The sequence below is a fragment of the Uloborus diversus genome, chromosome 5, assembly GCF_026930045.1.
Source record: "Uloborus diversus isolate 005 chromosome 5, Udiv.v.3.1, whole genome shotgun sequence".
Taxonomy (NCBI): Eukaryota; Metazoa; Arthropoda; class Arachnida; order Araneae; family Uloboridae; genus Uloborus; species Uloborus diversus.
The window spans coordinates 118,376,421-118,482,345 of record NC_072735.1 but is presented as its reverse complement, the minus strand read 5'-3'; the positions used below and the strand labels follow the sequence as shown (position 1 = coordinate 118,482,345).

The following is a 105,925-nucleotide window of genomic DNA, read 5'->3' as shown; positions in this document are numbered from 1 at the left end:
AATGACGTGAAACGGATAAGCTTTACTTTCAAATTCTACAACTAACTATCTATTTCAACATTAAGTCATTAGCAGTATTGTTTTTTTCAGTTAAATATTTCTCATTTATCAATCATAAAGACAAAAAAAAAACAATGATAATGTAGTTTTAAATGTTATAACTTACAGAAATAGCTACAACAATTGGAGATACACTATATGACCAAAAGTATTGGGACACTTTCAAAAATTCACATTTTTAGATTTCTCGAGAAATAAAAGACCAATTTCTCTGTAATTTTTTTCACATAAAAATCACGTGTACTCTCCAGCCACCATTTTCCAACAAAAATTAAGTCTACTATTCATTTAGGGGATGAACAACGAATTGAGGAAACAAAAAAAGGTTTTTGATCATTTTTCATTGTAAATAGCTGGGAATAAGCTATAAATTTCAGAAATAAATTAAAAACTCATCTAGAATTTATTTTTATATTTTCGTGAAAGTATCTTTCATACCCATGGAGACATAAGCATTTCTTTCAAAAACACATTTTTTTTTAAGGTTTTCTGCTCATACCACGCATAGTTTTCCATCAAACTTTACTAAACTTTCAGCATATTTGACAGCATATTAGAGAAGCATAATAATAAAATTTGAAGTTAAAATATTGAAAATGTAATGAAATATGAACGTTTAAAGCAAGTAATTTTTCACTGCGCATGCGCGAAGGATAGCAATTTTTAACCTTCATAGTCGGAAGCGCAGATATAACTTACATCTCAAAAAACAAATTCCATCTTGATATCTTTAAAATCTAAAAAGTTATCAGCGAGCTAATGAGCCGAATTTAATAATTCTTGGCTAGACGACGAATGGTAAGGAGTCGTTCGCAAACTGGCCACGCTTTCCAGCTATCGTTGCAGAGTGATTTATAAGAACGGATTATTTACGAACGATCCCTCACGATTCGTCGTCTAGCCAAGAATTATTAAAATTCGGCTCATTAGATCGCTGATAAGTTTTTAGATTTTAAAGATATCAAGTTGGATTTTTTTAATCGCACATCGTCTGCGATATGGCTTGTCTAGCACTATATTAATATACAAATGCAGTTATCAATCATTCATAAGTTACTCCTTAAACAATAATATCCCACACTAATAACTAAGCAACCAACTTGGCGAAGCCTAAAGATGGCAACGCCACGTGCAGCGTGGAGCTCCTTGACCGACTGTATCGAAGGTTGAAGCAGCAATACAAGGGATGCTGGGTATAATGAACTGTGCACATGCGCAACTATCAACGAAGGTCCACCTGTTCAATAGGGAAGTTTTCGATTTTTCAATTTTATTTTTATATGATAGAGTAACATGTATGAACATCATAGGTGAAAAAAATTTTGCGATACGATAAGTAGTTTTTTTTTTTTTAAATTAATTTTTAAAGTTCAAGCGCTTGTAACGTCAAATGGCATAGGAAGTGACGTCATGCCCTCTTCCGATAGGGGAGAAGCCGAAGGTCACGCATTCGACTTCGAAGACGAAACGTAAAAGGCTTATCTCCTCGCATTTAACTCCTTGCGTTTCTGGAACATTAAACCCCTCATCCTCTCGGAAATATTCGAATATCATCATTGTTGTTACATGAGGAAGATTATTTAGATTGTGCTTTAACGAATCCGGTCTCCATAGTGTGTTCAAAAGGATTATTGAATTTCTAAAAAATAAAAATATCAGCGCGCTCAAAATGTTCCTAGCGAAAACAAGGGATCTTCGGCGGAAGGCTGCCCATTCGCGCCCTGTGACGTAGGCTCGTGACGTTTCAGAAGCGCGCACTTTTGCGCGTGGATTTTTAAAAATTCATTAAAAATCAACCACGGTGTTTTAAAAAATTCGGCGATGTTGAATTTTTTAGTTTTGAGGGTCAATTAACAATATCCAATAGCCAAAATATGAAACATATAATAGGTTGCAACTTCCCTATTGTGTACTAATTACCTTGACGGCGACCGCATGAAATCTATACCATCCTGACGCGCGTCAACATGTATGCAATGCTGATATTGTAAGGTAATATCAATATTGGTATTTTAAGATTATTGCAATGTTGCTTTTTAATCTTTACGCAACTTTTATGCAGTATGAAACACGTCAATATTGACGCCGTCAGTATAATATGAGACAGAGAGAAGCAAAGGGATGTAAGCGGCAAAATTAAAAATTTGGAGATAACCAGTCACATGGTAGGTGAACCTCCCCTCTGTCTTGGGGCAAGAGATGGCACTAGTAGCCCTGGCAATTGTTGCTATACAGCATGATTTAGAAAAAGATTTCAGTGAAAGCCTACCTAAGATGTTATCTTTAAACGCGTTTTACTCAAAACTTGAAAATGTCCACTTTCATCCCTTTACTTCTCACTGCCTCATATCAAGATCTGTCAAGGTTGATGCAAGAAATTTTGCTATGTTATCTTCACCGTATTGGCCGTATGTGGACACCTTTCGACAACATGCCTAGCCGTTTCGACTGGCTCGTCTAGGCACTGTAAAATGGCTTGATAACGCTGGGCATTGATGAAGGTTCCCCGTTTCAGTAACTTGATATGCAGTGGGTCCTTATAGTCAAAAAAGGCATGTTTCATAGTGGACGATAACTTGTGTGACCACCTTCTTTTCTGCGTTAAACCACACTGTCACTGTGCAACATGAAACGTTGCGCATGCGTCAGTCTCTCTACCAATAGATGGTGTCTCCATACATGCAGTAATGTAGCATTGTCTAACGTCTAATGTGAAGTTAGACGCACTGACCTGATTTCATTTGAATGAACCTTATATCTTCCTAACAATCAAGGGTGGACTTAGCGTCTGGTTTTGAAGGGATTGAAATTGTAACATGAGCACAGAGAGTCTGGGGCTCTCACCCGATTAATATTTGAAATTGATATTCTCAGAATGACATTTTAGACTTTTTTGGTTGGGTTAGGAGGAGAGGCATGATCCCACCTTAAGATCCGCTCTTGCCTTACATTTTTCTTTTTACTTAATAATAAAGCTGAAAGTCTGTGTCTCTGGATGTCTGGATGTCTGTTACGCGCACAGCGCCTAGACCGTTCGATCGATTTTCATGAAATTCGACACAGAATTAGATCATAGCATAGGGGGGAGCACCTCGAAACGATTTTTTCGAAAATTTGATTTTGTTCTTTTTCTATTCCAATTTTAAGAACATTTTACAGAGCAAATTATCAAACCGTATACGAATAAATTACCAAATTATCATAACGTGGAACACGTAACATGGTGCGACGTGCGAGCAAATGAATATAGCAAATTGCCGAGAAATTCATCATCCATTATTTGCAAATATGCAGGCGAATCAAATAACCTTTTAATTTTCTACCGTGCGGGCACCGCTAGTTCTAAATAAAAAGCATAAAAAAATTGCAATAATATCCAACTAATTTCACAATATATATTTTCAATTTTTGAAGCTCAGATTTGTATCCCCATCAACAATGGTATCGAATGACAACTGCGCAAACGAAAACTCTATTATCAGATACTCTGATCGAGCGCGGAAGAGAAACGATAATAATATAATGAATTTTATCAAACTGCGGCCAGCCTGTCGTGATAATTTAGCTGTCTTTCGGCGCCAAATTCTTTAAAGAAGACCTACCACCAAGGTCGCGCAAAAACTTTAGAATCGGAGTCTTTTAACTTGTCAGATGAAAGCAGCGGGTTGTTTATTTTGTGCCTGTCTTATCTTCCTGGTAAGTTATTTCCTTGAATATTATTAGAATAAATAAAATAGTTTAGTTTCCGTTTGAATGTTATTGATGAGCAATGCACAATATTGTATATAATGCAATTCCGGGGTAACAGAGGTACAAATTGTTGCACAAAGCACCCTGCAAATCCTCCAATTATGTATCATTCTACGGTAACAGACGTATCAATTGTTCCAAAAACAACCGGAAAATACTCCAATTATGTATAATTCCACGTAACAGATAATCAATTGTTGCACAAAACACCCTGCAAATGCTCCAATTATATATAATTCTACAGTAACAAACGGATCAGTTGTTGCAAAAACACCTTGCAAATACTCCAATTACGTATAATCCCGCGGTAACAGACACATCAATTGTTGCACTAGACACCCTGCAAATGCGTATAATTCCACGGTAACAAACGTATCAATATTGTTGCACAAAACACCCTGCAAATACACTCCAATTATGTTACATTCTTGTTTCATTGCTTGAACCATATGAATAACATGGACTCTACTTCTATGTAATGCAATTAAATTTTTAAGATTTCCATAAATAATTTTTTTCTTCAAAAAGGAACGAATAATCAAAAAATTAAAATTGTTTCTGAAAATATTCAAAATTTAATTCTTAAACAACCGAAAACAGTAGTCTCTAACCTTATTGTAATAAAGGGCAAAATTTTTATTGCGGAAGAACGGTTTACAGGCCGCAAGAATCAAATTCATTTAGTTTGAAAATTAGAAGGAAAATCGATATTCAACGCACAGAGAAATTGAAGTAGCAAAGCATGATTAAAGAATACTGAAGCTTGTTAGAAAACACAAAACTGAACTAAATTTATCTAATGGTTTTTTTTTTTTTTTTTTTTTTTTTTTTTTTTTAGTTTAATGAGAAATCGGGCTTTATGTCCCTTTTGCTAACCTGTCAGGATTAACTTTTTTGTGTAATGAAGCAATTCAAAGAGAATTCTCATGATGAGTGTTAGGAGCAAGATTCCTCAGACTTGATTTCGCATTCTTCAATTTGGGGAATAGCTCCTCACCGATGTAAGTGCTGCCAGAAAAGGATGTTGTGAACAGAGTATCTTTTCTCACATGCAGCAATGAATAAAAATTCAATAATCCAAAGTTTACAGGAGGAAGTTTTCAAATTCCTCCTGTAAATCACTTTTACACTGAAATGCAAAATGTTCCATTCAATGCATTAGTGGTTATCGAGCTGCCAGCAAATATGTAAAGAGTATTGAATCCAACATGGACGGATGCGAGGGAGGGGCGATGTGAACGATCGCCCCTCTCTTGAGGGGCTCTACAGACAATTTTTCGACATTAAAGTTCTAAAAGTATTTTTTAGTCCATCTGTAAAAAATTTAAGGGGTTTCTTCCGGAAAACTTTTGGAATATTTCAAACTTGATGTTTTAGAAACGCGATTTTAAACCATCTTTGGTAACGTTAAAAGAAGGAATGAGATCAAGCTTTTTTTCCTCTGCTAATTTTTCAAAACTGCAGTTCTAAAAACACAATTTTAAACGATATTAGATTATGTTAGGGGAGAGGGTTCTGGGACTTTAATTTTTCCAAAATTGAAGTTCTAAAAACGTAATTTCGCCCCTCCCTTGAAGGATTCCTGGATTCGTCCTTGGAATGCAAATAGTTAGGTGGGCCATTGAAATCTACGCCGCAGGGCAAAAGCCGCCCTCGGGCCCGCTTGTTGAATTTCAATGACCGAGAAGTAGCCTCTATGTTCTTCATAAAACTCATGAGATGAAGCAAGAATCCAACATGTTTGAACTCTTTGTAGGACATTGTGTGCCACAGTTGATGCGTCTGTCTCAATGGAATTGCCCATACGTTTCAGATGCTCAATAAAAATTTTCGTCAGAATTGTAAACAATTAAAGACCTCGATGCAAGAAGAAGAGAGCTCCACGGTTAAAAACTTTCAGGAATCACAAAACTATTTTAAAAACTCATTGTTAAATATTTTTTCTTAACATTTTAATGCTTGTTTAAATTTGGCACTATAAAATCAATTTCAATGACATTTTCATAAAATATTATGTTACATTGGGCAGTTAATTCTCATGTATTCAAGCTGTCTCACTCTTGGTCCAAATGCATATACTACTCCAAATGGATTTTGGACTTTGAATAATTATTCAAATATTTTTTTTTCCTAATAAGAAAACGATAGGAGTCTTGTGATAAGAAACATTCAAGTTTTGAAATAACACATTGATTTATTGAAGAGGGAGTGAAGAATTTCTTACGGGAAACAAAGACCCCAAGTCAAGTGATAGATTTTAAAGCAAAGCATTGGAAGAAATCAGGTATCTTTCGCTTGTTTCACGCAAAACGTATCAACCATTCGTCTTTGTTGAGTCACGTGACTTGGAGTCGTAGCCTCAGCTTTTGATAACCCAATGATTGGACTGGCTCCCTTCATTTATATTCCTGGTCTAAGGTTGTTACTCTTTCCTTTTAACAACTTGAGAAATATTGGTTGGAGATGGCTTGTGCGTGTATAGAACGCGAGATAGTCTTTATGTTTTCTTCATATAGTTTAGACCTACCAGTAATTGAGCACTTCTTTCGTTTTTAAGTAAGCTATGTTAATTACAATTCAGATTGATATGGTTTACAAGAATTAAATCAGAAACATACTGATGAAAAGAAAATCCTTCTGCATCATTTGGAACATTCAAACTGTCTCGATGTATCTCATAATGATCAATTAATAACAGTATGAAGTGATAACGTTTCCGGGCTTATTAACCGTGGTCAAAAAGAAGAAGAAAATCCAAACGTTTCTGGAACCGTCATACACCAGTAGGGTTGCCAGACGTCCGGGTTTGACCGGGACGGTCCCGGTTTTCAGACAAAAACCCGGTTTACTTCGCGTCCCGGAAAAAGATAAATTTGATTACAAATGACCAAAAAGGTCAGAAAGTAATTAACTGTGAAGGATTATTTAGGATAATTACTTATCAGTTGTAAAAACTGACTTGAAAAATTAGTACCAAATTAGCTTGCGAGGATTAATACCAAAAAAAAAAAAAAGACTCCAAAAAGTCCTATAAAATGAAAGGTATGTATAAATATTGTTCAATTTTTTATTCTTTATTTAAAATGTTTTTTCAACTATAATAAATTGTAAATATTTACATCTAAGAAGTGAAATTTTCGAATTTTATCTGCTTACGTCATATTTTATTACCTTTGTTTTAGGTTCATAATTAGTAACCATTTATTCATATCATTTTAGAAAAAACTGCAATATAAAACACTCCAAAAATGAGCCAGGGGTGTGTACTCCTTTTAATACTAGCGACTCTGGGGGGGGAGGGGCGCTCTTGTGTCCCGGTTAAACATTTCAGAAATCTGGCAAGTCTATACACCAGTAGTTTGGGAACGCCATCCAAAAGGAACCGGCACCCACCAGCGGTTTACTTAAATACCAAAGCGACTGGAGCAGCCCATCAGTCACATCGAACCCTTCCACTGATGATGTCAGCCACAGAGCTTGACGAAAAGTTTGGCTTTTTTTTTTCCTTTAGACCACGGCCAATAAGCCCGGAAACGTAATCTCTTCATATTGACGCCGGCCGTAAAAACCTTAAGCAGTTCTTAATTAATAACAGATTTTTAAAAGAGAGTTATGTATATCACTTTTATTCAGGTGGTCAATAAATACTTTCTCCAAATTTCCATAATTAAATAATTCAAGTTAATAGTATTCGCATAAGACAAAAGTAAATGAAAAAAATATGCATTGAGTAAAGTGGATTTGTTCGGCACAAAGTATACAAGTAGAAAGATGTTGCACAATTTAAAAAGAATTTCTTGAACATGTGTTCTTATACCCATTTAATAATAGAAATAATGAAATATCAGACTCGTAAGCAATGCCTATACATTTGATAAATTGTAGACAGAATTTTATCTTGAAATATAATGCAATGACAAATAAACTCACGATGAATTTCAAATGTAAAAAGAAAATGTGTTTTCAATATGCGAAATTAAAATCTAATCACAATCGTTATCGTTGTGTATCATTTGAAAAGAATCTGTTTTATGAATGATAGCGAGCGATTACGATCTATTTAATGTTCGGAAGTGCTTATCTTTGTTTTGACTAGCTGGAAATGGTTATAAATCATTTAGTATTTATTCTCTTTACAAAGTTAGAATTAAAAACAATAGCATTTCAGAGAAACAAGTTATAAGTATATTGTAAGAAGGTTTTACACAAGTGACAAGTAAAATCGCCGGTTTAGAGGACAAACTCAATAAGCGCCTTTTAAGTCTATTTTGAGGCATTAGCACACTTGGTTACTAAAGCTGGGATGATCAATCCAAAATTACAATAATGCAGGCTTAAAACAAAACTTAAACATAAAAAATATATATATTACAACAAAAAATTTCCCAGAGTTTTCTTTCTTTTTTTTTTAAATAACTATTTTTTATATTTTTTCACCCATCCAGAAATTAAACCAAGTGCACTTAAAAAGGTTTTCCTCTAAACCGACGAAATAAACATCTATGGCAATTACAACACAAATTGCTGCTTCAATGAAACTTCTTGAGTCCCAAAACTTTTAGTTTTTTCCGCATTGAAAAGTAGTTTCATAGAATCTAATAGTTGTGCGTCTATGTATTGTTTCTTCCTTATCCGAACAAAAGTGTACCTTTTCTTCCTAATTGTAAATTATTTTTTTAAAAAAATGTTTAACCTTTTTAGTTATTTATTAGTCGCCTTCTGCAGTTAGATGGTTTAGCATTTTGTGCTACCCACTTTTTATACCATTCGCCGTTTTACACGAAGACTACCGCCTTAGGTGGCTGCTTAAATAAAGTTGGCGCCGATATATAAAAAATTATTTCAATCATTACTTATGTTTCTCTGTACTATCTGCTCATTTACATCTTATCCATCTGTGCATCGATTTTTTTCTTCCTATATATCTCTATATTTATTAATCCATATCTTCTATTAATTTCAAGAAACATTTTCTATATCTGCCCATCTACGCATCTCTATAAGAGTGAAAATCTTAATCTAATCCTGTTTCAACATTATTGCACCGCTAGATACACAGCACGATGTCATCCCTGTTTCACCGACACAAATCCCACCCCCCCCCCCCCCGGTTTTTCAGTTTCAATCATACCTTTTAATACAGTAAAGGGGGGAAGAAATTTGAAATGTCGGCGATACTAGGGATAAATCCACAGTACAACTTACAGCAATGTATATTTATTTCAAACTTGAACTGAATTCTTGATAAAAAAATTCTTTACTACAGACTTTTAACAATTAGAAGGAAGTTAAAATAAGGTTTGATATCTACAATAATACAGGGTTAGCATAAAAGAATATCCTGGTTTTAAAAAATTATTTTTCATAAACTATTGCACTTAGCACTATAAATGTACATAAAAATAAATATAAACTGTGAAAGTTTTTTTTTTTTTTTTTTTTCACTTACAAATGTTCGATGTGTGCGCCTTTCCTAACGCAACACACATCTATAACATACATTTTGGAGTGTTTCATTGTCAATTTTTCGTAATGTTACAAATATGGGATCTTTCAGTTCTTGCAATGTTGTAGGCAATGGTGGTGTATAAACACTATCTTCGACTAAACTTCATTAAAAACACTCACGTGGGGTTGGATTTGGGGATCTGGCTGGCCAATGCATAAAGGGTCACACCCCTGCACTGTCAATCCAGCTTTGTGGAACGTCAGTGGCTCAGCGAAGTGGGGGGGGGGGCTAAAAACACCCCCAGAGGTCTTCGTTTGAACATTGTTGCCATTCCTGATACAGTAGTTATTGCACGTGTAAGGACTGTTGTGACTAAAAAACTCCTTCCAGAAGGAATTTTCGGCTGCGCTAGTGCGAAACGTGCACGTTTAAACTGGTACAATTTATCTTTATTTTTATGTATCATTTAAAGTGGTAAATAATAGTTTATGAAATATAAACTTTTAAAACCCGGATATTCCTGTATAATAACGCAGCAATTAGTTCATTCTGTATTGGATAAAAAACGCGAAAAGCACGTAAAACATCAAAATATTGTTCGCTTTATTGAATTTTCGGGAAAACGGTGGAGGGATAACTAAAATTTCTGGGGAATGGAGAATTTTGAATATGCCGAATGAGATCCCAATTTTACCGAATGATAAAATTCGAGTATGCACACATATGCACATATAACATCTACTGCGAAGGAAAATTGAGCATCATTAAAAACAATTTAAAAATAGAAAAAAGGAATATTAAAGTAACAATATTGTCTCCTAATTTGTCGAATCAATTAGCCAAATTTTCCCCCAAAATATTTTTGAGAGGTCACAGTGACCTTGAGTGACTTCCCATCGGCCCGACGCTGTGTGTGTGGGGCGGGGGGGTGCAATTTCTTAAGTTCGCCAGGGGCACCAGACCCCGTAGTATGCTACTGTTAACTACCTTCATTAATGTAATAGGAAAATAAATGGGGTATTTTTATTCACCCCCTAGTCTCAGCCGTAAAAGGAACAAGATTTTCTTCATTATCCTTTCAAGGGCGCGACATTAATTTCTTAGATATCTATTGAAAAAACCCTATAGGTAGGATTATTTGATCATATAGACAGATTTTTCAAAAAAAAAATCAGGATTTGTTTTTCCGCAGAGGGAGGTGCGTCTATTCGTTCAACTCCCCCCCTCCCCCTCCCCTCCTCAGGGCAGAAAAAAACGTGTTTATGCATGTAAAAATGAACTTGAATCTTTTAGAATAATATGATTGAGTACATCAGATAAAATGAAGAAAAATGGTTCACGCTTTCAGGGCTAGCTAAAAATTTTAAAATTTGAAATAAAAATTCTATTTTAGAGTCCAACAAGAAATTGAGACTGATGATTTGAACAAGAAATTGCGCCAACGGAAAAATTTTTTTTTGTTGTTCTGCAATTTAATGTTCAAGGACTCAAGCGATTTTGATTCAAAAAATTTGGAAAAAAAAGAGAAAACAATTTATAAATTGGTGGCAACACAGCGCAATACCGCCCCTGAGCGTGTCAACAAACAGTCATGATGTCAAATTTTTCATACCCACCTACTCTGGAGACACAGCACAAAATTTTTTGTCTGAATTCTTCCAACTGGAAAATAAATTGAAACATTGAAATTGTTTCCCTGTACCACAACTGACACTACTTTAGTTTTTGATGATTGCTTCAGGTATTTTGGTGAAAGTTTAAAACTAAAGTGATTTATTAATGTTCCTCTTGTAAAAAAAAATACTGAAGCTTGTGTAATATTATAACTTTCAGAGATACGGAGTAATCAGCTACACAGCATAAAAATTCGAAACGTGAACAAAACGAACGTATAAAAATGACTGGAAAAATAATGCTTCAAAACCTGGCGGCAATCCTTGGGGAACTTTCATTAGTTCAATTGCGAAAAAACTCTTATTTTTTAGATTTTTTTTTTTCGGTTTTTATTTATTTATTTTTTATTTTTGTCAGGTGTTGTTACACACCGTGAGGAGTAAGACCTGTTTCCGAGAAGATGAATGTCGAGAAGACGAGTGCTGCATGACAAAAAGTTTGATGATCGGGGGCTGCAGGGAAAAAATATCTCAAGGTGCGTACAAAAAAAAAAGGATTTTTTATCTTTTGAACACGAAACTTAGAAGCATTTCTATATCGAAAGTACAGGTGTTTGGTCATAACAGACTAAATTTGGGTATAAACTGTCCATATTAGATTTGTAAAAACCAAAGGTTAGGGGAAGGATTCCTCCTCAAAACCGGCCCCGCCTTGTCTCTGGGAGATTTTTTTTTTTTTTTTTTTTTTGATGCCATTTTCTGTTTCAGATGTTAGCGCCACCTACGTACCTCTAGTTCACATCAGGAGAAAAAAAAGTATTAAGATAATGATTAAAATAATTAAAAAAAGAAGAATTGTACATAAATCTAAAATAGCTTTTTTTATTTTTTTTAAGAAATTTTCATAGTGCAAGACTGAATGAACAAACTGTGTTTTACATGAAATACAAAGCCAGCTCAGTCAATTCCAGCCGAGGACTGCAGTTTCGTGCTTATTAGCATTCATCAGCTAGGCATAGGAGTGACTAAGCTGGAGGTGGAAAACCTCTTAAGGAATCCAAGAGTGTCAAACAAACTGGTAGCAAATACAAAAATGTATTTCCGCCTTAGCCCTGGCTATAGGGCAGTGACTCACTGAATAAACTGTGTTTTGTCTTCCATACAATACAAATGTCAACTGCTGTCTATTCCTGGCCCCCAACTGAGATTTTCGACAACTTCATATCAAACGAATGATAGAGAAGTCCATTGCGTCGTCGATAAATTTTGAAACCCGACTCCTAAGAGAAAACTCTTCTGGTAGATATGTTCCCTCCTAATCCTCTCCGATCAAATAGTTGAGAAAGAAATTACTTCAATGTTAAACTTTATTTTCTTACATGAAAATTCATGGGAAAGCTAGATAAGCGAAAGCAAATGAACAAATAAGTAACCAGAGAAAGAAAAACCTGTAGCACATACATGCACGCAAACATGATTAATCACACCGCTGATTGAAGAAAGTATCTTTTGGAAGTCTTCCTATGTTTTTTCTTTTTATTGATACTTTATTAATTTATGTTTTAAAAAGAAAATTCTGGCACCAAACTATATTGATTTTGGTGCTGTCTAAGATTTATTATTTGTAGCTAATACCGAAAATAGCGGTCTTTTCCTAAGGAAAAATACCGGTTTTGCAAAATTGCAAAACATTACGAAATACCAGTATACACAGTGTCGTAATCACTTATTGGACTCTAAAAACGATCGGCAAATAGCAAATTCAAGTCCTATGAAAAAGTAAATATTCCAACTAGTATACAAACCCAATTGTTAAAACAAAAAATTAATTCGCATTAGATTGAACGTTACTTACGTTGAAAATATGACGAAAAAATCTTCAAGGTTCCAGTCTAATACCCAGTGTTTGCTCAGTCGTTTATATCCTTTGCCTTTCGAGTTACCCTCGCTTAACTTCCAAGTTCAAAATTTGATGAAACAAAAATTGTACTTGTATTCAAACGCTGATTGAGTAATCAAACTCTTGAATCGCTCTGACGTCACGCGCAAGAAATAAATAGTTCTTTAACTGTGAAATGAAAAACAGTGTTCTAAAGGAAAAAAATTGTAAAAATATAATTATTAAATAAAAACAAAAAACCCGACTGCGTAAAAACCAAAAAAAACTAAAAAGAAAAAAATATAAGCCCAGTAGTTATTAAGTACTACTGAATAACTACGCCATTGAAATAGTTTTATAATTAATGCACACATAAGACACATCAAATACAAATAATACAAATGTGACAACCAGCAACAGGCTTTTGGGTCCAGCTAAGCTGGTCCTAGTCAATTTATTAATCCCCAAAGGAGGTCAATGGCCCTCTTAAAGCTATCCACCCCCTTGCTCATTACCACCTCTTCCGGTAAGCTGTTGAAAGTGCCCACAACCCTACTAGAGTTGTAGTTTTTCCTTATTTCCAGGTCAGCCTGAGATTTGAACAACTTAAAACAATGACCCGTCGTCCTGCTTTCGGTGCAAAAATTTAATCCATTAACATCATTCATCTTGATAAATTTAAACAACTGAATCATGTCCCCTCTGATCCTCTTTTGCTCCAGGCTATACATATTAAGTCTATTAAGTCTGGTATCATAAATCTAAATCTGAACGTTATATAATTCAAAAGCAGAAAAGAAGGATCAACAGTCGGGGGATCATTCCTTTTTGACCAGTCAAGGAATCCCGTAAAACGTGAATGGGCCACGACTGCTGAGCCTTCTATTCTGCTTTTGAATTTATGATTTGTCGTATGTGTGTATCGATTATAAAACTATTTCAATATCGTAGTTATTCAGTAGTACTTAATAACATTCGAAACTACTGGGCTTAATATTTTTTTTTCTTATTAGTTTTTTTTTTTTTTTTTTTCGTTTTTAAGCAGTTGGGTTTTTTGTTTTTATTTAATAATTATTTTTTATTTTACACTTTTTAGTTAATTTTCATTGACTTAGTTATTATGTTTATAAAACGGTAAATTTCGTAATCTTGTCATTTTATTGAGAGAGTTTATATCGTGAGGATTATTAAGTAACTTGCGGTGGTCAAAACTACTGATTATTATTCCCTCTAGGGGCTCTGACTCGACTTAAAGCTACATATGCTTGATCTTTTGAAAAAACGCGCGAATTTAAGTCAACCACAGTTGTTATAAACAGCCTCGGAAACGACGTTAGTCTAATTTTTCTCGCAAAACTTACAAAGCATGTCAAGAAAATACACGTCGCGAAACTCAGTTCTCTGAATCCTGACAAAAACAAATGCAACATGTTGAAGAGGGAAAATCGAATTAGTAGTCTTAGTAAACAAAAAATTCAGGCAGTGGAAACGTTACCTGCATTTGTCGCACGCTGTGTCGCACTCAGGAAGCGTGCGACACGATCCAGAAATGACAATATGGCGACTGGTTGTTGATGTGGTGAATTTTGATTACTTTCATGTGTTTAGTGACACTCCCAAGGTTAAGACAAATTGATTGGCGTGAGAATTATCAAAATTGGCCAAGGCGTTTAGCTTCTATAACGCCGCATAGGAACAAATATACATACATAGACTCATAAACACATTACCCTTCCATTGCGTCGCGCACGCGCAGTCTGGTAAAAATACCCAATAATTATGAATGTAACTTTGCGTGACAAGTTCCTGATTAGTTGCATGGCAGAAATAATGTTTTCCTTTTCTAAAACTGTGCGTCGATGCCTAAAACTGGACACCATTGCATTGCATACTTTTCTTCAAAACTACTTGGAAAAAATTATCAGGTACTGGTTTTTACTTCTAAGAACATAATTTTTAGCAGTGTAGGGAAGAGTGTCTGGAGAAGATATTAATTCCGAAAATGCGCCTTCACTCAAAAAAGTTTGGGAACCTCTGGTCGTAAAGAATCGTAACCCGGCGTGACGTCATTTTTACATTAAAGCTGGAAAAATCTATCCTCCATTTTCAATATCTAAACACGCGAGACTTACGTGATGGCTTTATGTTGATGGGGTCCTTTATTCCACATAATATTTGTATTGCCCAGTGACAGTTTGAAGATGATGCTCAGTAACATCCATTCTGAAATCAGTCCATTAAAAATGCACTTTGAAAAATATAAATCCGTTACGCCCTGTAGGAAATTTAGCTCAATTGACGAACTATCGACGTGAAAGAAATGTAGTTCTTAGTTCGTTTATTTGAAAACAAGCATACCAAATTTAGGTACAAAACGAATTAATCTTCTCTTTTTTTATCAGCCTAACCTTCTCTTGACCAGCAAGCATAAAAGAGGAAAATAAACAAACAATTGAATAAAAAAAATTAAAAAATCAACACCTATCAAACGTAAACATTACCAGCTATTAAGGCTGGGCAATATACCGATATACCGTCATATATCGATAGATATCTACTACCGCGATAAGGATATTTAGATTTCTATCCGTCCGATATATCGTTTGAAAAGAAAATAGGGGCCTTAATTACGGAGAAATTAAAATACTGACTTAAAAATACATAATCTTTCATAGCTCTGTGTGATGGGTTGAGTGTTTGAAATTTCAAGATATTTTCTGCATATTGTTCAAGTTATTTAATTTTTAATTATAGTAAAAGGGAAAAATTCACAAGGCCGCCAAAAGTAAATGTGGGCCCCTTTGTTAGTTTGGTCTCCGGATCCTCTCCCCTTATAAAGGTTTCAAAACTTATACTACTACTATTCAGAGCGGGATCCTTCCAAGGACCCCCGCTCTCTTTCTGGCAAAGCTGACATGGCCTCTAGTAGGCGCATAAAAGCGAACGTTTATTAGTTAAGAAAGCATCCTAATGCAACAATAAAAAATTAACGAATTGAGGTATCAACACGATTCATAGTTCAAATAAAACATAAAAAATTGATATTGCGCTGAATAAAATGTTTAAGAAAAACAGTGAACAGAATATTTTTGTTTAAAAAAAAATGAAAACGAAAAAATTTTAATTAGAATACTAATGTCGCATATTTATCTCACTAGAGGGAGCGCAACTCATCTTTTTCAGTTCTGAACGAAACTTTAATTCCGAAATTAAGAGGAAACATGTTAACGCCCTTCATAACACACGGCACCATTGAAACGATCTGACGAAATCTCGCTCGCTAGCAACTCCGAATAGAACGAAACTGAAACTTCCTAATTTCGCCAGACAAGCGGCACATATGAGTTGACGGAACTTCTGGGATGCATGCACGAAAATAGGGTTTTTATGTAAGTTCTACGCATTAACGGATTTGACGACATAATTATTATAGCAAAGCGAATTCGAGCATACTTACGGTTTTAAGTTACTTCGGTAGCTCATTGCAGCTCTTTTGTTTGGTATTTTTTGACTTCAGTTTAAGAGTCGCCATCAAATACCGGAATTGAAAAAGTGAAGAAATTTTCGTATTCGTTTTTTCGGTTAAATTGCTTGTGAAATAATGACATTGATGAGATAATTGGTTTACTAATAATATGGATTTTGGATTGGATCTGCTGATGAAAAATTAATTGTATTTTTAAAATCAATATTAAACGTGTGTGTATGTATCGTTAAAAACAATAGTTTCAAACGTATTATATATTTTAATTAACCAAATAACGATTTTATTAATGCAAATTCAGTTTACGTCAGATTTTTGCCAAATATGGCAGAGAGGTCCTTTGATGCTCAAGAATTCCCACTGGTCAGTTTTCGTTCGCAATCGGAACCCCCCCCCCCCCTTCCACCGGGGGTTTCCTTTTACAAATTCAGTTTTCGTCGGATCTTTGCCAAATTTGGCACAGCGGTTCTTTGATGCTTAGGAATATTCATAGGGAGTTTTTCGCCTACCTATGAGGGAGGGGCACAGAGGTTCTTTGATGGTCAGGAGTTGTCATAAAGGTTTTCGCCTACTTATAAGGAAAGGGGCGGGGAGGGTGCGAATACACCCCATGAGGGGTTTTCCTTATGCAAATCCAGTTTTCGTCGGATTTTTTTACAAACATGGCGCAGCGGTTCTTTGATGCTCAGGAATTCACATAAGTTTTTTTTTTTTTTTTCATCAGAATGGGGTGTATGGGGACCACCTTCGAGGGGTTCGCCAGAAAATCCGGAATGATTATGAAAAAATCCAGTGATGTCTAAATTTAAATTTTGAGTCATAAAATTGTGCTTTCTACACATTGACGGGAAATGTTTGTGCTATTTTTTTCCCTTCTTTTTTAAACCTGGTTGTTAAACATGTGTCACTAGACGAAACTTTTATTTTCGAGGTAGACCGTGCAACGTCGGGTAATGCAGATAGTGACATATAAATTAAAGATATATTTCATAGTTCTGTGTGCTTAATGGGTGTATGGTGTGATAGTTTCCAAAATTTATAGCTGCATTCTTTAAAGATTTGTTATTAGTATTTTACTTAATGTTACTCAACTAAGAAGTAAAAAGTCTTAAAGCAAAAGCTATTAAATGACTAAAAATAAACTATTTAAGACGTCAATACGAAATATAGTTCAAAGTAGAGGTGCGACATCGATGGCAAAACATCGATGAAAGAAATTAAAGCATCAATGGTATTGATACATCGACCAAAAAAACATCGATGTGTTCAAATATCGATGTTGTGAAACATCAATCTTTTTATCAATATACAACATACATTTTTGAATATACTACACTACAGACTTACATATGTGATAATATCTAACAAATTTTTCTTAGTGGATCATTGAAATCTTTTAGCATTGCGTCAATTCGTTAAATTATTGCTATTATGACAGAAATGTCTAATTAAAGACAATAGTAAATTATATATATTTATATATTTGTTATTTTAAGCAACACAAAAGAGTACGTACCCGACGAATATATTGAAAATACTGAACCTCAAATCATGAATACAATTTAATAGGAATAATTTCGCAACATCGTGGTACTAGAACAGGACGAAAAATAATAAGACATGCAACGATTAATACAAACTTGCTATAGTAATAAGGAAATATTTTCAAACTAAATGAAACTAAAAGTAAATACATTTAAATTATTGAGACTGCTCAAATTGAAAGATGTAAACAAAATATTGAATTAAATATTTAAAACATTTAGCACTTTTGTCATGCTTTGAGCTATATCATTTGCACGCCCTCCTTCCCCTCCCCCTTCCAGGAAAATTTTGAATTAGAGAAATAACTGTATTTATTATACTTGAAAATGTTTCTTGCTGTTTTTCAATATAATATATTCTAAACTATAACTTTTGCACCCCCCCCCAAGAATATATCGATATATCGAAAATATCGATATTTGCAGAGAGATATATCGCGGTATTAAAATTCTGATATCGCCCACTCCTACCAACTATACATATGATTAAAAATAACAGAAGTCTATTCATAAAAAATTAATCTCTTTCATAGCATTTTTGAGATTAAATAAATTTCATTAACTTTTCAATAATCTCAGTTTTTATACATGCCCTGCGAAGAGTTTCGGGATTTTTGATGTTTTGAACAAAGTCAGCATACCTTAAAAAATCGTCATTGTTTGCCATATTTGAACATAATTATTTGTAATTGGAAACTAAACTGCATTTTTTTTCTCTTTTTTAGGACATCCTTGCATACCAAATACTGGAAAATCACATCTGGGAGATATGTATTTGATGTCATGTCCATGCATTGAGGGATACGAGTGTATACCTGAAAAAGTTATCGAAAATGATGTGGACATGGTAATTGCATCTAAATATTATCTAAACATAATAGTTTGACAAAGTAATAGAAATGGATCAGCAGTGAAAATTTTGTACAAAATTAAGTATCCTTTAAATTATTGAGTAATAATAAGGCAGCGAAGACAGCTTTTTTAACATCATTTTTCGAAAAGTTAAACATTCAAAAAGTAAAATAAGAGTCAAAAAAAAAAAAAAATCAAAAGAAAAGAAAAGAAAGAAAGAAAGAAAAACTTACTGAAAAGTAAAATTTTTCGTTCAGTCTGCTGTTCATTTGACATGGTAAAATGTGAACTAGCAAAACTCAAGAACTACCCGGCCGATTTCGCTGAAATTTTCAGTTTGTTTCTTTTAGCACCGGAAAGGTTTGCAGACCAGTTCGAAAGAAAGTTCGAAAAAAATAGTTTTTTCCTTTTAATTAAAATTTAGGCCTAATTTTCGCGTAAATTCCCGAATATGGGGTAAAACATTACTTGCACATATTAGTGTTATGCATCGTCGGAAAGAGCAGATTTTTCTGCGTTCTATACAATTTGTTCCAATTCTCTTACGATGGGAGTTATACGCGTTTTGAACTCGATTTCAGTGACTGCTTTCTTCATAAAAACTATAAATAAAAAGTGAACAAATTCCTCACTGTTTTCTCTTTGACAACATTGGAAAGAATTGAATTCTTTGCTGGAAGTCTAGAATTGTTAAAAATCAGCAACTGAAACCGATTGCGATGATGATAGAACTCATGCGTTTTCAAATTTCGATGTAGTTTTTAACAAATACAGTTTTATTAATGTTTTCCTCTCTTACTATTTTATATCACTGAACTTTTTTGTTTCTAATTCTGTTTTTTTTTTCTTTAGTCTGTTGAATACTATAATTCAACGTGCCAAAAATCTGACACAGCAGAAAGTTTAAATGTCAAATTGCTTCAACTACAGAATAGAGTTCCAAAATTTTTGAGGAGAATTCAGGAAACTGTATAAAAAATTTTAAGCTATATGTTGCATTGTTCTACTCGTATGTCATTTTATGAATTGTACATATACCATTTTAAGCTAGTTTTTTACTTTTAAGAAATAAAACAAAATCTTTAAATTGTTTGAAACCTTTACTGTCTGAACTTTCAGTACTTTCATCCTCTTTCATGGGTAAAAAACCATGATTTCGTACAAGGGCGTATCCAGCTCAATATGAAAGGGGGAGGCAGGCTCATCATTTGTGCAAGTAGGGGATCTGTCAATTGCCGCCCCCTCACCCCCCACTCCCGCAACATTTCGGAAAAAATGTTCTTTTGTGTTTGTGTATATATTTTTATTGTTTTCCCTATAAAACGCCTCGAGAATGCATCCTCTGTCCCCGCACTTCATGCAAAATTCTAAAATGATGAGCCTGGGGGAGGTACTTTTCTAAATTAAAACTTAAGGGAGTCGTGTATTCCTTTAAAAAAAAGAAAAAAAAAAAAACACTTTTTTTGAGGTGTTTGGGAAAAAGAAGATTGTTTTTTGTTCTGTATTTCCTTCCGTTACCTTCATAGCGGTATTAACCCAAAGAAACACCATTAACTTGCCTTTTTCAATGAGCTCCCAAAGAAGATACACTGGTGTGCAAAAATTAAGGACGAAGTCGAAAAATTAGCATATCAGCTGAACGAAGAGGCAGAGTGGACAGAAAGACCAATCAGGAGATTAAGTAAGGTGATGTACGGTAGCACATGCGCAGATATGCAGGCAGACGTAATGGGGGAGTGTCTGAGTAGTATAAAGCACGTTGTCGGTGTAAGATCAGTATTTCTGGCAAAGAGATTGCACGCCGTATAGCAGTTAAAATCATACCGAGTTGCTGCCTCAGCGAGAAATGGAGAATAATCAATCTGTTAGACGACATCTGGATGCTTTTACCCGAAGTCGAATCATTGGGAAGTTAGAGGAAGGCCGCAGTGTGACAAGTGTGGCTGCAGGGTTCGGAATTGCTCACAGCATCGTTTCACGACTTTGGAGACAATTTCAAACTGCAGGAACAGCTATCCGGGGGTTCAGTAGTGGTCGTCCACGAGGAACCACACCCGCAGATGACCGGTATATTGTCTTACAGGCCAGAAGAAACAGGCGGCAGACAGCGGGAGAAATCGCTAGACACACGACACAGGCGACTGGACGGACGACCAATATCGCGTTTTACCGTAGCCAGAAGACTGCACGGTGGTGGTCTGTTTGCACGACGGTCTATACGGTGTGTACCTCTAACGCTTGCCCATCGGAGAAGGCGTTCTCTGTGGTTCCGGGAACACCGGCATTGGAGAGACAATGAATGGGGACGAGTACTCTTTACAGATGTGAGCAGATTCCGTCTGAGTAGCGATTCTCATCGCATACTCATCTGGAGAGAGCGGGGAAGCCGCAATCATCCCTCGAACATCATTGAAAGGGACAGGTATGGAGGTCGCGGTGTTCTCGTTTGGGGAGCATCATGCTTGGTAGTCGTACAGACCTTCACATCTTCGACGCAGGTTCAGTCTAACGTTTTAGAGGCGCTATGGGTCCGCAGTTCCTTCTCATGGACGACAATGCACCATGTCATCGCACAGTAGCTGCCGAACAGCTCTTAGAGAGTGAGGATATTGAACGTATGGATTGGCCGGCACGATCTCCGGATCTCAATCCCATCGAGTATGTATGGGATTTTCTAGGCAGACGCTTGGCAGTTCGTACCTTACCACCAGTAACGATTCGGGAGCTTCGATTGGCGCTGCAATGCCTCAACAACTCATTGACACCCTCATTCTCAGCATGGGCAGACGCTGTGAAACCTGCCTAGCAGTCGGGGGAGATCATATCCCCTACTAAAGACCGGATGTTTCTTGCTGGACACCCATCACAGGGATGTTTCGGCCTTCAGTCGCATTGCGCTCCATGCTACTTTTTCAAAAAAGCTTCTTTTTATCCCTCTGATTTCTCTTTTAGTAAGTGTTGCTTACATTACACATGTCCTTACGTATTGGGGATCTTACGGTATTAAATGTGTTGATTTGGAAAGCTTTTGTACAAAGTTATATTGAAAAAACCGTCTCATCCTTAATTTTTGCACACCAGCGTATATACACTTTCAAAATCAGTAACAAGTCAGCGGCGTAGCGTAGGTTTCTGCCGCCCGGGGCAGGCACCAAATTTGCCACCCCTCTTACATTGTCTTGCTATATGCCCTCCCCCCCTCACACACACACACAACAAATAAACGACGTGCTTAATATTTCACTGAAAGCAAACAAGATTTTATTATCTGAAACATGTTTTACATTTTAATATAATCTTACTTCAACAGAAAATACTGCTGATCGAAAAAGTCTAATAAATATTTTTCAAAAATTATTGCATTATGAGATATAATATTTTCCCTAGATTAAAACATATAAAACATGTTCTAAAATCTAAAATTGTGTATACTGGTAGTATTTCTTAAACCTTCTATTGAGAAGAAGAAAAAAAAATATGATCATAAATTAATTACCTGATCGATACATTTTTTTTTTAATACTTGAAAATATTTTTTCTTCTTAACCTAAAATTTTAACTTTCTACTTTTTATCAACGGAAATTCTTTAACAACACTATCAGTATCGATTGTATCAGTCGTTTCTGTAAAATGTTGTATAAAATGTCGTTTTTTAAAACGTTCCCCTGAATCCAAATATGCAGGCCCGATCTGCGTACCCGCAGACCCCACAGTTTGGGGGGGGGCACGGCCTTTAGGGGCCCGACAGCCCATTAAACGGAAAAAAAAAACTAGCACTAAGACTTATGATGTTGCAAATATATACTGCTGGCTTATGAGGAGAGGACCTGCAGACTTAGTTGCAAGGGGACCAAAATTTATAGATCCGGACCTGCAAATATGACAGCTGTTTTCCCCTATTACCCACCCCGTTTTGGAGTTCTGGAGACGAACCTCCTCCCCCTCCCATTTTTTTCTGAGCCAATATTTTTATTTGGAGTGGGAGGGAGCATTATATTTACCGTTAACATTCTTCTGCGGGACTAGAGAAAAGAAAAGTTTAAAAAGATAAGCTTTTGTAGCAAGGAGAGACGCTCTCAGGGTGGTACTCCATCCTAAAATATTTAAAAAATCATTAAAACGAACTGTTCTTTTCTCTTTTTTCCCACAGTTTGTTTTCGATTGTACTTTTTGATTTACAATCATTTACTTTTCGATGTAAAATTCAAGTATCAGCTTCACTTCTATGAGCCCCATGTCCGAAAAAAAGTTCAGGTTAAAGAAAAAAAAAATAATACTAAACATAAATATAAATAAATAAATAACTAAAATGAAACAAATATAAATTTTAAAAAGCACCGTATGTTGCATATAAGTCGCATCACAGATCTTCAGTCACAAACCTTCCCGGATTATGTATATTTATTGAAGTTACGATCACACTGAAGATTACGAATGAAATTAAGTATGCCTATAATTTAGCATTAATATCTTCTTTACATAAATAAAACACAAAATCCAAATGTATATGTACGGGGTAGATTCTGAAACTACCGGACCGATTTCGTTAAATTTTTCAGTTTATCTAGGTTTAGAGCTGGGAAGGTTTATCGACATTTTCGAAAAAATTTCGATCAATAGTTCTTTTTTTATTCGAAATTTACGTTTTGGAGCCAAAAATGGATCTTTCTACCAGGGCCGGACTAGATCCCCTAAAAGAGCGCCAACCTTGACTCTCAAAGGGAGAAAAAAAAAAAAAGACAGAAAGGCGCACAAGTTCAAAGGGCCAAATAAAAATTTAAAAAAGTCGCACAGGTTTGCGAAAGCAAAAAGAAACAAGCGCACAGGTTCAAAGACACAAAAGAAATAAAATGAAAACAAAAAAAAAGGTTCCGGGGGGGGGGGGGGAATGAAGGCGCTCAGGGTTGAGAGTACAAAAAAAAAAAGATAAATAAATAAATAAAAAATTGAGGACGCATAGGTTTGAGAATGCAAAAAAAAAAAAAAAAGATTAAAAAAACTAAAGGCGCACATGTTCAAGGACGCAAAAAAAGAGAGAAGGCGCTCAGGTTTGAGAGAGCGAAAAAAAGAAAGAAAAAAACCGAAGGCGTACAGGTTTGAGGGCCCAGAAAGAACACAGAATAGAAGATCAACAGTAGGGGCCCATTCAAATTTTACGGGGTTCCTTGATTGGTCAAAAAGGAATGGGCCCCCCCCTACTGTTTTCTTCTATTAGACTTTTGAATTTATGATTTGTCTTATGTATGTAGTTATTTAGTAGTACTTAATGACATTCTAAATTACTGGGCTTATATTTTTAACTTTTTAGTCTTTTTGGTTTTTACACAATCGGGTTTTTTGTTTTCATTTAATAATTATTTTTTGTTTTACACTATTTAGTTAATTTTCATTGACTTAAATATTATGATTATAAGATGGTAAATTTCGCAATCTTTTCATTTCATTGAGAGAATTTATATCGTGAGAATTATTAAGTAACTTTCGGTGGTCTGAACTACTGATTATTAGTCCCTCTAGGGATCTAACTCGGCTTAAAGCTACATATGCTTGAACTTAAGCAAAAATGCGCTTACTTAAGTCAACCACAGCTATATAAACAGCCTGTATAACTCATGTTGACGGTATCTCGGAAACATCGCCAATCAAATCTTTCTCGCAAATCAGCCCATCAAGAAAGTAGACGCCGGGAAACTCAGTCCCTTGAACCACGGCAAAAACAAATGCAACATGTTAGAGATGAAAATCAAATTAGTACACTTAGTGAAATTTTTGGGAGGAGGAATCCTCAATTTGCGGAATGGAACTTCAAATTATGCAGAAAGATAAAATACATCTATGCACACATAGCACATAGGTACATTTAATTAAAAGGGACATTTGAGCATTTAATAATTGGAATATGAAATATGTCTCTCCAAATTTACCCATTGTCAGACAAAATTGGCCAAATAAAGATATTTTTGGGAGGCTATAGTCACCTCTCATCGTGGTGCCTCTGACGACACAGGATATTGTATACAGCAGGGGTTCTCAAGCTTTTTCTACTCGCGGCACCATTTGGAGAATCGGAATTTTCTCACGGCACCCTAGTCTGTCTGTATTACATTAGGTACGTGCGCCAAATAAGACCACCCCAAGGTTTATAACCTAATATTTCGTTCATTTGTAATTAAATTGGTTCCAGCTTTTGCTTAAAGTATCAGTTGCCTCATGAAAAATGAGAAAAATAAATAAAATCAAGTGAAAATTAAAGTTTCAGTTGTGTTTTTCAACAGTTTAACAAAGAGGCTTTGGCCTTATTACAAAAATGGATCCCTAAGAAAGAACTACTTCGTGCAGACTTGAAAAGACAAAAAACGCCAAGAAGTACAATATCGCAAGATCAATCGTCACATTAAGGGCAACTAATAATTCGTTATTTGCTGCGTTTTTTTCCCCCCTCAGTTTTGGCCACTCCTGTGCACATGTGCAGCACATTATCATATTCTCCACCCGATACTCCGGTATGATATTGTGTACTTCGGTATGACTGAAGTGAAGTAAATAATGCTCTTATTGTGCTATAATCTTCTTTTTCAAGTTATCAAATCACACGAAAAATTAACGGTACCAAACGACACTATTTTCTTCGTGAAAAACATAACTCAGGCTTCAAGAACAATAAAGAACATTCTTTACACTAGTAAACTAAAGTGAGTCATGTAGAAACAAAACTTATCACAAAATAAGGTCAGGTAGTTTTGACGTTAATCTTCTGTAATTGCATTTTATACACTTTTGTTTTGGTAATAAAAACTCCTTTTTGATAACGCTTTATCAGCAGTTAAGCTTCTGACGACGATGAAGTCACGATCTAGTGAACTTTTGTTATGTTGCGTCAAAAAATTAGCGGATGGAATCATTTGGCACATAAAACTTGCATATTTACACATATTAAATGCCATGATTGCTTCGCGGCACCCCTCGTTTCCTTCTACGGCATCCAGTTTGAGAACGGTCTAGGAAGATTAAGCGCCGCAGATTAGGCACCGGGAACATTAGGCACCGGGAACTTTGGGCGCAGGGCCGATCCTAGGGTGTCGGCCGCCCGTGTGCAAAGACCTAATGTGCCGCCCCTCAAGAGCAATTCGCATATTTTGACTAATCTTTAACGTCTATATAAATCTTTCTTTAAATTTCTATGCCAAGTTCGAATTTAAAAAAGGGGGGGGGGACAGAAGAATGATCTTATAAAAAGGAAGAAATTTTTATAGTAAGAAACTCCTTAGGTACAATTTATATCTTTGAAGAAAGTAATAGATACCACAATTTACTAGTCGTAAAAACGCATTTTATAGTAAGATAAATAAATACCTTTGTGCTGTTGTAAAGAAACGAAAAGTAACAACGTATAAAAAGCACAAATTTGGCAGATTACCATCTGCGAATTTGTGCTTTTTATACGTTGTTACTTTTCGCATTTTATAGTCTTTCTTCGGTGACATCAGAAAAGGGACGGAGGAAGGGGGAAGCGTGGGGGGAGGTGTCAGGGGTTCAGGGGAGGAGGATTGCTCCAAGAAAATTATCGAAATCGGCGTATGAAAAATATTTTTAGTTAATCTTTAGTTGTGTTTGGTTGCAAGGACAAAAGAGTCAAGTATATTCAAGGTGCGTGGAGAAATTTTCGAAATTGACGTCAAATATAGCAATTTTAGGAACTTTTTCGAGACTTTAGGTGAAAGTAATGTTGCAGTTCTTTCCTAAAATTCTTTCAAAATTGAAATCAATTTGAAACTATTTTTTTAAGACCGTAGCTTAGGAAGGATCGGCGTTCTTCCCAAAAAATCTCCGCAACTGAAATTTTAAACCCGCAATTTTGGGTTACCTTTGTTGACGTTGCAAGAGGGAGGGAGATTCAATCGTCTTCCATCGAAGATTCCGAAATATAAGTTTAAAACGCAAATTTATGCCGTCTTTGATGACGGTACGGGATCTGGCGGCTATCCTCCGGTAATTTCTCGGCACTATTTTTTCAAAAACCCGTTTTTGGCTAGAGTTGAAAACAATAGGGGAAACGTAAAAATATTCCGAATCAAAATATTTTTCGAAACTGAAATCCATTATAGTCTATTTTTGGGAAGAAAGGATTTTGGAGCTCTTAAGCGGATATTTCTAAAATCGCAATTTTATATTATCTTTGGTGACGTTAACAAAATTGGGAAGCTTCTACGGATCTTTCGGATGCTTTTCAACATTAATATCTGAAAAATATAACTATAGACTTTTGTCCACCTCACCTCGACGATTAATAGATATGCCCTAGCGCCGTAAAAAGTTACATAAGCCTGGCAGTTCTCCTCCGGAATTCTTTAGAAATATAAGTCCCAAAATCGTATTTTAAGCATTGTTTGATAACGATGGGACTAAGAGCGGGCGGGGGTTCAGTGTGCCCTCACGAACTGCGTTTTTGAAACTGAAGTCAATTTCAGGCTAGTTTTGGCAGGAAGCTGTGGCTCCACGAAACCGTCTAAAAATGAAATTTTCTGGTATAATGATTGCGTTAGAGAAAAGGGGGATCCGGGGTCTTTCCCCAAAAGTTCTTGAAACTGATTTTGAAAAACGCAATTTTAGTTTGTTTTTCAATACGTTAAGTGAGAGGGGGTGGAATTAGGGGCTTCTCTAAAGACGCTAAATGAGACTGTCTTTTGTAGTAATGTCCGTGAATGGATTTCGGGGTCCTCCACTACAAAGATTTCGAAAAATGCCAAAGCAATTTTATATGACGTTTGATGGTAGGAAGGGCTGTCGTCTGGAAACACGTTTTGGATTTTGGAGCCAATCTTTTTAGGCTACATTTGATTAAGTTATTGTGGAAGAGGTGAATCAGAGACTTAATTGGGTCCTTAAGATCGATGGTTCAACCAGCGAAGTTTTCCGAAAGTAAAGTCCTAGAAACGCAATTTCAAGCCTTCTTTAGTTTCGTCAAGGAGGTCATGGCATCCTTTTGGATCTTCGTTTTGGAGCTACATTTAAATTTGCTTCCCGGGGCAAGGGTCCTGTCCTTCTACCTGATCTGAAACCGGGAAGTTTATTCAAGATTTTAATCAGAAAAACTGTCGTAAAGGGGGAAAAGTACAACTTTTAGTTCGTCATTCATATATGTTACTCAAGGGAGTCGCAATTTTCCACTTTCTCTCCACGCATCCACGATTGTTAAACAGAGTTTATTACATAGTTTGTTGTTTGAAAGGCTTTTGCGAGAGTATCTAATCAGTATAGCTTTTTTTTAAATAAATAAAATATGTCTTCATTGTTTAGGTCTATAAAAGCTTGGGGGGGGGGGGTAAACATTAGTGGCCGCCCTCGGTGCTCCTTTTAGACGCCACCATTTCATGCTTCAGAAGGGGGCCTTTCCCATCCCCTGTATCCATGCCTGATTACCGGTTCTGTCACAAACTTTGCAACCAAACGAAGCATGTGTGTTAAGAGTAGATATTAATGGACAATGAACTAACACAATGTTCCCTAACATTCTATTTTTCTTAAACTATGCTATGCTGTCGGGAAATCGGCATATATTTTGACAATTGAACATTTAAAAATCAGCATATTTATTCTACTTATTATAAGTTATCTTGTGAGAATATCTTGAGGAATTTTGCTTGATTATAAGAACTATATGATGCGGCCTGCGGCCGCCCCTTGCTTTGGCCGCCCTTGTGCGGCGCACACTCTGCACACCTGCTAGGATCGGCCCTGTTTGGGCGTCGAGCATTTCGGGCGCTGAGAACTTTGGGAGCCTGAAACTTTGGGCGCCGAGCACTTTGGGCGCCTGGTACTTTGAGTGCCAAGCACTTCGGGCGCCAAGAACATTGGGCGCCGAGCACATTGTGCCCAATGTTCCCAGCAGCGAATTTTGAAAGCTCAATTACATTGCATTGGTGAAATTCGAAAGCTGCTAAAATGGTTTGCGCGAATTTCGCTGTGCTGCTCTTTGCGGAACACAATGCTGCTTATGCTCCGCGCAAGCGCCGCTGCTAAAGCGAGATTGTTCCAAAACGAAGTTCACTATTTTAGTCGATTGTCATAAAGTTCTGTACTTTTTAATCTCTCAACGACATATTCTTGATCTAATTAAACAGTTATTTGAATACAAGATCAATCAAACTTTTAAATGTTGCAAGCCGTGGACGGATATTCGCTAATTAAATTTTGTAATTAGACTTATAAATTTGGTTTACAAATGCTCAGTGTGCAGTCGTGAAAGCTTGGCTTCATCTTCATACGTTATAGCTTTCATATTTTAACTCGTATTATATTTAGCAGGGCCGCTGTTTGGGAGGGGATACCGGATCTTATAGTCCCGGGGTTCGAAGCTTCGGGGGGGGGGGGCGTACGGTCATAAAACTGTTTCTCCAATATTAATGTTAATAATTTCATCGAAAAAAATAAGCTATTTCAGGAGAGATTTATTGAGTTTCTGAATTTCTCAGAAAAAAATGGGATTTGCTTAAGAACTTGCCTTTAAACTCCATTAGATTAGAAGATTGCAGATGACAAGTGTTCGATAATGGGTCGAACATGAAGGGCGCTCTGAAAGAAGTTAAAAGCCGAATTTTGAACGAAAACCCACTTGCTCTGGGTTCATTCATTAAATTTAATTGTACTAAATGCTGCAAAGACGTGTCCTCAAAAAAAAGGAATTATTTGGTTCAGTTCAAGCATTATTTTTTCTCCTTGCAGCCAGTCCTTCGAGATGGTCCATTCTTTTAGAAGAGATGCCAAGTTCTCTCACATTTCGTTGCACCGTCCAGGAGTATAGAAAGCACTCGATCATTTGTGTGAAGAACTTGCCCAAAGTTCCCGGCGTCCAAAATGCTCGGCGCCCAATGTTCTCGACGTCCAATTTTCCCATTTCGGTTTGCGGTTCCCTGGTATACAGGTTACGTTCGATGTGCGACCAGTAGCTCATCGGTTGAAGTAATGACGTCACCTCTAATGTTTTAGCATTAGCTGACGTCACTGGCTGTCACGTGATCAAACAACCGGTCGCTACCGGTTGAACCAGCTGTCGAGTAATCTTTAGAAGAGGAGACGCCTAAGATCAATATCTTTCACCTGTTACGCATCGCGCAAACTCTTCTAATATAATGTAGCATAAGTAATGTTACGTAGATAAAAAAATTTAAAAAAAAAGAAAACAAGGGGAAAATTATCAAGTTTTCCTTTATCAATCTTTATCTTTAACCACAATTGAATGTGATATGAGAATTAAATTGATGTTTATTTAATATTTCCTGAATAATGTTTACGTTTAGAGCCATCCTTACTAAAAGTTTTATGCCAGCATTTTCTGCTAAAATGTCTACTAATAGACTCTCTGGTAAAGTTGCTGTAGTTACAGCGTCTACTGAAGGTATTGGTTATTCCATTGCTAAACGATTAGCCGCTGATGGAGCATCCGTTGTAATAAGTAGTAGGAAAAAGGAAAACGTTGAGAAGGCAGTTTCCTCGATAAAATTAGTTAGTGATAAAGTAGCTGGTGTACCTTGTCATGTCGGAAAATCAGAAGACAGGAAACATCTGTTGGATTTTGCTGTTAAAAAATTTGGCGGGATTGACATACTAATTAGCAATGCAGCTGTGAATCCAGTTATGTGTCAAGTACTTGATACACCAGAAGAAGCGTGGGATAAAATTTTTGATACAAATGTTAAAGCAGCATTTTTATTAACTCAGGCTTGTGTGCCTTTGATGGAACAAAGAGGAGGTGGAAGCATTGTCTATGTAGCTTCCATTGCTGCTTATAAGCCAATGGAAGTTATTGGTGCCTATTCTGTGAGCAAAACAACTTTGCTAGGCTTGACAAAGGCTGTTGCAAATCAATGTGTGTCTCAAAATATCAGAGTTAATTGTATTTGCCCAGGTATAATTGAGACAAAGTTTAGCGAAGGGTTAACGTCAAACGCCTCATCCAGAGAGCTTCTGAACTTATACATTCCTATGAAAAGAGTTGGGAAACCAGATGAATGTGCTGGAATAATCTCATTTTTATGTTCAGAGGATGCATCTTACATTACAGGAGAAAGTATTGCTGTTGCTGGAGGATATTTTTCACGATTGTAAATTATATTTTAAATTCTTCTCTTAAGACATCTCATCTGAATGTGTATGTAAAGAAGATACAATTATAATTGAAGTTATGATGAATTAAACATAATTGAAATATATATTTTTATAAAATACAAACATTACTGGTGGTTGATTTTTTTAGTACTAATTTTGTTTTATGAAATTTGAATGTTAGCTTGTTTAGATTTTTTATGCATATGAAATAAATACTAATCTCTTGACATAAAATCTTCAGAACTTATTCTATAAATTGTCGTTAATTTTGTTTATCTCAGAGAAGATGCTGACATTCTGTATTGTATATCCTTTTAGAGTTCATTTTATAAATGTTTTATAAGCAAACATAAGATAAAAGTTGCTAGTAACCTAGGGTTGGCAAAGTGGACCCAGCCCAGAAAAACCCGCCCGGGTTTTTCTGGGCGGGTCCACCAACAAAAACCCACCCGGGTTTTTGTGAAAAGTGGGTTTTTGTTAAAGATAATTTCTGAGTTAGTAAAACATATACATTTCAAAAATTATATATTTTATCCAAATTATCTATAAATCACTAGTAAATGAAAATATGAAATCAGGTGTATTTGAAGTAATTTATCTCCTGAATATTTATTTATTTATTGAATCAGTTTCATTATTAAAAATTTCTTGTCAATATAATAACCAATGCTTTTTGTCAAATGCAGAGTCTTGACCCTTCTCAATAACCATTTTTTTCCACTTAGAAGGAATCACAAATGTTATTAACTAATTTTAATTACTTGTATTACTTAATTATTCTTTGAATGTAGAATTGTATAATTACATACAATTAGTACTTTCACATTTAAAAATTCAGGAGAAAAAAAAATCTTAAATTTTCAATTTTGAAATCATTATTCAGAAAAATTTTCTATTTATGCTACTACTTATTGTTACTAATACTTAATTATTTATTTTTTTGATAGCAAATTTCAAATTGTAAAACAAATTTTAAAAATGAACCATTGATTAACTTCTTGTTAATGAAAAAAAATGCTAAATTAATGCTTGGTGATAGTTTTAATTAAACTCAGAAGTCAAATGATGACAAAATAAAAATATTGAATGCAAAATATATTTCAAATAATTTACAGAGTAATACATTTAAAATAATTGTAACTAATTGTTACAGTTTACCAATCAAAATCAATTTCACTTTTATTTTTGTGATAATATTTGTAAATCTTAACTAATTTTTCACATTGTTCTGAGCTTAGTCTGTTCCGCAACTTAGACCATACAAATCCAAATGTAGAGAAGATCCTTTCAATGGAAGCAGAGCTAGATGGAACAGAGTGGAGGGATTGGAAAAAATGTAAAAAATCAGAATCTACCTTGTTGTTCTTTTGTACTTTATGTTTCAGAATTTCCCACCATTTTGCAGCTGAAAACTGTGACACAATATTTTCTGAGAAAAGTGATTTAGGAAAATAGTCTGTGTCTTTAATTTTAAAAGCCATTATTGCAGGTAACCACTCTGCATGGTACTGCATTACCATGCTTCAGCTTCTTCCTCTTCCTCTGAATCAAGTCTTTCCCCTCTATACTTTGCATCCATTATATTGGCCAAAAAGTGCTCAGGGCCAATTATCTGTTTGTACCGTTTTTTTTAATAACTTCTTTGTGCGGTTTTAAATCATCCGACTCCATCAAATTTTTCCAAATTTCCACAGAACGTGACAGTGTAGTCGAGTCTTTTTGGAGTTCATCAAGAGCTGAGGATATGGCCGTGAGCTGCTTGTCTAAATTTAAGCACTCCTTGTAAATTGCAACATTATCCAATATTTTTGAAATTCGTTTCTCAAAGTCATTTTGGTGTTCAGACGCAATTGTCACATATTTATGATAGTTTTTCAAAAAGCTTGAAATGCACTCTTTGTGTGAATTCCAGCGAGTAGTATTAGGTATTTGAGGCATCAAACAATCATAATCTATGAGCCATCCATGCGGTTGATGATGATTACGGAAATATTTTTGTACCTCAATGACTTGGTTCAAAATGATTGTAGGTGAAATTTCTTTCGCCACTAAGTTTAAAAAATGTGAAGAGCAACCAAACGTGAGTACATTAGGATGATGTTCCTTAACAATATCTCTCATTTTTTCCATTTTTGATTCATTGTCTGTGCACACAGCAAAAACATCTTTTCCAAATTTTGACTTGCATTCTTCGATGGACGTCAAAGCAATTTCTGCACAACATTCAGCAGTTTTTTTTTTTAGATCCCGCGTCTACAATATTTAAAAGATAGGTATTCTTACCTGTATGTAAGCTCGAACCGATGATAGGATCATTTTTTATGCTTGACCATCCATCTTGTATAACAGTGATAGAAGCTCCAGCCATTTCTTCCTTCATCTTTTGTTCGATTTTTTCTGATGCTTCATTAAGCAAAGTCCCTCCTAACTGTTTACGGTTAGGCAAAGAGTACCCTGGTCTTAATGCAGCTACCATGTCAATAAATTCGGGACTTTCAACCACACTAAAGGGAACATTGGCAGAGTAGAAAAATGCAGCAACTTTTCTATCAATAATGCATTGTTCTTCTTTTGAAGTTTTCAGTACGAAGTTGGTCATTGAACCTTGAATATGTGGTTTTTTCTGAATGGGATTCAAAAATTCAGCAGAAACAATACAATCAGCATCAGAAGAATCAGGAGCAGATCCATTTTGATCATCAATAGAGCTAATATCTGCATTATGTGCTCCATCTTGCTGCCTTTCTCTGGCCATGCACTTTTTCAAGTGATTTCTCACCCTTTCAACTTTCCTGGATATCTTTTCTTTGCAATATTTGCACATTACTCTTGTGTCATTCTCTAAATTTAAAACTTCAGACCATTCAGTAGCTACTTTCCTACCTCCACCATTATTTGACATTTTGAATAACTTAACTCAAAGCATGAAATTTAAGACAAGAGGAAAAAAGGGAATACTAACCTAACTTTTGATTTAAAACCATGTGCTACTGCTACTGTGTACATTCAACCAAGAAATGGCTAAAGATTATTTTCATTGGTCAGCCTCAGCAATAATCTCTGATTGGATGACCAGTGTCTTGTTCTTGACCTTTCCACTAGAAACAGTCATGCCATCTAGTGCTTTGATCAAGAACTAAACATTTTTTTAATTAGGCAAGTTCTGGTTCTGGATCTAATTTATTTTGCATTACTGCTTTAAAAATGGTTTTAATTATTATTGTAACTACAAAAACTATTTATTATGGCTACTAAAACATATTCTAAAATGTTTGCAGTAATAAAAAATTAGTTTAACTTTAGAATTAATTTTAATAATTGAAATCATTAATATTATTGTTAATGTATGTAATAATTAAAATTATTGATAATATTAATAAGTAATACATTGATACTAATCAAATGTGATTCAGAAATTTAACTAGATGAATATATTTTTTCAGTAATGAATACAAATACCATATAACAGTACCTGTATAGAGAAATAAAACTTAAAACCACAAAAGCCCAGAAAAACCCACAAAAACCCAGGTGGGTTGGGTTTTTGTAGAAAAACCCGGGTTTTTGCCAACCCTGAGTAACCAAAGCAATTCTAAACGGGAGCACACCCTTTCTAAGTGACCAAATATAGCCTAAAATTGTATTTTGGGGACTAAGTCCAAAAATTCTCTACTGACCCCTATTTGGGACCTGAAATTGCCTTTTGACGCCTTTTTACGATAATGACCCTTGTTATTAACAAGGGTGCCCAATTACTTACCCCAGTCTGTGCCATTGAAAGGTTTGGGAAGTGGTTATTTTTAGGGGTATTTTTATCTTTTTTGTGGGGATCTTGTTGTTGGAGAGTTTGTCACAAGGTTGTCAGGTGAAAATTTAAGAAAATAGCCAAACTGCTTCCTGAAATTAACCAAAATGACAAACTGCTCTCCCTTTTAGAAAAATTGGAAATCTTCAATTGCAACCATACTTATAACATAAGACATATATTTTTATGTGCATGATTTTTTTTTATTCTGTTTCAAGTGCTTCTCTTGTTTATTGCTTTAATATTCTTTCTAAATCTTCTGATCAATAATTTTTACATTTCTAAGTATTAACCATGTGTGATAAAAATTCAACAAAATGTAGATCAGTTTGGATAGTGCTTCTGTTTTTTTTCCCCCCTGGCCACATGTGAACAAAATTGCAAATATTGGCCAAACCTGGCAACCCTGGTCATAGTATTTGGAGGCGGAGTTGCTGTTAGGAAGATAGGCACCCCTGCTATTAAAAACGTCTCTTACTTAAAATCTTTTAAACTTCTTTTTTTTTTTTTTTTCATTTTTTCTGTGAAGGTGGAAAAAAATTACAAAAGTTGACACGTGTCCATAATATACGTTTTTCTTTTAAGCAAACTTATAACAAACAAGGTTTTTAAAATCAAAAGTAAACAACTCAATATTTTTATACTAATGTAACATTAAACCACCTTTAAGATTTTGCTCATGGTATTAGCAGGATTGTGTCCCCCCTCCCACCTTAGAGCAAGGGTGCAAGGGCACATCCCCATCCCAAAAGTAAAAAATACCCCTCAAAATGCTTCCCCCCCCCCCTAGAATTTCAATGGCACAGCCTATGCCATGACCCACCCTAGGTCCCAGTAGCCAAAACTTTCTAGGCAGTCTGCGACACTATTTTGGGCAGTTGAAAATAATCAGCAGCATTATTATTTAGTTTTATTTTCAGTTTTCATAAAATATGCAAATCCCTGGTATAGGTCAAGTAGTCTTAAAAATTTTCCAACTGGCCAGTGGTCACTAGAACCGAAAAACTTAGTAGCCACCACTGTCCCCGAGTTTCCAAGTATAAAAAAGGGGGGGGGGAGAGCAATTTTCACTACTTTCACAAAAATAAATAGAACTCTGTGCACTATGAAAAACAATTATTCAATACATATTTATTTAAATATGGAAAATTTAAGTTAAAATAGTTTTTTAAATTTTTTTAAATGAATAAATAAATAAATTAGTAAATGAGAAGTTGGCAGGAAACTGCATTTTAGAGGAATGTTTTAGTTTATAGCAAAGCTTCCAAAGCAAGGAGGATCAAATACAATTGTTCAGATTGCAATCATTTGTTTCATGAAACTAATTTAAAAAAAAAAAACATGATTTATTGTACATTTCATGTTATCTTCAATAGTTTGTATTGAGGTGAAGATCCAATCCTGTTTTTGGAAACTTAAGCAAGTAATAGGCTCGTCTATTGCCATTTTGCGTATGACTAAACATGGCGTCTACAGGAAAAATTCATGCTTATAAATAGATTTTTGAATTTGTTACATCATAATCCTTAAAAAACTACAATTTAGATGAAATACTCAGTTTTTAACACGTTAGCCTCTAAAGCAATGAAGATAAGATAATATTCTAAAGATGACATTTTTCATTTTCAAGACAATAATTAAGAATTATCGGAAAAAAATAGCACATTTTGCATAATTTTCAATAGTTTGCATTGCAATAAACATCCAATTCCGTTTATGAAAACGTAGGCAATTAAAGAGTCTTTCGTACCCACACCTTCGGAATGACCAAATATGGCGACTGTGCCAAAAATTAAGGTACAAATTTCTGAATTTGTTGCAAAAAAAAAAAAAAATTAAAAATTAAAATCCTCATGAGACTACACTTTAGTTGAAAAGTTTTTAGCGCTTTTGGGCCCGAAGCAATGTGGATAAGGTGAAACTTTATAAAATTTTTCATTTCTTAAGAAAGTTATTTTAAAAAATTAAACAAAAAACGATTTGCTGCACATTTTTAGTTCTTTTTATTAGTTTTTAGTAAATAAAACATCCAATACTGCTTTGTTTTTCAAAACTCAGGCACTTAAGCATCTCATCTACTTCCATCTTGTGAATGACCAAATATGGCGACTAGTATGTTTCTATTTGAAATGCTGAAGCATCCATCGCCTTTCCGGTCAAAAGACAATCTCCAAGCGATCTTTGCCAAGTTGTTTTCCTTTTTTTTCTTTTATTTCTTTCCTTCTTTCTTTTGGTAAAATTATCTGCAGATTGCTGAAAAATCTGACTCGCGTCTCGCAGTTTCTGCTACTGGGCCCTAGGTGGGCACTAGAGATGAGACGGGCTTGGGCTCTAGAACTTGAAATAGGTTTCGGGCTCAGGCACATAAGATTTTTAATCTTCAATTTCCATACAAATATTTTTTCTATTGAAAATGGATTCTTTTTTTAAATTTTACTTTGCTCTAGTGTAAAAATGCATGAAACTTAAACCATGGGATAAAATATTCAATTTTAATTTTAAAATTTCTTTTTTGGGCAATAAACGTATACTATTATTTTTTTTCAAAAAAAAAAGGATATTTGAATTAATGTTTGCCTCACATGAAAATTTTTAAAAAATAAGACAAAAAATTAGTTAACAGTTATTTATAACATGTTTGTTTGCAATTACTATTACAAAAAAATATACAAATTCATCTGAAATAGAGCATTTTGAGAAAAGTTTTAATAAAATGATCTTTATTAATAGACAAATTTATAAAAAATGTTTTGAACGAATCGCTGTTGAAATATAAGAGCCCATTTTTGGTCGACTTGAAATGAAACTACAGCAGAACCATGTCGGACTCTAGTGAGTTCGGTTTTGAGAGTTTTTGACTCGGGTTCAGGCGAGCTTGAATTTTGACACGAGACAATATCCCTGGGTTCGGGCGAGCTTGGTTTTCAAATTTGCGGGCTTGGGCTTCCAAAAATGAGCCCGAACTCATCTCTAGTGGGCACCCCTGATATAAGTATCACTTTTTTGTAACATTTTAAAACTATCAGCACTTTGAAAAAAAATGTACTGATCAATGGTGTAAATGCATATTGCCGAACCTTTTTTTACATGAGGGCTACACCTGATATTAAGGTGAACTCCATGGATCAGAATATATACATAATCAAAATATATATCAATCTTTTTTATAAGTAACATGGGAAAAGAAAATGTGGAAAAAGAAAGCAAATTACAAACCAAGAACTATAATCATTACTACATGCTTATTTTATTGATATGAAATTTCCATCTGTTTTTTTAGAAACCATTTTCTAAATATTTAACTTCAAATTTGCAACAACCTTTCTTAATACCAAATGAAGACCATCTGTTAATTTTAGAAGATTCAAGAAAATATTTTTTAATTTGTAGCAATGAACATAACAACGGGCCACATTTAGTCCGCAAGCTGTAGGTTGGCCACCACTGGTGTGGATGATGTGGATGGTTGGAGATAAGAACTTCAGTTACTAAAATCAAAAAGTGGATCAAAAAGTTCCCACTTTTCTGAAAGTATCAACATTCAGAAAAGTGGGAAAGCATTTGTTGTCAAGTTTTAAAAAGAATGACGGGGCCCAAAGTCCCTCTTGAAACAATCACTAAATAAGGTTTTAGAGCTTAAAGTTATGTTCTGTGAAGCACCCCTCAACAACAATTTCTAAACAAGGCTCAGTGTCCTTTAGTTCTGGCAGACAATACCTAATAGACTAAAACTGTTGGTTCCACAAAAAATGTTCAACTATATTTAAAAAAAATAATAATAAGCAGATTTCTTTGTTTTCGTGAAAGTTTGTAAAACTTTCTGTTGGTGGAAGTGGCCTCATAGGTAAAGCGCTGGACTTGTAACAGGAGGGATCGAGTTCGATGCCAGCCAGTCAAATGATCCTCCCTGTTCAGTAATGGTGACTGGGGCATATTAAATATGTTCATGGTCATAAAGTCCTCCCAGTGTATTCTCTGGGTGTGCTAGATCAGGAGTTTATCGGCTTCTGGTCTGGTTAAAAAAATAAAGCTGTCTTCAGTGCACCATTCAAACTGTTAAACCGCGTTTAGTGGTAGATATGGGGGAACCTTGAGTGTAAAGTGTGGGTGGGGAAGTCTTCCACCTAAAATATTTTAAAGGTAGAAAATTTCACCTGCTTTGTTGTTTATTCGAAGGTTGTTGAGGTCCATACGAAAATGTCTTAGTCTCAGATTTGCGCCTTTAAAATATATTGGGTTGGAGAGTCCTGCAAGCAAATTATTCATCAAAGCTCATTTTTATAAAAGGATAGTTTGTTTCTCAAAATTTTTTTTTATTTTGTTTAAATTATTTCTTAAAATGAACAATATGCATCCTCCCTATCTCATTTTAACAGGAATTCCATTTTCTTTGTTCAAAGTTTGACAAAGAACTGAACCACAGATTCCCAACCCTACAGTTGTAGAATATGTTCAATCTGGTGATCTAGGATGAGGGAAAAGTTGAGCTATCTGGGGAAATTTTGCAGATTCGTATTTAACATTCTATTTTTGTGACTGAAAAATTTTAACGACAATAAAAAGATATGCTTGCACATTTGCCAGCTTTAAAGGATTGCGTATAAAATTTAGGCATTCTGGTTGATTTTTACACTTTTGTCCTAATTTTATGCATTTTGAAATCTGTTTGTATTTGCTTAAAGTAAAACTCCCCCCGCTATTGCTTGTAATGTAATTCTATCACTTGAACATCACCAATTTTTATTTGCCATTATCTTTAACATTTCTTATATTTTATAATATGTGGTAGCAGATTTGAACGATCATCTTTTTACCAAACCCAATCAAAAATTTTAATTTAGTTGCATCTCAAATCAAGCCATTCGTAGAAATTAAATTTTTATTAGTGTTCCTGTTCATCTTTATTTTTGAAGATTTTAGAAATGAAAATTTGTTAAGGACACTTATAATAGCGATCAAATGCATAAATCAGAAAATTCTAGTACTCTGACAGAATTCCAAATGTCAAGAATTGTCATGAGATCCTCATTTTCCTTTTTTCAGCTTTTTAGTTTTTTTTTAGGATGCCTTTTAAAGGCACTTTTTTTTTCCGTCACCATCCTTTATTTCTTCATAAATTATTCGTCGGCTAATAATTTACATTTAAGACCTTGATTAAAACTTGTTACTTAATTTTTTTAATGTCTATGCCTAGACAAGCTACAAGTTCAGTCCATAAGCTTTTAAAGATGCACTTTGTATATCCCATAATTCTCTATACCTATACTAAAACAGATTTCCTATCTGAAACCTCAAACATATTAAAAAACTTTGGAGGAATTTTCATGTTGATTGTAGGAAGCGTTGGCAGTAAAAATATTTTCTGCACCAATTCCCAACCAGTGCTCCACTACCCTATCAAACTACCCTTTGAAATATTTGAAAGTATTTGAATTTTTCTAAGTGCATTTGTTTCAAGCCAGTATTTAAAAAAGCAGAAGATTTTATCTTTTATGCAAAAAGGCAGAAGATATAGTTAAGATGCTTATAGGTTGACTATTATGTTGCAGTATCTAATAGTTCTAAGAAATATATTTAGAAAAAATTGTTAAAATTTAAGTAAAAAATTTTTTATCCAGCTATTTTATATTAGAACTTGGTAGTGTTGGTTAGAAAACAGTATAAAATGGATATTCTCAAAACAAAAATTGTTTTTATTTTACATTTTATATATACAATGAGAAACAACACATAGGTAACTTCAAGTGCAAGAGTAGAAAATATCACAAAAATTGTACATGAGTTTCATGAATTTGGTTATTCATAATAAAGAACTGTTAATACATTAGTATGTTACATTAAACAATTTGAAGTGCTTGGTAAATTTCTGTTTGTAACAAATAGAAAACAATTGAAAAAATTCAAGACGTGACAAGCAATTTTCCCCTTTAACATTGTAAACACAGTTTATAAAAACAACACAATTCGAGTTTTAAAAAATGACTAGGATTATCAAATATTGGTCCAGTAGACAAGAATAATAATAATTTTATGCTTTAAAAATTGTATGCAATTAAAAATACTTCATTTTCTTTATAAAAAAAATAATTAAAAAAAAACTCATATTTGTTTATTTATTATTCAATTACTTATTTACTTTCAAAGGTTTTGAAGTTTTAACCAATCAAGTAGCTTTACAATATGCATTATAATTTTGCATAAACAGATGATTGGGCAAAAGAGAATGAGGAAATTTTTGACTTCATCACTTCTCCTATCCAATTGCTCCAAATCAATAATTTCTTATCAATAGCATTTTTTAACTTGTGAAAACACAAATTTAGACAAATATTCTGTGTGTCTAAAATGTTATGTGTTTAAAATGTTCATGGCATCTGAATGAATTGAAAGTTATTTGTACTTCAGGAATACATAAACACATAAGAAAATGCAAAGGGTATAACATATTTGTGAGTAAACACAATGGCAATACTTAAAAAGTATGTGCACATAAAATTCTGTTTTAAACTTTAAAAAATAACTTTTTTTACAAAAGTTACTTCAAACTATCTGAAGCTAAAGATCTAATGAGTGTATGTTTCATTTACACAGTATTTAATTTAGTAGCAATGATAACCCTCAGCTTTTGGTCAAAGGAACTACAAACAGCCAACCCTAGTTTATCAGGATTCCAATCAAAGCCTGATATTGGTTGAGAACATATGTTATTGCTTTGGAGCAGTTGTACTTCTCCCATAACTCCAACTTTTGATGATCCATCTTCATTGCATCTTTTTGATGGATACTCACTACAACAAGATATAAGTAGATTACATTCTTTAAATTATACAGAAGTGGGGAAGTTTTTAAAATGACATTTTGTTACAAAATGATCATCTTCACACTCTAGGCCCTGCAGTACCTACCACAAAGGTATTTTACCGGTTGGAGGAACCTATGCTGAAGACAATTCAGCCTTTTTGATCCAGAGCCCCCAAACGTACAGATTTGCATTGGGAATTTGGAGGACTTAGTGAATATGACTGATTCAAAGTGCACCAGTTGCCAGTAAGATATATGAAGGGTATTTAACTGGCTTGTATTGAATCCACATCTCCAATGATGAGCTCAACACCATACCAATTGTACTCATTCGGTCACACATTATTGTTTATGCCAGGAGTCGGCAACTTTTTTGAAAATGTGGGTCATACTGCTAAAAAGGGGAAGCAATCTGCCAGCTTAGGTTTAATGAAAGATTAATAACGTTCAAATAAATTAATAGCATAAAAACGATAAATACTCATTATCAATTTATTGCATATTAAAAACAAAAGAAATATCATTAAGTAAAAAAGCTAAATCAAGAAATAAATTGTATCTTTGTTCTGAAGTTAAAACTGATGGACAGAAGCTTAACAAAGCACAAAAATTGCAGACACAAGTTTCAGGGTTAAAAGGAAACTTGTAGCATCAACTGTAACTTTAAATGATTTAATTTCAAAGATAGAGCTGACCCCCCCCCCCCCCACCCCACACCAGTCACCTAAGTAAAATGCTCAACCAGCCACTTATGAAAAAAAACCGACCCCAGATAATCTTTTTTTTTAAACAAGTCACTTATATTTTGTCGCATTTAGTTTGTGAGATAAAAACAATACTATGCCTCATATAGTATTCCAGATTGCCAGTGAATAAGAAAAGCCATTATCTGTTTCACTCTCTTACACGCCTCCTCAAGAACTATTTTTCAAAACACGGGCTTGATATATTATGGCAAAATATGTTGTGGGTATGAACAAAAAGTTTGAATACACCTTGGGAGTGAAGAGAGAAGAGAGAAATGAAAATGAATGAATTTAGAGTTTGCTTTCATAAGGCAATATTTTCTTCCACAGCTCACATTTTTGTGTAGTGCCTTTTTCATCTCACTAAAAGAAAAAGTTAAAACTATCCACCAACCAGTGGCACCTAACTAAATAACTGAACTTTCAGGTATATTTTAAGACATTTTTCAAATAAAAATGAAAAAAAAATTGCTTACTAATTCCACAAACAGAGTGATCCTGCTCCTCCAGTTGTCATAAAAATATCTCTATTTTGAGGAAGATGTCGCACAAGCCAAACAGTAGATTTATGAGCCTTAAAATAAAGTTCAAAGATTAGTAATAAATAAGAATTTCTCAAAAAAAAAAAAAAAATATATTTTTAAGATGCATAATATACATACCTTTTTGATTAATGATGAATATCCTTTCTTGTTATGGTAAGTTCGCATGTCAAAGACATGAAATTTGGACTCCAAAGTTGTAGCAACTAATTTGTTCATGCCAATATCTTTTCTGTCAAACTCAACACAACAGACCTATGAGTAAAAGATAAGAGAACATAGAAAGGTCATTTTTTTAAAGAATTTGTATACTGGTTATGTAAAAAAAAGTCCTATGCTGGTTTAGCTATGTTGCATATTAATGTATTAAACTAAAAATTTACATTTGATACGTATATATAGTTTGAAATTATCAAAAAATTGCTTAGAGAGAATATGAACTCTGAAATGTTATTAAAAATAGATATATGAAGAAGATTCACCAGAATAATTTCTCCATGCTTTCAATGTAAAACAGAATTTGATCTACTTTATAAAACATCTCACAATAATTATTTGTCAAAACATAACAATATTTTTCTCCAGTTTCAAGAGAGAGAGTGACAGGTTTTTATTTTGAAAACCCCAGAATTTTAACACATCTGATTGAAAAATAAAAATCTCTGCATAACATTATTTTTATTTGTTTTTGAAATATTTTTTTAAAAAAATTTTAACTAATGTTTCAATTTTTAGAACTAGTTTATGCATTTGAAATTTTTGTGGATTTTTTTAAAGAGTTTTTTTATTAATTTCTAATTAAGTCTGTAGAAATTATCATTAGCAAAGTGTTGTAACTAGTAATACAGAAAAGATTTGAAAATATTTTTCTTCACTAGTACAGTTGAGGCAGTGAGAAGCAAAGGGATGTAAGTGCCAAAATTAAAAATTTGGAGATAACAAGTGCAAATGGTAGGTGGAAAAATGAAAATACAGTGAAATTTTGTTACAACGAAATATCTGTTTCAGCGAAAAAAATTCAGTCTCAATTTAATTTCCATGACATTGCTTGAATTCCATTACAATGAAATTCCTATTACAACGAAAAAAAATTTGCTGTCCCTTGAGGTTTGTTGTAATGGGATTTCACTGTATTTACGAAAGCTATGTTTTTCAACATAAGACAGGGTTCGTACACTCCTTCAAAACTCCTCCAATACTCCTTCATTTATGAAATTTTTTTTGGAGGGCCCTTCAAACTCCTTCATTTTGGTTTTAACTCCTTCAAAACTCCTTCTTTTTTAGTTCAAGGACCTTTAATCTTCCTCTATAACAGTAACTTAAAATACTTCGTTTGACAACTAACTTCGTCACAATGGCGATTTTAATGTAGTAATTTCGTGCATTTATTTTTTGCGATTTAAATTGATCATAGTTAATCCATAAAAGTTGAAGGTGAGAATTTTATTACAAAACTAAGACATTTCATAAGTGAAGTAAAACATGCTTAAATAATGCTTGGCTTTTTTTTTTTTTTTTCAAGTTTTATGATTATTGTTTTTTCCTCAACCACACTCTCAGCAGCAAAAGTCAAGTTGTCTAATTATTATTTAAATATTTAAAACTACGTAAGTAAATGTACTACATTAAGTAATTGCGTTAAAAAAAATGTTTAGTTAATTGCAGTTATGATACTGTAAAAAGGATCATCCACAAGTGATGTCATGCTTTGAGGAGGAGACAGGCTCATGAAAGGGGAAGAGAGAGGATGACAAAAAGTGACATCGCACAGTTATTGTAATAATATGTTTGTAAAAAATATGACGTGACAAGAGGAGAAGTTTGGGGTGAAGTGTGACAACTTGTGATAAAGGGTACAGATGGTCAAATATATTGAAAAAAAGTGACATTTAATGACACTCCATTAGTACTCCTTCAAAATCTCATCCAAAACTCCTTCATTTTATTTCTGAAATTGAGTACGAACCCTGTAAGACAAATATTCAGAATGTCTAAAAGCATGAAAGATTAAATGTTTTAGGTTTATGTTTACAATTTTGTAAAGAACTCCAAACTTTGCTTCAAAAATTAAAATAAAAGTAACTGTGCTCATAAAATTTATGAGTTTAGTTCAAGTTCAAAAAGGAGGGCACAATACATGAATTGATGCCACTGTTATTTTAAAATATACTCTAATATATATTTTAATCCAGCTACAAGTAATAGTTAACCAGGATAAATGTAACACAGAAAGAAAGTCATTTATTTTGATTTCCTCCGTTCTCTATTCCTTTTTTAATAACCATTGGGGGGGGGGGGGGGGGGGGGGGGGCAAGTGTAATTCATAAAAAATTTCATTGTAATTTGAAGAAAAACTACATGTAAGGGGAGGTGGGGCACGTTAGTCCGCATTATTACTTATTTTTTATCTCATCAAAAAACTTAATGAGCAATTTGATTTTCTACAATAAGTTTCACTAAACACTTCTCAACATCACATATTTTTTTGGAGGTGTTGAATTGATAAACTTCTTTTATGTTAATTTTTTAATGTAACCTTGTAAAGTGGACCAATGTGCCCCACAGGTGGAATACATTGGTCCGCCTGGTGGGGCATGTTGGACCACATAACTCAAACAACATTTATTACAATTTTAGTGATAAATACTATCAAATGTTGTAACTGCCTTATTCTCTTTTGTGTGTAGAGTGAAAAATATAAAGTTTAAAGATCAATGTAACATATTAAATTGATTTTAAGTGATAAATCGACTTTAATTAAAAACAGCAATAAGCATTCACCATTAATACACAATTATCTTTTAAAAATAAAAAGAAAATTCAATTATTGAATAATCATGAGACAATTAATGCAGATTAAAGTTAACTAAAGATTTGTTAAATGATACCTGGGAATATAAAAGTGCTACTTCCATAGCTATGGAAGAAGCACTTTTATTGGACTGTGATTTCGAAGAATAAGTCATATGTTACTTTTATGCACATCATCATATATTACATCCAATATTTTTTGCTAGGGGGAAAAGCTCTTTTTTTACTTCCTTGAATTGCATGAAACAACTCCAAAAAAGAAAAGAATTCTGTTATACTAATACCATATATTTCAAAGAAAAAGCACAATAAAATTGAGTTTTAAGTTAGAATATCTTTGTATTCTAAAAGCAAAGATAATCTTAAATGAAAGTATATTTTTGTATTCCTTTAATCAATTATTTTTTATTTTGTTTCTATGTAGAATGCTTGTTTAGTAAAAATATTTTGTTTAATACAGGAACTTTATTATAGTATGTATTGCATATTTTATTCTTAGGAAACAATTGTTTGCAAAAATTTGGAAGTGTATTTGCAAAATATAAATAGATTGTTTGGTGAAATTAATTTTGTAAAATTTTTGTTAAATAATTATAAAATATATTTTTGCTCCCCCCCCCCCCCTCTTTTTAAAATAAAATTTCATTGCTATTGTTTTGAAACGCGGGCAACATGAAATGAAATGAATATATAATACACAAACACTTTGAATATTGTTATAATTTTTGAGATTTACGAGAAAAAATAAGTTTTTAAACTATGTAGGGTAGGATGGTCCGGATGCCACACAAAGAGTGAACCAACCTACCCCACCTTTTTGGTATGAAGAAGTGATGTTGTAATTTTTTTCTTTTTGACAAAAAATTTAAAAAAATGCCAATTATTGTAAACTAAAAGAACTTACTTTTAGAAAAGCGTTCTTTTTTTTTTCTCTGCAATCTTGATGGAAACCATTAAAAAAATAAAGTTACAGTTTTCTGAAAATTACTCAGGACTACTGAAATAACACTTTCTAGAATAAAATTTATTTACTATAACTGTACCATGTGATTTCATTATAGGATTTGTAGGACCATAGATGCTATTTGTTGGTCAAGAAATAAAATAAAAAAATATTAATAGTATTAAAATAATTGAGACCGATCCAACGTGCCCCACGGTCCAACGTACCTCACCTCCCCCTACTAGGAATCTTAAACTAAAAACTGACCACTACATATTTTAATTTTTTCATTTAAAAGCACAATTTATGGCGCACATTCAGTGTTTTTCAGCACTGTGTCTTCGATTTTTCTGAGCCAGGGCAAATCTTGACCACATCTACTCATATTTCTTCAAGTTTTTATGTTGAGTTTCAAAGAACAAAACACAGAAACAGGATGTATTTGCTCCTCAGCACAAGAGCCCAGCTCGCTCCCCGTAGATCTAGCACTAGTGTTGTTAACAGCAAATTCGTCTACAGTTTACTGGGTTTCTTTTTAATACAGATCAAAACAAGTCAAAAATGTAACTTGTGTCTGCTTGACTATAATTGCATAAAAACCAAAACAACACTGAAGTTTCAGACTTTAATGAAAAAAATAAGTTTTTACTTTGATAAAATGAAAAATTACCCCATTTCGAAGATTATTCTCCCAACGCAAGGCCATGTTCTTTAAATCAAATAGTTTGATATCACCATTATCGTATCCAGCACAAATTGTCCTTTCTTCATTGTTATATGCATTTCCTACAAATATATCACAAAATTATAACACAGAGTATTTATGCTAGAAGCACATTTTTTAATTATAATGATGATAAAAAAAATGGTTTGGAAAAATAAACAAAAAAATTATCTGAATTATGACAACAATAAAAGTGATATGCTTGGAATAAAAGCAGACTCAAGAATTATAAAAAGAAAAAGTTAAAGATTGACAAAAACGAATTAAAAACACAAAAATACTTTAAATACCAGTAACAAAATTTTAATGAAATAATTTACCAAATGCTACAGTCCAACAATCTCTTTTATCCTGACCAGGTTCAGCCTCCATAGTTGCTACAGGTAAATCTTTTTGTCTAGGATCCCACACTTTAACACCACCTATGAGAAAATTTTCAATTATGAATACAAATGCATAAAAGAGTATAAATTTAGAATCTTGATAAGTGATTCAATCATTGTACTTTGTATCAAAAAATAATCTTCTACTAGCCTGCATGCCCGGCGTTGCACGGGCTACTTAAAAAATGAAAGAGCTGTTCAATTGATGTTTTTGTATTATTCTGACATCAGTTTCTAAAGCGCTAAGGAGTAAATAATTACGTGTAATGCAAGGTTTGCAAAACACCAGTAGAGCATATTTTTGGCAAAAACCTCTTTAACGTTAATCATATTTATCAATAATACAAGTTATGAGTATTTTCAATTAGCACAAAAGATGAAAATATATGCATTCTCAACTATAATATGTGCTCACTTTAAACTGAATTAAATCTGATAGAATATATCTGAAATATTTATGTACAATTACAATCAGCTTTTACATAAAATGACACACACTTTTTTTGTTGATTACGTGAAACTAAAGCACCAAGACTTATTAAATACCAATAAGCATTAATTTAATATCAAGCCATCAGATTCCAATTAAGCTTTAGTTAAAATCCTTAAAAACAATCTTTTTTGTTCAACTCTGTTTCACTTAAAGAAATCCAAACAATCTTAATTTAACGTGTTCTTTTAACGATACAAACTGTATTGCAAAAATCGAAACAGGAAGGAAAAAGAGATTTATTACAATTCGAAAACTCACCCATGTGACGGAAAAAAGGCCAACAAAATAAACATAATTAGTCGCACATCCTAAATGTACCCAAATATGAGGTCGGTGAATGATCAACTTACACTTCAATCAATAAACATTACTAAAGAAACATTTTTCATATGCTGAAAAGAGTTAAGAACGTTGAATGTGAAAAAATAAGAAAGGACAGACGAGATAAATGTCCGAATAGAGCAACCAATTTTAAATTAATTAAAAATGAAATTCTAGATGGAAACGTTGTTTTAAGATTTGGACAGCAGCCAAAAAAATCTCTTTTGACACAATTATTAGAATTTTATTTGCTCACCCATATGCAAAATGGCAACAGGAAAGAAATAAAAATTCCTGAATAGCGTTATGTTAATTGACGTTTTAATTAATATCTCAGCTAATTAAAGTCGTACAATTATGAGATTGGTCCTATTGTTTTCTTTGGAAAATTTTGAATTGATCGGTATCTCGTTTGACTCCCGATTCGCAGTGGTTCTCGAGAAGATCAATCTTCAGACAGACAGACAGACGGACGCGAACAGATTTTAATATTATAGTGGATGGATTTTAACTAACTTACACAATGGTCATTCCATACAGATTCAAGGGATGAGTGCACCCGACAATTTTTAATTTTTTTGAAACTCATATCCCAAAAAGATGTATATGAATGATGTTTAAAACCACTTTTATTTTTTCTCTAACCTTAACCCTTGATTTTCCAGAGGTCATCAAAAGTCATTTTTGTAGTCAAAAATGAGACTTTTAGACCTTTGCATTTTGGCCCAAATCTAATTGAATAACAATCACGGCAGAACATTTTACAGTTTGATGTTAAAGTACATAAAATAGTAGTCTCACACACTGAATTATGTAGCTGTAACTTAATAATTAAAATAATGGCAGCAGGTCAAAGTTCAAAGTCAAATGTAAATTTTTTACTCATTACAAAGGGTCATAACTCGCTTATGGGATAAAAACACAAAGTGAAATGTGGCAAAAACTTAACACTGGAGTCACACTAATGAGAATATATAGCTGTAATTGTGTGTTTGTTTACCCTTTATAAATTACAGCCCCCCAAATATCAGAAAATTGAGAAAAATGACATTTTTAGACCCCTGTAAACCAAAAAGGGATGGAATTAAAAATAAAATTTTTCAGCCAATTGAATATTCCATTCTAGCACTATGCACGTTATATATATTGTTTTGTGTATTTGATTTGTAAAACATACAGCTGTTCGAAATTTTGTCACTCATTCAGTTAACTCATTTTGAAAGGGAGCACTAAGTCATCGAATTAGTTAATTGCGGTGTGTTTTTTATCTATAAATAGGCTCTAAAGTATTGCAAGACTACTTTAATTATAGTTTAATGAAGAACAACAAAAATTTTGTTTACTTTAAAAAATATTGTCATTTCTGATTATATTTAAGACAAATGAAAATTACTCACCATTTTTTAGCTTTAATTATAAAAAACGATGAAACATTTTTTTATGTCAGAGTACCATAAATAATCGGAAACATTTTATAAAATTGCAAATATGTAACATTTTGTGTATTAGTAAATAAACATGATGTTGCATCATCTCTAGTTTCGGATTAACATTGGTCACTTGTGACAGGACAAACTTTGCATATATTGCATCATCTTAATTCTACTATATTATTGGATGCTAGGAATTGGTTAACATGGTAGGAACTGAACATAAGTTACATCATTCCCGTAGTAAATCATTAGTGGTCATTGTTGATGACATTACCTGTTTAAAATAAATAGTATTATGTGGTTAGTACCAGAATAGATCTTCTGTCGTGAGCAAATGGAATTTACTTTGCAAATATAATACTTTTATTACGCAATATTGTATATTTTTTAACTGAGAAAATGTTTTTAATACATTTTGTGATTTAGAAACTTTGAGTAACACATTTATTGCATAATTTTATCATGGAATGCTCTATAAAATTTTTTAATAATGAACCTTGTCATAAAAAGACTTACAGTTCTACATCTGCAATTAAAGAGATCAATCAATTACCTGAGCAGCAACAGCATCTTTTAAAATTAAGAGTAAATAAAGACATTGAAACAGTGTGTAAATGAGATACATGAGATAAAATATCTTGTAAAGTACACTTATCTCTTTGGATTTAAGTGCTGTGATGCATTTTGAACGCATAAGAAGACAGTCACTAAAACGTTGCGAACAATCACCATTGATTTCTTAGAAAGTAAACAGCAAGTACTCCTCACACCAGGGAAGTCACTATGTGCTACTTGTTATAAAAATGTCTCCAAGTTGTCTAAATCTGAAGATGAAATTTTGGCAGAATATGTTCTGGAACAAGAAATCATAGCTTCAGTAAATACTGCTTCTGATTCTCTTGGTATTTCACCAGTTAAAATAAGCAAATTACGTGAGAATAGAAGGTCATCAGCTGTTAAAAGAAAAGTCTCACAAATTTCAAAAAGTATGGAGGAAAACTTAAGAAATCATTCAATGCATCAAAAAATCTGACAACAGTCAACAGTTAAGAAATTTAGGGGAGGATTATTTATCACTTGTAGAAAGTTTGAAACAAAAAGTTAAAGAATCTAACAGTTATTCTGAAAAGATTAATGTTATAACTTTAATGCCCAAATCATGGCCTGAATCGAAGATATGTAAAACTCTTCAAGTAGGCGAGTTTGTGGTTTGAAAGGCAAAAAAAATGGAAAAAGAATTTGGTACATTACCTTGTGCAGAACACAAAAAAAAAAATCGCAATAGAATTTCAAATGACATAAAGGAAAAAGTTATAAAATTCTATGAAGATGGCGAATATAGCAGAATATATCGAGGTAAGAAAGACTTTAAATCCTTAAGGAATGAGTATTCAGGAGTAAAAGAGCAGAAACAAAAGCATCTCATTTTGTGTAATCTTAATGAGTTGTTTGAAGCATTCAAACTAAAACACCTAGAAGTTAAAATAGGTCGTTCAAAATTTTGTGAATTGCGCCCACAATGGTGTATTTCAGCAGGTGGCTCAGGAACTCACACTGTCTGTGTATGTTCTATACATCAAAACGTGAAGTTAATGATGTGTGGATCATTTTTAAATAAACAACTGTCTTACAGAAATCTGTTGGAGAGGATGACATGTAACATAAATAACAAAGAATGTATGTTTTGTACTTGTTTGAACTGTCCTGGTTTAGAAGCAGTAAAGCAGTTTTTAGAAGAAAATAAGGATAACCTGGAATCTGAAATTAGATATAAGCAGTGAATGATTTCTGATAACAAATGCACTTTAATTACTGTTGAGCAAACTTATCACGAGTTTATTGATAATTTAGTAGAAAATTTGTTAATTTTAGAAAAACAATTTTATCACTGTTTCACAAGCATCTTTTTTAAAAAACAAGAAACAAACTCTTCAACCCAATAAATGTTTAATACTTGGAGATTTTTCTGAAAATTTCACTTTTGATGAAATACATTGGGTGAATTCACAAGCAGCCTTACACCCTTTTGTAATTTATTACAAAGATAGAAAAAATGAATTACAAACTAACAGCTTTTGCATAATAAGTGACTAATATGCGCCACACTACAGTTGCAGTTTATGCTTTTCAAAAAGAAGTACTACAAATTGTAAAATCTGACATTCCTAACTTGGAGAAAGTTGATTATTTTACAGATGGAGCTAGCACACATTACAAAAATAGAAAGAACTTTGTAAATTTATGTCATCACGAAGAAGATTTCAATTTGAAAGCTGAATGACATTTCTATGCAACCTCACACAGTAAAGGACCATGTGATGGGATCGGAGGAACACTGAAAAGAGTTGTTACAAAAGCCAGCTTGCAAAGATCTACTAGAAGTCACATTTTAACTCCTTTAGAAATGTATAACTTTTGCACTTCAGCTATTACAGGCATTAAATTTATCTACATAAGCACTCAGAAAGTTGATTTAGCTGAAAAAATGCTCCAAGAAAGGTTTGACTCAGCAAATAGAATTCCCAATACAAGAGCTAATCATTGCTTCATTCCAATGAGTTTTAATACACTCAAAGTAAAATTATTGTCCAGTACCAATACACATGAAGAAGTATGTATAACTAAAAAAAAATCATCTGCTGAAAAAGGTCAAAAAATGACTCTATAACCTGTGTGTTATCAAATTCAAATTTTATTTTCTATATTTGCAATATGATTTTTAGTTTTTGTATTATATAGAGTATAATATACATAATTTCAGGATGGTGTAATGCTGTTTTCATAATTTTTCTTTATGTTTTAGGGATGAATTATTTGGACAAATAACACAATTTTGAACACTTTAAAATTTTAGAAAGAATTTCCGATTGTTTATGATACTCCGACATAAAAAAAATGTTTCATTATTTTTGCATAAATAAAGCAGAAAAATGGTCAGTAATTTTCATTTTGATTAAATATTTTAACTCAGAAAATGATTTGAATATTTTTTAAGCGAAAATTTTTTTTGTTGTTCTTTGTTAGAATACAATGAAAGTAGTCTTGCAATACTTTAGAGTCCCCCTTTTACAGATAAAAAAACACGCTGCAATTAACTAATTCAATGATTTAGTGCTCCCTTTAAAAATTAGTTAACTTGATAAATGACACAATTTCGAACACCTGTATCTTTTTTACAAACCAAATGCGCAAAACAATACATATAACCTGCATAGTACTAGAATGGAATATTAAATAGGCTGAAAAAATTTATTTTTAATTTCATCCCCTTTTGGTTTACAGGGGTCTAAAAATATCATTTTCCTCAATTTTCTGATCTTTGAGGGGCTGTAATTCATAAAGGGTAAACAAACACACATTTACAGCTATACCTTCTCATTAGTGTGACTCCAGTGATTAGTTTTTGCCATATTTCACTTTGTGCTTTTATACCCTAAGCGAGTTATGACCCTTTGAAATGAGTAAAAATTTTACATTTGATTTTGAACTTTGACCGGCTGCCATTATTTTAATTATTAAGTTACAGCTACATAATTCAGTGTGTGAGACTACTATCTTATGTACTTTAACATCAAAATGTAAAATGTTCTGCCATGATTCTTATTCAATTAGATTTGGGCCAAAATGGAAAGGTCTAAAAGTCCTAGTTTTGACTACGAAAATGACTTTTGATGACCTCTAAAAAATCAAGGGTTAAGGTTAGAGAAAAAATAAAAGTGGTTTTAAACATCATTCACATGCATCTTTTTTGGATATGAGTTTTAAAAAAATTAAAAATGTTCGAGCGCACACATCCGTTGAATCTGTATGGAATGACTCACAATTGATACATAGTTCCTTAGATTCTTTAATTTTAGGTTCAAATTAGAATCATAATCTAACCTTAGATGTAGCAGCAGCACTGCTTTGAGATTCTTCAAATAAATTAAAAATCTTATTTTTTTAAATGAAATGTACAGATTTAAACTAAATGAACATTAATTACAACAGAAAAACTAGCTAATGACTTCATCAATCATCAGCTGTGTGGTACACAACTAATTTAAAGATACTCATTACTTACATAGGCATATATATGTAGGTGTAGCACATCACGTTTAGATTAAATATAATGGTTAGGTTTATTATATTGTTTATCATCATATCACCATATTTTCCTGTGTATTATCTGTTGAAAAAGTGTAAAATTAATGAAGTGCGGATAATCTTCGCTATTTTCTCAACACCCATGCATTAAATCTCAATTATCTGCAGGATTCACTAATAAAGGCTGTTTTCAAAACCTGTATGGTTGTTTATTTTACATAGCTTGAATTTTCCTCTGATGCGATTCAGGCTGTGTAAAGTAAACAGCCGTTCCCTTTTGTTGAAACAGTCTCCATTTGTACTAGACTAGACCTTTTGCTCCATTGTCTTGACTCTGTCTTTAAGTAACTAACGTACTGTAAACACGATTTCAACAACAAATTATTTTTTAGGTTAATTTTGATTATACCTTAAATATTATTACTTCTTCATGTTTATATTTTAGTTGCTTGAATTGTATGTTGAATCAAAACAACTTCATTTTTTGACATTGTATTTCTCTGTTGATTATACGAAGACTTCTTTTTCTTAAGGTCGATTTTAGGGCCTGCCGATAATATGCAAGAAAATATAGTACATCTAAATACTTCTAATAACTTTAATGAATCAAGTTGGTTTTATATTCACCTCACAATCATATCCTCCCAATATCATATTTTTAGTTGAAAAAAAAAAAAACTCTTATAACATAATTTTTATAGTAAATAAATAAATAAATATCATGAAAATCAAAAGCAAAATATACCATCTCGGCTGCCAGTTATTATTTCTGGAGCACCAGCACCAATTCCTAAGCCACCAACACCATCAATTGCATTTATTATTTGTGAATGAGCTTTGGTCGTATAAATTGGATTATCTAGTTTCTCCATATCCCTAAAAACATAAAGAAATTAATTTTCAAAAAAAAAAAAGCTCTACAGAAATACTTGATTTAACATGTAATTCAAAAATATGCTTTACAAGTAGCTCTACAGAAACACTTGATTTAACATGTAATTCAAAAATATGCTTTATGAAGCACAAAAAATGTTTTTATTGGCGCACAGAAAAAAAAAAAAAAAAACCATCATGCATTTTTAAAGTGTTTAAACATCGATTTCCTCTTTCATTTGAAAGTTCTTCCTTAAATGAAATACATTCTTAAAACGATTTTCTTCTCTTAACTCTGGTCCCTGACCAAGTGTAACTCATCCCTTCATGTTTCAAATCTCTTTATTAAAAAGTTTGGGATGACTGGAGCAGCAGAATGGTTATGAACAAGTTGAAATGCTGTCAAAGATACTCGAGCAATAAATCTCCAAAATTGAGAGTTGAAACGGCTAAATCAAACTGAGCCTCAAACATCTAGGAAATTATTACATGTAAAAGGCATTTCACAAAAATAATTCATGCAATTAGCCACTAGAGTACAAATACAAATGTGACGACCAGCAACAGGCTCTGGGCCCAGCTAGGCTGGTCCTAGTCAATTAATTAGTCCCCAATGAAAATCAATGGCCCTCTTAAAGCTATCCACTCCCTTGCTCATTGCCGCCTCTTCCGGTAAGCTATTCCAAGTGCCCACGACCCTGCTAAAGAAGTAGTTTTTCCTGATTTCCAAGTTAGCCTGAGATTTAAATAGCTTAAAACAATGACCCCTTGTCCTGCTTTCTCCGCAAAAATTGAATCCATTTACATCTTTCATTTTGATAAATTTAAATAACTGAATACAGTAGAAGACCATTATAACGCACAGCTTGGGACCAGAGCTTTTGCTTTATACAGGTTTTGGCATTATATAGGTCATTTCACACATTTTTAAACTAATATTCAGAATATATATACATATTAGCACTTCAGAATGAGTTCTATCTGCAATGAGTATTAAAACACTAATTATACAACTAATTATTCACAAATAAATATGCTTTACAATTAAAAGAAAGTGAATTATCCTGCACTTCTGTTAGCTTCATGGTTTTGCACAACAGCTGCATTTTCAATCTGGTATTTTCATTTTACTGTGAATGTTAATTTTCATTTAAAAGTTTTGAATTAAGATGAAAAGATGAACAACTGCTTCAAAATTTAATCTTCCTAACAATTTTTAAATTTCCAAGGCAAAACAGAAGGATTTTTGAAACTTCAAAACTTATTTGTTTACTTCTGAAAAGTTGTGCGGTTATTAGAGGATTGCATTATACAGGTCGGTGTTATAAAGGTATTCTACCGTATTTTCTTCATGCTCCTTATTTTTCTTCATCTTAACAATGCAATGTTTTCATAGTAGAATTATGTGCATCAGCAATTTCACAAGTCAAAGTGCATCTGATATCCAAATATAGATCCAAGCTTACTACAACAAACTTAAAAATCCGGGCAAAATTTTTAAATTTAGTTTTTTTTTCACTCTTCACTTTTGTCAGTTAATATATTTTTGCCATACTTTAAAGAGAATTATTCGAATTTGCTTGCTTTTACCAAATTCAAGATGATTTTTAGTCACAAAATGAAGTCAATGAAACAAATTAGAGATTCATTTAATACTTTAAAAAAAATAGTGAAAAATAAGAAATAACTACCTCAAACAGCAAAAATTGCAAATTACTGCAGACATGTGTTTCCGTCTGAACGCCTTTTTTTAGTGCAAAAGAAATTTCTTTTGCATTGAAAAAGCATTCCTTATAACACTAAAACATGTGTCTGCAGTAATCTGCAATTTGTGCTATTTGATGTTGTTATTTCTTATTTTACCCCAACTTCAGTCAACTGTTTTAACTAACAATGAGGAAAAAATAAAATTGGTTGACACATTCTGATATGATTATATATTGACTAACCCAGTAATGCCCAACCCTTTCCTGGCTGAGTGCCAGACCTCATATTAGCAACGATCATTTACGAGCCAGAACGAATATAAAATTTCGAAATATTTCATTATTTTCTTAATAACATGGGAAAATATAGAAAAGGATAAAAAATAACAAACCAATAATTGTTGTTATCAATTACTTGACACTGTTTTATTAAATGGAGGCTTTTCAGACACCAATTTATGAACATTTAGCTCCAAATTTGTGACATTGTAACAATTTATAACAATGAACAAAACAATGGGCCACACGGATCAGCTTTGCGGGTCATATGTGGCCCACAGGCCATAAAGTTTGTATAACCTATACTTAAAAACTTTAACTACAGTAAATGCCGACTACTCGAAAAATGCAGGCTGTATGCATAGTTGGTTTCTAGTAAATTTTAGCTCCTGTTTATGAGAAGAATGGAATAAAAGAATAAAAATGCAAAACCCCATAATTTACTGATGCTGATTACAGAATAAAATCAAGAATTAAAAAAAATCTTAAGCACAAAAACTATGATTGTAAAAATCACATGTATGTGCTAACATGTTTTTGCTCTAATTCTTTACTTTCCTCTCTTTTTATTCTTCTCTTGATGTAATACTTTACCAAAAGTGGCTGAACTTTAAGCATAAACTTTTAACTTCAAATCATTATGAATGATAGCATTAGCTTAAAAACTTCTTGGTTTAGCTTCAATGGATTTTTGAAATAGTAGAACAAACTTCTTTACATACAGTTAGACTCTTCACTATCTCGATATTACCCATGTTTGTAGAATGTGGTTTTCCTTTTCTCTCTCTCTCTTTTTTTTTTTTTCAAATTTAATCAGATAAGAGGATCTTGCTTTAAAATAGTAACAACATTTTTTACACAGCTTTAGAATTCATTGACAGGAATCATATTCTATATGAAATATATTTATGTAACTGTCAAGCCATCTATTAATTTTTAGGAACTATTTTCAAATTACTCCTTCAATCTGAAGTCTTACCAAATCCCAACAGACAATCATATAGAAAAACATAAATGAAAAATGTGTAAAGAAATATATGTATCACATAAAGTATGAATGAATATCTTTATTCTAGCAATTTTAAATGAACTATTACAGGATTTGAAATTACATACCAAATCTGCAAATGACCTTCAAAATCACCAGTTGCTAAAAAACGCTGATGAAGGCTCGAGGCACCAAATGTTCCACATTTAAAGCCTCTTGTCTTGGTGATCTAAAACATTTCAAAAATATTATGAAACTTTTACTTATATCAGGAGGCTCAAAATTTAGATACTAGCAATGATGTAAGCAGTTTTAAGAGGGCTCCTGATTTTCATTGGGGATTAATAAGCTGACTAGGACCAGCTTAGCTGGGCCTAGAATCTAGGGTTTCACTTTTCTATTGATATTTTCTTTCACCTATGAAACATACCTTTAAATAAGTTTTGTTTTTTAATTACAATCATTATTTTTAATCAGATGACTGTAATAAATAGAATGCTGCTCTGAGAAAATTCTACACAATAAAGTTTCATGTAGTAAACAAAGAACATCATATATTGAGAAGTGAAGTTATTATAATTCCTCTCCCTCGTATAATTTTCAGCTAGAGAAATGTGACAATCGATAGATCTGTATACACTCTTTAAAATTTGCATGGCTTTTCAGATATAAACAACAAAGCTTAAATTTGAACATTGACAAGAAATTTGTCAAATGAACGTAAAATATTACAGCAAATTGAATTATTTTCAGTTTAGAAGATTTATTTTTAAGAACAACTTTGAGCAGCCACTAATGACAATACAAACTAATATTTATAGAATAGTAATCTCTAAATTTATAATTAGTTCTTCTATATCATCCTTTAATAGTCACATGATAGCTTTCACTATTTCTGATGCTTATTGTCCTGTGTTGCTTATCTGGGGGTGGTCTTCACGAGTGTTTAATATGAGTCCAGTCAAGGCATGGGTATAACAGGATATATATCATGGAACAAAATGATAGCAGTTGCAGTTACAACTGTCTTTTCAAATAGTTTCTATTCGCTTTTCTTCAGAACATCGGTACACTTTAAACACAGGGGGTCAATTTTTCGGAGCTGATCAGTTTTCAAATGAAAGCGAGTTCCTCATCATTCTGCATTGTTAAGTCCTAACAAATGGTTAATAAAAAATTTAAATTGAATGTGCTTGAAGATAAAATTAGAACTTTAAAGAAAATCTAAATAGCTATTCATTTCAAAATTACTTGTTAATTGTTACGCAAAAGTGATCGGATAGTACACATATAAATCCCAAAGTATGTGTGTGTGATTGTGAAAACTACTAGTATAATTTTTCTTAAAACCTTGGTTGCTCAAAAATTCAATGTCTCGATTTTTTTCTATTCTTGATAGATGCAAGATATCGAAATTATACTGTATTTGCTACAGTATAATCTCATGACCATACAGTCATGCCCAGAACATGTACAAAGCATCATTTCTCAAGCACAAAAGTTTTTTCAGAAAGTTGATGTTTCATATTATATGATGCATCTGGTAGCAGCACAACCCTGCAACGTACATTGCAGATTCTTGAGAAAGTCTGCAGACTACTTCTCAATCGCCAATGAAAAAAACTTGAAATTTTTTAGAAAATATGTTATAATTTCAGCAAACAAAGAGTAGTATCATATTTTTGAGATCATAATCCAGTTATCAAAACATGTACTGGTATCTTTTAAGTTTATTGGTGACATGTCTCTGTGCTCATTAAGATTTCATGATTAATCTAATATACATTTACCCTGCAGACTTTTTTGGGGAATTTTAGTTTGTGTTGCAGACTGCTAAAAGAAGTTCTGCTGCCAGAATAATAAATAATGGTTCTTTACATTCAAATACATAACAATTAAAAGCCAAAGTGAAAAATTCCAACAGAAAAGTACAAACAAATGCATAAAAATTTTATACTCGAACAAATGGACTGAGCATTACATTAAAAAAAAAAGCTTTTAGCAAAATTCACAAATGCCATTACAAATCATGACGTCAAATTTTTGGCTTGATTAATTTTATTTTGGTGACCCTGTTGCTTTATGTAGTAACCTTATGCCAATAACTTTTTCTCTATTCCTTGTTTGCATTAAAAAAAAGGAAAAACATTCCTTCACAGGCATTGCAGAAAATCTGACGGCAATGGATCAAGATTGCCAATTTCCTAATGTTTCAATTTGTGATTCCCATTTCTAAGAAAGATTCAAAGTTCTATTAAATGAAATCTAAAAGAATCAAAGTTGCAGAAGAACTATCATAATATACCAACTTGTCAATGAATTTCCCATCCTGCATTTTTCCTTAAAATTAGGTTTACACTTTTTCATTTCTATTTTGGAAGTTTTAAACTATTTTATAAACTTAAAAAATTATTCCTTTATTTTGATTTTTGTAAACATTTTTATTGCATTTGTTGAAAAATTGATATTGAGATTACATGAAAAAAAATCCCAACCTTTGATATAAAGTTTCCCGGAAATTTTTGGAAAATTTTTCTTTCTGCAGATAATTTCAACACAGTCAGCGAAGTTCAATGAATCTACAACCAAAGCAGTGGATTTCTATAACTATATTATCTTAAAATCAAGCACAACTTTTGTCACATCACTGAAATATACATCCAAAGGACTAAAATGCAGTTAACTCCAGTTATTTGTGGAATAAGGTGGCAAAGTAGAAATAGGGCCACAAATCAGGGTTTGTATTTTTTTTTTAACATCAAAAAAAGTCAAATTTTTTTTGGATTTAAATCAGATTTTTTTTTTCTTATTTTTTAAAAATCTTCAAAAATTTGTAGTTATTAATTACTTGTACATTTATAAACATAGTATATTTCATACAGTAGATGAATCCATTCTGCTTATTTTATAAAACTAAGATAAGTTCTCTATCTTTAAGATCTATAAACATGTTGCAATACTTTGATAAGGAGTGATTTTGTTTCATGCTTTGCTTAAAAAATAAGGTTTCCATCATCATGTACATTTTAGTGTAAAAGAATGTTGAGCAGCAACTATTTCTTAACTATATTAGGGATGGTGTATAAGAAACACTGCAAATTTTTATTAGGTTCTGAAATGAATTGAACTGTTGAGTATAAACAATTTTGCAAGAGTGAAAATTTATTTCACACACAGAAATAGGAAAGAGGACTGTTGTAGTTAAGATTATCTAATGCAATGCAGTTAAACTTACTTAGAGCCACATTCTAAAAATGCAAAATTAATTTATAAAAATAAAATGAACTGATTTTAATTAATCATTTTGTTAAAAAAATCACTTGATTCAAATAAATTGATTTAAATCAATGATTTTTTTTTTATAAATCACTTGATTTAAATCAACGAACCCTGACACAAATTGTGTAAATACGAAGCTAGTGTAGGCAATAGCTTACGGAGATCAATAAGACATAAATACATTTAAACTACAACTAAAATAATAAGAAGCTATGTAAAAAATGCAATGTAAAAGTTAGAAAAGGATTGCTCATTATTGGAAACGTTTTACATACATACGAGCAAATCGTGCAAGCAGATTAACTGCAACAGATCAAGCTAAGTTACATCAAAAATTCAAAGGGGTGGGGAGAGGAACTTTTTAAAGACTGAACCAGTCACTCTTTTATGCACGTAAATAGTGTAGGTCTAAAAATCAGTAAGCATATCTAAAGCAGTAAATGGTGCAGAGCTGAAATTCAGGTTTCAACTAGTCAGATTTTGGTGACCTTAAATGGTTTGATGTCATTGGAAGGGAGAGGAAAAAAGTAATATTACTGTCTAAAAATAAATTTTGCACTTGGAAAGTTAAAATGTGTGCATTTGTTATACTCAGTTAATCATTGCTGATTTTTTTTTCGAAGTGAAAGGTCGCGGATAATTCGCCCGCGGGTAATCTGGAGTCTAGTGTACAAATGGAATAACATTCACAAAGGTTTACTTACGCAACTAGTAAATACATATACTATTTAAGCGTTTTATCCCGTCTCATTAGTATAACTCTTTAAAAAAAAACATTAAAACTTGTTCGAAATACATATGCTTACATCAGAAACAAGTTTTACTTTTCCCCCGGAGATTTCATATATCTGCAACGCGCCAGTTCCTTTCGTGTGTGTTCCTAACGCAACAAATTTAGTACTAATCGGCATCCATTTGGTATCAAAGATTGTATAGTTTAAAGGATTTTCAGCGTGTAAAATTATCTGCGGTTTCTCCATTACAGGTATTTAATTCCCCACACATAAAAACAAATATTTCTGCAGTAAGTAATTGTTTTCAATTTTCGCAGGCATTTAAAAGTTTTTATTTTGTTATTACGGTTGCAACTAGTACTGATATTTAACTGTAGATCAAGATTTTGACTGACATTTATCTGTCAAAAGATTGACTTATTCGAAGAGGTGTGTACAGTTTCTCCCAGTTCCTCTGTTAAAATGATTTTTAAAGAGCGACATGAAAAAATCATGCATTTTTTCACCAGAAACTAAAACAAGGTTGCGTTCGACGAACCTCACCGGTCAACCGAAAGGTAACCGGTTACAAACCGCAGCGTTCTATGATCAACCGGTTACCTGACCGGTTACCATTCTAAGCAGTTGATTGGAGCACGTGATCATTAGTTGTCACGTGATTAACTAACCGGTCGCTCTCGGACATGTCGGTCGTGCATATCGACCGATCCCAAGCGGTAATTCTGTAATCCACGCTATGGCTTGGTTTCTTCTATGCTCGATAGATGGCGCCACTACTTTTTCATGATTTTTTCTTGCTTTCTTTTTAAAAATGTCTTGTGTCTTTTGAAGTTTTAACCATGGATAGCTTATCATCCGGCTTTACTTATTCAAATATTAAGATTACAAACGATCAAAACGAAAATTTAACTTACAGAGTAGAAGAAATCACTGATGAAAATGCTGCAAATGTAAGTTTTAAATTTTTTTTTTCTTAATTTAATTGCGGATAATTCCGAAAAAAAAAAGATGTTATTAAAGGGACAGAACAGCCGATTTAAATTATTGGAATTTAAAAAAAAATGAAAATTCATGTGCCAAAAAATTTATCGTTGTAATTAATAATTTAATCAACGGTCTAATTGATACAACTATATCAATTAGATAACATTTATGCAGTATTCGGGGGTTCGGGGGGGGGGGGTACATATATATATAGTGTGAAATGTATGTCAGAACAGTTCTTTTACAAAAGTACTCCAATAGGCTTTCTAGTTTATTTATTTATTTATTTTTTGCAAAACACACACACACACACACACACACACACACATATATATATATATATATATATATATATATATATATATATATATATATATATATATATATATATATATATATATATATATATATATATATATATATATATATATATATATATATATATATATATATATATATATATATATATATATATATATATGTGCCAATGTTTTTTTTTTTTTTTTTTTTTTGGTGGTGGGGGTGTGATCGCTTCCTTTTTTTTGGGGGGGGGGTGACACATTCACCCTCAGTTTTATTTACCCATGTTTTGTAGCATTTTTTAAAATTAATTTTCTGTTTAGTTTGTTCTTTAACTTTTGTTGTTTTTTCCACCAGTACTTACATATTCTTTACTTAATTGCTATGTTGGGTCTGTATAAGCCAATCAAATGAGAAGTTAATTCAATTTTTATTAAAACACAAATACAATCTAAAAAACCTTTAACCAAAAAAGGCCCAACATAGCAATTAAGTAAAGAACATGTAAGTACTGGTGGAAAAAACAACAAAACTTAAAGAACAAACTAAACAGAAAATTAATTTTAAAAAATGCTACAAAACATGGGTAAATAAAACTAAGGGTGAATGTGTCCCCCCCACCAAAAGGAAGCGATCACCCCCCCCCCCCCCACCAAAAAAATCATTGGCATATATATATATATATATATTTGTGTGTGTGTGTTTTGCAAAAAATAAATAAATAAATAAACTAGAAAGCCTATTCGAGTACTTTTGTAAAAGAGCTGTTCTGACATACATTTCACACTATATATATATATATATGTACCCCCCCCCCGAATTCTGCATATAATGTTATCTAATTGATATCGTTGTATCAATTAGACCGTTGATTAAATTATTAATTACAACGTTAAATTTTTAGGCACATGAATTTTCTCATTTTTTCCTAAATTCCAATAATTTAAATCGGCTGTTCTGTCCCTTTAATAACATCTTTTTTTTTTTTCGGAATTATCCTCAATTAAATTAAGAAAAAAAAAATTTAAAACTTACATTTGCAGCATTTTCATCAGTGATTTCTTTTACTCTGTAAGTTAAATTTTCGTTTTGATCGTTTGTAATCTTAATATTTGAATAAGTAAAGCCGGATGATAAGCTATCCATGGTTAAAACTTCAAAAGACACAAGACATGTTTAAAAAGAAAGCAAAAAAAATCATGAAAAAGTAGTGGCGCCATCTATCGAGCATAGAAGAAACCAAGCCATAGCGTGGATTACAGAATTACCGCTTGGGAACGGTCAATATGCGTCGGTCGTGCTCGTCGAACGCAAAGTCGAAACGAAGAGTTAACTTCCGAGTACCTTCACTGTAACTTCTGAGAGAAGTTATGTAATAAGAGCTGTAACCGTAAGTATATTGTTTGTTTTTGTTTCTTGCAGAGTTTGTTTACATGTCTTTTCTCATTCCTTTCCGCTTATTTTAGTATTAATTTCAAAATAAAAAGCTCACATATTCCCGTATACTTAGAATCTCTAACCATTGCATTCATATTTAGTGATAAAAAAAATGTAAAATCGGTTGACCATTTACATTTGTTAATTGGATTCTAAGTTCAAATATATCTATACAAATATATCTATTACCATGGCGTTGTTGGATTATGAAAACCAAATGTTTCTTGAATTAATTCATGATGATGCTTTAGCAGTGCTAGCTAAAGGCATAGGTGTTGAAAGACTCTTTACAAATCTTATTAAAGCTTACAATGATCCTGGTAATCTTGTTTTGGTAATTGGAACCACAACTGTTGAGGAAGAATACATCTTGAATAAATTAGCTGATTCTGGTGTTTCTCCTCTTCCAAAGATTATAACTTCCGAAGTCAGTACTAAAGATCGTTATGAAGTTTACATGGCTGGTGGTGTCTTATTCGTGTCTTCTAGAATCCTTGTTGTTGATATGTTAGTTGACAGAGTGCCTATTAATCTTATTACTGGTTTAATAGTTTTTAGAGCTCATAAAATCTTGGAATCTTGCCAAGAAGCATTCATAATTCGGTTGTTTAGAATGAAAAACACTAAAGGCTTTATAAAAGCATTATCTTCCAACCCATGTGCATTTACTAGGGGATTTGCACAGGTGCAACGGGTTATGCGAAATCTTTTTGTCAAACATTTGTTTTTGTGGCCTCGTTTTCATGCTATTGTTGCAAGTAGCTTAGAGAAAGCAAAACCTGAGGTTTTTGAAATGCATGTGCCTATGACCCATGCAATGACTTCTATCCAAATGGCAATCTTAGACTTGATGAACTTTTGTGTTAGAGAGTTAAAGCACATCAACCCTTCATTAGATACTGATGAACTAACTGTGGAAAATGCTATTTCCAAATCATTTGATAAAATCATTAAATATCAACTTGATCCTGTATGGCATCAATTGAGCTCAAAAACTAAAAGGTTCATATCAGATCTAAAATTTTTAAGAACAGTGTTACAGTACTTGACACAATATGACTGTGTAACATTTTATAATCTCCTTAAATCGGTAAGAGATAAAACAACTATGGATGTTCATATGTCAGACTGGCTATTTTTAGATGCAGCAGACAATTTATTTGCAAATTCGAAAGAAAGAGTGTTTGGTCCTGAAAAGAAAAAAGGTTCTGATAAGCAAAGTAAGGCTTTCACTTTTGAAGAAAACATCAAATGGAATACTTTAAAAGACATTTTAGTGGAAATTTCCTCTGAAGTTGAGGAAGAAAAAGAAATGGCTGTTGTCATTGTAAATGATGAAACTATGATCCGGCAGTTGAAAGAAGTTCTTGCTATTGGTGGGCAAGAGTACCTTTTCAAAAAAATTTCTAAATTGTTTCCAAATGCTGTTTCTGAGTTGAAATTAGACAAAGATGTTCAAAAGTCTCGTAAAAGGAAATTGAAGGAAGATGAAAGAACTTTAACTCAAATGGCTAAACTCCATGAAGAAAAAGAGTGCACTTCTGATGAACAATCTGAAACTGAAACAGATGAACTTGCAGTCCTTTTTCCAAAACTGAATATTGAGTTCTATCCATTGAGGCATTCTATTGGAAGTCATTTCAAATTTCAAAATATATGTGATTTACATCACCCAAAATATTTTATATTATATGATGGGGATATGGAACTTATACGTCGAATAGAGTTACACCAAGCCACAAATTCTACTGAAAAAATCAAAGTTTATTTTCTTATTTATAGTGGCTCAGCCGAAGAGCAGTGTTTTCTAACAACTTTAAGAAAAGAGAAGGAAGCATTTGAATTTCTAATTAAGGAAAAGGCACATTTAGTGTTACCAGATGGAATTGACGGAAAGACAGGGGACCATCCTGACTTAGTTAGAGGCTCAGAATTAGCTAGTGAAACAGTAAATTCTAGAAAAGCAGGTGGCCAGATCAGAAAATTAGAGGATCAAAAAGTAATTGTTGACATGAGAGAATTTCGAAGTGAATTACCTTCGTTGATACATAGAAGAGGAATTGAAGTAATACCAGTTACGCTTGAAATTGGTGATTATGTATTGACTCCAGACATGGTTGTGGAAAGGAAAAGTGTCAGTGACTTAATTGGATCGTTAAATAGTGGGCGGCTATATACTCAAGCGCAGTCTATGTGCAGATTATACAAAAAACCCATTCTACTCATTGAATTCGATCAAAACAAAGCATTTTCACTTCAGGGAAAATACTATTTCAATAACAATGCAACTCACAATGTTACATCCAAATTAATTTTACTAACTTGGCATTTTCCGGACTTGCGCATTTTATGGTGTCCTTCGCCATATGCAACAGCAGAAATGTTTGAACTTCTGAAGCTAAAAAAGGAACAACCGGATGAGAAAAAAGCAGCGCTTTTAAAATCAGAAGGCAATGAAGGCGAAATCTCTACAAATAAATTTAACACTGTAGGTAGTGATTTTATTGCTAAGCTTCCAGGACTGAATTCTAAAAACATGTGGACTATTATGAGAAAGGTATCTTGTATAGCAGATCTAATTAATTACACTGAGGAAGATTTTAGCAACTTTTTAGGCAATTCTGGTGCTGCTAAGTCACTTTGGACTTGCATAAATGAGGAGATGAAAGCAGATGTACCATCAGAAATAAATAAAAAACCGAAAAAATGGAAAGCTTTCAAGAAATCAGCTGCATGATTTCTTTTTTCTTCTTTCCTTTTTTTTTTGTAAATTCAATTTTATTTGCAAAGTTTTTAATATGTTTAAGTTGCTTCTAAATATTTCACTTTGTAAATAAAAACAGAAATAAAATTTACTACTTTTAAATGGAATTGATCATTTGCAAGCAGAATATCAAGATTAGAAGCCTAATATATATATATATATATGTATGTATGTATGTAATTCTAATATAGAGATTCATAAATTTGAATTCTCTGTTTGGTAAGATGTAGTTGTTAACTGTTTAGCTATTAACAACGACATCCAACAGAAGTAAGAAAGAATTACTTGGGAGTAAATAGTGCTGAAAGTTAAAAAAATAATTAACTGAGTATATCTTCACACTGGTAGCTAAAAAATATTTCACCGCACTAATAAGAGATCCAAAAACATGTATTGCCTTCACCTCAAAAAGTAAAAATAAAAATTACTGTTACTGTCCCATAGAGCTGAGGAGCTGTCCATTCATGATGTCATACTTTTTTCAATGTTTTTTACCCTCCATTATCACACTTGACCTTCCGCCTCCATCCTCCCATCTGTCACATGTCACACAATTTTTTCATAAACATATTCTTGTAAAAAATGCATGACATCACACTTCATGTTGTCCCCTCCCTTCCCCTCAAAATATGACATCATTTGTGGACAGTCCCTAAGGTAGAATTTAACTGCTTATAAAGATATTCTGACCTTTTTAAGGTTTTTGCATTCAGGGCCCTGTTGTGGTTTTTTCATTCTGCTGAGCCCAAAATAAGGGTAAAACTGCAGCCTCCAAATGGTGTGCAGTCAACCCTGGTTTATCGCGGTTAATTCGTTCCAGACTTTACCGCGATAACTGAATTTCCGCGAAGTAGGATTCTGTATTTATAAACCAAATATTTTCCTAATTAGAGTGCCTAAAACTTACTTACTACAATATAAATAGGTTTTTAACATAGTTAGAGCTCCCTAGGCATGAAACAGCACCTTAGACCCTATTACATTTGTATTATTTCATATATTGCACAAAAACAGAATAAATGAAATATATTCGAGGTAATAGATATCACAGTTAATTATTGGGAAATAAACTACACACACACATGCAGTTCTTACACACTACTACTAATCTATGAAAAAAGCTCAACTTGTTTGATGATGAATTAACTGCCAGGTTAGTGACTGTATATATGCCCCGGTTCTTCTTCTACATTTATCCTCATTAAAGGTATTACGGATACAACTTTAAAAGCTAGTACATTGTTGACCACCAGTTACAGATGTATTTATCCCCTAGTAATAATACAGTAACTTATACTTCCCAGTTAGTGTTTCATGGTTAAAATGAGATAGTAATTCCCTACACTTTCTTCGGCAATTTTATACCTCCACTCTCTCAACTAGTACAATTAATGCCCTTCAGAAGAGCTTACCTTACTTAAAAGACGTACTTTGTCATTCTTTTGTGGGAAAAAGTTTACACGAGCGCATAATAAAGGCTAATTACTATATTTGAAAAAAAAAACAGAAAAAAACGCGATGTAATGAAGTTGCAAAAGTTAAAGCGCGAAATAGTGAGGGACAACTGTATGCAGCTATGGGACTAACTTGTAGCTTTACACTCTAGCTTTCATCTCTTTTCAATGGGGATTGTAAAGTAACGCCATATTTGTGAAACTTTTGTTGATGTGGGCACTTTTTTTGTTAGAAATTAATCTGCTGTCATTTGGGCAATCAAAGGAGGGTATCAATTAACCCCCTTCCCCTGGATTTTGTAAACATAATATAGTTTTGCATTTTTGCTTGTATTTTGATGTTTTTTTTTCTATGAAAATCCAATATATAAAAATGTACTGTGACGGTGTTAGTTATTAAACTCTTCAAAAACAGCTCAATCGATTTTCATGAAAATTTTTATGTGTATTTGTTAGGTTTGTGAATAGGACCTAAAGTATATTTCATATCACTAGGTTATCAGGGTGTCCCTATCCTGATTTTTTTTTTTTGAAATTCATCTAATATATAAAAATCTACTGTCGCGGTGTCAATTATTGAATTCTTCCAAAACAGCTAGACCAGTTTTCATGAAATTTTTTATGTGTATTTGTTTGGTTTAAGAATAGGACATAAAGTATATTTCATATATTCAGTAAGTTACCGCCCTATAGCCAGGGCTAAGGCAGAAATGCATGAAATACACTGCCAGCTCAGTCAATTCCAGCCAAGGACTGCAGTTTCGTGCTTATTAGCACTCATCAGTTCGGCATAGGAAGTGACTGAGCTGGAGGTGGAAAACCTCTTAAGCAAGCCAAGAGTGCCAAACAAACTGGTAGCAAATATAGAATTAGCACTGACCAGACGAGTGGCCGAAGCATGGTTCAGTTCAACTCGAAGATTGAAGGCAAGACATGGTATATTCAGTAAGTTACTGCCCTACAGCCAATGCTAAGGCAGAAATACATGAACTAATTCTATATTAGCTACCAGTTTGTTTGGCACTCTTGACTTCTTTAAGAGGTTTTCCACCTCCAGCGCAGTCACTTCCTATGCCGGGCTGATGAGTGCTAATAAGCACGAAACTGCAGTCCACGGCTGGAATTGACTGAGCTGACCGTGTATTTCATGTATTTCTGCCTTAGCCCCGGCTATAGGGCGATAACTTACTGAATATACCATGCTTTGGTCACTCCTCTGTTCAGTACTAATTCTATATTAGCTACCAGTTTGTTTGGCACTCGTGGTTTCCTTAAGAGATTTTACACCTCCAACTCAGTCTTTTCCTATATCAAGCTGATGAGTGCTAATAAGCACAAAACTGCAGTCCTCATCTGGAATTGACTGAGCTGGCAGTGTATTTCATGTATTTTATATCGCTAGGTAATCAGGGTGTCCCTATCCAGATTTTTTTTTTGATCATTGTAAAAACCATTGGTGAAAATCATTGTAAAAGCCTTGCTTACATTAATTACAAACATTTCATTTGCAGACCAACTGAAGATGGCAACAAAAATTTTTTTAAATCTAATATATAGAAATATCCAAACAACCAAAATATTTACCATAAATAATTTATATGGCAGAACAAGGTTTGCCGGGTCAGCTACTAAATGTATAAAATGACAAAATCCTAATATAAAGCTCTGTTGCCTTGTACATGAGCAAATTTTCAATCACAGGTATAGCTTTTACAAGGTCCAGCAGACATCAACTAGACTAGAAATGTTATACAGACTATCAGAGAATCAATTGCATTGAATGCTTGATGTAAGTTAAGATATTTTTTGACTGATTTTACTCTTACTTGCTTGATGTATAATTTTCATATAAAAACATTGTTTATAAAGTACTATTCATTTGCGCTATTCATTACAACAGAAAAAAGCACCAAGAAAGTTTTGTAAGTTTGGTTGTATTTTCTGCATGTGAAAAAGACTGAAGGAAGTTTTTTTTCAAAAGAATATTCCCTAATTAATTATAATTGCTAATGCTTTGAGATAAGAAGTTACTGAAATATTATTTGAAAAATTATTTAATTAAAGTTAGCTATTATTGCACCTATATTATTATAGTTTGGGGTAATTAATCCAAACTTGATTTTTTGTGCTGCATATTATCCGTATCTACCAACTCTTTTATGCTTTTAGCATTCCACAATACTCTGCTTGTGGAACATATTCCATAAAATATATCAATCTGCAATTGTCAAAGATTTATTCTCTTTGTTCTCTTAAAAATCCTTCCCCCCCCCCTCAAGACAGTCTCAGACTTTCTCAAGAATCTGAGACGTGCACTTCGTTGTTTTTTCTGTTACCAGGCACATTACCTCTAAGCAGAAGTGTCGATCCCCTTCAGGGCTAATGATGCACCCTTCTATTGCTGCAGAGCCCCCTAAGAATGAGACTCAGTATAAAATGTGATCAAAACCCCTCTAAAGTTACCCCTCCCCTCCAAATTTCAATGGCTCAGTGTGCACGATGAACCCTCCCTTCTCCTCCTTGTGGGCTTTACAGCCACAAATAATAAGCTCGAAAAATTTTCTTACTTTTGCTGATTAATGGGATATGCAGTTCTGTAGTAATAAAAGTAACAGAAGGCATACTGTAGGTAAATTGAAAAATATGAGGTTATATTCTGAAGCTTAGGAAAAAAAGTGATGGGAAATTTAGTTTAAAATGTAAAAAATAGGTACCAAGGAGTTATATTTTTCTGAAGAAAAACTTCAAATAGCAATGCAAAATCCATATTTGTGTATAAACTATGATAAACTAATTATGCACAATGAAAATAAAATATGAGAATTAAAGTAGAAAAATAAGACTTTTATGTCTATCAGTTCTGTCCATTATTTTGAATATTTCCAAGCCGGACAAAGAGCACCTGCTCATTGCAAAGTGTATCGTAAAACATTGAAAACTATGCTCACTTATATATAAAAACATTAATTTTTCATAGCTCTGGGTATGGGAGCAATTGATTCTCCTGATCCCAAAATGAAGGACCTGCTATCAGATACTACTGGATGCTATTTTTCGCATTTATTATTTTTAAAAAACACTAAATCAAAAGATGAAACATCAAATTTAGTAAGTGACCTGGGGGGGGGGCATTTTTCTAATGAAACCAGAAAGAATATGCCGTACAACCAACCCCCAAAACAACCATACGGATAAGGTTTTTTTGAAACATTGTTTTATGAACATAATATGATTCATCAAAACTCAATTTACTTGTTGTAATTGAAAATATTAATGCTTTTTGTTTAAATTTTAGTTGAAATTCAGATCCGCATTGATTTGAATACTTGTCTTACCTATAAAATATCAAAGAAAGAGATAATAGATTTTTTTCTTTCCTACTTCTTCTTTTTCAGAATTAAGGAACTGTTGAAAAGAAAATGCAGACTTCCAATGGTAATAGCATTCACTGGTTTCGCAAATGCTTGCGTTTGCATGATAATCCAGCCCTTGTTGAAGCTGTTAAAAATTGTCAGCATTTTTGGGCAATTTTCATCTTAGATCCATGGTTTGTTAAAAACATGAGAATTGGTCCAAACAGATGGAGATTTTTAGTGGAAACACTTACAGATCTTGATTTAAGTTTAAGGAAGCTTAATTCAAGGTTAGTATTTTTTTATTGCTTTATCAATAATTTTTGACACATATAATTGTTTCAAATGTTTGTACTTGTATGGTTATCATATTTAATAAATTAAAACTATCCCTTTTTACTATGTAATGCATTTCAGTTTATTCATGAATTTTTCTGCTTTGTTTCTATGGCTGCTTAACACTTTGAGGTCTATGCTCGAGCCTCACTCGGGTTGCCGGTATTAGTGAATGGAACTAAGCCTGACATTCTCTCGGGGTCAAGTTTTTACTCTCTTAGCTATAAAAGTACGAGTTCCGTACGTTTCTAACCTTTTTAGATACTATCTACGAACCTTTTACTTTCAAAAAAAATATATAGATGGCAGCACCAGGCAGAAATAATTACATGAATCTTGAAAGAATAGTAGGTTTAAATTCGAGTTTGTGCTTTGGAAATGTACTATACAAAAGAAATTTTATTAAATAATATTTGTTTTCAAATTAAACCTATTTTTCAGATATTTGTTCAAGATTTAGGTCAGTTTTTAATTGAGTCTGGGTAAACTTTTATGTTTAAAAATGATGTTTTCCTATGCAGGACTTTTTTTTTTTAGTTTCAGACATGCTTTTTTCAATAATTATTAAAAATCGATTTTTATTTCATTCAAATAGTTCCTTTATTATGAAAGAAAACACCTTAAAGTATGTAATACAATAAAAATTACTAAAATACACATCTTAAAAGTATTTTTTACAAAATCATGCAAAGCTCAAAAAAAACCCCAGTCTGGAGGGAGATATGCGGTATGAAATGGCTCATACCTAAAAGTGTTAACTGTGAGATTGTTAACTTATATTTATTGCTAAAAAATACTTTTTTTAACAAGGTTGCTTGAGAATGAGAATTTATCTGAAAAGCATTGCATAAAAAGTATGTGAAATTCTCTATTTTAAAAGGTTAATTTAGAATAATAATGCAGTCAACTCCAAAGGGACTGGCTAAAACAGGCCCAGATCTACATACTCGCAGAGCCCACAATGTGTGGGCTCTCACATGTGTGAGCGTCAACCTCACAAAGTGTGAGGTTACCAAAGTGTGCGGACGCCACTAAAAGTGTTCTCAGCCCTTAGTGGCATAGAAATCCAGTAGGCAGTTAGGGACCCAGCTAATTTTTGCAGGGGGGCCTACAATTTTATAGATCCGGGCCTGTGCTAAAACCTTCGAATTATTGGTAGTTCGAGTTATATCACAGCCACCTCAAGAATTTAGAACTCAAAGAAAACGTCAAGATAAAGGAATATTCGAGTTATGCGACTTTGAATCATAAAAAGTTGATTGTAGTTAACCTTATCGTCAATGACCGGGTACCTGGTTACCTTTTTGCGATTTTTATCATAATTTTTACCCTTTCTAACTAGGTCTTGGTAAAATTGCTTTTAAGTCTTGTTACTTACATGAATCCAAACAAAAAAAAAGTTGTAACCGTGTTTAAAAAAAGATTTTAGGGGGTGTTTTTCAGCATTTAATATTTTTATACCTATATTCAATAACCGGGTACATATTACACTGCACATCAAAAAATAACCCTTCAAAATGCTTCTGACACTATTCTTGATGATTCTCATGTAAAAGGAGTCCTTGAATCAAAATATGACCACCGTTTTCCCCCATCACTCCTCCTCCCCTCCTTTGATACTGCGCCCCCTAAATTTATTATGTTTTCGGCAGTTACATAGCAATTACTTATATTCAATAGGGAAAACAGCATTGTATTCACCATTATTATATTTCTGAAGGGTTAGAGAAGTGTATAGTTCAAAATCATGAGTATTTGTAGCAAGTTGGGACTCAAGCAAGTACCCCCCTCCAGTGGCGCAGCCAGAAAATTTTTCTGAGAGGGGTTTTCAAAATTCTCACAAACAATTTTTTTTTTTTATATATATAAAGGTTTGTTTTTTAAATTTTTCATTAATTTTCTTGGTGCAAAACCAAAGTATTGAACTCACTTCCCATGCCCAAAACATTTTTCACACTGTAAAAATATAAAACTTAATTAACACTTGAAAGCATTTCATATTACATACAAGTCACACTGCAGATCTTAGACACAGAGAATCTTTCTGTGTTATATTGACATTTATTCAAATTACATTTACACATATAATTAAGATTTTAAATGAAATTTAGTATATTCATAATATGGATAAATATATTTTTACATTTCAGAGGGTAATACACTCATTGTTTATCACTATTCGATTAAATTCTTCGAAATTATCGAATCATTTGATCAATTATGTCAACATTAGATTTTGCTTTGTTATAAAAAAAATAGTTGTGACTTTTGGTTACTCCAGAGTTGCTTTTGTTTCGATGTGAAGTGGAAAACAATATTCCAGCTTTTTTCTTTTTGTTGATGTGCAAACTCATTTTTACATCATCAGTGATATCGAATAAGGAACTTCATGTCTCTCGATATGTAGACAATAATATTTCAGTTGGAATATATGATCTGTCTTTTTCTTTTTTTTAGTATACATATGAATATCAGATGGCATGACAGCAAAGGTTTAACAAATGATAGAGAGGATAAAAATTACAGATAATATTTTTCGATGCAATGGGCCACATGTATGAGCTTCGCTGGTCTCATGTGGTTCGCGGGCCTTAAGTTGAACATCACCATAGGCGGATTTAGGCTGTGAATTATGGGGGTGCAACAATACAGCAGTGGCGTAGCTAGGGTGGGACGAAGAGGGTGGTCCGTCCCGAGCGGCATACTTTTCGGGGTGGCGATTCAGCACTTTTGATGTGAAAAAAATCAGATAAGGAAATCATACTTTAAATCTAATACTGGATTCAATGAGAAAAGAAACTCTTTTTGAAATGTAAGGTTTTGGTACGACTGAACGGTCATTTCAGTGTTCAAAGTTGAAATATTTCTGAAGTGAGCCCTTAAACCTACCTTATTCACTTAACGTCCTTAAATTATTTTTTAACACTTAAATTTTATTTTTAAAACTTACATTTCGGAAAATATTAAAATAATATCAAATATATTTCTGTAATATAACATCTGTTTCTATATGCAAATATCAAATATATTTCTGTAAAAGTTGTTTCTTTGCCAGTGCTGAGTTAATGCAGGGAAAACAAATTGTCGGAACTTGATTACCGAATAAAAACTGACTCTCTATCGTCCCCAAAGGGTAAAACTGACTTCAGTTTTGATAAAGATTCGGTAGAGAACCCCATCCCCCCAAACGTTACTTTTAACTGCAATTTTTGATGTAAATTCAGAATATTTCTCTGAGATAGTACCTTTGCTTCCTTAAATGAAGTTTTCAATTTTGAGTTCGATAATTTTCAATGCTTTAATGTATTAGATACGTCTCATTGAAAGGGTGGCAAATAGAGTAACCGCCCCGGGCGACAGAAACTGTAGCTACGCCATTGCAACATAGGGGATCGGGAAGGGGGGATACAGCACTGCAAATGGCGACTAAAGCTGCTACTTTGACGGCATTCGACTATTTTGACGACAAAAGCGACTATTTTGCAATCAGTTGTAGAATACGACGACTATTTTAGTAAGTGTAACTAAAATTCGTAAAAAAGCTAGGTTTTTTTTTCTCCTAGGAGAAAAAATTGTAAAAAAAAGTAAAAGCAAAATCGCTTTTTAGTTACCGGGGAAAAATGAAAAGTTTTACCGCGTTTAATTTTTGAAAACAATTGTTTTAAAAAGTAGGAAAATGAAATGTCATAAAACATTCACGACCAGAAAAAATGTGATGATTATATTTTTGTATAAAAAAGTTTCGTTTTTACGATCGAGGTTTTCGTAAAAGTATCGTTTTTGCGAGTGCGATTTTTGTAAATTATTAGTTTTTGCAATCGCGATTTCTGAAAAAAGTTTGTTTTCACAACTACTTCTTCTTCCCTTTTTTTTAAAACTGTTTTTTGGTTTTTAATTTCTTTCATTCGTACTATACATTCATTTTTTTTTAACGAGAGCTAATTTTCTTTCGATCGGAAATATCATGAATGTGACGTTTCGAGCTCTTTTCAGTCTTTTACTGTTGTCTTTAATTAACAATCACACAATAAGAAATTATGTTACAATGTGTCAGTGCTGGTTTCTATAGTATTTATTCAGGGTTGGTCTAAAATTTGAAAAATATTTTTTCAAGTTTTCCTTTAAAAAGGTTGTTTAGAGAAAATTTGTCCCGCGTAGGTCTGTCCCACTTCATTGCATTAATATGATATAAATGCTATTTTTTTTTAAAAAAATAGAAGACTGTTTTAGAAACTATATTTTCTGTACCTGGTAACTATTTTGGAGACTATTACTTGTATTAAAGGCAACTAAAGCAACTATTTTTAGTAGTGGAACTCAGTGATAGCCCTGCCCACTCCTTCAGAAATTTTTGAAATTTTACAGTGGAAATGTTGGGTTTTAGTTGATTTCAGAGTGATGTCATTGCACTGTTTACTGGAATGATGTGTAAGGATTTTATATCGTTTTTGAGGAAATATATCACAATAGCCATATTTTTTGACTCAAATAGCCATGGTTGTTTTAAAGAAAAATAAAACTGTAGTGTTATACCAATACATACCCAATTACAGAGTATAAAAGTAAAACACAAATACAGCACTGAAATATAATTAAAGGAATGTTTTTATTTGATTTATGCAATTATTTATCATCTTTCTTTTTTAAATGGAGAAATACTTCCTTTTAATTCGTGTAGTACAATTTCTCTTGCACTGGCGATGAGTGGTGACTGGGTCACACAATAAGCTACATATTATTGTATTTTTTAGGTTTGCTTTGAAGTAAATTAACTTGCAATTAGCTGTAGAAATATATAAGTTGTTTTACACAATTCTTGAGGAGAAATATATATTTCCTCCTGATAAAATATATTTCTTTTACATTTTCTTTGAAAATCCAACGAAAATTGTTGGGGGTGCCGCGCACCCCCGCAAATCCGCCTATGAACATCACTGGTATAAATAAATGAAATACTATGAATTAACTATGAAATACCAAAGTGTAAGACCTAATACATACATCCACTATTACAATAAAACTGGAGAAACATTTTTTCTGACGGACCATTTAGCGTGAAACGTAAACAAAAAATGTTGAAAAAATAATAAGGCATTTCGCTGTTTGGTAAAAACAAGATACACACATTTCCCAAGATGAGGGTAGAAGAAAACGTTTCAATTAAACAGAAAAAAAAAATTATTTTCCTGCACTAAATTTTCGAAATTCAAAATGGTACCCGGGTACCTTGTTATTGAGAGAGTAAGGGAAAAGTTTGGTCATTGACACTAGGGTTAAAAATGTATAAAAACAATTTTTAAAAAAATAAATATATAAATAAATAAATACTTAATAATCTTTCAGTTTTGCATAATGAAATAGTTGCACATAAATTGTCATTTTTTAAAACCTTAGTTCTGTTGTTCTATTCGCTTTATTATGTTTTTATGTTTATTATGTCAATTTAAAATTTTCATGGAAAGTATAGTTTTCAAATAGGAAACTTTTGAGAGCAATGTCATGACACAAAACTATTGTATTTTATTACATGTTTTTTAAACTGAGCTACTCGTCAATTTTCTCCGTGGGGACTTCGATATCACACTTGTTTTTCTCAACATGTTCTTTCTCAACACCCCCCCCCCCCCTCCCTTTTTTCACAAAATATCACACTTCACCTTACTCCCTGCTTTGTCACATATCATGCTATTTTTCATGAACATATTGTTATTTTTAAAAAAGTGTGACATCTAGCATACCTAGATAGACATGCATGCCGTGTCCAGATACAATTGCTGAGCAAGGGCGGACCCAGAAATTTTTTTTAACGGAGGGGCAATTGAATTTTATTACATGACCATTGCTACATATCCTGGTTTGCAAATGTTTATCACAAAGTTTTGGACTTCAATTCGAAAACATATCTGGGAGAGAAGAGCCTCAAACCTCTCTTCCCCTAACTAAAAAATTATCAAAGATCGCTTAAAATTGCGTTTTTTGAATTCAATATCAAAAATTAACCAATGGAGAGTCACCTCAAGCGAGGGGGGGGGACAATTATCCCATCGGCCCCTCAATTGTTACTGTGGATATTTCCATTCATTGCCTTTTAATTATTAAGTAGTATCGATATTGAACATCAAGTTCAAAATCTGTAGATAAATTAATGAAAAAATTTACCTCTTGCTTTCATGGATTGATTGAAAACAAAAGGCATTGTTTGATTTAAAAAAAAATTACCATAACCAATACATATTATATATATATTTTCCCACACCTGCAGATAGTTTTGTTCTGTATGTGCAAATACTGTGTTAAAATAATTTTCACTTTCAAGATTTTTTCTTCTTACATTTCTTTTTTTTTTTTTTCATCTGAAGATTGTTTATTCTGAGAGGTCAACCTGAGCAGATTTTTCCAAAATTGTTCAAGAGTGGAAGATCAAACTTCTGACATTTGAAGCTGATACAGAGCCTTATGCAAAATTAAGGGATGAAAAAATTGAAAGCCTCATGAAGTCTTTAGATGTTAAAGTATTCAAGACCATGACAAATACGTTATATAATCCAGAACAGTAAGTTATTCCTCTTCTCCCTGCTCTTTTTCTGTTAATGCAGTTAATAACAGAACTTAAATGATATTTTCAGAATTCTGTTCTACCTCAAGTTGATTTTACTTTGAGTGTGAAATTTCTACATATACGCCTTTTCTTTAAATTTAAACGCTTAGATTTGGTAATTATGAATTATAGGCTGAGTTTTGGTAATGTGCTTCTTTGATTACAAATAATATAGAGTTAGCAGATATTCCAATGTAACTTGAATTGTAATTCAGTGGGTTTTTACTTCATTTGGTAGAATATTTTTAATAGCTATGAGACTTTTAATGACTTTTTTGTCTCTTAGTTTTTTTTTTTTTTTTTTTGAAATTTTTGTATTATGATGGCAATTTTGGTATGAATGAGGTACCAAAATTTTTGAAAACTCACTGCAACCATGTTACTGTATCTCTGCCAGCTCTTTTGAAGCATTGCTGTTCATTAGTTTTTTTTTTTTTTTTTTTTTTTTTAATTTTAATGCATAATAATTAATAGGAGTAAAAATAATCTGAAAAAGAAAACTGAAATTTAAACCAACTTATAACTTTTAAAACATGGACCAACCACCTGGCTGAAATCTTTGGCTGCGAAAACTTTAATTTGTCAGAAAAAAATTAAGTTTTTTTTTCTTCTTAATAATATTTAATTTTAGTCAATAAATTGAAAAACAAAAAACAATTCAATTGAAACAAGGTTTTAAATCATTCTTTTTTATTCATTCCCCCCCCCCCCCCCATTTATTCTCTTATTTCTTAAATTTTAACTGTTAATACTGAAGATTTATTTGCCATTGTAATGTGAATTTGCTAGCATCATTTTTGGGTATCCATTAATAACTGAGTAAGAGAGGTAACCAAGGAAATACTGTATTACCTCACATTATCCAGCATGCCATAAAAAAGCAAGGTTGACCAGCATGCCGGGAAATTCAAATTTTCCGGCGTGCCGGATAATGTGAAGTTTATTTTGCAACAAAACAAAAGTAAATTTCCCATTCAGTTCCAGTCAGAAAACAAACCACTGTAAGGAAAAAATAAATAAATCCCAAAAGTTACCTTCTTTCAAAAAAAAAAAAAAAGTGTATTGCACATAGTATGTGCTTGTTATTTATGGTAGGTCATTATTAATAGATTTAATTATATGCCAATCAATTCAGAAGCAATTATCATTACTGTGATCTGTTCATATTTTTTAAAAATAAATTATATTAGGTTCACTTTTAGGGAGGTAAGTTTAATTTTCATTTATTGGATAGCTATGTTAAATTCTTTAGCATTGGTTTAGAGGCGGTAACTTACTGCTTAAATGTTTGCTTACTCAGTTTTAAGTTATTTTTTATAAAATTATCCATTAAGAAACAATATTTTTCTTGTTAAAATAACAAATGGTATTGTTAGTAAATATTTTTAAGAAATTAAACTCAGACGTGGCTCCAAGGGAGGGGCAGGGGGGCAATTGCCCCCCTGTCAGAAACGTCTTGCCCCCCCCGTCGGGGAAAATTTTGTATTTCGTCGGGGAATCTGTTTGCTTTGGCGTTTATCGTAAATGAAAATTTTTTTCCTCGGATATGAACTCGAAAAACATTAGTAGAAAAAAGTAGAAGTATCTTAAATATTTAAAAAAAAGGAAACAAAAAATCAATTCCCTTCGGGGCCACCCACCTTGACACCTGCAATTTAGCCCGAGTCCATAAGTCCCCTTTTAACGTCGCCCAGATGGTGATAAAATAAGGGATAGCTATTGCTACGGGGAAATGGTGTGTTTTTCATCCTTGAAATTTCTATTTATCGATGAGCTGGTTTCGACACCTCAGGGTGTCGACGACTAATAAAAGAGTACAATCTCCCCTTGACTATCCACGTCCCTGCCGAATGTAGTGGTGATTTCCGGTCAGACCTAAGGCGTCGTCATCTGGTTATCGGGTTACGAGACAAATACGTACCGAATGACAACAGCCAGGACAAGACGGGGGGGGGGGGGGGGTCATCGGAGAAAAAAAATGCTTCGGAGATTTTTCCTTTTCTATCACATTTGCTAAACAGCACTTCAGCCAGTGCAGACACACTATTGATGCGTTTTAAAATACTTCTCTGGGTAAATAACTGCAATATTATCTTTCATTTTTCACTCTGTAGTTACAAGTAAGTTATTACTATAGTTATTTAAAATTTATCTGATTATTGTTGGATTATTCTACAACAAAACATATCGATGAGTAAACGATCCTTTTACCTCATACAAGGAAGCGTACTAAAGTAGATTTAATTTTTTAGTGTAATGATGTTTTGTCGGCAAATGCTAAACGCAAGAAAAAAAATTCTTTTGACTAATGTAATAAAAGCAAATACATGTTTAACATTTTAAATACATGTTTCTCAAAAAACTTATATTGATCTTGTTTGTAGGCTGCATACTGGGGGATCAGGGGATCATACTAGGGGGCTGCATACTAGGGGGCATAATAGTTTTGCTGGGAATGAAGAAGAAATGAGAATGATTTAGTAAACATCGGGTTTGGCACATCTAAACAATCATTGGATTATTAAGCGTCGGGTTGGTATTGCATCAGGTTTGGGTTCTTTTTGAGAAAAATGTCTGGAGGAAGGGGAGGGACGAACCTTTTGGAAAAGGCCAAATTAAATAAATAAATAAATCATGTGCTAAAGGCAATCGAAAATATATTTTGCTTCCAAATTTCATTTTTTCAGATGTTATCATGTAGTCGAAACTCATGTTTCTAACTTAAAGTAAAGCCTGCAATAAGCTGCGCTTAGTCCATACAACTGTAATTATTTGATTGGACCAGGTCTAATTCAAAAGTCAACATTGCTCCTTCGAAATCGATCAAACCAACTTACAAACTGGTACCAGGCTCAGCCTTGTTTAAGTTTTTTTTTTTTTTTTTTTTTGCAAGTTATGTTCTATTTTTTTTTTTTTTTAATATACTTTTTTTCAAGTGGTAAAATAGTGTAAAAAAAGCAGTGCTGCGGAGTCCGTAGTCGGACTGATTTTGGAGAGAAGGAGTCTGAATTGGAATTTGTTGGTTAATAATGACAAGAGTCAGAGTTGGAGTCATTTTCCCCCAATGGCCGTAAACACTGCCAGTGATTGCTGGGTCGGAGAGAGAGTTGGAATCGAACAGACGTTAGGGTAAAGGAGTCGTAGTTGAGTGCTCTAAAATTTTTGAAGTTGGAGTCGACCATTTTCCCTCCGACTCCGTAGATCTGCAAAAAAGCTTCATGTATGGAAATTTTGGGGTAAGACTTAGAATTTACACTTTTTCCTCTTGGTCTGGAAAGTGAGTGCAAACTTAAAATTTGAAAGTATGACAGATTTCAACTGACATGATCAATAAAAAGTTTGAAACTAATGGTTATGCATTTTCGAATTATGAAAAGTGCTTCAAAAAATTTTAAAAATAAAAAAAAGGTAGGTATATAGTAAATTTTAAAAAAAAAAGAAAAAAACCTTACACAAGATAAAATTGGTGCAATTAATGTTAATCACTTTGATACTTAATAAATTTGTTTATTGCGTAATATCGTCGGCACCATGCTGAACTAACGAATCTGAAAATTGGCTCTTTTCAGGAGAGCCAAAAACAAAATTTTGTCCATTAGACGCCTTTAGTTATTTTCAATGTATTAATTTTTTACAGATAACTTTAAGTGTGAAATTTATTGTTCGAAGTAGTAATAGCCTTTTTTCAGTACTGCGGCAAACCATTGAATTTAAAAAACGAGATTCGCGATTTTTCACCTTCGTTTGTTTATTAAGTTTAGCATAGTGCTGACCATACTATTAAGTTTCGTTTCTTTTTTTTTTTTTTTATTATTATTATTATTATTTTTTTTTTTTTTTTTTGATTGCACAACACACACATTACTTTCGTATTGTGCATTCAAAACTTAGAACCAAGTCTGAGCAGGGCCGGATTAAGCCAGCGCGGGGGCCCGTAACAAATGTTTCCTAGGGGCCCTCGGTTTTCGAATGATATTGTAAACAATATAGCACTTCATGGATTCGGGAGGTGTACTAATAACATGCATGAATACCTAACTGTGGATATAGTTCTAGAGCTTTACTAAATTTTTCTGAATTTCAAGTTCGAATAAAAAAGATTTCGGCTACCTTTGGTGATGCAAAAGAAAGGGGTTAGGTTCGGGGCATGGGTGACAGCTTTTTAGTTCCCTCCCACTCAGAGGAAAAAATTTAAAACGATATTTAAAGTCTTTCTTCTACACATAATTATTTTAGTTCATCAAAAAATAATATTCCCTTAACAATTCATTTATTTCGCTCAGCATAAGTGTGAAGTCTCAGAATCTTTTTCTTTTCTTCTATCATGATCTCTTAATTTTGCTCATTGTTGTTTACAGTGTCAGATCTACGGGCTCGTGTCACGGGCGGAAAATTTTGAGGGTGATAAATTGACATGAAGTTAAGTAACCAAAAAGAGTTTAAGGATGATTAATAATAATTACCTTTTCAGGACTCCAATTTCGAAAGCTTTAAGAAGAAAGCCACTTTTAAAACAATTTCTGTATGGTAACCCTTTCCCCTCCTTTGTCTAACATCACCAAAGAGAGCCTTAAAATGTGGTTTTAGGATTTGTGCTTTAAGAATTTCAGTATCCTCCTTCTCGTGCTATCAACAAAAATTGCTTAAATTTAAGTTTTTAGAGCCTAAATCCCGAAAAATTCCAGAGAAAGCTCTTAAACCTTTTCGATTTCAAAATTTCAAAAAAAAATTCCAAAGGAGAATACCACACCTACTTCCCTAGCTTCTCAAAATTCGGGGGAAAAGGCTCCAAAGCATCACTCTTTACCTAAAGTTAGAACTAAAGTTAGCCTGCGTCTTGAAGATTTCAGTTTCTAACATTTTGCGAAGCAATCCCGTATCCCCCCCCCCCCACCCCGATAACGTCTCCAGTGATAATCTAAAACCACGGCTTGAAACTTAAAGTCAGAATTATTTCTGGGGGAGTTCAGACCCTCATTCCTTTCTCTAATCTTCCCACATAGCTTGAAATTTTGTTTTCAGCTATACCATGGGTCGTTCCCTCAAACCCTTTCCTCCCAAAGATAGCCTGAAATTGACCTCAGTTTTGAGCACAATTTCAGGAAAGAAACCCCTTTCCCTTTCCTCTATTGTTATGAAACAACCAAAACATTCTGTTTTTTAGGCTTGAATAGCTGAAAGTTCTAGGACCTTAACTCTCTTAAATTTCTTAAGATACCTTAAAACTGACTTTATTTTGAAAAAAAAAAAAAATCCCAGAGAAAATACAATTTTCTCTTTTCCAAATTTTGTCTAAAATTTAAATTTTTAGGTCAGTTTTGAAACTTTTCGGATCTAACGGAGCTTTTTCTTCTTCCACTAAGAAATATCAACTAAAATTGCGTTTTTTAAGACTTCAATGAGGAACCAGCATGCATTTTTTTTTTATTTTGTTTAAATGAAAATTTGAGCCATTTTATAAACGATAGACACCGGTTTCAGTTCATTCGGACCTGCTAGTTTTTTTTAATTAATTTTAAAGTCTCCCGATTAGCCCCGCCCCATTAGTTTCCCCATCTCCGCTGATGACGGCAAGATTCATCCCACTCCCCGCTCCTTCTGGCACTGGACGCACGTGCGTGTATAGAACATCGCTATCATTCTCTCAAGATGCCTACACGCACTAACTGCCGAACTGCAAGTACTATATTTTACCTCATTGAAATATTCAGCATCGTACATAACAAATTGAATATTTTTAGAGTACCAAGAGATAAAAATAGTGCAATGCCATCAACACTATTAAAGAGAGAGAGAGAGAAAAACAAACTAAATTGTGTTATTCACTCTTCTGTTGCAAAAGTTACTTTACAGAAAAACTAACAGAATTATATATATTAATTATATAAAAATTGTTTTACTTTTTACAAAAGCTATCCGTGATCACTTCTCCTTTTTTTTTTAATTCTTCGAATTGAAACGAGTTTATTTTCTTTCAAGATAGAATGTTATTTTTCATGTATTGATTTATTTCATTTTGTTCTGCTTCAACTATTGCATTCAAAACAATTATTGAAATCAAAACTCTCGATTTGAATTTTGAGTAATTTTTAAGATTAAAAAAAAAATGAGAGACTTTTTGAATGATTTGCATCTCTAGTCTGCAAAATTCATGAATAAAAATAATAATGAATAAATAAAATACTTTAAGAGCAAACAATAAAAATGAGAAGAAACGTATTAAAGAAATGATAAATTCTCAAAAATTTTAAATTTAAAATCATATATTTTTTTTACTTCAAAACATAGTGAAAGAAGTAGAAAATTCGGAAGGATTTACAATAAAGATTAATATAGTTTTCATTTATTAATTTATATTACTTTCCTATGCTCTAACTTCTGCGTCCAAACCCGGGTCGTACGAAGACGTGACGTTACCCCCCCCCCCCATGCGACCAGAAAAATTAAGCTGGTTCGTTGTAACTTCAATGCACAATAGACGAACGTCTTCGTAATTTAATTGTTAATAAATAAAAATCTGAATTATATAGGTAGTTAATAGTAAAAAAAGTAGCAAATGAAACTTTTATTTATATTTATTAACTGTTAATTTTTCAAAAACAATTTTTGAAAGAAGGAATACTGTTATAAAAAACTAAATTATATTTATCTGTAAATGTCACTACATCAGATAAAAAAGAAGCAATCAAAAATTAATTCACAACGCATTTATTAATTAACCCTAACACATTACGTGTTATTTTTCAGATCAGTAATATCAATTTGTACTGGCCAAAAATAAAAGAAAGGATATAAAGAGAATGGGGTTGTTTCCGAAATTTATAAGAATATTTTTTCAGAAAGAGCATGCTTAAAAACATAGGATTTGACCATTTTTTTAATAATTTGACAAAGTTTAATATTCTTAAAAATTACTTTAATCGGTGCGCAGATTCAATTTCCTTTTTTTACGCTTCTGCACATGACATCACAAGTGATGAAATACCATTCACTGATGCCATTACTGCAGAGCGCAATATTTAATTCGCTTCTGAATTATCATAAACTGGAAACATGCTAGACAGCAAGCGTAAACATTCAGCGTGCCAGTGGAGTGCGCGCCAAAGTTCATCACTTTTGATGTAATAAAGACCACACCTTGTTTTAAAAAATCGGAGGTTTTGAAATATTAATTAAAAATTTAACGGTTTGAAATAAAAGATTTTCCTGGCTCTGTGTTATTTCTTTTTCGTTCTATAAACTTCAGTGATTAAAAGTAGTACTTTTGTCTGATGGAAACAACAGCATTAGGAAAAAAAAAGCGCGTAAAATTTGACAAAGATAGAAAACAGTAAAGTTGATATCTGCTTAATGTTATGAAGTATTAAATTAAGAAGGTTTATTCCCCATATTCCATGCGGGGAGAGGTACCTGCCTAGCTTGACACTAGCAATTGGTTTGATATCTTCTTAATTTATTTTTGAGTGTCATTATTTTTCATGGCTAAAATGGCAAGTAGTGTTCATTTGCTCTGCCTCATTAATGAGCACAAATACTGTTTTATGAATGTCAGCATCTTTTGCAAGCTGTGAGTCACTCAGGCCTGATTGAGGCACATGTCTACTAGGCCCTGGGCCTGGGGTCAATCTTCCTAAGGGGCTTCTTATTTTTAAAAAACCTATGACAGCATTAAAAAATCATGTATTTTTGTGAAAATGGAAAAAAAAATCATGAATCATGTTTTAAGTAAATGTTAAACATTATTTTTCGTTGACTTAAAGTGATAGCATAGAGGGATGGGGGCTTCCAAAGCATTGTAGGCCTTGCCTCAGTTTTAGTTAGTCAGGCCCTGCAGTAATTAGCACTGGTCTAGTTTGCAAAATTCTGAGTGGTATCCATAAATATGGAAATAAAACTTTCATTTTTGTTTTCTTTATTAATTTTTAAATTTTACTTTAACGTGTTTTTATTTTGAATTAGTTAATGATGTACCGCTTAAAATGAATTTTTCAAAGGGGGGGGGTAGTGTCTCAATAAACCGTACGCCCATGACATATAGAGGGTCAATAAATGCTCTGTATTTAATTTATTGTGTAAACAATTTGAAGTAATTTACTTGTGAATAAAATATTGATGTTCAATTCAAAGTCAGTTATCTTGTTGTCGGAATTTCGGGGGTTGAGGGTGGGTGATTCAGCTAAGATATACACCTCTTCCTCTTCTGAAGATCAAAATACGAGCACCTTTGTTTTCAATAAACAACGGCAAACCACGCTGCGCTCCTATCTCCTTCGTTCGACTCCTTCGGAACTGGTTCTATTGTAACCCAGGGACTGAATCTTGACGTTGTGCATGCTCCTTCTATTTTTGTGTCACGTGAGCTTCGTTCCGTTTTTAGCTAATTTTAAGCTGTGTTTTTTAAAAATCCAAGTCAGTTTTTTAAAAACCGATTTGATTTTTGGGAATTTTATGTAGAAGACTATTCAAATCAATCAACGTTCCGCGATTACCCGAACCATGCAGGTTCCTCATTGGGAGAAATTTCTGAAAGCAATCTATCGGAAAAATAAGATTTTTAATTTAGCTGAGCATTTAGAAAAGCTAAATCTAAATAAAAAGAGAGAGATAGAGAGAAATTTAAACGGGTTAAAGTACGGAAAGTAGTTTTTTTTCTAGAATTTTTTCTCATGACGCGGGGCCCCCCAGAAGCGCGGGGCCCGTAGCATTTGCTACTTCTGCTCTATGGCTAATCCGGCCCTGAGTCTGAGAAGTTGGAGTCGGACTGATTTCGAGGTCAAGAAGTCGGAGTCAGGAGTCGAAAGTTTAAAACTTCAAGAGTCGGGGTCGATCATTTTCAATTAAAATCTGCAACCCTGCCAGTTCTTGTGGAATCGAAGTCGAAGGCTTTAAAATTCCCGAAGTTGGAGTCGGTCATTTTTCTTCCGACTCCTCAGTCCTGCTTAGAACTACTGGTGTGACTATTCATTTGTATAATTTCAATCTCACTCACTACATTTTAATTTTTATTTTCTATTTCAAACATGCTTCGGCGGCCCACACATTTTCTTCCAAATAATCTGTGATTTGCAGGATGATATTTTTAAAAATCTAGGAATGAAATATGTTGGCGGGGGTCCCTATGAAACTATCATGATTATTTATACGATCAAAAGAAAGAAAGGAAGGAAAAATCATGGATTTATTTTTATACTATTTAATTGCAAAATCCAATGTGGCCCGCCGGTTCCATCCACCACCAGCTAGGCCTAATCGATGTAGACCTTTTATTACCATAGAAAATAATTAAAATCCGTAAAAATTTGCACCTTTTCTAATTTTTTTAGCGCAAAATTTTTATCCGTTTCCAGTTTCTATTTGTTATCAAATAAAATACTTGTAATTGGTTTTAGCAAGCAAGGCTCTTCAAAAGATATTCATTTTTTTCTCTTGATTCTGCTTTTGCAATAACAAAACTTAGTAGTTGTGATTGTATTCCCTTTTTCGTGCTTTCCCAAGTTATCTTGGAAAAATAAAATAATGAAAGAAAATATAAATAAATTTAATTTTATACATGTTCTGACTCGCGAGGTTCATCTTAATATAAAGCTAGGCATCGGGCTCAAGTTTCTTTTGAATTTTTTAACTTAATATTAGTTACTGTTCTTCTGCTTACTTAAGATGTGGATTTCTCTGCTCCCTAATAAATATGTTGATGAGCTAGTGGATGAGCACCGCTATACTCTTGAGCCCTACAGTTTCCATCCCGTAAATTTGTGCATTTATAAGGTTTGATTACGGAAGAAGGAGGGGGGAGGAACACTGAATATCTTAATTGGTCATTAACCTCATCACCCTAACGTTACAATACATGACCTACAATTTTGTTTCTTTAACCCTTCAAGCGGCCGTGACGTAAAATTCCTTCACCCAGCGATGTATTGAAGAGCGGCCGTGTCGAAAAATTTGGCCTTGAATATTCTGCTTCGAGAATGGCTGCGGCGTAAAATTCTATGGAAGAATATTTATGGCGACATTTTTCGACACGGCCACTCTTCGATACATCGCTGGGTGAAGGAATTTTCCGTCACGGCCGCTTGAAGGGTTAATTTTGGAACTTTTTCGGTTGGGCACCTCGACTCTCACTCCCTACAAAATACCATTACAGATCGACTAAAATCTCGTTTATTGGACTTCAATTTCTTAAAATTATTTGGAGGTGAGCATCCAACCCTTGTCTGCATGAAACCACTGAAGATCATCTAAAATTGCGTTTTCAGAGCTACAATTTCGAAAATTTTCCGGGGGGACCCCCCGGACCCCCCTCATTTCTGTAAGAGCAACATTGCATTCACAACTACATTAATGTTGTTAAGTTTCTTTCTCCGCATAAACTCTGTAGAGCACACATTTTTATTGATTTTACATCATATTCAGATTTTTCGTCAAATTCTGCTTCTTACACTGTTCTAGTTTATTGATCTCGCGATATGAACCTGCTCACAAAAGCCTAGTTTCATGTTTTTAATTTTAAATTTAATTTTATTTTTCTAATTATTTTATTTTATCTTTATTAAAATTTTTATTGTTTGCTTTTAATTTTTATGGGGAATTCGTGTTCTTAGACGCCAAGAATGATTAGTTTCTTTATCACCTAAATTGGGGGGGGGGGAATCTTGCAAACTAAAATTTGGCTATGCCCCCCTGTCGGGAAAGCTTGCCCTTCCGTCAGGGATTTCCTAGCGCCACCACTGATTAAACTGTTAATTAATACTAATAAAATATGTATAGAATTCATTTTTAAGCTGAACATATATATTTTTATAGCATTAATTTTTTTTCCTAACCTGGATTTTTCCGGCATGCCGGAAAGGACCAGCATGAATGATTGAAAATCTGGTGACCCCCGAATTTTACGGCATACTGGATAATGCAGCGTAATACGGTACCTATTATATTCATTACGAAATGAACATTAGGTGATTGAAAAAATTCAGATGAATAAGGATAGATTAGTTTCAGGTTTAACTGTCTCTTGCTATTTTCCAATTTGATTTTTTTTCCCTTTTCAGAATTATTGCTTACAATGGACATCCACCTTTAACGTATCAGGGCTTCCTTAAACTTGCTGATAGAGTCGGAACACCACCTAAACCAGTCCCCTCTGTGCATATTTTGGAAGAAATTCTTTCTCAAAAAGGTTTAATTTATTTTACTCTATTTTTTCAACATTTATTACACTTAAGTCTTTTTGTAGTCTTATACATCTTATTTATTTCTGTATATTTTGAAAAAGTATTTCTTTCAGATTTGAATAAGCATATCAAAAAAGCTTTGATTTTTTTTTTCTGACATTATTTATTTAAGCTACTTTCAACATGTTTAGAGAATTTTATTGTCTCTGGTAATTGTGTTATTTGTGCTTAAAACTGTCCAAAACTACTAAGTGTTTTCTGTCTCTATCTCTTGTTTTGCTGCATGCTGCTTTTTATTTGTTTAACTGTGCTAAGAAATGTTTCAGCAAAAAATTATAATGTGTCTTAGAGCAAACTTTCAGCTGTAATAAAGAATGTGTTCCACCTTTCACTCTTTGTTGAAAAATGAAAAAGCTCGACAAGTAATTGAGTAGGACCATCTCAGCTGAGTCCAGAAGAGGCCCTTTAAGTGATCCTAGATAACTTAAAACTGCATTTTGAGGACTTACATTTCAAAAAATTTGCTTTAGGCACCTATTTATACCCAAAAATGACACCTATGACCAACTATAAATCCAGAAGCTGGATTCAAGCTTGGCTGGGCTCAAATCTTGTTGATGGTCATCACTTTTATAATTGTATTTACATTGTATAAGTAGCAGTTTTAGCCAATCCATGCTCAAATTTCTTCTGTAATGCAAACATTGCATTATCATTTGAAGTTAATCTTCAAAAAGTAACCATTACTCTGAAGATAATGGCAATTAAAGCGCAATTTATAATTTTACTCTAAACAGACTAGTTTAAAACAACGTTTTTTTTTTTTTAAACAGTGAATGCAATTTTTAGAAAATAAATTTAAATTATATGCATTAATGATTATGCCACTTTTTCCCCTTCAGTTTTACTTTTAGTAAAAACACTTTGTTATTGTTCCTTGCTCCTATTGTATGCTTAGCTATAACACTTTACAGAACTATAATTTTACTTGTAGAAGTGCCTACAGTTATTAAGAAAGAACATGATGATTTGTATGGTGTTCCAACACTTAAAGAATTAAATGTTGATGAATCAACATTAAATCCTTGTTTATACCCTGGGGGAGAAACCGAAGCTTTAAAAAGACTTGAAAAAGTTCTTCAAAAAGAAGTAATGTTTGTTTCTAGTTTTTCATTACTTTTTTTTTCTTAAACAATTTTTGGATAGTTTATTTTTACAATAAAAGAAACTTGGTACTAAAATAGTGAAATTGGCATAACTGAGCTTTAAGTAAATATCTTTTCTATTCATTTATTAGCTTAGCATCAGATCATTTGTGTGCTGTGTGATTTGCTAGCTTGTGTTTAGAAATGGCTTTTAAAAAGTGTCAGAGTTTCATATTTCTTAATAATGATTATTTTTACTCATAGATAACATTATTCATCACTGAACAAATTTTATTTTTTGGATAATGTATTTTAATAGTAACTTGTCTAACCCATAGAGTTTGTTTAGGTAATGTTTTCAGATTAAAAATACAGATCTAAAGTAGAAAATTTTAATTGTTTGAGAATAAAATTTTTAATATATTGTTCAATGGATTCCTGGAATTAATTACACCCTGAAGATCATAACTTTGTAATAAAAAGGCTCCTTGTAACCCCAAAACTATTGTTCGTATTATTTTATCTTGTTTTTTTACTATAAATATATTAGTTTTTCATTAAAAATTTAATGATTTTTCTCGCAAATTAAAATTGAATTCCATAACTTTTTTTTTGGAATGAAAGACTAATTTTTAAATATTACTCTTCATAAAGCTATTTTATTTTTTAAAGAAAAATATTACCAATATCTAAAAGAAAAAAGGGTAATTCACTTCTTTTTAAACTTTTACGCTTAATCATTTGTTTATTATAAAGCTCTCTATTTGATTAAAATTTTATGCTATTTGCATTTCAGCCATGGATTTGTAAGTTTGCCAAGCCTGATACATTTCCCAATTCTCTCGAGCCAAGTACAACAGTACTGAGCCCTTATGTTAAATTTGGGTGTTTATCAGCTCGGACTTTCTACCACGGACTGAGAGAAGTTTATATGAAAAGCAAAGTAAGTTAATTTTAGCAGTTATCAATTTAATGTGTTCAAGCAGGGGTCTCCAACCTACTACCCGAAGGCCACATTTGAACCAGAAACAGATTTTGTGCAATCCAAGGGAAGTTTATAAAGTTCAAACTGAAAAAATATTAATACTAATAAGCACCTAAAATTTATTGCTAATCCCAGTGAAGTTCAAAAACCACCGAGTGCTTAGTTTAAAATGTAAAAAGATGGGTATATGAAGGGGGTGGGGGGCTAGCACTAACTAGACCATTTAAATATCGTTGGATTGTTCACCTGCCTCGCCTCTAACAATTTATAATGTGTCCCTTGAGTAAATAAGGTTGTAGATCCCTGTGTTAAACTGTGAAGACAATTTTAAGCAGGGTTGGCAAGTTTTTGCCATTGGTGGAAAAAAAACCACGCTTTTTCCTGCCAGATTTTTGCCAGTTTTCATCAAAGTGGCAAAAATAGAACTTGTGTAGACAAGTTATGCACAGCTTTTTTTAATTGTTTCCTCAGCAATTAATGAAATATATTAAACATTTTTTGATAAAAATCTCATTTTAGTTTCATTTGCTTTATGGCATAAAATAAATGTAATATTTAACTTGCTTAAAGAGATAAATACTTCCAAAATTTTCCTTAACAATTTATTTAACACAGGATAATAATAGTAAAATTTTAATCTAAAGATGATTTGTCTAATCTTAGGGTACAACTTAACACTAAAACATATTTTAAAACGTACTAGTTAAAGTAATTATATTCTAAAATTATTATTTCGATCAGGATGGGCAAAACTAAGGAAACACCAACTTAGCCCAAACATCGTCTGGAAAAAATGAAAAATAACAGATTTTTTTTTTAAATACTAAGCACTTTTATTAATCCACTCAAAAGACAAAATAACTTTTCTGGGTCAGAAAAGATAATTTAAGAGGAATTGTCAGTAGAAAGGACAATTTAATCTTTGAGTGCATTATAAAAAGTGCTTGATTTTTTTTTTTTTTTTTTTTTTTTTTAAATTCTGTTATTGGTGCTGAGTTTTGCAATTTGCTTGTAATTGAGAGGTTTTGATAGTCCCTCCAAGAAGATTTTTTACATTTTTCAGATATTTGTGAAAATCAGTGCTTTGAGATACTGGTCAGTAATGGAGGTAATTGATGTATAAAGGTGGTCATTCATAGAAGTTTAACTGCATAAATATTTATCACTATCTTTTACCTTTTTATAGAAGAATCCTGGAAGACTCACGCTTCCAGGGAATTGGTATGTTGCATCTCCTGCCAAGAAAATGTAGTGTACAAATCCCTTAGTGTTTTGAGATCTTTACATTTTAATTTTATTTTTATAATTAATGTTAATTATTGCTTTTTATTCTCTATAGAATGGTTATACAAAGCCACCAGTTTCACTTCATGGTCAACTTTTTTGGAGAGAATTCTTTTATACTGTTGGCTCTGCTACTTTAAATTTTGATAAGATGGTTGGAAATGATGTTTGTATGCAAATACCTTGGGATGAAAATAAAGAGTTTCTTGAAGCATGGACAAATGTAAGTCTTCTCAAATTCATATCAAATCATTGATTAATTTAATGCTAGCTGCATTGCCCCGCTTTGCACGGTCTACCTCGAAAATAAAAGTTATGTCAAGTGACATGTGTTCAACAATCAGGCTTTAATTAGAGACAAAAAAAAAACTAAAATTTTCCCATCAAAATAATCATTCTTAAAGAAAGAAAACGGCATCTCAAAAATTCCCAAATAAGTTAAATGCAGCCTTCCATAAATACACCTAAAATCTTTAAAAAAAGAAATAAGATAAATCGTCAAATAATAATCAAAAGGGAAAATTTTTATCTCAAAACAAAAACAAAATTTTATTTCGTCACAGTTGAGAAAAAAAAGTGGCAATCTTTTGAATGGTTTTATTCAAGCTGATTTAAAATGACATCCCGCAAGCGATAATTTTCTGAAATGAAATTCTGTTCCATTAGGCTTAAAAATGCTTTTAAATTTTTCCCCGGTGATTTTACAGCCTTGGTTTTTTTTTTTTTTTTTTTTGAAATTCGAAAGAATTAAATCAATTTTAGGGGTATTTTTCGAGGACTTTGAAATGGCGCTAAATTTGAACTGATCAGAAAAGCCATTTCATTTAGAAAGAGCCATTTAATCCCGTTTTTGGGTCCTAAAATTAAAATTCGAACGGTTTGGTGCTTTTTTGGCACTCAAAAAAACCCTACGTTCCTTGTCAGATGCCCAAGTACCTCCCTCCCAAATTTGGTTGAGATCTAACGTAAACTGTGGATTTGTATAGGGAACATACACATACCCAGGTACACATATATTCTTTGTTTTATTTATTTACTTCTGCGTTGCCCGGCTTTGCACAGTCTACCTCGAAAATAAAAGTTATGTCAAGTGACCGGTGTTCAACAATCAGGCTTGAAACAAAAAAAAAAATCTGACATTGTTCAACAATGACCGTGGTCAATAATGAATTTCTGATTGAAGGCTTACTTACATTTTAGCAAGAAATAAGTTCAAAACAGTTATAATTCACGCTCTTATTAGCTGGGAACGATAGATCAAATTTTATCTGATGCAGAAAAATCAAATGTTTCTGTGGATATTTTATTTCAATTTTTGCGAGCGTTTTTTTGCCCTCATATTTTAGAAAAATGCCATTTCCGGGACCTAAAATTAAAATTCTAACGGTTCAGCACTTTTTTTTTTTTTTTTTTTTTGGCATTTGAAAACCTCCCTATGTTCCGTCTAAAGTGTCCGGGTACCTCCCACTCAAATTTGATTGAGATCCAACGTAAACTTGATTTGTATAGGGAACATACATTCACACACACACACATATATATATATACATACACACATATATTCTTTATTTTATTTATATAGATATAGATAAGAGTTTGGGTTCTATTTTTTCTTGAAAGATGTTTTTTTTTTTTTTTTTTTTTTTTCAAATTTATCCCACTTTTTACAATATTTTAGGTTTATTATAATTTCTATTTTTGAAATTACTTACCTTTAAAAAAGGGTTTGTTTCACTCAACATTTGAATCACTTTCATTTTTTCACTCTAGCCTGTTTCAAAGCTAGAAGATGTTCATTTGTGTGACACCAATGCTTCATAGTCTTCTGTATATCATTTAATTTTTAAAAAACATGATTAATTGAAAAAAAACAATGAACTTTTTTTAGGCTGAACTGTGTCTTTATAAATCCAAATAAAATATAAAAAAATGTATTAAGCTTAATTAGATGTAACTTTAGTATCTATAATCAAAAGGGGTTTGTTTTTAAATCTATATATATAAAAATGGAGTTTGGTAAATTTGTTCCCTAAGATCTCAGAAACTATCCGACAGATTTGGCTGAAACTTTCACCGTTTGTTCCTTTTGGTACTGGTGAGGTTTGTAGACCAGTTCGAAAAAAATACGATTGATAGTTCCTTTTTTATTCTAATTTTTCCAAATTTTCGCATAAATGCCCCAGAATGACGGTGAAAAAATACGTGCACATATTAAAATTATGTGTCCATTGAAAGCGCTTATTTTTCTGCTGAAGATGGAATCTGTTAGAAAGTTCTAAGTTGTATGAAAAACGAGTTATGAGCTTTTTTTTGTTCCATGTTCGAAGGCTTTCCTCAACCCAATTCATTATTTAGTGTATCAACTCAACTCCCAGTTCATAGTTAGAATTGTTGAATGTTTTTGTGTTTTGTCTGACTGTTTGAGGCTTTTCTCAAGTCAAATCTTAAAGTAACGTTTTTTCCCCCAAGGTTGGCTAAAAATAACTAGATTTGGTTGATTATATTCCATTTAAACGGAACTTTAGTGTAATTAATGGGTTTTTTAATCATTTGTGCTGACTGGATTTTTTAATCATTATCCAATCTAACAGCAGAAACCTCGCCAAAATTTATGCATAAAGATTTCAGTAGCGGATGCATTTGGCAGTTTTTTCAACTGTCACTTTTTTTGAAGTCAAAGACTACGTAATAATGTTTGTCAGATTTCACACCATGTAAACAAAATATCGTCAATCAAAGAATCTTTAAAAACTTTTTTTACTGTAAAATAATCCAGCAACTAAATTAGGAAAATCCATAAACAGCGCAAAAACTTCCATTAATGTGACTTTGCACAAATTCAAACCATCGCCAAATTTTACTACTTATTTTGGAAACATTTCGGATGAAATTGTTTAGCGCCATTTTATAGTGACCAAAAAGTATCTTAGCATATGGCGACAATATCTCTTTAACAAAAATTAGTAACACACCGTTTTACAAAGTAAGAAAAGGGAGCATTATCCAAGGTATCCCAAAACGATTCCCGCAAATTCGGTAACATTTTAAGTGGCACCAAGAACCCACAATAATTGAAATTTTTCAAAATAACTAAAGCAAGTTTAAGGGGATCACGGGCGCGCGGCTACATTTTTTTAAACAGTTCGTTCTTTAATAGACATACAGGTAAGATTCCATGTAAGAAAAAAATAAGTATTAACTGATAAATCTTTTTAAACATGTGAAGTTTAATTTAATATTTCGGAAATTCTTCAAATTTGTATGCGCTTAAATTTCGTGTTTTCGTTTCTAAATGAATACTATTTTGCTCTTTTTACTTACTTTTACTTTAGTTTTATGAGTAAGGAAGAAGCTAGATTTTAAATCATGTCAAAAAGGTGTGTTTTAAGTTCTTTCACTTAAAACAGAAAACAAATGCAAGTAAGTATTGTTTCGCATAATTATTGCTAACCCAGGCAACGCTGGGTATTTTTGCTAGTTAATTCTAAATTTCCTTTTGAATACTGAATTCCTCGAAATAATGTTTTCCTCATTAAATAAAAACCTATTATTTAACCCGTAACAGGGGACATGCGGTCTCACAGACTATTCAGAAGTTCATCCTACCACCCCTATTTCATTTTTTGTCCAATATAATAGCTTTTAGTTGCGTAACCTCGAACCCCCCCCCCCTCCTGCTTATCAGTATCTTTTGGCGAGTGCATTTGGTTTAAATTTCATTACATTTCTTTAGGAACGTTGTGTGAGACCTCGTCTCCCTTCAGTGTTACTTTTTTCAGCAGTAGTAGACATGACTCTTAACGTTAGGACTGCAGATTCATTTATCTTATCGGCATTTAGCGGGAGAGATGCAAAAGATTCTAGATGAAGTTTTGAGTTGTTTGAAATGTTATAATGTTCTTGGGACGTTGAGGGCTAAATTATTCAAAGTTTTTTTTTTCCTTTCTAATAAAAGTTCAATGAACATCAGAGGCAAATTACAGAAATGTATCTTAATTACATGATTTTTAAGAAATTTGAAAATAGAGCCATCTCTGAAACCTCACGTTTCCTGTTATGTCCCACTTTTTCACCTCGCCTGTTACGGGTTAAATAAAAGACTGTTATGTGTAAGTGAAATTCATTTTTAACTTTAAAATGTGTATTTTTACCAAACATTTTCAGTGCAAATTCTTATTCTTCATTTTTCTCATAAGGCTCGCACTGGTTATCCATTTATTGACGCTATAATGACTCAATTGAGAAAAGAAGGTTGGGTTCATCATTTAGCTAGACATGCTGTTGCCTGCTTTCTCACACGAGGAGATCTGTGGGTGTCTTGGGAGCATGGAATGAAGGTATATAATTTAGTGTAAATTGAATTAAATTGTACTTCAGTGTTTTCTTTTTTCCTGTTTTTAGCCTAATTTCCCATGAAAGCAAAAGAAAGAAGAAAAAACGCATGAAAGAAGGCTTAGTGCAGCTTCAAAGCTTTCAAACAGTAGACTATCGTTTTACATGGGAGTTACGTTCCACGGAAATGCCGCGTAAAATGAGACCTAATAGTAATGTTAAAATAGGGATTCGGTTCCATAGATAAAAAACTACCTCATTCTAGTGATGACCAATTGTATAATAAGTTTAATGTGTACTGATATCGATTTTTATGCACAACATGCATAAAGAAAACATAAATTGATTTCATGTTCTGTTTATAAAGAGGAGCTTTTGGCAGTCATTAAGAATTTTTCTCTGTAATTCTTTGCAGAGCATTAACGTACCTATGACCACTTGTGTCATTTCCGTGATAGAATCTTCCTTCACTACTAACAAATCAGAGAAATCATTTTTATTGTCTAGTAATTGCTCAACATTTTCAATGTGAATGTTTTTGGTTGTGTGTCACTGTTGACGGTATCCTCGTTGGTTTTGGCCGCTTTTGTCACTCCTAAAAGCTCTTCTTCAAGTGAGCTCTGAACTGTGTAAGTTTATTAACTTTACTTCTGAAAAGAGCTTTGGAACCAATTAGTTAAAATGTCTCCAGTGGCTCAAGCTTGATTATTAGCACGCCAAAAGGCAGTTTATTACGTGTAATCTGCAATCTTTAGAAGTTTGTATTTTGAAAGAGGAGAAAATTTTATCTCTTTGTATTGCCGCACAGCGTAAAACCGAAACTCATCCGCGTAAAATAAAATAAAAGTAGCAAATCTTAAACCATGTAAAATAAACCCGGGCAAAACAAGGGTCTACCGTACAGTAAACTCCCAAATATCCGCGGGGCGGATTATACACGGCCAAATTATCCGAGAGTCCATTAACAATCAGGAACATGTTTTTTTTTTGCGGTAAGAAGCAAAAACAAATAACAGGTTTTTTTTTTGTTTTGAAAAAATATAAAGTTAATCTTACATTTGTTTTTGTTTTTTTAATTAATTAATTTATTTTTTGTGCTCTTATCATTGTACATACACTTGTTCTTTATTGATTTTAAGTTCTGTTGTGCAGAAATAAAAAATATTTTTGCAGTACTGCATATATTTTCACTGTACAAAGCACTGTGCATCAATACAGCCAAGTTTTTAAGAAAGAATAATTAACACCTTTGTTGTCCCTCATTTTTGCATTTTTGTGGTTTTTCCCAGGTTTCTATTGTCTGCGGCAGTAGTACCACCCAATTCTGCAGGTAAACGGGAGCTTACTGTATTGAAAAAAAGGGAAAGATTCAAAACAATATAAAATTTATTTAAAAAGTATCAAAATTTTAAAATTTAAAAAGTGGGGTTTTGAGATGTGGAAGATGTGTGTCCGTCGCCACTTACAATTTTTATTTTAAATGTTGCACTGTTTCCGGAGAAAGTAAATACGAAGTAAAGAAGATAACAAAGCCTATCTGGCCTATTGTGGTCATGATTATGAGAAATTACTCGAACATGAAGTATTGCAATGCATCACTCAAAACATGTTAAATAGAATAAACATGACATTCAATATTCCAGACAGACTGGTTATCACATCCATAGACTGTAGTTTCGTTCTAATTAAAACTCATCAGCCTGGAATAGTGAATAACCGTCTAAATCCAAACATTTTTTTCATTGTAATGGTATAAAAATATTTGCTATTTTTTAATAACTAAGTGTTCATTTACAGAACTGTAAAAATGCTTTTGCTAAACTGTGTAAAATGTGTACTGCATTTTATTTTCAAGGTTTTTGAAGAATTACTTTTGGATGCTGATTGGAGTTTAAATGCTGGGAATTGGATGTGGCTTTCCTGCAGTGCTTTTTTCCACCAGTATTTTCGTGTTTATAGTCCTATCGCATTTGGCAAAAAGACTGACAAAAATGGAGATTACATTAGGTAGTCAATATTAAACTACGATTTTAGAAATTTTCAATATTGTACTGATACTAAAAATTTATCTTTTAAATTCCTTTTGAAATGATACTTTAAATATGCTATCTATTTTTATTGTATTTACAGAAAATATGTCCCAATATTAAAAAGATTTCCACCTGAATACATATATGAACCTTGGAAAGCTCCAAAAAAGGTGATGTATAAATTAGTGGCATTGTTTGGTGTTTTTATCTTAACTCATTCCTTTTTTATTATTTTTTTCTCTCCTGAAGTTCAATGTATGTTAAAGTAAATGCATTTTGGTTGTAGATACATTAGTTTAGTACCTCATTAGTTCAGAACTTTTTTAAATACTGCTGAAAATTTAGATTCTGGAGTTATTGTGCAAGTGTGTATGTGTGGGGAATTAAACTATGATTTTTAGAAATTTTTAATCAGGCCCGGATCTGCGTACCCGCAGTGCAGGGGGTCCCACGGTCCAAGAAATTGACTTAAAAAGCTATCACTGAGACTTATAACGTTGCAAATGTACTGTGCTTGTTTTTAATATTGCACTGATACTGAAAATTTATCTTTTAAATTCTTTTTGAAATGATACCTTAAATATGCTATTTTTATAAACAGTTATGGACTAATTATTAAATTTGAAAACAGAACTATTTCAACTAATCAGAAGCATTTTTTTTCTTACCTTTAGTCTCCCCCCCTTCCCTTTTAGTTATTCTAATAAATACTTTTTCCCCCCTAAATGCTATAATATGCTGGTTTTCTTCTTCTTCTTCATTTTTTTTTTTTTTTTTTTTTTTTTGAAAAAGTTATCCAAACTTTTAGTAAAAATACTTCCTTGACATCCTGACAACTTCCATTATAATGTACTAATATATTTTAAAGAATTATTGTATAGCTTAGATACATTAAGTTCCTGCTATTTTCAGCTTATTGTTTTAAAATTCAAAAGTCAATCATTATTTATTTAATATTATGTTATTTATTTAATACTAGATTATCTTTTTAAAAAGAAAATATCATGTAGTTTTCATATTTTGTAGTTATAATTTCATGTCATTCTCTTAGCTTCAAGAACAGCTTGGTTGTGTAATAGGCCGAGATTATCCTGCTCCTATTGTAGACCATGACAAAGCTCGAGTAGAAAATATAAAAAGAATGGCAGCTGCCTATAAGGCTAACAAAACAGGTATGGGAATTTTAAGTAACTGAGTTAAGCAATTGTGACTTGTGTCTTTTTGTTTTATATTATATTCAATTTACATTAAATTGATGTTTTAGGTTCTACAAGTACTGAAGACAGGACTAATGACCCAAAAATCCAAAAACATAAAAATCCACATGCAGCAAAAGTGGAGTCAAAATCTAAAAAACGTAAATCACAATCTGATTTCCAAATGAAACTATCTATTGACAAATATTTCAAAAAGAAATAAGCACTAATAATACATCATGTTTTTTTTTAAATACATAAAATTCATTTTTCTCACAGAATTACGCTGTGCTATGGAAGCACTTATATAAACTGTAGTTTTGAATTAAATTATCCAGTAATTGTTTTTATATTTGAAGAAAATTCATTTTTTACATCCTACTTATCACTTTAAACAGAATGAGAGGAATATGTAACGAAATGCCTGTAAAATAATCAACACTACATCAGAATTATTAATTGCTATTTATTTTAACATTATGAATTACTATTTTTACAATTGTTCAAAAATGGATTTAATATAGTCCATACAGTTTTCTAAACATTACCACAATGCACCTTATAAACCTGTAAAATTCATTTTTTAAAACAATTAACTACATTAATGATTTGTACAAAACAGTTTTCCTACCATCAAGCATATAGATCACAAACAAAGAATTTAAAATGCAAAATACTAACACTGGCACAATATCATTTATGTTGATTTGGTTAAAAAACATATTCAATAATTTGCTATTCAACTAATACACACTGTGTGTAAACAATAAAATACAATACATTACACATATAAAACTAATTTCAAAGAAATGCAGTCTTTGGATCTACAATGTAACTTAAGCTTACAACACTGATTGGAATTAAAGCTTATTTTCAAAAAAATGGTTTTGAGCATTTAAACGATTTTTACATCGTTATGACATCTATTAGTTTGGTTATAGAAAAATCACAATAAATCAGAATAATTTAATTATTCTTTTCTTAAAATAACTATGTATTTTAAATTCTTAAGCTAGAATTTATAGGTTACTATATACTCAAACGATGCTGAAAAAATTGTATTTAAAAATATTTCTAAGCAGTTTCTCCAAGCTCAGTTTAGACATTCAATTTTTATCTTATGAAAAAGTACTTTTGAACTTTAAAAACTATGTCTCATGATTAAAATTTCATTTATAAAAAGGTAGAAAACTTTTTATATGCATAGTATAAAATTTTGAATACAAAACTGCACAAACAAAAGATGCCTCAGTAATTTTACTTTGTGGAAACAAGATTCAGAAAATTTTCCATTTCAAACCAACTGGAAGACTGCTAATTAAATAATAGGTGACTGAATATATATTAATTTTTTCTTCAACAACATCTCAAATGTTAAAAATATCATCAAAAGAAACATTTTTTAAGAACTTCAAGGAGAACAGGCAACAATTCTTCCTGATACAAATTTTATTTCTTTTTTAAAGTTTAATAAGCAACTTGCTCGAAACAAATAGTTAATAATTAGCTGTAAAATTTGGCAACTGATTTAATATATATATATACAAGATTAAAGTTTCTAAAATACATTGCAGTTTCTGTTTCTGAGTGTTTTGAATATTTTGAAAATATTTACACAAATAAAACATTAAATTTGTTTCTAAATATAAGCTTAATATTGCAGAAACAGTTTTGTAAAAAGTGTCTTAAAATTCTAACATTTTGTTGAGCCACTTTTGCTGCTATGAGAGCCTCAAGTTGCTGGAGCATGTTGTCAAGATGCAAGACTTTGCTTCCTGCGGCAGATTTGTGAACACGGCTAAAGTAGACCAACTAACAAAAATATGGTCACACCTGCACCACATAAGAAAGAAACTAAAGCAGGTCCGTACTTGTTTACGCTCTGATATCAATATGAAACTTTGTTGGATAGGTACATAGCGGAACTTTACACCAGACAGAGTATTGAACTACCATGGGGAGGCAAAGAACAGTCTCTGCAAACTTTTCATTTCTGTCATCTGTCACTTGAGCTTTGTTCTACAAGCTTGCTTATATAGTTTACGCTAAAAATAAAGCATGAAAAAAACCCCCATCAAATTCCAATATTTCCCTATTGTTAGTATGGATTCCAAAATGCAATTTCTCAAGAACTCATTTCTGCAGATACTGCTCTCTACCTTCCCACGGCAGTAAACAGGTAATTATAAAATCTATAGTGTATCTAGTTTTAAGGATTGTATATACATATTTAAGTATTTTTAAAGCACATGAGAAACAGAAACTGCTACAAATACACCTACATTATTGCTTAGAATGTAAATATTTTTGCTTTATGCCACCCGCTTCAATCTCAAAATACTTATGAAACAAATTACTGATGCCATACTCAAAAGAATTCTGTTATAATCATTATTTTCTCAGAACAGAAAATTTGTTCTTAAGTTAAGTAGTTGAGAATATAAATCTATGACAGATTTTTTGGGCTTATGTAGTCAAGGCTATATCAGTTGGTGCTGATAAAGATCATGTATACATGTCTAGTTATGACATGAATAAACTTCATATGGAAGAAAAAATAAAATTATGAAATTCATTTTTAGGATCAAAACTTAGCTGCTAAAAACATCATCTTCAAACTCATCTAAATTTTAAAATTTGATGCTAACAAATATATTTTTAACTAAATTATTTTTTAAACTGAGACAAGTTTTAAATTATAAATATAATTACTCTTTGAAATTATAAATTTATATAAAGCAAAAGCAATATGAGATTTTTAATAAAACCAATTGAAACTTAGCATTTTAATGTAAACAATTATTTTTAAAATATATTCCCTGATTTGCTAAGAGATCTTATGCATTCTATTCGGGTGAATGTTAAGATTTCACTGAAATCTCAACTTAAGGCAATTAAAGGATCACTAGCACAGCCAAAATTTTCTTTTTGGAGAGCTGTATTTTTATTATTATTATTTTTTTTTTTTTTTTAAATCAAAGAGGGGAAATATTCAATTAATTTCTGTAACAATGATTTCACAGGAACAAAAATTTTTCTTTTAAGACATCGGAAGAAGTAACAAATATAAGCTCAGATAGCATTTTAAAAAATGACATTTACAAAACAGCACTAAATATAATGACAAAACTAAACAGTGATTTAAAAACTTGATAAATAAAAAATAATGATATTGCTTATCAAATTAAAGACCTCATCTGAGTGATAAACAATGCAACAAAAAGGTTAACAAATTTAATTTAAAATAAATGGATTCTAATGTCAAAATTACAAATTCAATGCTTATGTATTTTATGAAAAAATATCTTTAAGGTTAAATAATTATATTTATTTTTAGGTGCATATATATTAGAAGTGACATGCGATTCACCTAAGCAAACCAAGCTTGTTTGGATTGGTGCCGTAAAACGTACTTCATCGCCAGTCTTCTCTCACTGGATAGAAGCTTGAGTAGTGTGTTGTCATGGCAACAGCCCTTTTGTATTTCAGCTTGGATTAGGCCACTTCATTGCTTGGTTTGCTTGAGCGGAGCACACGTCACTGATATATGGATGCCTCAATTGCCAAATCAATTAACTCCACCTTTTAAAAAAATCCTCATTTCTGCTTTAATAGTGCTTTATCAATGCTTAGCATGTGAATTTATATTAAAGTTTTGGTTCAGTTCATTTCTGACCATGTGATGGCAGAAAATGTAACACGAGGGCCTATTTACGACTACGGATAACACCACCTTCTTCATAACTATTCTCAATTTTTTTGTTTTATAGAGTTATTCGATTTGGCAAGTAAGACATCCATATATACAATCAATTTGCGACAACTCAAACATTTGTATAACTTGGATTCCTTGTCATGTCACACAATCCCTTTATCTTCAGTTTCATGTTAAATTATTCTCCATATCTCGATGTTTGCTTCTTTTAACTCTCAAGTTTATTTTGATGATTCAAAATTTGATAGCTAAAAGAATGCATACCGACAAAAATAAATGTGAAAAATAATTTCCTCTTCTCGATTTTTACACAGTCAACTCCAAAAGCTTAAAGAACTCTTTGAAGCAGTTTGTAGTAAAAGAGTAATACCTGTGATTTTTCTTGTTTTATTTTTTGCACTTAATGGCAGATTTGCAAGGGAAATAAAGAGCTGTTTTCAAAAGTGTTGCTTCTTTGATAAAACACACAGTGAGACTGACGATTGAAGTTGAAGAAACAACTCTTGAAGAAGTTAATGAAACAGAATGTGAATATTCTGATTTTAATAAACTCAATTGAAATATCGAAGCTGCCATGGAAAGTTTATTCAAAACACAAAAGAAAATCAAAGGGCTGTTTTAGAAAAAACATTTGTGAAGAAGCTTGATGAGAAACTATTTTATGAATTATAAACATATTAAAGCTACTCAAAATGATGGACTAATTTTTAAAAAATGAAACATGAGTGAAAAATAATTTTACCAGTAGTTATCTACATATAAAATTAAAATATCCTAGGTTTTCTTCCTAAAATGTTGGAAACCAAATTTAGTGGAAGTCCAACTTCTGATTAGTCGAAGTTTTTCTTTGGTTTTGTTCGGTTTGAGTTATCGTAAATTCACTGTATATATATAAGTGAAATATATATGCAATAAAATTATATATAATTATATAAGTGAAAGCAAAATTTTTCTACAATCCTTTTATTCAGGAAATTAAACAATAGCTGAAGTGAATGCTAGTATTACGCTATAAAATCAAAGGTTAAAAAACATTATTTTTTAAAGAAATAAATTATTTATAAGTTTCTTTTCAGTGTAGTGTATAAGAATTTTATAACAGGAAGTTTAAGTGTATATACAAATACATAAGCACACCAAAAAGTAAAGACATAGGT

The 105,925-nt window shown here is 32.6% G+C and overlaps 5 protein-coding genes across 5 annotated transcripts; 4 read left to right on the top strand and 1 right to left on the bottom strand.

Moving 5' to 3' along the window:
• Positions 1-3,615: 3,615 nt before the first annotated feature.
• LOC129222819 (uncharacterized) lies at positions 3,616-19,722 on the top strand. The gene is made up of 4 exons (XM_054857369.1): positions 3,616-3,756; positions 11,291-11,408; positions 18,505-18,626; positions 19,484-19,722. Exons 1-4 carry the CDS (start codon positions 3,712-3,714, stop codon positions 19,604-19,606), a joined length of 408 nt encoding a protein of 135 aa, XP_054713344.1. The 5' UTR covers positions 3,616-3,711; the 3' UTR covers positions 19,607-19,722.
• A 10,036-nt stretch (positions 19,723-29,758) lies between these two features.
• Positions 29,759-31,104, top strand: LOC129222099 (dehydrogenase/reductase SDR family member 4-like). Its single transcript, XM_054856540.1, has one exon. It carries the CDS (start codon positions 29,916-29,918, stop codon positions 30,735-30,737), a length of 822 nt encoding a protein of 273 aa, XP_054712515.1. The 5' UTR covers positions 29,759-29,915; the 3' UTR covers positions 30,738-31,104.
• A 9,168-nt stretch (positions 31,105-40,272) lies between these two features.
• LOC129222217 (dynein axonemal assembly factor 10-like) lies at positions 40,273-61,993 on the bottom strand. Its single transcript, XM_054856695.1, has 8 exons — positions 61,757-61,993; positions 57,800-57,900; positions 54,571-54,701; positions 47,430-47,531; positions 47,056-47,171; positions 42,752-42,886; positions 42,566-42,663; positions 40,273-41,330 (listed from the first exon to the last, which is right to left on the bottom strand). Exons 1-8 carry the CDS (start codon positions 61,928-61,930, stop codon positions 41,126-41,128), a joined length of 1,062 nt encoding a protein of 353 aa, XP_054712670.1. The 5' UTR covers positions 61,931-61,993; the 3' UTR covers positions 40,273-41,125.
• A 2,532-nt stretch (positions 61,994-64,525) lies between these two features.
• LOC129222475 (DNA repair endonuclease XPF-like) lies at positions 64,526-67,146 on the top strand. The gene has a single exon (XM_054856989.1). It carries the CDS (start codon positions 64,596-64,598, stop codon positions 67,140-67,142), a length of 2,547 nt encoding a protein of 848 aa, XP_054712964.1. The 5' UTR covers positions 64,526-64,595; the 3' UTR covers positions 67,143-67,146.
• A 4,896-nt stretch (positions 67,147-72,042) lies between these two features.
• Positions 72,043-105,493, top strand: LOC129223094 (cryptochrome-1-like). The gene is given in 13 exon segments (XM_054857661.1): positions 72,043-72,266; positions 78,672-78,712; positions 78,715-78,865; positions 89,959-90,086; positions 91,076-91,230; positions 92,023-92,169; positions 93,551-93,718; positions 97,692-97,832; positions 99,683-99,834; positions 99,958-100,027; positions 100,909-101,029; positions 101,122-101,214; positions 104,391-105,493. Coding segments are annotated over 13 exon segments (1,704 nt in total). The 3' UTR covers positions 104,504-105,493.
• Positions 105,494-105,925: the final 432 nt, after the last annotated feature.

Coding starts and splice junctions, on each gene's coding strand:
- LOC129222819 (XM_054857369.1), top strand. CDS start 3,712: ATGAAAGCAGCGGGTTGTTTATTTTGTGCCTGTCTTATCTTCCTG. Junction 3,757..11,290: donor GTGCCTGTCTTATCTTCCTG/GTAAGTTATTTC, acceptor TATTTTTGTCAG/GTGTTGTTACACACCGTGAG. Junction 18,627..19,483: donor TCGAAAATGATGTGGACATG/GTAATTGCATCT, acceptor TTTTTTCTTTAG/TCTGTTGAATACTATAATTC.
- LOC129222099 (XM_054856540.1), top strand. CDS start 29,916: ATGTTTACGTTTAGAGCCATCCTTACTAAAAGTTTTATGCCAGCATTT.
- LOC129222217 (XM_054856695.1), bottom strand. CDS start 61,930: ATGGAGAAACCGCAGATAATTTTACACGCTGAAAATCCTTTAAACTAT. Junction 47,172..47,429: donor TTGTTGGACTGTAGCATTTG/GTAAATTATTTC, acceptor ATATATTTGTAG/GAAATGCATATAACAATGAA. Junction 41,331..42,565: donor TCACTCTGTTTGTGGAATTA/GTAAGCAATTTT, acceptor ATCTTGTTGTAG/TGAGTATCCATCAAAAAGAT.
- LOC129222475 (XM_054856989.1), top strand. CDS start 64,596: ATGGCGTTGTTGGATTATGAAAACCAAATGTTTCTTGAATTAATTCAT.